The sequence below is a fragment of the Pogona vitticeps genome, chromosome ZW-PAR (genome assembly GCF_051106095.1).
Source record: "Pogona vitticeps strain Pit_001003342236 chromosome ZW-PAR, PviZW2.1, whole genome shotgun sequence".
Lineage (NCBI taxonomy): Eukaryota > Metazoa > Chordata > Lepidosauria > Squamata > Agamidae > Pogona > Pogona vitticeps.
In genome coordinates, this window is record NC_135800.1 from 5,518,991 (window position 1) to 5,652,279 (window position 133,289).

General features: G+C 55.0%; 11 protein-coding genes across 20 annotated transcripts in view; 7 read left to right on the top strand and 4 right to left on the bottom strand.

Moving 5' to 3' along the window:
* Window positions 1-2,954: 2,954 nt before the first annotated feature.
* On the top strand, window positions 2,955-8,572 carry RNF208 (ring finger protein 208). The gene is given in 3 exon segments (XM_072984607.2): window positions 2,955-3,438; window positions 5,173-6,429; window positions 6,431-8,572. Coding segments are annotated over 2 exon segments (801 nt in total). The 5' UTR covers window positions 2,955-3,438; window positions 5,173-6,010; the 3' UTR covers window positions 6,813-8,572.
* A 3,159-nt stretch (window positions 8,573-11,731) lies between these two features.
* LOC140702980 (ring finger protein-like) lies at window positions 11,732-17,880 on the bottom strand. Its single transcript, XM_072985088.2, has 2 exons — window positions 16,273-17,880; window positions 11,732-16,063 (listed from the first exon to the last, which is right to left on the bottom strand). The coding sequence occupies exons 1-2, from the start codon at window positions 17,200-17,202 to the stop codon at window positions 15,779-15,781; spliced, it is 1,215 nt and encodes a 404-aa protein (XP_072841189.2). The 5' UTR covers window positions 17,203-17,880; the 3' UTR covers window positions 11,732-15,778.
* Window positions 17,881-18,233: 353 nt separating this feature from the next.
* Window positions 18,234-36,642, bottom strand: NDOR1 (NADPH dependent diflavin oxidoreductase 1). 4 transcript variants are annotated; one of them, XM_072985084.2, is made up of 15 exons: window positions 36,312-36,639; window positions 35,579-35,713; window positions 35,063-35,140; window positions 34,433-34,530; window positions 34,122-34,220; window positions 33,384-33,485; window positions 32,386-32,598; window positions 31,796-31,917; window positions 30,842-31,062; window positions 30,325-30,432; window positions 29,453-29,567; window positions 28,886-29,032; window positions 28,190-28,308; window positions 20,029-20,123; window positions 18,234-18,709 (listed from the first exon to the last, which is right to left on the bottom strand). In XM_072985084.2, the coding sequence occupies exons 2-15, from the start codon at window positions 35,711-35,713 to the stop codon at window positions 18,565-18,567; spliced, it is 1,797 nt and encodes a 598-aa protein (XP_072841185.2). In that variant the 5' UTR covers window positions 36,312-36,639; the 3' UTR covers window positions 18,234-18,564. The 4 variants fall into 4 exon arrangements, with proteins under 4 accessions (XP_072841185.2, XP_072841186.2, XP_078238763.1 ...); XM_072985085.2 differs by lacking the exon at window positions 34,122-34,220; XM_078382637.1 differs by lacking the exon at window positions 32,386-32,598.
* Window positions 36,643-36,692: 50 nt separating this feature from the next.
* TMEM203 (transmembrane protein 203) lies at window positions 36,693-37,761 on the top strand. Its single transcript, XM_020809129.3, has one exon. The coding sequence runs from the start codon at window positions 36,834-36,836 to the stop codon at window positions 37,284-37,286; it is 453 nt and encodes a 150-aa protein (XP_020664788.3). The 5' UTR covers window positions 36,693-36,833; the 3' UTR covers window positions 37,287-37,761.
* Window positions 37,762-40,513: 2,752 nt separating this feature from the next.
* Window positions 40,514-50,361, top strand: TPRN (taperin). Of its 2 annotated transcripts, none has more exons than XM_072985082.2 (4): window positions 40,514-42,617; window positions 47,458-47,647; window positions 48,345-48,475; window positions 48,748-50,361. In XM_072985082.2, exons 1-4 carry the CDS (start codon window positions 40,596-40,598, stop codon window positions 48,808-48,810), a joined length of 2,406 nt encoding a protein of 801 aa, XP_072841183.2. In that variant the 5' UTR covers window positions 40,514-40,595; the 3' UTR covers window positions 48,811-50,361. The 2 variants fall into 2 exon arrangements, with proteins under 2 accessions (XP_072841183.2, XP_072841184.2); XM_072985083.2 differs by having other exon boundaries at window positions 40,515-42,617; window positions 48,348-48,475.
* Window positions 50,362-52,819: 2,458 nt separating this feature from the next.
* Window positions 52,820-54,485, bottom strand: SSNA1 (SS nuclear autoantigen 1). Its single transcript, XM_078382640.1, has 3 exons — window positions 54,346-54,485; window positions 53,725-53,924; window positions 52,820-53,043 (listed from the first exon to the last, which is right to left on the bottom strand). Exons 1-3 carry the CDS (start codon window positions 54,395-54,397, stop codon window positions 52,942-52,944), a joined length of 354 nt encoding a protein of 117 aa, XP_078238766.1. The 5' UTR covers window positions 54,398-54,485; the 3' UTR covers window positions 52,820-52,941.
* Window positions 54,486-54,507: 22 nt separating this feature from the next.
* Window positions 54,508-62,096, top strand: ANAPC2 (anaphase promoting complex subunit 2). The gene is made up of 13 exons (XM_072984564.2): window positions 54,508-54,639; window positions 55,299-55,936; window positions 56,240-56,372; window positions 56,615-56,789; window positions 57,023-57,142; window positions 57,691-57,808; window positions 58,038-58,219; window positions 59,063-59,204; window positions 59,359-59,434; window positions 59,763-59,966; window positions 60,587-60,716; window positions 61,110-61,345; window positions 61,612-62,096. The coding sequence occupies exons 1-13, from the start codon at window positions 54,574-54,576 to the stop codon at window positions 61,822-61,824; spliced, it is 2,433 nt and encodes an 810-aa protein (XP_072840665.2). The 5' UTR covers window positions 54,508-54,573; the 3' UTR covers window positions 61,825-62,096.
* Window positions 62,097-62,225: 129 nt separating this feature from the next.
* Window positions 62,226-70,502, top strand: LOC110087478 (uncharacterized). The gene is made up of 13 exons (XM_078382849.1): window positions 62,226-62,317; window positions 62,468-62,745; window positions 63,574-63,761; window positions 64,262-64,352; window positions 64,826-64,973; window positions 65,662-65,721; window positions 66,011-66,073; window positions 66,744-66,797; window positions 67,299-67,352; window positions 68,046-68,099; window positions 68,908-68,961; window positions 69,350-69,388; window positions 70,349-70,502. Exons 1-13 carry the CDS (start codon window positions 62,226-62,228, stop codon window positions 70,380-70,382), a joined length of 1,209 nt encoding a protein of 402 aa, XP_078238975.1. The 3' UTR covers window positions 70,383-70,502.
* An 8,216-nt stretch (window positions 70,503-78,718) lies between these two features.
* On the top strand, window positions 78,719-82,290 carry TUBB4B (tubulin beta 4B class IVb). Its single transcript, XM_020809180.3, has 4 exons — window positions 78,719-78,910; window positions 79,102-79,210; window positions 80,405-80,515; window positions 81,067-82,290. The coding sequence occupies exons 1-4, from the start codon at window positions 78,854-78,856 to the stop codon at window positions 82,125-82,127; spliced, it is 1,338 nt and encodes a 445-aa protein (XP_020664839.1). The 5' UTR covers window positions 78,719-78,853; the 3' UTR covers window positions 82,128-82,290.
* Window positions 81,066-85,900, bottom strand: CIMIP2A (ciliary microtubule inner protein 2A). The gene is made up of 7 exons (XM_020809182.3): window positions 85,630-85,900; window positions 85,123-85,337; window positions 84,606-84,925; window positions 84,105-84,222; window positions 83,638-83,732; window positions 83,345-83,462; window positions 81,066-82,371 (listed from the first exon to the last, which is right to left on the bottom strand). The coding sequence occupies exons 1-7, from the start codon at window positions 85,683-85,685 to the stop codon at window positions 82,283-82,285; spliced, it is 1,011 nt and encodes a 336-aa protein (XP_020664841.3). The 5' UTR covers window positions 85,686-85,900; the 3' UTR covers window positions 81,066-82,282.
* A 65-nt stretch (window positions 85,901-85,965) lies between these two features.
* Window positions 85,966-133,289, top strand: part of EXD3 (exonuclease 3'-5' domain containing 3) — a 72,705-nt gene continuing 25,381 nt past the window's right edge. Inside the window, exons 1-21 of one of the 6 annotated variants that reach the window (XM_078382641.1) lie at window positions 86,033-86,055; window positions 87,165-87,212; window positions 88,651-88,746; window positions 93,709-93,784; window positions 95,807-95,865; window positions 96,515-96,682; window positions 97,685-97,852; window positions 102,761-102,814; window positions 103,589-103,728; window positions 103,875-103,975; window positions 106,267-106,340; window positions 106,442-106,480; window positions 112,235-112,401; window positions 113,481-113,622; window positions 113,945-114,161; window positions 114,247-114,356; window positions 115,109-115,298; window positions 116,104-116,270; window positions 116,390-116,560; window positions 117,421-117,474; window positions 118,072-118,203. In XM_078382641.1, coding sequence (XP_078238767.1) covers window positions 93,745-93,784; window positions 95,807-95,865; window positions 96,515-96,682; window positions 97,685-97,852; window positions 102,761-102,814; window positions 103,589-103,728; window positions 103,875-103,975; window positions 106,267-106,340; window positions 106,442-106,480; window positions 112,235-112,401; window positions 113,481-113,622; window positions 113,945-114,161; window positions 114,247-114,356; window positions 115,109-115,298; window positions 116,104-116,270; window positions 116,390-116,560; window positions 117,421-117,474; window positions 118,072-118,203 — 2,193 coding nt within the window. In that variant the 5' untranslated portion in view covers window positions 86,033-86,055; window positions 87,165-87,212; window positions 88,651-88,746; window positions 93,709-93,744. Of the gene's footprint in view, window positions 86,056-87,164; window positions 87,320-87,350; window positions 88,394-88,650; window positions 88,747-93,708; window positions 93,785-94,948; window positions 95,022-95,806; window positions 95,866-96,514; window positions 96,683-97,684; window positions 97,853-102,760; window positions 102,815-103,588; window positions 103,729-103,874; window positions 103,976-106,266; window positions 106,341-106,441; window positions 106,481-112,234; window positions 112,402-113,480; window positions 113,623-113,944; window positions 114,162-114,246; window positions 114,357-115,108; window positions 115,299-116,103; window positions 116,271-116,389; window positions 116,561-117,420; window positions 117,475-118,071; window positions 118,204-133,289 lie in introns of those variants that run through there. The other 5 variants (XM_072984569.2, XM_072984567.2, XM_072984570.2 and 2 more) reach the window with 5 other exon arrangements.

Genomic DNA, 133,289 nt, shown 5'->3' on the forward strand with positions numbered 1-133,289 from the left:
CTAACCACTGCCACCCCACCCGCGATGGGCGAAGAAAGGCTGTCAGCAGCCGAAGGAAGCCAGTCATTGTGATTTTCCCCCAGGGTGCCTGGATGGAGGAAAAACTAAGGATGTCCGGTCCTGAAATGTGTGCTTCCACCTCCAGGACCCCTCCCAGGGGTGGGTGGCCAGCCAGCGTTCCCCCCCCCTCTGGGAAGGCCTGCGTGGCTCCACGCCAGCCCTGCCTGCCTCAAGACACGGGGGGGGGATCTCCGGAGGCAACGTGGCCTGTTCTCTGCATAGCACCAGGCCACGTCCGAGTTGCACCCATCATCTGATTTATTTATCTGTTACATTTATATCCTGCCTTTCTTTTGACAGACTCAAGGCTCTCCCCCCCTTTTTTTTTCATCATCATAACAACTATCTCTGTGAGGTAGGACAGGCTGACCGAGTAAGACTGGCCCAACGTTCGCTATGGAGGTCTGGAGCCAAGTTGGAACATCATCTTCTAGGCCCAACCAGAGCTGAATTCCCCAAGCAGATTTTGGTGGAAGAAGAGGAGAAACATCTGTTACCAGGATCCCAACTCTGGTGTGGGGAGAGATTGTATTTGCCTTCAGTGTGGAAGGGATGGTCCCTCTCAAATTGGCCTTCTCAGCCACACTAGACGCTGTTCCAAGACCTCTGTTCAGAGCACGTTACCATCGTCTCTCAAGACTGAAGGATGCCTACAACGTGTATTAGTGGAGGGGGCAAAATATTCCCTACACTTAAAGCCCCCCCACACTTGTTCATTACTATGCAAGAGGTATGTGAATTAAAATCCTCACGTGCCATCTTTCTAACAATTCCAGGATATCACAACAATACACCCATAACAAGACACACTAATCACCCATCTCCTGAAAAGGACAAAAGCCTATCTCACAGCATAAATACTCCACTCCCAAGCAAACTACACCAGAGCACAGAGTGCTGTCCTCTGAAGATGCCGGCCACAGAGACTGGCGAAACGTTAGGAAGAACAACCTTCAGAACACGGCCAAAGAGCCCGAAAAACCCACAACAACTATTCCAGGATAATTGCCACAACACTAGAAGTGCCCCGTTGTTTTGAACCTGGCACCTTGCAAAATCTCAGCTGCTTCTCCAAGTTGACCCACGCACCGCCGGGCCAAGCTGGGGGTCACGGGTGGCCTCTGAATAGCCAGAGTTCTGGGTATCATCCCACAGATGGGGTTGGCGGAGGGCATCTCTTCAGCAGTGCCAGATATGGAAGGAAGCAAGGTCAGGCAGGGGGACTCAAAATAACGGTCCTTGTTCTGTCTGCCTGCCAGATCGCCCTGGTTTTATCAGCGCTCCTCCTTCGCCCCCTTTCCTCGGGTTTCTTTCGACACCAAGAGCTGAGCGGCCTCCTCTGGAGGGGTTTTCGCCCACCCCACCCCACCTGCCCCGTTCGTTTTTTTTTTTAAAAGACGCAGCTCCGTCCGTATTCGTTTTGCAAATACAAATTTGCAAATACTGTTCAGACTTTGGTTTCGCTTCGGTTCCAGTTACCTATCAAGATGGCTTTCGGGATGGTGGCCCTCTGTGATATGTAATTGTATATTTATTGTGTGGTTTTTTTTTCTTTGTGGTAGTAGGTTTATATTTTGTAATTTAATAATAATAATAAAAGATGGCTTTGGTCATTGCTCACGGAACACCGGCCAATGGGACGTTTCTCCTTCTCAATAAATGATAAAAAAAAGCTTATTGCTGATGAATCCATGGCATGCATAAATGTTGCAATGTTTTGGAGTTGCGTTGGGGGCTGTCTTCCCCGAAGCCTCTCCCCAAACGGTGGTAAAGCTGAAGGACGGCCAGCATTTCATCTCTCGTCTCCCAAAGTGTCTCGGGTTCGTTAAACCAGCTGCCTATTTCTTATCTTGGCCGTGGTGGAAACCTTTCCCAGTTGCCCCCCCCCCCCCAAAAGCACTGGAAATAATGCACGGATGATAAGGAGGAGGAGGTGGAAAGAACACAGTAAAAATCCTCTAGAACCCCCACCCCACCCCACCCAATGGCATTTAATGCGTGTGTTCTTTTCCACCCTTGTCCATTTACTCAGGGTGCAGGGTGTGTGTGTAGGATCACAGAACGGGCCCAACGAGTTCGGGAGGCTGGGGGTTTAAGGAAGAGGGTTATCCTTGATCTTGGCCTCTGGGCCTGTTTTCAAGAGCCCAGCTGAACAAGTATAAAGACCAAGGGCCTCCGGGCCAGGGCAGAATCATCTTTTCCTCTCCTCGCCAGAGTTGTTGCAACCGGGGAGGAAATTAGGAATGGAATACCACCTCCAGCCCCACCCCGGACCCCTTACCACCTCCGTAACACACAGTTTTTGGTGTCCACCCCCCTGTTGTCCCTAGGCTCGGGGTTGGGTACCCTCTGGTAGACTGCTCTTGCACCTGGAGGTTCCATCGTGATCAAGGGTTAGGAAGCCTAAGGCAGAACTCGTCACCTTTAATTTTGGGGGCTACAAGGAGCAGAGGCCGAAGGTCCGCAAAGGGCCCTGAAGGTGCCCCCTACTCAGGAGCAAGGAGAGGATGCTCTGCGGGGGAGGCGGCAGGAGGAGGAGAGGAGGAAGGGAGGGCTGGCTGCCCCCCCTCCCACCGCCTTCCTCTTCCTCCTCCTCCTCCTCCAGGGACCTTGGGCGACCTGGAGGCAGGCAGTGCCAGCGGGCATCGATGCCCAGCGCGGGCTTCCCAGCTGTGCCCGCGGATAAAGCTCGAAGGGAGCCAGCTTGGGCGAGGAGGAGGAGGAGGAGGAGGAAGAGGCGGCGGCCGGGGGCTGGGCTGGGCTGGACCGGGCCGGGCAGGAGGCGGGCCGGGCGCTGGAGCTCCGCCGCAGCCACCGCAGTCGTCCGGGAGGCGCTGGCGCGGCGGCTGGAGGAGGGAACGTGCGCGGGGCGCGGAGCCGGGCGGGCGGGCGGGCGGGCGGGGCGCGCTACCGACGCCGCTGCCTCTGCTTCTTCTGCCACCGCCTCCGCCTCTTCTTGCTCTCGCCGCCCGCTCCGGGGACCGCCGCCAGTGCAAGGCCCGCGGGCCGCCGTTGCAGCCCGGCCGGGCCGGAGGCCCCGCAGGCGAGGGCGAGACCCCCAAACCCGGGCCCGCGGGCCGCCCTCCCGGCAGCGGCAGCAGCAGCAGCGGCAGAGCTGCCTCCCCGCGCCCTTGCGCAGCCGCCGCCTTGGGTACCACTGGCCGCCCAGCATCCTTCCTTCCCGAGGCGGGAGCGCGCCTCCACCGCCGCCGCCGCGCCTGCAGCATCCCCGTCTTCCCCCCCCCACCCCAAGGGCGGAGAGAGCGCCCGGGGGAGGGTCGCCCTTGCCGGGGCCCCGCCTGAGGACCAAGAGGGGCCTCCGGGAGGGGGTGGCAGCGGCGGGACAGAGGAGCCCCCACCCCACCCCCGGCGGGCCAGGTGAGCGCGGCGCGGCCTTCCGATGGGGGGGGCGCGGGATGGGGAGGGCGCGTCCTCCGCGGATCCAGAATTGGGGAGGTGGGAAGGGGGGGCTCTGATTTTGGGCGGTGGGAGGGGGGCACCTGGGGCCCCACGAGCCCTCTCCTCCTGGGAGGCAGGGCTCGGTGGGGTGGGGGGGCACCGGGGAAGGCCGGAGGGCGCCCCCCCCCGTGGCCTTCTCCACCGGGAAGGTGGGGTGGGGGGTGCTGCTGCTGGAAAGCCAGCCTGCTGTGCATGATGGACTTGGGGGTGATGTGGGGAGGAGGGAGTCCTTGGCGCTGTCAGGGAGGGGGTCCCCAAGTGGCAGGAAAGGGGGTGCGGAAGGAGCCCTCGTCCCCCCCCCGGAGGCATCTGGCTTGTTACCCAGATGGGAGCAGGATGTCTGGAGGGCCGAACCCTCAGTGTTGGGGGGGGCAAAAGGGCTGCAAGAAAGGGGGGGCAACCTCGGAGGAGGTGCTTGGACCCCTCCCTTGCCAAGCAGGGCTCGGCAGTGGGGAGCTCCCCTCTCCAGAGGGGTGCCAAGGGGGTGGGGGGTGGGGAGGCATGGGGGGGGTCCTGCTTGGTCCGAAAGAAGGCCAAAGAGAAGCCGGCCGGGCGGCATCTGCTAACGGGGATCCCCGCACTCGGCTCTCTAATCCAGACGTTAAAAGCTCGCCGGCAAACAGGCGGCACCACACCTTGTGGCAGGGAGTTCCACAGGCAGGTTTGTGCTCTGGGGGGAAAGGGGGACATCTCGGATGGGATGGTAGCTTCGGGCCCAGAACAATCCTGAAGGGGGGGGGGTAGGCAGGTGAGGCTGCAAAAGGCAGGCAAGGCTTCAGCCCGCAAGCTTTGTGGCTAAACGAAGAGGTCAATCGGCCTCTCCCCTCCGGCCCTTTAGAGCGCCTGGAGGAAAATGGAGTCTCTGAACCACAACTCCCAGAATCCCCCGGCCATATAGCAACTCTTTCCTGTTTGGTCGCCTTCCTCTTCCTGCTGGTCTCAAGCCATGTGCCCTGATAAATAAGGATGCCCACGGGCAGAGGTGGGGACCCCACCTGAAACCCTCATCTAAACCCACCTGAGTGTTTGTGGCTCTGCCGAGTCTTGTCTGTCTCTCGCGCCTTTTACCAGGACATGTCAGAGAGAAGAGTCTAGTGACACCCTGAGGCTGACACACCAGCCCTGAAGGCAGAGCCAGTGCTAGATCCCTGGAGCTTCTCAGCCTCTCTGGGCTGAGAAATGGGATGTTCCCAGCTTTCGAGGAAACCCGGGATGTTTGAAGGCGCAAGCAGGGGGTCCCCGAAGAAGCTCCTGCTCTCATCCAACCCCATCAGCCTTCGGAGTGTCACAGGACGCTTTGGCTCTCTCTATATATATGTGTGTGTGTGTTCTTTTGTAGCACTTCCCCAGGCCTTCCGGGGAGAGGAAATGGCTGCTGTAGCAATTCGGGGCTGTGGGGAGGCAGAGCAAAAAAAAGGAGAAAGAGCAGGGAGCGCAGAAACGGAAACAACAACGCGGGTGTCGGTGGGGGCGGTGTGTGTATGTTTGCACTGCACCATCCTCGGGCTGCAGAAGAAACTCTGTCTCCCACATTTGCTCCCCCAGGCAAGAGGAAGGAGGCCTGTCCCAGGAAGTGAGGGCCCCCCAACCACCCCCAACTCCCTGGCCGAATTTGCACCCCAGGTCTGACGGCCGGCTTGCTTTGTCTTCCAGGTGGAACAGAGACCCTGGGGTGGCCCGCTCCCCCCCCCCGGAAGAGGACAGCGATCATCTTGAGGGAGGCTAGCCGGCCGGCCGGCCCCTGAGCACCCTGAGCAGGATGCGCTCCCCCTGCGGATTCTTTTCCTGGCGCCTGCCTTGAGAGACGGAGCGCAGTCACAGCTCAGGAATCTGCCAACGCATTCTTGAGCGGCACCGGGCTCTCTCTCTCCCTCCTCACACGTAAACAGGAATCCAGGCCCGGTGGGGGAGGAGAGCAAGGCGCCGCAGCAGAAGCTCGGATCACGGCCCGTTTTAGCCCGAGGAGGCAGCGTCGGCTCGTCTTACCTGCAAGTCAAGGTGGTTGCGGCGCGCGGAGAGGCCACCCCGGAGGGCGAATCCGGGCCTCTGCTTCCCCAAACTTTGCCCCCCCCCCCCCGTGCTGCTCACCCCGGAGATAAAGCTGCAGAAGAAATTGCGCTACAAGGTGCAGTGGGGTTTTTGGGGGGTGGGTGGGGTGGGGCGGGAGGGGACACCTTTAATTACAGAGCACAATCCTTAAAACTCCTTACCAACAGACCTGTTTCGCTAATGTGGGACTTACGAGCGTAGACGGCTCTCTCGAACTCTCCACCCGCCTCGTGCTGGAATTTCGGCAAACCGACGGGCCCAGCCGGTGGCACGGCCCTCTCGCCCCCCGCGCGCCGCCCCCCCCCTCCACGAAAGCCGCCATTTGGGCCACCTTTGTTTCCAGAATGCTCCCGGGCTCCCACGGCTTTCTCCAGCGGTGCCGGTTCACAGCCCGCGCGCGGTTTCAAAGCCCGCCCGGCGGCCGCCACCGCCGCCTAGCCCCATGCAGGAACCCCTCGGAGAATCCCGGGCCCCGGACAGTCATGTGAAAAAGCTCCTCATGTCCTGCCTGAAAGGGCAGCAGGTCATCATCAAAATGGAGGCCATGAAGATCATCCACCCGGAAAAGTTCTCGGAGCTGCAGGGCGGCCAGCCGCGCTACGTCTCGGCTCCCCGCCGCGACCCGCCCCTGGTGGCCAAGCGGGCCTGGCCCTCCGAATCGGAGATCATCGTCAACCAAGCCTGCGGGGACCTCCCTTCCCTGGAGGGCAACCCGGGCGCCCTTGGCTTGTCCCGCACGCCGCCCGTCCCCCGGCGCGAGCGGCTGTACCAGGGGCCGCGGAAAGGCAGCTCGGAGATCTGCTACCACCGCCAGCCGCCCCCCTCGGACGAGGTGATCGTCAACCAGTACGTCCTGCGCCCCCTCCACCCCCTGCGAGCCCCTGGAATGCCCCACCTGCGGGCACACGTACAACTTCACCAACAAGCGCCCCCGGATCCTCTCCTGCCTGCACTCGGTCTGCGAGGAGTGCTTGCAGATCCTCTACGAGTCCTGCCCGAAGTACAAGTTCATCTCTTGCCCCACCTGCAAGCGGGAGACGGTGCTCTTCACCGACTACGGGCTGGCCGCCCTGGCGGTGAACACCAGCATCCTGAACAGACTGCCGGCCGAGGCCCTCTCCGCCAACCCCGTGCAGTGGAGCAGCGAGGCCGACCGCAGCTGCTACCAGACCTTCCGCCAGTACTGCGGGGCAGCCTGCACGTGCCACGTCCGGAACCCGCTCTCTTCCTGCACCATCATGTAAGCTGCGTGTTCCCTGCCTGCCCGCCCTGCGCTCCCTCCCGGTTTCCGCCTGCATCCTTCCACCCTCCCAGGCAGCAGGACTGCACAAGGGAAACGAGCACATCCCCCCTCCGTCCGTGGAGACGCACCGCCGCAGAGGGACGCCCCCCCCGGGGAGCTCGCTCCCCCCTTTCCGGCCCAGGGAACTGCAGTGACACAAGCTGGGCCAGAAGCCCCTCCGCCATCAAGGGAGTGCGCACATCACGGCCGCGCACGCTTGAGGGGGAGCCCTTCCCCCCCCGTAGGATGTTCTCCGGGGTGAAACGGGATCGGGATGCGGGGATGTGGCTCTCTGACAGAAGCCGAGGACAACCGGCAGGAGGATTGGTGGAGATGGCCGAGAAAGCCATGCAGGGCCACTGCTGCGCCCTCCGGGTCATCACCCACCGGACAATCATGGACGACCCCCAGTTTCCTCCCCAAAAGACAGCTTCCCTTCCATTCACTCCGAAGGGTCATAGAAGAGCCTGTCGGGTCATTCTGGCTACCCTAAAACAGGGAGGGGGGCTGCTGGGGCCAAGAGGTGCCAGGAACCGTCGGAAGAGGGGGCCAGTTGCGGAGAGTCCCCGAAAGAGCGACGCCTGGCCGGGTGTCCAGTCGGAGGCCTCCTCGGCTTCCGATTTATTTGCCAACGCTTCCGTTCCTGTGGCCAAGGGCTCGGGTGCTGCCAGGCGGGAGCTGCCAAGCGGACGCCAGCCACCGACGGAGGGTTGCCCGTCCTTGGCTCCTTGAAGGAACCATCGGAAAAACAAAAAAACGGATTTTGGGGTTTTCTTTCTTTCTTTCTAACTCCTCGTTTCGGAGGATCTGTGTTCCAGAAATGCATTTTGTGGGGCCCGTGCCAGCCAATAAAAGGGATCGAGGTTGCCACGAGCCTTTTTGGGTTGCGTCTAGGGTGGGTGGGGGGGAAGAGGCCACGGGCCTGAGCCTTCTCCCTGCCAAAAAAAAAAAAGAGGTCGTGATCCGGAAGGCGGCGCTTTCGGCCTCCGGGACCCCCGAGCCTCGTTTCCGGGCGGGGGGAAAAGAGCTCTGTTCTGCTCTGCCTTTCCTCACTCACAAGGTTTCGGGAATGAACTGGGGGTGGGCTCCCCAAAATGAGGCTCCAGGGCCCCCCCAAGCACTACCTTTGCTCTAAGATCGCCGTGGGTCCAAGGAAACAAGCCCACAAATGGCTGGCAATCCATGATGGGTGTGTGTGTGGGGGTCCCATCGAGAGGGAGCGTCAATCAGAGCTCAACGCTTGCAAAAGTTTTTTTCTGCCGTGCGAGAGGAGGGGGGGAAAAAGCCATAATTAGCGCTCGGGACAGACGCTGAAAGCGGGGTGCGCATCGGCATCTCCCTGCTGGGGTTCAGCAGGGTCAGGTGCCCATGGGGCAGAGACAGGCATGGCCTTTCGGGGGGGAGTCCGGCCCTTCCCGGAGCTTCGGATGGGGCCACCTCTCCAATTGGAGCCAGGCCAAAAACATCCTCGCCCCATCTCTGCTCCGCCCCCCCCCGGAGACCCCCATCCGAGGCCCGGGGGGGGCGCGAGGGGGGAACGAAGGCAAAGGACCCCGCCAAGGGTCTTGAGCTGGGAAGAGGCTACAGGTTCACACCTCTGTGCCCCCCCTCCCGAATTTCTGCCAGTTGTGATGATGCTCTCTTGTTTTATATCCGGTCTTGTTAACCCGTCCACCTGAATCTCGCAAATAAAGGCGTACCCTGAAACCCACCCCACAAGAAGCAGCGCAGCGAGCCTTCTCCATCCAGAAACATTGGGGGGTGCGGGGGGGTGGGTGGGAGGGAGGGGAAGGGCTGATGCATGGGGTGGGGGCGGGCAGGGAGGAAGGCCAGGCTACACAGAGGGGGGATTAAAAGGGGGGCACGCTAGGCCCAAAGATCTGGGCACAGGCAGGGTTGGGGACCACGGCTCTCTGAGGCTGAAGCCTGCGTCTACACAACGTGGGCTTAAACCGGTTTTGTTCTCCTGCCCCAAGGCTTGGAGATGGCGGTGCTGGTTCGGAAACCTCCCTTTCTGGACACTTTCCCCCCCCCCCCCCCGGGGTTTGCCAAACATCCCTTCCTGATCCTGGAACAGAGAAGGTGGGGGGGTGGGCAAGGGGGGAAGAGGATCCAGACCCCCTGGTCTCGCCTGGCCTGGCAAAAGCTGGCCCACCGTGGCCACCCTGGAGAGGGCCGTGGGGGGGGGGTTCGGCTTTGTTTTCCTCTGCCTCTCCCATCCCGACGATGCCGCTCGTGGCCCCCAAAAAAGGCGGAAGCGTGCTTGGCGGCGACGCCAAGATCTTAAAAGCAACACAGCTTTTCCAAGGAGAACCGAAGCACAAGAATAGATGTGCATTTCTGGCAGGGAGAGAGAAAGAGAGCCGGAGAGCAGCCGAGGCAAAGGCTGCAGGCACACCGAGTGAAATCAAGCTGGTCCACGGGAGACCGGTGCCGAGGGGGGAGCGCCCGGCCTACTTCTCTCCCCCCCCTCCCTCCCTCCTCTCCAGGGATTTTGCTGGTGCTTGGCCATTTGCAAACTTTGCTTCCCAACGACGTTTTCCCCCCTCCCTCTCCGGAACTGGCAGTGCTGGAGATTTTGCTGAACTAGATTCTGCGCCAGGCATCGTGCTCAAAGACAGGGAGATCCGGAGGGGGGGGGAACATCGTTTCGGCCGAGGCCAGCTTGTTCAAGGCCACAAGGCGCCAACCGTCAAACTCAAGAGCCGGCAGAGGGAGACCAGGCAGGTTCCTTGGGAGTCAGTGGGACTGGATGTGGGCACCCAAGCGCCAACGTCCAGGGGCCGGCCACCCCAGGGGGCACTAGCTGCGATCTAGCTCCTTGGAGTACTTGAGATCTGGGGAGCCTGGACGACTCCGATTCCCATCGCCCCCCAGCCAGCATCTGGTACCCTTCCCTCTTCACCTGTCCGGAAAGAAAGGAAAGGGCCGTGGGGCTTTGGCGGGTGGGGGACAGGTCTGCTGGCAGTTCTGAGCCTCGGCCTTTGCTTCTGGACATCCAGCCATGGAGGGGGGGGTGTCTCCAGCCTGGCCCGTTCCGTTTTTTTTCCAGCTCTTCTTGTGTTGGCTTCCTGGACCTACAGAGCCCAGTCGGGCGTTGCTGTGCCCATTTAATGCGAGCACGGAGCCTCTCATGGATTCAGCGTGGCTTGAACCCGCCATCCATGTCTCCCCCAGCCAAGCTTGTAAGGGAAGCCAACGGCTGTATCTCTCCATTGCAGAGACGGGTCAGCCAAGGGGGTGGCGAAAGGTCAGCTGGATGGCCAGAGGGCTCGGGGGGGCAGCTGGGCAGTGCTTTCTCCATGGGAGAGCCTCTGTTCCCTTCTCGGCTCCAACAGGCCTCCCTGCTCCCTTCGGGCCCTTCATCTGTCTTGCTTCAGGGTCCCATGTCAGGGGAGAGAAGAGTCCTGTGGGACCCAGAAGCTTGCACAGCAGCCCCAGGTGGGTTCTGTGGGAGACCCTGCTTCCTTTTCCTCAGGGCAGAGAAAGCCACAGCCGCGGACCTGCAGCTGGGAAGGAAAAGGCACAGGAGCTGAGGAGTGAGAGCAAGGGAGGGAGGGAGCAAAGGGAGCCGGGGGGGGGGAGATGGGGAAAAAAAGGACAGTTCCCTGATCTGTGGGGTGGAAGGAGAGAGACAGGCATCTGTGTTTCTTTCTCTGGATAGAACTCGGCAATCCTTTCTGGCCGGACCGATACTCTTGACCAGGCCACAGACGGCTTAGGACTCCGAGGCTCACTTCCTTCATGCTTCCCTTTCTATATCCCTCACCACCGATGGGCCCTCATTTTCTCTTTGGGGGCTCAAACACGGGGAGCCGGGGCTGGCTGGTGTGCAGTCCAGCAGACCTCTGCCAACAGACCGACCGCATGGCGCGCGGCCGCACGGCGGGCAACCCCTGTAAGAGTTATGGTCCCTCTGTGGGAATATTGGCTTCCTTATTCAGCCATGCGCTTGCCTTGTCCAGGGTCATTTTTTGGGGGGTGGAAAAGGCGGCATGAGAAATGCCATGGAGCAGGTGCCCATTGGGTGTGACGTGGGCACCGTGGTGGTTCAAAGGATGATGAACGGGGGGGGGCAGGCCTTTTATGGTCTTGCCACCAGAAAGAGAAGATGGAGCGGACAGCGGCTGGGCCTCCACCCACCTCTCCGTCTCCGTCATCCTGTCTGGTTCCCGTGACACGACGGAAAGAGGAAATTGGGTTTTTTATCTCTCTCTCTGATGAAGGTTTTAGTCGGCGAGCAGCGGTGAGGTGAGATGTTCGTGGAAAGAGTGGGCGAGGCTGACAGAAGAACTCAGTCTGAGCAGTTCCTGTAAAAGAGGACCGTCAGCTCCAGAAACACCGGGGTCAAATGGGGGGGGGCTCTTTCTAGCATCAGAGCCCTGGGGTGGTGGTGGGGGGAGGGAGGACATACAACGAGGCGGATTGGTGGGGCCGGAAAACGGGAAGTACTTCTGCACCGCACAGAGAAGTAACTCGTGGAACTCACTGCCTCATGACAGACTGGCCTCATTCTGAATCAGCCTGTGACGGAGCGCCAGAACTTATGGAGAGAATGATCATCTTCTTTACTCCTTGCAGCTTTGTCTGCAGAGGTCATGAACTCAGGACTCGGCGAATTTTACTGCCTTCTTAGGACAGGAGGAGGAGGAAATGCTGGAGAGGACCCCCCCCCCCACGATCATCTGCAAGACAGCCCCTGATTCCTTCCCTCCTAAAACAGCCTATTAGAATTATTGGGTAGGATGCACTCTGCACACGATCAGAGGTAGAAGCAGTAGGGTTTGATTAAAGTTTGGAAATTGTAGCCTCTGGCCCCGATTATATCAATTTATAAATTGAGCAGCAGCAATAAGTGGGAGTCACGGCAACAACACCCTCTGCTGGCGAGCTCTGCGAGGATTATTTATTTATTTGATATGCCACCCCATCAGTGCCAGCACTGGGGTGGTCCGCAGGTAACGCTTAAATCCCCACGAGGCACTACACAACAGCGTGCATTCGAACAGCATGGCCAACACACCAGCTAACATTTGTACAAGACCATTAAAAAAAATAATACAGCATCCTGGAGATTCAATGGTAGAAGGTGGCGTGGAATAATTCTGGTATTTACCCATTTCCTAAACATAGGGAGGGAAGGAACCTGCCACATCCCGGCTGGCAATGTGTCCTAGAGGCTGGGAGAGGGAGAAGGGGGTCACCGCCGAAAAGGCCCGACTCCTGGTTATGTTGTCTTTTATCAACGTCTTTTGCCCACCGCTTTCAACGTGGATTGAGAGCGCTGGGCGAAATGGATTGAGAGCGCTGGGCGAAACGGGGAGCTGATTTCTCAGAGGCTGGTTCTCCAAACCCCAATTCTCTGTTTGATTTCTCCCCGCAGCTTCTGTAGATGGTAAAGAGCACAGGGGAGATGATCAGCCCCAGGGGGACCCCCCCAACCCCCCCCCATAGCAGAAGTCCCAAGGGGTAGAGAGATGGGCATCGCCAACAGTCATGATGAAAGGAGCGGAACCATCAAGGAACACCTACATATCTGCCCTCTTTTCTGAAACATCTTTTTATTGTGGGTTTTTTTTTCTCTCCTAAAATCTCAAGGCTCAGGGACTCATCCCCTTTCTCTTTCTTGGGGGGGGGGTTTGCCACTGGCCTCTTAGGGCCCCCCTGCTCGAGAGAGGCCCATCCTTTGAGCGCCAACGGGCTGGGCTGCCAGGAAGATGGAAGGCAGGCTGCAGGGAGGGTGAGGAAAGAGACCCATGTGTCCCCGGGGAGAGGGAGGCATATTTTGGGGGGGGGGGGTTGGCACCTAGCAGAAAAACCATTCTGTTGGTTGGCTTCCTCGCAGGGTGTGCCACAGGGCACTCTTGCCAGCCCGGGCCTGCTCTGCTCCTGTTCCGCCCCTGCAGTGAGCCAGCCATTGCCCTATCTCTCCCTGACGTGTGTGTCCCCCCCCCTCCGTTTGCCAGGCTGGTACTGCAGATCTCCCACTGTTGCCAAGCAACAGGGAGGGAGGGGGGACGAGCTCCTCCGCCAACCTCATCTCCTCCCCCCCCCCACCTTCCCTGCCCAGGGTTTTGGAACGCTTCGCGCACACGTGTCTACCCACGTGGGCCGTGCCAGGCCTGCCCCCCTCCCTCGGGTGCCAGCTCTGGAGAAGAGGGCACCCTTTCTCTCTCCTTCTCCTCCCCCTTCCCCCTGGTAGGCAGGCGGCCCAGGCAGCTGGCAGAAAACATGCTGGGATGCAGAACATCTCCGGTCCCCAAAAGTCCTTTGCCATATATAGAACTCACTCTTCCTCCCGGTGCTCAAGGGCCTGGCAGCCTGCAAGCTGGCACACTTCACTCCCCCGTGCGCAAGGGGTGTGTGTGCGATGCTGGGAAGGATGCTCATGGAAGCGAGGGGGGGGCTCTCGGAAGGCCAGCTGTGCGGCTCCCAAAGTGGCCAAGGAGGTGCCAAGAGGACCCCCCCCTCAGAAGGACAGCGACCTGGCACAGTAGCCCCCCTGCAGGGTATTTTGAATGCTCGCTCCCCTCCATGCCCCCCCCCTTTCTAAATAGAAAATCTTGTTTGCCTCTAATCAGGGGAAATGCAAGTGCCTGGTTTTCGAAATTATTAATTCTACAGGAGGAACCGGCAAAAGGGCCTTCAAGCTTGGAACAGCTGCCAAAAAAGGGGGGGTGCTCAGGGTCAGGAGAGGGCGCACGGCGAGGACGGAAAACACCAGTGGCTACTATCGGGGACAAAAGGCCCAGATGGGTTACAAAAAAAGCATCGCCTGTTTCGTGAAGACACGGAGGTCTCCAAGGAGCTGCCACGGCTAAATAGAGCCTCCACAAACAGGGGCAGTCTACCCAAAAGCACCAGATATTGGGAAGGGCGTTGCCTTCCGGCCAAGCGACGATGAGAGCGCCGGCTGGAGGCCCGTCGCAAGCAAAACAAAGGGACGCGATGATGAAATTCTTGGCAGGGGAAAGCAGGGTTGCAAAACAAATATTTAGGACAGGGTGCCAATCTGCCAGCTCAGAAAGAGCCGGGACGGGAAGGGCAGAGCGCCCCATGGGGGGCAAAAAAAGGGGAGCAGACCTCTGTTCCTTCTCTGGGGGGGGGCGAGGACCACGGCTGGACCTCCTCCCACCCATGGGGCTTTGGTCGTGGCGAGACTTTATGGGCATCGTGACCGAAGAAGGAAGAGTTTGGAGAAAAGGCGAGAAGCGAGCAGGGACCTCCAACCCACCCGCACCCACTGCCTCTCTCGCCGGATGTTCGGCACACTGGGCCAATTAATCCCACAAAGAGGGCTTTGCGCTCCCGCCACACGCCTGCCCACGGCCGAACCACCGGAATCTGCAAGCTCAGCTTGGGGGGGGGGGGTGGACAGTCCTGCCGACGTTGGTGCTTGGACGCAACCGGAACAGGCTGTGCAGCCTCTCATTGGGGGGAAATGCAGCCCACTCACTTACCCCCCCATTTCTTTGCTCGGTGCAACCTGCCAGTCGAGAGACACCCCAGCCCTAACCCTTTACCTGGGGGTGGGGGGCTCAAAAGGGAGGGGGGTGGACCTTGGCCCCCTCTCTTTGGCTGCCCCAGGAGAAAGGAACCAGGTTTTGGGGATCTTGGCCCGGGCGACAAGCGTGACTTGCTCTTAGCAGAGAAGGAACTCAAACCCTCCGTGCATAGATTAGCTTCACGTGGCAGGAGATGTTCACACACACACACACAACAGGGCACCCACTGAACACAGCAAACATTTAAAAGGACACGTTTGCCCTTGTCGTGCCCGGCTAGCGGGCCACGTTGGGGCACTGGTTGAAACAGGGTGTTGGGGAAATTCCACTCGGCCCCAGAACCAGGCGCGCCAGCCTCCCATTCGGTGTGGAGGTGGTGGTGATGGTGGAGGGGGGGGGTGTCAGTCCAGATGCCTCCCTCTCCCCCCCCAACCCCGAGACTCCTGCTTCCTCTTTCCAGTGCCAGCTGCTCCGTCCTCTTCCGCCAGGCAGCCAGAGGGCGTCCGGGCCCTGCTGCTGAGTCACGCAGAGGCTCCTCCACGGGAAGAAACCTGGCGGGCCTTCTGCGCCGCCTCGCTCGCTCGCTCGGTTCCATGCCCGCCTGGCACGTAGGCCAGCTCCTGGGGCTCTCCCGGCGGGGGGGGGGGGGATACGCAGCACAGAGTTTTCCCCTTCGGGATGACAGTTCCCATACGCCACTCGGGCAGCATCGCTGCAGCCCAAACCAAATAAAAAGCCAATGGTTTCCAAGTGTCTTCCGGACCCTCTGATTTTCTGGACGTGGTGCAGAATAGAAGGCACTGGGGGAGTGGCAGGAGGCCTAATGCCAGGTGGGCTTCAGATCCTTCCCTGACCCGCTTCCAAAGCCATGCCTAGCCAAACAGGCCCTCTGAACATGGGCAGAGGAATTTCTCCTCCTTACAGCCAAGAGACCGGGAAAAGAGCAGGCAGATCTCTGCAGGAGGGGAGCAGGAGGGATGATGTTGGCTTGTCCTGGAAACCCAGTCCCAGCATCGAAGGGGCAGCGGTGGGGGGGGGAGGAGGCAGTTTGGGTGGGATATGGGTGGCATATGGGACTTGTTTTCCCCCTCTTGCCTCCCTGAGCCCCATCTGGGAAAGATGAGCCACACCCAGGCGTTTGGGTCTCGTGACACCCTTTGCAAAATCACCTTGGCAATCACAAGACATCTTATCAAACAGGGATGAAACGCCCAGCCACCAAACGCTTGGGCCAAAAACGATGATTTCCTCCTTCCCCCTTCCGCAGCGCCACAGAAGGTGGCCTGAGAGAGAGAGAGAGAAGGCATGTTTTCTTTAGAAGAGGCCGGAGGAGCAGCAGTCGTCTGCTGGGGTGCTGCCCTGGGCACCCCAATCTCCCCCAAGACTCAGTCCGGGGTGGATTTCTACCCCTCTCAAACCTGGCTCAGTCCAGGAAGAACGTTGAGGTGAAAAAATGGGCAAACCCCTCCAACCCCTTCCCTTGGCTGGAAGTGGGAGATCCAAGCTGGCAGGCAGAAGGGTCCGGCTTCAGTCCCAGCAGGCAGCGCATCTCCGTATGAGAGTCTTGCCTGGCCCCTAGGAGAGGTCGGCGGTCCAGCCGCTGGTCAGGGCTGGCCACAGGGCTGGCCTCCTGGGTCAGGGGGCACCCAGGCTCTGTGGCTGGAGGAGCCCACTGGCCTCTTGGACAAAGCTGGCCAGGACACGCTACCTGTCCAGGATGAGAAACAGCATCAGGAGGAGGACGATGGGCAGGAAGACCAGCAAGAGGCTGAGGAGCTCGGCCGCCAGGAGGCCCAGCAGGGCCAAGCGGTAGCCCCCCCTGCAGCGGCCCTCCAGCCGGGCCAGGCCACGGATCAGGCGGGGCGGGTAGCGCAGGCAGGGCAGGAAGCCCACCATGCGGGTGGTGTGGAAGCGGACCTGGAAGTGGTGCTCCACGCCCCCCCAGAAGCCCGGGCGGCGGGCCGGGAGCGGGCTGAAGGAGGCCAGGGGCCGCCCGGCCGAGGCCGGGTCCGGCGCGGTGCTCAGCAGCATCAGCTCCTCCTGGTGGCGGCAGATCTCCCACTCCATCATGGGGGTCTTCTGGCGGCAGATGGGGCAGCGGACCCGGCCGATGTCGGCTTCGCTGGCGGCCTCCATGATGGCGCGCAGGCACTGGGCGCAGAGCGCGTGGCTGCAGTTCAGCAGGGCAAGCGGGTGGCGCCCCTGGTCGTACCGCTCGGTACAGATCGGGCACTCCGCGTCGTCCTCGCCCCCGTCGTCCTCCGCCTGGAGGCAGCAGGATGTCACAGTGACCTCCGGCTTCTCGCTGCCCGGGGCCCGATCCTCTTCATCCTCCCTCTCCTCCTCCTCCTCCTGCAGCAAGCAAACATAGTCCCTCTGCCCCTCGTCCTTCTCCACTGGAAGCTCTCGTCCCGCTTCTGTCCCCCAGACCCCTTCACGCTGACCGGTGGGCATGAGCCCCTCCACGCCCTCTTTGCAGCCTTCGGGAAGAAGGCGCTCTGCTTCAACGCTGGAGGCGTCGGGACCCCAACCGGCCTCCCCCGTGTCCTCTTCCTCCCCCTGCGCGGCACAACCCCACTCGGGGTCCTTGGCCGTGCTCGCTGGGGGTCCAGGTCCATCTTCCGCCCAGACATCTCCTCGGTGCGGGAGGGACAAGGCCGGGACGGTCCCTGCTCGATCCACCCCCTCGGCACCGCTGTCTGTCTTTTCCGCAACCTCCAGCGATGGAGCTTCGCCGTCGGAGGGCTCCGCCGTCAGCCCCGCGTCCTGCCCGGAGGGGCTAGAAGGGAAGGCATCTCCAAAATTTCCCACAGCTGTCTTCTCTGGCCGAGGGCCAGGGGCTGCCATGAGGGGCACTTCTGGAACTCTAAAGAGGGCTGCCCGACCTCAAGGCAACAGTGGGCACTTCTCCAGGCCTCTGGTCTCTTTGGCTGCTGCTCACGGCCAGGGAAGCGCACGTCACACGACAACGCAGCCCCATCTTGCCCGGTTTAGGAATCCAGCCAACAACAGCTGGTGTGTGGAAACGTGGCTCCGAGGGCCGCCCGCCCGCCCACGGCCTCTGCGCGCTCACCCTGGCGTTCCAAGCTTGTTCTTGGGGTGCCGGCGGTGCCAGGCGGTGCTCCGGAGTGGCTGCCCCTTTCTCCTCCACGCTGTCGGTTCTCCAGCTGTCTCTCTCCTCTGCTCCCAGTCCAGGCCGGGCAAGCCACCAAATACGAAGGCCGGTGAGGAGGAGGAAAACTCCACCTGCCCGTCGGGGTTGGCCTGTCAACAAGGAAGCCTCATGGCGAATCAAAAGAGGTGCTTGGCTGGGGCCAGGGCAGCTGCCAATCAGGGGGCAGGGGTGGGGCTGGCTCGGCAGGTAAGGCCTCCCAGGTGGGCCTCCCCCTCCTGACTCCCCGCAGGTCAACCCGTTTTGCAAAAGAGCCTTTGCGCCAGGCGGCGCCGCCTCCTGCCTCCACACGCCCATCGCTGCCATTAAAAAAAAGAAGAAAATGACACAGAGGCCCCCCAAGTCAGGTACGATCAGGTTTTAAAGCCCATCGTGAAGGAGAAACTGCCTGTTGAACTCCAGGCGGAGGACGATGGGGGCGTGGAAGTATTTCAACCTCACCCTGTTGCAACCGGGAGCGAATGACACATTCGGCCGTTTGACTCCAAAGCCCAGCCTTCCCCCCCCCCCCTTGTCAGGGCTTCCATCCTCAACCAGGGAGAGAACGGCACACATCTGGATGGGGGGGGGGGAAGGCAGGTATAGCCTTAAGCCAGGTGGGTTTCCGCCTTAAACACTGAGGCGCATATTCTTGGCAGCCACAGGCTTCCCTTGCTGTCTGATTGCAAACTTGCCCATCGTGGAAAGTTCAGACCAACAAAGCCGATGCCACTCAGAGCATTTATGGGGTCTCCTCTTTTTTTAAATATACAGTAGTTTTAAACAGTGGGCCTTGCCTTCTCAAGGCAGGAAAGGGCGCACCTCCCCATGCCACAGTCACCTGGGGCGGGCAGTCCATTTCGAGAGCTGTCAGCCAAACGTCTTCCGCGCTTCCCCCGGCTCTGTTGGGCTCACGAATCACGGACCCACAGATCCCAGCTTGAGGATCCAGGCTGCTCAAGCCTTTCTTTATTGGTACCGTACCCTGGGCTGGGCTACAGCCGTTCTGCCCTGGCCGGAAGAGCCTTCCTGCTCCGCCCTCCGTGGCTCGGCGCGGCTCAAGACCACGTCTCGGCCTGGAAGCGGCCGTCCCGTTCTAAGCGTGCCAGATACTGCTCGGCTTCCAGGGCAGACAAGCCTCCCTGGGATTGGAAGACCGTCTTCAGGGCGTCTGCCACCGCTTCGGGCATCTGCTTGGCGTTCCTGGAAGAGACGGGGGGGGGGATTTCTTGGTCACCGGGTGGGAAAACCAGGGGGGCAACCCCTGCTCAACTGCTGGACCAGCCTCCGATAGCCATAGGAAGGTTCATTAGTGGAGGAAGGAAAGGGGTCGGGGGCAAAGCAACGTCCACCAGCCTGAGAGGCAGCTGGAAACCTCTAAGAGAGAGGCTCTCTGGGACTGCGAAGTGAGATCCAGAACCTAAGCTGTAGGCGAGAGCCAGGGCAGAGCTGGGGCCACCAGCAGACTTTGGAGAAGCTGCTTTCTGGATTCCAACTCCCGAGCGACCCACCGCCCAGAGAGTCTGGAGCCTCTCTAGGCCAAAAACAGTTAGGGATTTTGGACCAGGATGAGAAGAGTCAAGGGTTCCAAGCCCTGCTCCTCTGCACATCTCGGAGGAGGCCCTTGGGGAAGCCCCCCCACCCCAAATCTCTGCCTCTCTCACACACACACAGCATAGCATCCACCATTCAGGACAGGAGGATCAGGGGGGGGGGGGAGAACCAGAAGCACTCTCTGGAGCGCTGCAGAGAAGAGGGAGGGAAAAGATCACAATGAAGCTACAGGTGCTGAGTCTAGAATCATAAATATCGTTGGAAACACTGAAAATTGTGCCCGTCTGTCGAACGGAGAGGACACGGGAAGCCGGGGGAAAGAGTTCTTTCGTCCGCTCACCTCCCTGCAATGGTAGAAATGACTGCAAAAAGCAAGGGAGAGCAAAGCCAAAGGGTTGGTTAGGGAACGTCCTGGCATCACCCTGAACAGGCCGGCCAAGCTCTGTTTTGCACCAAGACTTGGCCTGCGCCCGTGCGGGCGTGACTTCATATTCCAGGAATGTGGAGGAACTGGTCTGTACCGGCTGGGAAGGTTCCTCTTGCGAGGATCGAGGATCCAGGGCGCCCCGTGACAGCAGAGGTGCCTGGCTGAGGGATGAACTGGCCCCACCTGTCGAGTCGGCCGCCCGGGAGGGTCACCGGCTGGTGGGGAAGATGGCGGCTATGCTTCCCCACCTGTCGTGCTCTGGCTTAGCTCAGCCCTCCTTCCTAGGCCTCGCCTTCGGATCTGGCCGGGGATTACAGGGAGAGAAGCCTGCCCCAAGGAAGCCCCCGGCCTCAAGTCTCAGAGAATCCCAAGTTGGAGCCCAAGACCCCATGGTGGGCACGTGGGGAAGAGGCAGGAGGCGAAGAAGGTGGGTCCCCCCGCTCTTTGCGGCTCCCTCTGGTTAGTCCACAGAGAGGAGGGGAAGCAGAGGGATCCGAGGACGCAAGAGGGTCCGTGTCCGCTGGCGCTCCTTGGCACTCACCCAGCAAGGTAGATGGAGGCCCCCAAGCGGGACACCAGGTCAAAGACAAGCTCCTTCCTCTCCCGGAGCCGGTGCTGGACGTAAACCTTCTCCTCCTGCAAGGGGGGGGGTGACACCACAGAGAAGGGGTCAGGCAAAGTCTTGTGGGGGTGGGTGCGTGGTGACACTGAGCCGGGGAGGGTGAGGGATGGGGTGGCTGGCACAGTTCATGCCAAGGAGAGAACCTGGCCGGATTTCCACCCTCTGGCCCCTGTCCGTCCTCCAGACCACCTTGCCTCGGAAGATGGAGGTGTCCATTCAAGGGTCAGTGGCCGGGACCACATCTCGGTGGGGATGTTCTGCCTTAATATCTCTGATCTGTCCATTTATCTAATCGACCCCTCCTCTCTAGGGTCACGACAGACTCTGCCCTTCACATGGGCTTTAGACCCACAGAAGTCCTTTTATGGTCATTTTTGGTCATCCATCCTTTTATGCCTCCCCTCACACACACCCCAGGACCCCCACTGCTGTGCCACTCGGAAACATTCCCCCCCCCTAACTAAAACAGAACAATCCCCAAAGGTCTGAGCTGCTCCCAGGGTTTTCCCAGGCCCCTCTGCCGACAACACGCACACGTGTGTGTGAATTCACGCCACGCAAAGCCGCCTGTATTTCCTGGACCTCTGACAACTAAGAGGTGGTTCGAGCCTCGGCTGGGAAGAGACAGGAATGTGGAACATGCGCAGGCAGGCGAAGGGCACATGTTGACATGTCTCTCGCGCAGCGGAAGCGGGCCTGAGTCAAAGGCTGGGCCTCTAATTGCCCTGTTCCTGCTTCTCTCCCTCTGACGGGGCGCTTCCGGGACGTTTGGTCAGAGCTGAGCTATCTGCCCAGGACAAATGAGCCCCGTTGGGTAGGAAGGCCGTTCCACGGGGAAATGGGGCCACTGGGAGAGGAGGAAGAGGGGGAGAAAGAGGAACGCAGGACTACTGGCCAGGGAGGACGGATGGATTCGTGTGTGTATGCACGCACGCACACACACACACAGAGAAAATCTTAGTTTCAGGCCAACAACATATATATGTGAACTTTCCCTCTGTTGGGCAGGGTTGGAGGCTTCTCCTTCTGCCGCAGGAAATCCTAACCGCACCAAATCACCTTTCCGAGGTCAGGCTTTCAGTACCAGGCTCAGGCTGCGCCAAGTAAGCAGAGGGAGCCTTGCCGAGCAAGCTTGAGAAGCCCGGGGCATGAAGGAGAAACAGGGCAACCCCTGCTCAAGATGCCCACCCCACCTGCGGCCCCTGCCCTTTGGTGGCGGGTGAGGCTTCCACGGCCACGTACAAGCGGGAGGGGGGCAGGCAAGGAAGAACCAAACAGTCCCGGAGCGTCGTGGCAGCTCAAGAGACCTGCTGGTTTCCTCTGGCAGAAGCTTTTGTGGGCAGGAGGTGCCTCCCTTCAAAGCAGGAGCCTCTGGTCCCCGGAAGCCTTTTGCCAAAGAAAACCTGCAGCCCTTTAAGGCACCATTGGGCTCTTGGTTCTTTTCTGATCACGCGAACCGCGACGGGGAAGTTTCTTAGAGCCAAGGGCTCCCCGACTGGCAACCCAGCTCACAGCCCTTCGGTGGCACAGGGGAGAGAGAAAGGGGAGAGGGGGGTGTGACAAACCCAGACCTACTGGGATCTGCCACACAGTTACACTAAGCTGCCACCAACCATTCCCTATAATAAGTCACACAGACCAGGGATGGATTTTTAAACCATAAAAGAATAAGGTTTATTTTAAATACAAACAGGGTAAATAAAACAATCAGGTGAATAAAATAAAGTAACGTGGCTTATTCTCACACACACAAGCATACAGTTTGGTTCACCTAGAACCTTTAACTTAAAGCACAGACCCTGAACCCATCAGTTCTGGCTAACCCACAGACACCTGAACTTATCAGGTTGGTACTCTGACACACAGTAGTACCCTGTCAGACACCCAGACTCCCACAACAGCTTCTTCTTCCCCAGCTGCTGCTTCGTCCCAACCCAGTGTCTCACAGTCTGTCTCAGCATCTCCCTTCACCACACAGGCATCACATATTTATACAGTACAGCCCCTCCTCCTGATGTCCCGCCTTCCACTCCCCATAGGATGGAACTTTCCCTCCAAACCCATGACAGACAGGTAACATCAGTGCTGTTATGTAACACCTCCCCTCTTTATAAGTTGTTTTGTAGGGGGAAAGCTAAGGTGCTTTTCACCAAAAAAACAACCTGTATAAAACATACAACAACAGTTATACATACCCTATAATACTTACATATACTTACACTCCAAGTTAAACATAGCAAATAGGCATTTCAAACATTTACCATATACATTACACCAATTTACCTTTATTAATACAAACCAATTTAAAACCAGGTACATTTTAACTTTTTGTTTTCATTATATACATATAGTCCATGTTCTTTCGCCGTCTTCATTCTTCAGGTCTTCTTGATAAGGCGTCAGCAACACAGTTCACTGACCCTCTGACCACCTTCACTTCAAAGTCATAGTCCTGTAAGTTCAAAGCCCACCTCATAAGTTTGCTATTGTGGGTTTTCATTGTCTTTAACCATTGCAATGGTGAATGGTCAGTACACAGAACAAAATGTCTTCCCCAGATGTAAGGCTTGGCCTTCTGGATCGCGTAGACTATGGCCAAACACTCCTTCTCCACGGTTGCCAAATGTCTCTCACCTTTTTGAAGTTTCCTACTCAGGTAGGACACTGGATGCTGGTCACCATTCTCATCCTCTTGGCACAGAACTGCTCCTACCCCGCTGTTAGACGCATCGGTGTAGATGATGAACTCCCGGTCGAAGTCTGGAGCACGCAGGACTGGATAGTTGATTAGCGCCTCCTTCAACCTCTGGAACGCCGCCTCACAGTCGCTGGTCCACGGGATGCGGTCATCAGCCTTCTTCCTCGTCAGATCGGTCAGCGGAGCCGCAATCTCGCTAAACCTCGGGATGAACTTTCTGTAGTAGCCCACCAACCCAAGAAATGATTTGACTTTTTTCTTGGTGTTGGGTCTAGGCCAATCACGAACTGCTTCTATTTTGGCCTCCAGGGGTTTTATCACTCCTCCCCCTACCATGTGACCCAAGTATTTTATTTCTGGGCTACCCAGCTGACACTTGCTGGCCTTTACTGTTAGCCCTGCTGCACTTAACCTCTGCAGCACTAACTCCAGGTGTATCAGGTGATCTTCCCAGGTATTACTGAAGATCCCTATGTCGTCAATGTAGGCCACTGTAAAGTCACTGAGCCCTGCCAAGGTCTGGTCCATCAGCCTTTGGAATGTGGCTGGTGCATTTCTGAGACCAAAGCTCAGGACTCGAAACTCATAGAGACCAAAAGGGCTGCAAAAGGCAGTCTTTTCTTGATCCCTGGGATCAATTCTTAATTGCCAATATCCCTTTACCAGGTCCAATGATGAGATGAACCGACAACCCCCTATGGTTTCAATCAGGTTGTCTAGCCTGGGCATTGGGTAGGCATCAGGAGTGGTTACACGGTTTAATTTCCTGTAATCGACACAAAACCTAATGCTCCCATCAGGCTTGTCCACAAGGACTATCGGAGAGGACCAAGGACTAGAAGAGGGGACGATTATGTTCTCCCTCAGCATTTCGTCCAGCTCCTTCCGCACCTTGTCCCTATAGGGTCCCGTTACTCGGTATGGGGATACTGCCTGCGGGGGTGCATCCCCTGTGTGGATCCGATGCATCACTCCCTTCACTATCCCCGGCTTGTTGGAAAACACCTGTTGATATTTACTAAGCAGCATTTTTAGTTCTTGCTGCTGGTCTTGGGTGAGTGCAGGACTGATCTTTACCTCCTCTGGGTTGTATTTTACTTCCCCTCTACCCTCCCAGAAGGGTAATTCAGCTTCCTCACTCTCAGCTGCTTTTATAGCAAATAGAACCCTCTGTTCCCCTCTGTAGTAGGGTTTTAGGGCATTCACATGAACCACCCTCCTTGCTTGGTTCTCCTCCTGCTCTATTAGGTATTTCAGGTCTGACATCTTGGAAATGACCCTATATGGTCCTGCCCATTTGAGCTGCAGTTTATTCTCTCTGCAGGGCCTAAGCCAAAGCACTTCCTCCCCCGGGTCAAAGTGCCTCTCTCTAGCTTTGCGGTCATACCATGTTTTCTGTTTGACCTTCTGCGCTTGCAGGTTTTCTGCTGCCAGCTCTAGATTTCGCTTTAGGTCATTCATCAAGGTGTCTATGTAAGTCACAACGTCTTGTGGGTCATCCTGGGTGATCTGCTCCCAATTTTGTTTGATCAAATCAAGGGGCCCTTTCACCCGTCTCCCAAATAGAAGTTCAAATGGACTAAACCCGGTACTGGCTTGTGGCACTGATCGATAAGCAAACAAAAGGGATTGCAGCTTCTGGTCCCAATTGTTTGGATTCTCTGCCAAGTAAGCCCTAATCATGCGCATTAGAGTCCCATTGAACTTCTCAGTTAACCCATTGCTTTCAGGATGATAAGCAGTGGTTTCCTTGTGCTTAATTCCACAGATCTGCCATAAGCGTTTCATGAGCTTTGATGTGAACGATGCGCCCAAATCTGTGATTATCTCTGAGGCAAATCCCATCCTGGACATATACCCCACCAAAGCATCGGCCACTGTGTTAGTTTCAATGTTAGTCAGGGGTATGGCTTCAGGATACCTTGTGGCATGGTCCACAATTGTTAGGATGAACCTGTTCCCCCTCTTTGTGGCCTTGGGCAAAGGTCCCACAATATCCACCCCTATGCATTTAAACGGAGTGTCAATCACAGGCAAAGGGCACAACTTTGCTTTGGTCCTGTCGCGGTTATTCCCCTGCCTTTGACACACATCACATTGTTTACAGAACTCCCTGATCTGCTTCCCTATGTCAGGCCAGTAGAAATTCTGTGTGATTCTCTGCTGTGTCTTGTTCACTCCTAAGTGCGCAGCAAACATGTCAGAGTGACCCCTTTGTAAGATCATAGGGCGATACTTTTCAGGTACCACCAGCTGACTTCTGCTCCCATCTCCCCCTTTTGAGATATTCCTCAGGGTTTCTCTATATAAAATCCCCTTTTTCTCCAGAAATCTCACTGGGGTTTCAGGTGTTAGCTGGGCGTCAGTCACCTGTTCAAAACACTTTTGGAGAGTGGCGTCTGCCTTTTGCTCCTGTCCAAATCTGCTGTCTGTGGTTAAGGTTTCCACCACAGCTTCTGAACTCCCCCCACCTGCTTCCGTCTCTGGCTCATCATTACCCCCCTGAACTGTCCCTGTGGTGGCTTGTGAGCGTGTAATCACTAGCACCCTTTTCACATGTTCAGCCAGGTCATTTCCCACGAGCACGGCTGCTGGCAGAGTCGATGAAATCGCTAGCCGCCAATCTCCCCTCCAGCCTTGAAAGTTGACAGGTACCTCTGCTACTGGCAGAGAGATTATCTGCCCCTCAATCCCTGCTACCTTTATGCTCTCATTTGGGATTATAAACTCCCTAGGAATAATATCTGGATGGCACAGGGTTACCTGGGAACAAGTGTCCCGCAGCCCCCTATACTGCCGGTCAAGTATTCCTACGTCCACCCCTGCTGTCTCAAACAACTGAGAATCTGTTTTTATCAGCAAGCAGCGCTTTACCTCCACAAGAGGACCATTTTCCTCAGCCTGATCAGCATAGGTAGCTGTTCCAGACTGAGTAGTCATGGCAACAGGCTCCCTCTGTGACACTGAGCCTTGCTCTTTCTGGACACAGAACACAGCTTTTGGCTTGGTCCCACTAGAATTCTGTGGCACCATTCCTTTTAGCTGCTTCAATTTCTCACACTCTGAGATCAGATGACCCTTTCCCTGACAGAAATAGCATTTTCTAGTGTATTTGGATTCTCTCTCCTCTGGTTTCGGTTTTCCCTCCAAATTCTGAGGGCTTGGTTTCATGCCTGAGGGCTTCCCTTCACCATGGGCCCCTCCCCCTTGCTGGCTTTTCCCTGGTCCCTGAGAGTACTTGCTGTAGGTTTCTTTGGGTTTACCTACAGATTTCCCCTCACCCAAGGGCTTTCTTATTTGGGAGATAAAATCCGCGATTTCTGCGGCTGCTGCCACAGATTTCGGTTTCCTTTCCCTCACCTGGAATTTCAATTCCCCATGCAGAACTGAATAGAACTGTTCCAGGGCTATCAAGTCTTTAAGCTGTTCATAGGTCTCTGTCCCCTCCTGCGATAGCCATTTCTCAAGCAGCCTCACCAATTGGGCCCCCACTTGGGTAAAAGTCTGTTCTGGTTTTTTAGTGAGGGACCTGAATCTTTGTCTCAGCTGCTCTGCATTTATCCCATGTCTTGCAAACACCAGTTTTTTAAACTCTGCAAAATCTTTCATCAATTCCTCAGGCATCTCGGCATAAACCTCAGCCAGGCTACCACTGATTAAAGATCGCATGATGGTCATCTTCTCAGTTTCCCTCACTGAGAAGTCCACAAACGCTCTTTCCACTAAGGAAAAGAACACCTCAGGACAATCTCCCTTGTGGTACACAGGGAATTTCTTCAGGTCAGCCTTAGACAGTTGGCCTCCCTCAGAATCCCTATTATTATTATTGTTCTGGTTCATCAGTTCCAGTTTTCTTAATTCAAACGCCATCTTCTCTCTCTCCATTCTTTCTTCTCTCTCCATTCTCTCTCTCTCTCGCTCTAATTCAAATTGCCTTTGTTTCTCCCTTTCCTCCCTTCTTTCTCTCTCTAATCTTTCCTCCATTTCCCTCACCCTCAGTTCATGCTGTTGGGCTAGGAGTATTTTCCTGAGTTCTGGGTCCTGCTCTCCTGTGCTGTCACCCTGCACTGAGCCAAATTCATCCTCAGAACCTTGGTCAATCTGGGGGTCTTTCACTTCACTCATGTCTGCTACTTGGCTTCGAGTCAGGGGCATAACCCCCCTCAGAACAGGCTGCTTTAAAAAGTCAAGCCTCAAAATAAAACGACCACTTTTTTTCCTTTTTGCCTCAGAACCAGCTCTCCCTAGAGATTGCTGCTGTTCTTCAGCACTAAATTTGCAACAGTATCGAGTCAGAGCCTACCCCCCTCTGCTGGGCCTCTCAGCTGGCAAGCTAGCTCACTGTTGCTACGCAGTTTTGCCTCAGCGTTTTCCCGCCAAAATCAGGCTGCCTCAGAGCACCTTAATCTAAGTCTCCCCAGTTGGCACGTTCTTCTACTAGCGCACCTCCCCGTGAGGTACACCTAGAAGATTACCTACGCGCCTCAGACTGTCCCTGACTAGACCCCCCTTGCTCTGGGCACACTTGCCAAGGCTTTGCTGGACCACTGGACAACTGGACCAGACGTATCCCACACGCTGGACACCAATCAAATTGACAAACCCAGACCTACTGGGATCTGCCACACAGTTACACTAAGCTGCCACCAACCATTCCCTATAATAAGTCACACAGACCAGGGATGGATTTTTAAACCCTAAAAGAATAAGGTTTATTTTAAATACAAACAGGGTAAATAAAACAATCAGGTGAATAAAATAAAGTAACGTGGCTTATTCTCACACACACAAGCATACAGTTTGGTTCACCTAGAACCTTTAACTTAAAGCACAGACCCTGAACCCATCAGTTCTGGCTAACCCACAGACACCTGAACTTATCAGGTTGGTACTCTGACACACAGTAGTACCCTGTCAGACACCCAGACTCCCACAACAGCTTCTTCTTCCCCAGCTGCTGCTTCGTCCCAACCCAGTGTCTCACAGTCTGTCTCAGCATCTCCCTTCACCACACAGGCATCACATATTTATACAGTACAGCCCCTCCTCCTGATGTCCCGCCTTCCACTCCCCATAGGATGGAACTTTCCCTCCAAACCCATGACAGACAGGTAACATCAGTGCTGTTATGTAACAGGGGGCCACCTCAGTTTCGGGTCAGCAGGCAGCGGAAAGCCTCTGGGGTTGGTTTAAAAAACTGCAGGACCTTCGAAGTCTGCCTCGGCCCCAATCCTGCTGCCCACCCCCCTGGAACCTGTCACATGTTCTGCTCTGGCTCTTGCAAAGGATCTCAGGGATCCGGGGGGGGGGGGGAACGGAGACACCCTACTGTCCTGGATTCAAATGCCCCCTCCCCTGCAAAACGTCACAGCTGGAGCTGACCTGATCCCGGGAAAAGGCCACAAAGAGGTGCAGGAGCCCCCTTTCCATCAGCGCCTCCCATTCCGCCTGGCAGTAAAAATCTTTCTCTTTCTGCCGACATCCAAAGAAGAGGTAATTCCCTGCAAGGAAAAGAATGAAGAGGGAAGTTGGGGCGTAGAAGAAGGAGCAGGAAGATCTGTCGGCTAAAGCTTCAGCTCCTTCTCTGCCAGGGCTGCGGAAATGAAAGAGGACGGCCGTGTCCAGACTCCTCAGCTCTTTCTATGAATGACTACGGGGGGGGGGGGATCCGTCCGTCCGATAGTGGAAAGGGCCCCAGTGAAGGAAAGAGGGGGCAGCCATCCATTCTGCGAAATGAAGGCACCCTGCGGGGAAAACATGCCCACCCCCTTCCGGAGGGCCACGCAGAGGGTTTGGTACAATGGAAACAGATTTTGATGGGGACGGATTGCTTGGCCGATGATTTCACTCAATCTGCCCATCCCTCAGGAGCCTTGTTTTCTGGCCAGAGGGACTACCTGGGACTAAGATATGAGCAGCTGACTCAACACACAGGCAGAGAGGCTCCTCCTACGTGGCCAAAGGTCCCCCCCCCCACGCACCCACCCTCTGACCTTTCCTCACTCTCACCACTGCCGGCCCTGGCCTTCCCCACGCTAGAGGTTCAGGAGGGGACGTTTCCTCGAAGGCAAGCCTCACCTCCTTTGCCCAGGGCCACACGCTCCTGGATGGCGGCTCGGAAAGGGGCCACTCCTGTCCCGGGTCCGATCAGGAGGACGGGCGTGAGTCTGTCGGCCGGGAACTTCAGGCTTCCTCTCTTCACCCAAAGAGGCACCCTCGCCGCCCCTGGTGGGAGAGACCAAAGAGATCCAAGGCTCCTCCGACTTCGACTCCCGACTCCCCCCGGGCCCACTTGGCCTCTTCCACTCCCCCCCTCCTCTTCCTTCTCCTGTTTCTTGGTCCCTGCCCTTTCCTGCCCCCACAATCTTCCTCCCCCTCTTCAACTAAGAGATGGGGACTCGGCCACCCCCTACCCTCCTTTGCTTGTGATCCTCCCACATGCTTTCAGGGTGTAAGACAACAGCTTGGGCAGCGATGATGGTGGGGACAGAAACAACGTCCGCTGTGTCAGCAGATCGGCTTTCGACGGCCAGCTTCCCACTCCACCCGGCCCCCTACAGTTCACTGCACAGACACAGGAGGCCTCTCTCTGGTCAGTGCTCTTGCCCCCCACCCCACCCCTTCTCTCCGTGTCCCGCAAAGTACCGTTCTGTGGCTCGAGGGAGGCCAGCCACGTGGAACACAGCCCACGCCGAGGTTTGCTCAAGAGGGTCTTGTAACGCACCACGGCCACGAGGATCTCAATTCGGTTGGGCTGGACCTAGAGCAGGAGGAGAAGACTCAGAGAACACACAAGGGACACCCAGCGGAATGGGGGGGGAGGGGGGACCCTGCCTTATGGGGAGTCAGGCCCTTCGCCCGTCCAGACTGGTCTCGTCCCCTCTGAACGACAACTTCGGTTTTCCAGGGTTCTTTCAAACTAAAGGCCGTGGTTTCGTTTAGTGCATCGATCCGTCTCACACGAGCGCTCTCCCTCTTGCCCTGCTTCTTCCTAACCTTACTGTTCTTCCCAGGGACTCGTCCCAGCATGCCTCTAAAAACCAGCTCTCTAGCTTTGTGGATTCGGCAACGGGCTAGCACCACCTGCAGGACGCGGGCGGAAGCACAGGCCACGGACAGGGGACCTTTCCCTGGCCAGAGAATTCATGATGGGGGAGCAACAGGATACCCTGCTGGGCTTCCGGAGACAAGAGGCAAGGGCTGCCTGGGTGTTAGCAATCAGCCTGGCATCGCTCCCCTCTCTGCCCATCGCAGGCGGCCGAAGGCAAGCCAAGCTGCTGCTCTTATGCATTGTCTCCACTGAAAGCCCCCCAACTTCTGCAGAGATCTCTATTCCTTTGCTAGGCTGTGGAGGGGAAGGAGAACCATCCTGATTTGCAAGCCTCCTCGTCTCCCCACTCAAGGAGCTTCACCTTACGTCCATCCCCAGCCGTCCCTTTTGCCGTCTAAGTCTGGGGCTACACCTTCCAGTAACACACACCCGTCCGCCTTGTTGTGAATGCTTCCCCCTTCCTTACCAGCATGGAGGACGCGATTGAGAAGGCTCGGGGCCTGATCCGTGGAATGAGGTCGAGGAGATAATCGCACGGAATGGCACAAGTGGTGTGGGGGAAGTCACACAGGACCTGGAAGGAGAGGAAGAGGAGCAAACAAGGAGCCCGGGGAATGCTCCGAAAATAATTTTTTTAAAAAAGGGCAGAGTGGCGACAGGGTTAGACCAAGATGTGGGTAAACCTCTCTTGGTTAGGGAAGTAAATGGGTGACCTCGGGCAAACGGTGGCCGCGGGCTGAGAAAGCCGCCGAAAATCTCCTGCCTTCCTTTCCAATCACACATTTCTAGTCTTTTTTAGTCATAAGAGTTTAAACGAAAAATTCAGAAGCCAAAGAGAGGGATGATTTGCGCCGCTCCCTGCTTCGTTCCGTGATTATCAACAGAGTCGGAAGGAAACAAAAATGTGCCAATCGCAGAAAAGCCGGCTCTTCCGGGTGCAGAATTTTAATCCATTTCCCAATTTGCCTCCGGCTCCTCCCTACCTCCAGCGTGGTCCTGCGGGGCCGGTAGCAGTAAGCGGCCAGCTCTTCCTGGCCTTGCGCGGAGCTGAATTCCTGCAGCTTCTCTCGCTCCAGGTCGTTGGTCGAGAAGTGGGACGCAAGCTCAAAGAAAGAGCGGCGGGGGACGCAGGTGATGTCCAGGTAGTGGCTCACCAGGTGATGGAGGGTGCAAGGCTGGGGCAGGTGGGCGGGAAGAGGGGTGCCTGTAAGTGGGGCAAGAGGGAAACGGATGAACACGGTGGCGGCCCGGAAGGCATCCATTACCCAGATCAGGAGTTTCACACATGACTTCTCCATTTTTGACTTTATTTTGGGAAAATTAATCATGACACGGTGTGCTGTTGTTGATCTGAGGTTGTATTTACCGAAAGCTAAGGACCAGAGGATTTTTATTAGGTCTTGATATGTAAAACCATAGAATTCAAAGGGGGTGTACTTTCTTTTTCACGTGAGTGTGCGCTATCCAGAGGGAGGAAGCTTTCTCCCTTCAAAAGATATATTTCTTTTAAAAATGCTTTGGTTCTTTGCCTTTTATGGACTTTGTCGACCATTTAAAACTGCTTGGATTCATACTAGAATGTTCTAGTCAGGTGTCCAACATGGCAGGGCACCAAGGAGGAAGCCCCTCAGCTCCTTTTCCTTTGGGGCAGCTAGCCTCCCTCCCAGTACTGCTCCCCGGGCAACCTTACTCTGCAGAAAAGCGGGCCAGCCTTGGTAATTCTGCCTAGTGGTGCCCAGTGACAAACACTTCCAGGAGAAGATCCTAGATTTCCTTGCCCGTAGGCCCTGAGACAGCCAGATCACAGGTGGACTCAGAATAGCCCCGTACAAGCCAGGAGGGTGACGGAGTTTCCAAAAGACTTAGAGGCTGTCTTGATATCTGGACGGAGAGAACATCCACCCCTGCTCTACCGCCCCTCTGGGCCATGTTGGTACCTGGATCCGTTGGCTTCAGCACAAAGCGCTTGTCAGGGTCCAGACGAAGGAGATTGCAAAAGAGTTGCACGTCCTCAGGAGCGTTGCGGGGCTGGATCATGACTACATCGCCAGCGGTGTATCTGCAAAAAAGAAGCGGCCTCCGAGTAGACTCCTTCTCATGCAGGGCCAGCTGAACAGGCCCTTCTTGGCTCTTTGGCTTCCTGCTCCCTGCCTTCACAGCGGAGGTGGTGAAGCAGGCGAAGGGCTTGGTTTTCACAGGGGGAGGCTCAGATCCCCTTGAAGCTCACAGGATGTCCTGGGATCACACGCTCTGGCCCCTTTGAAGACCCCACTTCAGAGGTTACTTGCCTGCCTGCCAGCCCGCCCTCCTCCCCCAGACCTCCCTTCTTTGGATCAGCAAAACTCTCTGGGGTCCCCATCCAAGAACGAGGAAAGGACGACGGCCTTTCCGCCACCCGTTCTCTGACACCTCTTTCAAGCTGAAAGCGGAGTTTCCCTGGAGCATTCTCTGTTTTCTTTGCCCTTCCCAGAAAATGTCGCTCGGGGGCTCCCGAGAAGTCAGCGCAAGGCTAGAGGAAGGAACTCACTCAATGCCAGCGCTGGTCACGTCCAACTGAATGAGGCGGACATCTTGGAAGTGTGACTCCGACGTCACCCTCTGATTTGACACCAGGCGTGCCGGGAAAGGGTGCAGCTCGGAAGGGGCCCCTCCGGAGGACCTCTCTTGCTGAGGGGAGCCCTCGCGGAGGTCCTCCCCAGAGGCCCCTTCCAGAAACTGAAAGGCAAATTTGGGCGGCAAACTGTGGGAGAGAAAGCAAAAGGACAGCCGTCAGTCATCATAACAAAAACTCTCTTTCTTGAACCACCCGAGAGGGGAACAGGATGGAGGCATTTCGAGCAGCCACAGAGGAAAATAACTTTTGTTCTATGTATTCTCAAAGGCTTTCATGGCCGGGATCCGACGGTTGTTGTGGGTTTTTTTCTTCAGGGGACAGGGGAGTCAGAACTCTGTCTGTGCTCTGGTGCAGTGTGTGGGATAGTTGAGCATTTGTAGCTGTGGGATCAGCTTTTGGTCTTTTCAGGAGATTGGGTGACTATGGTGATCAGAGGACAGGAGTCAGAGCCAGAGGACAGACAGAGTTCTGTCCTCTGTCCTCTGAAGGTGCCGGCCACAGAGACTGGTGAAACGTTAGGGGGGAAAAACCTTCAGAACACGGCCAGACAGCCCAGAAAATCCAGATCAAAGCTCCTTGCCTGCATTATGGAGTGGGAATCCTCACCGACCCTTTACAAGGCAAGTGGGGGGACATTATTCAAACTGCAGGAGGAGGGACCAAGGCCCTAACGAACTCTAAGCGGTGGGGAAAAGCCGACCTGGAAGCATCCATGTTTGGAGCACAGCTCAGTCTGCCCATGCTGCTTGCTTCGGCAGATCGCCTATGTTTATTTTTACAGTTCCTGTTTTGGCACATTGACCGCGCAACTCCATTCACGTCTGCTCAGAGGTAACTTGCACTGAGATCAATGGGACTTTTAAAAGGTAACTTTTATCTACACCCACTGAAAAGCTTCCCTTGATACTCACGTGATTTCTGGACTGATGACATGGACGCTGGGTGGGAGAGGATATAAAGCCAGGATCTTTCCCCACAAGTCCAAAAGCCAGGGGTCAATCACGGCATCTGGGCTGCAGAAAGCAAAGGAAAGCGAACAAGCCATGTGAAATGGGGGGGGGGGGGAAGAGAGCTTGTTTCAAAGCCAGAACCGTGATTGTCAACCCCAATTTCACAAGGAAGGGGCCCTCCGCTCCATGGGGATCTGTGCATATCTGCCTCCTTCCCTCTGTACCTGCAGGTTCAGGGAAAAGGGCAGCCACAGTGGGCCTGAACATGCAGGGGGTGCCGTCCTCAACCTGAGACCACAACCCGCTCCACCAAAAGGAGTTGGGGTCTCATTCTGGTGCACCTGCAGAACTCAATAGGGCTGCCGCTCAGAGGCAGGGCTCTTGCTTTGCAGGCAGAAAGTACTGGCCCCAATCCCTTCCCTCTTAAGACGGGGCTGGGGAAGAGACCACAGAAGGGCCGTTGCTGCTGCCAACCAGTGTCTGCAACACTGGGATAGACTGGGCTGATGCTGCTGTGTGAAAAGAGGGCGCTGCTGGGAAGTGGCTTCACCCGCTGCCAGCAGCCGGGCCCACTTGGCCTGTGTCGGTGAGCCATTCTGACCAGCAGCAGACACAGCTCTCCAGGGCCTCTGGCGGGGATCCCGTGAGCAGGCGGGTGGGTCTGAACCGGGGAGCTCCTGCCTCACGGGCGCTCCTTACCCCAAATCGTGCTGGTCGTCTCCCAATGCCACAGGCACGAGGGGGTTGCCCCCCAGCTGCAAAAGTCTCTTGTGCAACTTCTTGCCGATAAAGTTGAACCTGGAAAGGCGAGACAGGAAAGAGATGGCCCTCGGCTCATCATTTCCCAAACGTCCTGCCCTCGAGGCTCCTTCGGGGCTGGGAAAAACCCAGCCAACCAGTTGCTGGACTAAACCAGCCGGGCCAAAGCATAAATACCCTGACTAAAGACACAGACCCCTGCCTGCTGCCTTTTCCTGCCTAGTCCCTGCAGAGGCGAACGTGCAACTCACTTGGGGTACGAAGAATCTCCGAGCCCCAGGACGGCGTAGTCCATCTGGCACAGAGAAGTGGGAGGCAAGCTCTTCCGGAACAGGAACCTCCAAAAATTCTGGAGCAGGTCCAAACCAAGAAGACAGGTGTTAAAGCACAGGGCTGTGCAGTCTCTCCTCACAAGTCACTTTCTCTCAGGTAACTGCAACGGCAACCTACCGCAATTAAACTAAAGGGGACAATGAGGAGGAGAAAGAGGAGCAGGGGCTCCAAACTAAGTCCTGCTCTGCACACATAATATTCCCAAGTTCAACCCCTGATAACTAGAGTTTGGGCTGTGCCTAAAACCCAGGACTGCTGTAGCCACCTGGGTAGACAGTATTCAACTAGATGTATTAGTGGTGTGACCAAGGACATACAGAGTGTCCATAAGCTAGTGGCAGAACTCTACGTAAGGATTGCCACTCCCTGGCAGTGATCTCCCTCCATCCGACCCCAGGATGTCTGCGAGTAAGGACAGGAACAGCTTCAGCTTTTGGGAAACCCCCGAGAATAAGGACAGAGAGGGTGAGGCCAGGTGAACAGCACCCTTTGGGGTCATGCCACCAATTCCAAACCCCCCCAGGACATCTGTCAGTGAAACATCTGACCTTCATGTTATCAGGAGGGTCTCCTTGCCCGGTGGTCGCACAGACAAACACCACCAGCGGTTCATGGATGAGGAAGGCCTGCACAAAAATGAAACAGAATGATCACGTGGGTTAGCCCACTGGAGAGGGGGAAAAAAGACCAGCTGCACTGCCGTGAACACTCCAGTCTCACCAGGTATGGGAAGCTCAGCAAGGACAGGACTTCTCCATACTGGGTGGGGGAATACCAAGGAACGGCATGAGAAAATCTCTTGCTGAACTCTGGAGAGCCGTGGGAGGCCAGAGCTTCCAACAACTGGACTAACACAGATCAGGGTCTGGACTCAGCAGCGTGAGGCTGCTTCCAAGGTTCCTGTTTCAAAGCTCCTTTGGAATTGCTCTTGTTTTCTCCATAAAGCAGCTCCTTAAAACTCTCTACTACCTCAGAGGATTAGCCAGTGAGATCTCCTGCACATTATAAGCACATGCTGATGTGTGTGCTGAACTGCTGGGTGTGGCCATGGCACGAATGCTCACCACATTGTAGTTGTCCAAAGCCTCGATCTTGCACTGGAAATGGCGCCGCTTGGCTTCCCGACCGATTCTCTCCGCCGTGTCCTCGGCGGTGCCCGTCTGGCTGCCGAAAAGGATGAGGATCTTTCGCTCCGCCATCTAAAAGGAATGGACAGAGCAAGAAAAATGTTTCGTCAGAAGCCGGGGGTGGGGGGAAGGACTTCCGCTGGGTGAGCAAGCTTTTCCCCAGGAGAATGGGTGGCAAGCCAGAGGGAATTTGGGCAACCGCAGGAGCAGACCAGATACAGGGCTTCAGTGGGGGAGAGAGAGCAAGAGAGGAGGATGCTGTGTGTGTGTGTGTGAAAGAAAGGATGGGGGTGTGCGTGTCCGTGTGTGAGCAAAAGAAGACAACAGTGTGTGTGGGAGCCAAAGAGGACCATGGGGTGTGTGTGTGTGACTAAGTGAGGATGATAGTGTATGTGTGGCTGTAGGAGACCCGACCCTAAAGCCGAGCTTCCCTCAGGACAGCAAGGGCAAAAGGGGCCCTTGGGGTGTGTGTGTGTCCCCAGCCAGCCAGCTGAGAGGGCAGGGGCTGCCTCTTCCTCTTCCTCCTCCTCTTCCTCCCTCCCTCCGTGGGCTGGCGGCACCGGGGCCAGACCCGCCCGGCCTGGCTTCCCTGGGCTTCTTCCTAGCCTACACACACACACCACCTGCTCCCAACCCCAACCCCGACGCCCCTCAAGGCGGCCTGGCCTACCTCGCAGGGCTGTTCGTGGTGGGGAGGGGGGGGAGAAGAGAGGCCGGGAGGAGGCGGACTCAGAGGGAACCGTCCTGGCCCTCCCAGCCCCCGCAGGAGGGAGAGAGACAGGCAGGCAGGCGGGCGGGCTGGGACTACAGTTCCCAGAATCCTCCGGGCGCCATGGCCAGAGGAGGGGATTCTGGGAGTTGCAACTACGGGGTTCCCTCCCCTCTTCAGACCCCACTGAAGGGAAGGCCCTCAGCGCCCAAAGGAGCCCCTCCGCTTCCGCCTCAGCCGGCCGGGCATTCCGCCTCAAGCCGGAAGCCGGCGTTCCTTCTCGCTCTCTCCCGGCGCCGCTTCCGGTGACGTCACTCGAGCGCGCCGGAAGCGGAAGCAGGCTCCCCTTTGCGTTGAGCGTTGGGGAAGCAGCGGCGGCGGTTTCTGCCGCCCAGCCGGGCCTCCTCCTCCTCCTCCCCGCCGCTGCCGCCCCTTGCCTTGCCCTGCCTCGCCTGTCCGGGGCCCTCCTGGGCGGGGGGGACGATGCTGTTCTCGCTGCGGGAGCTGGTCCAGTGGCTGGGCTTCGCCCCCTTCGAGCTGCTGCTGCAGGGCCTGGCCCTGCTGGCCGCCTCGGTGCTGTTGGTGCTGAAAGTCGACGGCGGCGGGGGCTCCTCCTCCTCCTCCTCGGGAGCGGCGGCAGGGGCGGCGGCGGGGCTGAGCTGGTGGGGGGTCTTCGGGCCCTTCTTCGCCGCCGACGGGCTGAGCACCTACTTCACGGCCATCGTCTCGGTGCGGCTCTTCCAGGACGGCGAGAAGCGCCTGGCCGTCCTGCGCCTCTTCTGGATCCTGACCCTGCTCAGCCTCAAGTTCGTCTTCGAGATGCTGCTCTGCCAGAAGCTGGGCGAGCAGAGCCACGAGCTTTGGTATGGCCTCATCATGGCGCCCGTCTTCATCCTCCTCCAGCTCCTCATGATCCGCGCCTGCCGGGTCAACTAGCCCAACCAACCCCACCCCACCCCCCGGGGGAGGAAGAAGGAGAGGAGGATGACGAGGAAGAAGGCCTCGCTGGGAGCCGCAGGCCGACCTTCCCTCTCACTTGACTCTTGGGTCAGCACTGCCCGTTCAGCAGGAGGATCATACGGGGTCCTGGGACCACCCTGAGGGGCAGCCTCTGGCCGTCGCTCCAAGATCACACACCTGCACAGAGATTCTTGTCCTCAGAGCCAGCATCTGGAGGAACTAAGTTCAAAGACTGGCATATGTCATACATGCCAGATCCTCACTATACACAGACTCCAAAGACGAACAAATTGGCACCGAAAGCTGTTTAAGGATTTTGGGCTTGGAGCCGACGCGGGTCTTCATGCGGCGTTGACGCAGGACTTTAGAATTTTCTCTGTTCGCTGTAATGTTACCAAACTGCAGGAAGGCCTGAGTCAGATGATTATTTATGAATAAAGATGTAAATATATTTGGGCACCTTCTCCCTGCCTCTTCGGGGGACGGTGGGAGGGATAGTTTTTCTAGAGAATGTCAAAATTTGGCTCTAGGGAGCACCCTGTGAAATCCACTGGCAAGAGAGATAAAGCCTGTTTCACAGAGAAATTAACTTCACTATCACAAGATGTACGTAGTAACACAGAATTCATTTAAATAGCGGGGCAGGAATGAGTCAGATGCATGAGAAAGGAGAGATCTTGCTGTAACTATGAGCTACCATAGCTGTAGAAGCATAGAATCATGAGTCATCTCATTCCTCCCATCTTTAATGTCAGTACAGTGGGGTCTTGACTTGAGAACTTAATCCGTATTGGAAGGCGGTTCTCAAGTCAAAAAGTCTGTAAGTCAAGTCTCCATTGACCTACAGTGCATTGAAAACCGATTAATCCCGTAACAGGCCGTTTTTGTTCCATTTTGGTTTTTTTCTTGTCTGTAAGTCAAGTCTCAGTCTGCAAGTCAAACCTAAATTTTGCGGCCAGAGAAGTCTGTAACTCAAAAAGTCTGTAAATCAAGCCGTCTGTAAGTCAAGGGTCCACTGTAGTTAAAATATCCTTAACAGATGGCCATTCACCCTCCATAGGAGATCCATCACTTCCAAAATAGACCATTCTACTGTGGAAAGAACTCTCGTTCTCAGTAAATTCTCCTTAATGTTTATTTGGGATAGTTTTTCCTGTCATTGGAATCAATGATGACTATAGGAGAATCCCCCAAAGGAATTGCTTATGTTAATTTCCCTGTATCCTTTTTTATATTAAAAATTTGGGAGCTCTTCAGTCCATCAAGATGCATGCCTATTTTTCAGTGAATGCAAGCAGGGGATCGCTACCTGGTGAGGGAAATACTTTGTATGTATTCAAAGGTATCCTTTTGTTTTATGTTGTGTTCCATGGCAGATCTTGGCAATTGTGGGGAAACAGTTGGAGCTGTGGGCTGCAAGGCTCTCTAGAGACATATGGGCCCTGAGGCTGGCACAGGTTAAAGGCCTCAGTTTCTCTAGTCAATGGGCCTCTGTCCAGCAAGGAACCCAAATGTGGAGCCAGAAGTAGGAGGCAGCAGAGGAGGAGAACGCAGGTGAAATGAGAAAGACAGCTCCCTGTGTAAAAGGTTTAGCAGCCACAATGGGGAATGTCAAAAGAAAATGGTTGTTGTGGGTTTTTCGGGCTCTTTGGCCGTGTTCTGAAGGTCGTTCTTCCTAACCTTTCGCCAGTCTCTGTGGCCGGCATCTTAGATCCCAGCCGTGAAAGCCTTCGCAAATATATCAAAAGAAAATGGTAACCTGTGGCTTCATTTCATGGTTTTTATCTGAAGTATTTCATGAAATGAAACTGTTTTGCTTACATATGGGCTGGGACTGAGAGTTGCTATTTTGCAAAAGATGATAAAGAGAAGATGATAAAGAAGAGCTGTCACAGGGTTTTATTCTTTCTGTCTTTGGTCAATATGAATGGAATTTAATGGAACTTGTGTTCAGGGCCAAGACTGTGCTGTGAAACGTGCAAGCTAAGATGAAGTAGATGGCCATTTTCCTTCTTTCTAGGAGAGAGAGGAGGCCTAACGTCCAGTCCTTATTCACCTGTGTGACTCACTCTCTTCCTGCCTGATCTCACAAGGTAGTTGGGAAGGTAGGGGAGAATGTTCTGAACTCCTTGGAGAAATTGTGCAGTGAAAGGGGAAAGTAATAAATGCAACACCTGACGGGGCTGAATAGCCAGGACACTCCCAAGAAAAGTGTGATGAATGCAGAACTAGACTGGTTTAGCAGGAAGCAGGGCAGATTTATGGAAGAAAAGACCCATATGGATTATCCCTGCAATGTGTCCTGGGGAGGTGGTTGGAGAAGACTCGTTCGTCTCTAAACTATCTGTCGTTTTCTGCTATATCTAGAAGAACAGAATAATTTTGTAAAAGAAAACAGGACTCCAAATATTGGAACTAATAATGAGACTAATATTATTGCTGAAAAATAGATTGTTCAGGAACTTCAAGAGGGGCAATTAGTAATGATGATGATAAATGAATCCCATGATCTATCATCCTCCACTGTGGGCTGTTCAGGTTGCTCCCAGGGAGCTGATTCTCATGGGCGTGGCTGGTGCAAGAAAGGCACTCTGCACATGCTCAGAGACACCCCGTATCTTAATAAAGACTCCTCAAGGGCGATCCTAATTGTTTAACTAGGAAGAGGTTTATATCTTAATGACTGAATGAATGGCAAAGGAAGGGGAGGTACCGATTGGAAGGCTTTCCCTTCTGGCCAATAGGCGGAGTCGTAGCCAGATGGGCACAGGAAACGGCCAATAGGCAGCAGGGGTGTGCCACCATGAACGAGGAACTTGCACACACTCATACCACCAATTGGTGGCGCAGGTGCGAAGGCGGGCACTCGTATCGTTTATAGCCAATAAGCTGATCAGGTCACCCGGATAGGCGGGCCCCGTTCTGACGAAGGAGGCGTGAGCCTCAATGCTTTCCCCGTCCGACATTTTGACCAATAGCAATCGTTTCTACCGATATGGGTGGAGCCGTGAAACTTTCCTCCAATCATCTCTGCCGCCCTCTCTATCCATGTGAAAAGGGACCCGAGGCGCTCCCCGGAGACCAATAGAAATGATACCTGGCGGCGGGAGGCGGGCGCTCGGCCCCTTGCACCCAATCGTCTTCTCGGGCCCCTTCTTCGCTTCCAGCCAATGGCGCCGTCAGGGCGGGTCCTCTCCCCGGTGGGCGGCGCCGGGGCTCGGAGGTGAAGCCGGGGCGGGTCAGTCGGGCGCGGGGCGGCCGTGCGGGCGGGTCGCGGCCGGCGCCATGAGCAGCCCTCCGCGGGTGGCGGCGGCGGCGGCCCTGGCCCTGCCGGCCTGGAAGAGGACCCTCCTGGAGCGCAAGCGGGCCAAGCTGGCGGCCGGTCTGGAGCCCGCCGGGGGACCCTCCTCGCCGCCCCAGGCGGAGGAGGAGGAGAAGAAGAAGCAGCCCGGGAAGGAGCCCGAGGCCCGGGAGGCGACGGCGGAAGAGGAGCCGCGGGTGGTGGCCGAGAGCCTGGGGCCTCTGCGGGAGAACCCCTTCATGCGCCTGGAGAGCGAGCGCCGCCGGCGGCGGAGGAGGAAGGCCCTGCCTTCTTCGCCCCCCCGGGAGAAGCCTTCGCCGCCCCTTCCGCCCCCTCCTCCGCCGGCCACCCCGGCCTCACCCGCGCCCTCCTCCCCGCCCCTCTCGCAGCTGCTGGAGCTCTACAGCTCCATGCCGGGCATCCGCACCATCCGCGCCGACAACATCCTCATCATCGAGTCCCGCGGGGAGACCGAGGAGGCCGGACGGGGAGGCCCCAGGGTGTCCCGCGAAGTTGGGGGAGGCGCCCCGGTTCCCCCCGGGCGCCTAGGGCAGGATCCCCCTCCCCAGAGGAGCCCGGCCTCTCCCCGCCAGGGCAAGGACCCCCTCCGGGCTCTCCTGGCCCGGGCCGGCTCGCGAGTCACCGAGATCCGAGCGGCCGAGGTCGTCCTCTACGAGCCCCGCCCGGCGGGGACCCCTCCGCCGCCCCCCGAGGGCGAGCCCGGACGGGTCAGCCGGCTGCTGCAGAAGTTCGACCGGCGGGCCCGGGAGGCCGGGGGCCGAGGGAGGTGGCGGGGTGGCGATGCCCCTCGCCTGGAGCCGGCGGTGTCGAATGCTGGCTCGGAAGACGGGCCCTCGCCTCCCGCAGCCGCCACCGCTGCTCTGGCCCATCCGGATTCTCCCGGCCGCCTCCAGCCCGCGTCCAGCACCTTCGTGCAGAAGATCGGCTCCAACTCCTTCACCGTCAACCCGCGGGGCCACCGCTTTGGTCCGGCGCCCTCGGAACTCCCGGCCACCCCAGCCTCGGGGCTGAGCAACGGGCCCCTGGAGCCGGAAGAGACCCCTTTGCCGGCTTCTCCTCCGGGGGACCCAAGCCTGCCCGTGGCTGCTGCCGCCGTCTCCTCCAAACCGGTGCCATCGCCAGGCGCTGCCGCTGTTGCCGCCACCTCCTCCTCCTCCTCTCCCGCCCGAGCCAACTGGTGGAAGCCAAAGCCCGAGGGGGCAGCTGGGATCCCGCCGCGGCCGCCCCCATCCTCCAGTGCCAGTCCGGTCAGCAGTGCCACCACCACCAGCGCTCCGGGGGCCACGCCGCCGCTCGCCAGCTCTGGCGGCTCCTTCGAGATCCGCCCCGCCTCCAAGCCGGACCTGGCCGCCATCCCGGCGCACGACCTCCAGGCCCAGGCTTTGGCCGGCCTGCGCCTCAACTCCCGCAACTCCTTCCTCTTCGTGCCCCGCCGGAAAGGGGAAGCCGCCGGGGCCCCCGAACCTTCCGAAACCCTCCCGGACTTGCCGGAGGAGAAGGTCCCGCCGGCTGCCCCTCCGAAGCCGGTGGAGACGCTGGTCCCGGTGACCTATATCGACGAAGACTTGGTGGAGTCGGATTCTGGCCCCTTGCCGCCCTTGAGGGTCCTGAGCCCCCGGCTGGAGGGCTTTGTCCCCCAGGAGGGAAGCCTGGCTCTCGAGATGGACGATTCCGCTCTGCCCGTCCACAAACCTCCGCCGGCGGGTTTTGCCACCTTCGCTCAGAAAGGGACCAACACCTTTACCATCGTTCCCAAAAGGAAGCCCCCCACCGCCGGGCTGGAGACCTTCAGCCGAGCTTGGCTGTCGGAGGAGGACGAGGAGGAGGAAGAAAGCCGGTCCCGAGCCAGGACTGGGGCTCCCCACCAGGAGCTGGGGCAACTTCTGAAAAAGCGCTACCCCACGGTGAACGAAATCGAAGTGATCGGGGGCTACCTCTCTTTGGATAAGTCTTGCATGAGCAAGTCGGGCTCCCGGCGCAAAAAGGTAACCCGCCGGCATCCCGTTAGCCAGGACCTCTTGATTAGGCAGCTTTTTCCTCTCTCTTTTTGATACACCTGAAAGAACAAAGCCTTTCTCAAAGGTCCAGGCCCGTAATCCAGGCTGGGAAATCCAGTGGAGTTGTGGTGTGCTTTTTAAACTCTAGGCTTCACACCCTCTGAGGAATACAGGGGGTTGTTGGCCAACACGGGTCTCTCTCTTTCTCTCTTCCACGTGAAAAGCCTTCTCCGTCCCCTGCAGTAAACAGGGATGCGTCAACAGGTGTGTCTTTTTCCGGGAGGAAAGTCCAGAGGGGAAAGGGGGTCTTCCCTGTCCCAGTACACTTCCCTCCCTCCCTCCCTGGGCAGTCGGTATGTGTCTCTTTGAGCTTCTCCCCCAGCAGGGTCTGTATGGAAAGAATGCTTGCCTGCGGTCCCTCCCTCTGAGCCGCTCTCTTCCTGCAATCTGCATCATATGATCGTCCTTGTGCCTCATCGTCCAGGCTGGAAAGCGAGGGGCGATTTCTCAGGAGGGTTCTGTGTTGATGGCACAGCTTTGGACCGGAGGTACCCATTTACAGGGTAAAAGAAGCCTGTCTGGTACCCACCGTAAGAATCCCCTTAATGGGCCTTTCGGGACCTGCCCACAAATAGCAGGCACACTCTTCTATGCCAATGGTTTTCCCCTGAAGCGGTATTCCTGTTTTTCATCTGCTTAGGTGGTGTAGGGAACTGGTTGGCCTCCTGAGATTGCTCCGTGCTCGAGTACTTCCTCCTGCGTTTTGGGGTCCATTCCTAGGGCACATAGAAATTGCCACCAAACTCAGAATTTCTCACACGGTCGGAAGTGCAGCCCTTTGCCCTGGCTGTCGGAGGAAGGCCTCGGAAGGGGCACGTGTCTAATCCATCATCAAGCTGTGGCTAAGTGGCTTTGAGAGACTTTTCCTGGAGCCTCCCAACCCTCTGCCCCAGGGCGGGTGGCTGACGTTTGCTCTTTCTGGGCACGGCGAGGCTGTCCGCTTCGTCAGCAGGCCAGGACCTGTGGCGGATAGAGGGGTGGTGGGAGGGGTGGTCAAGGGCCAACCGCAGCGTGCCGGCCTGCGGAGAGAAAGAGTGGCTACTGAGCCGGGAGAGGGTTTGAGGGGCATTTTGGTCCAATGGGATGTGCCTCCTCTGGGTGGCGGAGCGGCTGGGCAGCAGAGAAAGCAGCTCCATTGCAGGGCTGAAAGGCTCTTTAAACCCCAGGGAGCCTCTGTTTTATCCCACTGCACTCTTGGCATCAGGAAAGGGAGATCTGCTAAGATTAGGTCCCTTGTTCCATCCCTCTCGTGGTCTTTTTCCCCCTGCTGGCTTTAGAAGACAAAAACAATGTCTCTAGCAAAGGTGTGCAGGTGGAGGCTAAGGGAAGGGGCTCTTGAAACCAGTCTCTCGGCTAAAGAAAGGAGGTGCACCTGCCTCGGGGACATCATTCCCTGAGCACCCACTCCTGCCAGCTCTCGGGTTTGGCTTCATGGGTCTTGCCCTTTCGGCTGGCATTTCCCGAGGTGGGATCACACGCACAGAGAGAGAGAATGTGACCATTTCCTCTGTATTTCTGGCTTTCCGACTGGCGCGTGAGCAACTGTGAGTGAAGTTTGAGACTCCCAGCATGAGCCAAACGCAGGGCGTCCGAGCCTGCAAGGCTCTTAAGTGTGCCCGCAAGACGGGGCAGGCTTTGTCTTACGGCTGCTTAGGAGCTGACCCAGATGGAGTCCTGGAGCCACCTTCACCGCGAAGGAGACTCTGTGCCAAGCGGTGGGTGTCCTGTGTGCGTTCGTGTCTTTTACCAACCCACTCGTTCCTCACCTACCAAGAGCATGGTGCCTTCAGATCCGTGTAGCTGCTGCCACCACTGCCAGATACCCCTCTTCTCCTGCCAAGATGCTCCTATTTATAGCTGTGCTGGTGGAAAAGGGAGAGGGGAACCCTTCCGGAGAAGAGCTATGGTGCTGTTCAGGTGGCACCAGGACGGGTGGCTCCTGGCGCTCGACCCGAGAGCTCAGGCGGCCGTTGTTGGCAAGGAAAAGTCAGCTGAGGAAGTGCTCCCTCCCTCTGTCCTTGAGATCTGAGGGTGCCGGAGTCTCAAGGAGAAAGCTCGTTTCCTCTCCCAGCAAGGCTGGAATCTTGTCAAATGTTAACCACCTGTTTCCTTCCAAATCCTTTTCCCAGCAAAGGGAGTCCGGCTGGGTGTGTGACACCCCCAGAGGGGACCGGCTTGGGAAGAGCTGAGATGAGCTTGGGGGGGGGGGAACACGGGTTTCTGTGGTGCCTCGAAGCCGAGACCGTGGTTTTAACGTTTTGCTAAAATAGTTTTACTTTGCATCCTGAGTACTAGTCATTCACCTGCGGTATCTTTTCTTTCCAAAGGGCGTGACTTTTTAGGTGTAACCAGCATCTTGTGCAAGTGCGGGCACTGCCTGAGCGCCATCGGATCACACGCAGGGTTTTTTCCCTCCTCCTCCACGGAGACTGTGCTAGCAGGGGAGGGAGCCCTCCCCCCCCCCCATTTCGTTGGCTGCAGTCCGTTGGTTCTGCTGGCCTGTATCCATGAAATTGTGACAAACGCTGTCTATCCAGCCCTTATTTCTGGTTAATTTTTCAAGCCTGCTGCCGGGGAGTGGCCGTGTGCCTCCACAAGTCCCGTTTATAAGGAAACACGGTGTGCTTTCCTTTCCTGTGCAGCCAGGATTTGGGAGGGGTTCAAAGTCCACTCTCTGCTAACCTCTCTTGAGGAATATGAAATGTACATCCGCCTTCCCAGTGGCCTGCTGTTCTGCTCCTTCGTTTGCTGTGTACTTTGGCGTATTAATTACAGAGCTCTGGCTACTGTGAGATTCCTTCTCTTTTGTGCAACAGAAGACAAGGGGACAAGGCTGGAGAGTGATGGGGGCGGGATACTATCATTCCTAAACGCCAGAAGAGTTACAAAGCAAACTCTCCCAATCCTAGACCAGAAAAGTTCTGGCCGGTCACGTTTTAAAGACTTCAAAAGGTGCTTCTTCAGCTCCTGGCATATGATGCCATCACTCCCCCATGTCCTTCAGTCTGAACATTCCTAGGTGTGAGTCTAAGTTGCGTTGGTTAAAAGCGGGCAAACATGGTGTGCGGCTTTGCGTATTCTGGTTGCAAAAGGGAGATTTAATTCATCAGGAGCGAGTAGAGTAAGCAGGCATGAAGTGGCTTGGAGGAAATGAGGCAAACCTCGTTGGCTCCCTCCTCTGTTTATTGCTGAGACGTTTCCGAATCCTGATGCCAAGGGCAGAAGGTATAAACCGGCACGTAGTGGGCAGGTTGGTTTTGCCGACTGTCAGCGTCGCCTTTAGCTTCTCTTAGCTGGAGTCTGAGGGCTGGGCTGCCGCCGTCCTCTAAACGCTGGGTGAGACTGTCTGCTGGGCAGTCACCGCGGCGTCAAAGACGGCCCTGCAGCCTCGGGGAGAGCCCAGCCCTTCCTCGTTGCTGTAACCTGCTTTTCATTGCTCAGCAGGCTCCGTTAATGCCCAGGCATGCTGTTTGGCTTCCTGGGATTAACCCAGGCAAGGCAGTCGGCTGCTGTTCAGCACGAAGCAGCCACCGGTCGTAAGGAGGGAGGGTGGAATTTCAGCCAAGCCTCTTCAGTGGCAGACACAGTTGCTCCACGCACATCCTGGGCATGGCTATTGAATGTCTCTCTGGCTAGGTCAGTTCCTTCGGTGGTGTTTGGGGGGGGTGTCTTCAGAGCAGCCTGCGGAAAGCCCGCCGGGCTTCTCAAATCACCGCGAGAGGCGAGGAAAGGTTACAGAGCGAAGGGAGGACCGCGGATCGCAGACCCGCGAACGACCTGAGGGATTCTTTGTGTCGTGGGGCAGTGGGCCACGAAACCGGCGGGCCTATGGCTTGGGCCTCGGCGGCCGGCAGAACAGCAACCACGGCATTCATCCGAGAAGACTGGCATACACTGTCCTCACGAGAGAGCCTTCCTACGGCGGGCTGTAGGCAGGGCTGAAAGGCTGGAGCCAGGCAGAGCTTGGACGGCAGCTGGCCTGCCCGTTCCGTCTGGGCCCTTCCTGTCCCGTCGCAGCCTGAAATGGCTTGCACGTGTTTCAGTGTGAGCAAGGCTGATTTCTGTAGCCTCTGCTTAGCTGCCGCAAAACCTGTTGGCGCGCCAAGGTGTGCTTCTTGTTAATTACAAGTTGAATACTAATACGTGGAGTTGAGACCTCCCTTCGGCTTTCTGCCCCGTCTGGCAATGAGATGATCTGGATGAAGCATCACGCTGGGAGAAAAGAGGGGCGACAGAGAAGCTAAGTTGGAAAGAGCCGCTTTGTCCTGCTGGCCTGGAGCTCCTGAGTTTGAAAGATTGCTCCATGCTCTGTGGATGCCAGAGAGAGGAGCTCCCTATGAGTTCTTCTGCCATGACAGGATCAGGAGGGGCGACCCTATGTAGTGGCCAGGGTTTCACACTACGGTTTTGGAAGGGGGTTGGAGGGTGAGGACTTGTGAAGGCTTCTCAAAAATAAAAAGAGGAGGGGGCTGAGGTTGAAACGTTTGGGTGCCCCCGTTCTCCCTTCTCTTCAATGATCCTCAGAGGGGTGGTTGTAAAACCTCTCTTCCTCCCCCCCACACCCGTGTCAGCCTTTAGGAGCTACCAAGGGGGAAAAGGTGGGGATTTGGTACTTCGGCGCGAATTGTGCCGGAAAGCGCCCCGGATGGTTCTCCTTTCACCCCAGCCGACACGGAGGATTACAACGGTCTGCGTTACAAAGCCGAGTCGAGCTCCCGGCAGACGTAGCCCGCAAAGCAACTTCTGTCCACCTTCTTCCTTGTTCCAGATGAAGATTTCGTTCAACGAGAGCAGCCTGCAGACCATGTTCGAATACCCTTCCGAAAGCTCCTTGGTGGAAGAGGAAGAGGAGGATGAGGAAGAGGAGGAAGAGTATGCCACCGAAGTGGACGAGCCTCCGGCTCCACTCTTCATTCCTCGCCCAAACAGCCCCGCGCACTCCAGCGTCACCAACTCAGGTGAGGGGGTAGGGCTAACTTGAGAGAGAGAAACACCGAGTCCCCCCCCGCTCCCACCTCACCCCTTCTCGTTCTTGGCCAAAGCTGGTCCACGGAGATGGGCCAGGAGAGACAGCAGGGCTGGGACTCAGCTGTCCCCATTGGGGAGGATAGTCTTCCCTGTCCTATGGAAGCCACAACAGCAGCTGCCTAGAAGATACGCTCGGGAGAACCTCTGGTCTCCCCCTCGTCCTCTCTCATGCCTTTGAATTAGCTGCTCCTGCTCCTCTCCTCCAGCCCCACAGCACAGAGGTGACCAGGTAGGACTCGCCGATTGTACGCTGGCACCCCAGGAACATCCTGGCCGAAAGTGCCCCCCCCTTGGTCTCAAGCATCCTTTCTTCATTGGGGCTTTTCTTGCCTACAGTTGGGCAAGAAAAGCAGGACGCTTCCCGGGGAAGGAGCCCTGCTCTCCTAGTTTGGAGGGGCTTTCTACTCTGGACTTCTGGCTGGCTGTACGAGTGATGAGGCAAAGTTCTTGCCGTGTTCGGGGATTGAGTTCTTCCAGTCGGAGGCCGGAGAGGGGGTCTCCCTTTATTTCCCATTCCCCACAGGCAAGGTGCTGGGAGCATATACCGCCGCCGCCTCCTTCCCAACCCCTCCCCCCTGCTTGCCGCTTGTTGGGTCTTCTCTTCCAGCTGTTTGGTGTTTCTTTTAGCAGGTTTATCAAGTTACACCCCAAAGCATTCCATCGAATTCAGCAAGTGGCAGGAGCAGCACCACGAGGGGATGCCTCTGCGCCCGGGAGCCTTTCCGCGGGATGCGGACCCTCTGGCCAACCCAGTTATGGTAAGATGGGAGGTGGGCAGGCCCCAGCCTCCTCTCTTTTTGTCTGACTGGGGAGCGAGCGAGAGGACTTGCGCGTCTGATATGGGCGTTCAGACGATTCCCTCTGTAAAGACGGGCGGTGTTGGCGCTTCTGGGCTTCCAGGGGTTGGACGGGAGATCCTTAATGGGGTTCCTTCTTTCTCCGAATGGCTCCCTTTTCCGGGATGGGCATTGCGATGCAGTCACAGGCGGGTGACTCCCAGCCCCCTTTTCGTCTCTCCTTTTTTTCACAGCTCACCCCAGCAGACAAGAGCAGCCTCTCCGACTTCAGTAGTGAACCTGCCCTCTACTTCTGACTTCCTGGCGTCCTTGCTTCTGTACGTCCGCAGGAGTGTTCTGTGGGAGCCGGAGGTGGGCGCTTGAAGCCAAGCCTTTCCTCCCTCGCCATGGACTGAGGCTCATTGGAGGTGGAGAGATCATGCCGGGCTGCTCGCTTTTCCTACCCGTGGCCTTAACGGTTCTCGCTTGGAAGGCCCTCGTTTGCAAAGAAGGTGGCGAAGGGGCTGCCGAGGGTCTGACCACGCCAAGAGCTGTTCTTCCTTCTTACCTGGTGGCACCGCCCACGCCGGCCAGGTGTGTTTTGAGATGGCTTGCCCCATTCACTTGGCGCAAACAAGCTGCTCTTTGACAGCGGTGAGCAAATGGACAAGGCCGTCTCAAGAGTTCACCTTAGGAGAAGGCTCCAGAAGACCTCGCTAGCACTTAATTGGATTCTTACCACTGTGCAGATTCTGACAGATGGCACTGCCTGCTCCGGTGGGCTAGTGGAAATCGTAGAAAAGAGTTGGAAGGGAGTCTTCTGTGTCTCTCTAGGGGGACAGTAAAGGTGGCCGCCGTTCTTGGCTCGCCAAGAGCTGCCTGTGGGAGGAAATATGTGCCCTTCTTCAAAAGCCTGGCCAGGCAACCGTTCCTTGTCTTTGCAGCAGTTGGAACCGTATGGAAAGTCTGATATATTCGTCGAGCCTACACACACACACCCTTTGCTAGAATTGTACATCTTGCAGGGTATGGGCAACAGCTGTTCCTGTGGGTATGGTGGAAGCCGCAGCTGGTCAGCTCTCCCTCTACACGGTGGCTCTAAAGGAAAGGCTTGTGACTGAGGGATGATTCTGCTCCATGTACAGCCTTCGTGGCAGGGGAGTGGAAGTTCCCTTCCTTATTCACAGCACCGAGGGCCACGATTTCCCCCAGCTGCTGCACAGCGGTCGGATTGCCTCAGCTCCTCGTTTGCGGGGCGGAATGGTTTAACGGGTCTACAGCCCCTCCTGTCCCAGTTGCAATGATCCCTCTCACGCTACCCTGCTTTCCAGTCTTTGCTGATCTGGTTGCTTGAAAGATTACGCTCCTTCCAGTTTGGTCTTCTTATAACTGTGCTGCCGGCCCTCTCAAAGTCGTTTCTCACATTCAGGTTACGGGAGCAAGACCGCTGTAGTCTCTGCACCCAAATTGCACTCTATGCAAGACGAGAACATGGCTTTGGGGGCAGCAGTAGAGTTGATGTGAATCGGGCGTTGACCCTTGGGGTTCGGCCCACTCCAAAAGGACCAAGTTTTCTGCTCTGAAACCTACTGATGTTCATCTATGATTTTGTTCGTTTTGTATATTAAATCAAGGTGCGCCCATTTACTGGGGTGAATGATTCCAAAACATTCCCTATTTTGCACTTGGTGATGATTTGTTAATGAGAGGGATGGGGGGGGGAATTTGCATCAGTGGGGACCACTGTGGCTGGGTGTCCGGCTGGATGAGCCAAACCGCTGCTCTTTCCTGTCTCTGTCCCCCCTCCCCCTTCAGGGATATCACTCTGTGCTTCCAAAGTTCATTAAACGTCACAAGTGATCTCTTCACCGCTGTGGGCTGATGGTTTTTCTTTGCTGTTCTCGGGCATTCCAGAGTCCCATCGACTACGGCCAGGTGTACAAACGAGTCCGGAATAGCAAGCGGCAGAACAAAAGCATGCGCTTTGTCTCTGGATCCTGAAGGGTTTTCTCTTTTTGTGGCACGCCTGCCTTTCTGCAATTTGCAAGGACGCACCTGTGTGCCTCAGTCTCAGCATGCGGCGGGGGGGGGGGGGAGGCAACATAGCGTAGCAAGTTAAAGACTAAAATCTTTATCCTCATCTGGACACGAATGTAGGACACGTGGGGTGAAGAAGCTAAAGGGGGGGCTGATTCCTCTTCCATGCACCTGCCTTTCAGGGGTAGGCAGGCAGTGTCCACGTCCCAGGCTCTCTCTCAGCCTTTCCTCAGAGGCCTTGGGCGACCCATCTTGCGCCGCCCTGCTGGACCCGTGCTCCACTTTGTCAAAGCCCTTCTCAGAGCACAGGGCTCACTCAGGAGGAGAGGCTGCGCTCCTGAGCCAGACCAGCGGAAAATACAGTGGTGTCTTGCTTGAGGATAATTCGTTCTGTTGAAATCGCTGTTAAGCGAAATCCTCGTCAAGCGAAACGAAAAAGCCCATTGAAATGCATTGAAACTGGTTCAATGCATTCCAATGGTCTAAATACCTCAGTGTCCAGCGAAGATCCTCCATAGGGCGGCCATTTTCGGTGCGTGTAAAGCGAGGAATCCGTCCTGAAAACACAGCGGGGAGCCATTTTGCACAGTGGGCGGCCATTTTAGAGATGCCGATCAGCTGTTTCAAAATCATCATTTAGCGAAAAATCGGTTTCTGAAGCAGGGAACTTATCATTAAGCAATTTTTTACCATTAAAACATTTTGCAATTGCTTCATCGTCAAGCGGTTTCGTCGTTTAACAAGGTAATAGTTAAACGATGCACCACTGTGAAAGGGAACTGTTCCTGTGGCCTGAACACACACAACACTTATTACAACATGGTGCTCACTTCTGGGTTTTGGGGGGGGGTTGGCCCCTGCTCTGGTGCCATGGAATTGCGCTTTTGTTAGTGCTTTGCTAAAACCGCAAGAGCCTTTTCCCATGTAGGCATGCCACAGCCGCCTGCAGCAACAGAAGCATCACCTCCATGGGTCAGGAGGAGCCAGGGACCCAACACGAGGTTGCGGCTATTTTCCGCCAGAGCTTCGGGGCAAACGGCAACAAGGATAAGTATCGGGCACTCGAAATAGCCGGCTTCCCTAAAGCAAACAGTAAGCTGAGCTATTTTTGAGTTGTATATTAAAACCGTGCTATTCTGAAGCCCTAAATCCTAGGCTGGCTTTGAACTGCCTTCTGCTTATGTAATTGGACAACAAAGTGTGTATGTGTGTGCGTGAGCGAGAGAGAGCGCAGTCTACAGGAGCAGCTCCGAGAAGACAGCTCCATGCAGCACAAATACCTTCCTTTCTGGCCATTAAGTGCCTGGAAACATTTTGGACTGTGGCTCCCAGAACATCCTCGGCCCAGCCACGGATCCCACTGGCTTGGGCATTCTGGAAGTATCCTCTCTGACCACAGCATGTAGTTGCTGTCCATTTCTCCATGGCTGAGTGGTGGCCGAAACCCCCTGAACACAACAGCTGTCGTGGTCCTTGTGATCTCTCTTCCCTGCTCCTCTGATCAAATCTCTCTGTCCTTGGTGCAATTCCAGCTTCCTTGATAGGAAAAAGGTGTCTTTGCCCCCCCCCCCCACATGAGCTATGAGGCTTTTATCTCCCATGCTGCCCGCTTCAGTTTAAACCAAGCTTAAACCAGCCTAGCTGGCCTGCTCTGAGGCTAAACACCCTCAGCCCACCTGCCTCGGGGTGCTTGGCTGCTATCCTGGCTTTGCTAGAAACTAGGCCAAAACACAGTCAACACTGTCCCCGCTGAGAAGTCTGTGCCTGGTAAGGCGGGGAGGCAAAGAAGCCCTCCCATTCCTCTTGGCCTCACGTTATGCGGGAGGAAAAAGAAGTTTGGTTGCTTTCTCACTTCTTCCCCCCAAAATGGCACAGAGTGTTCTCGCTAGCGGATATGCCTCGTGGGCCTGCACAGCAGAAACATCTGACATCTGATAAGAAATGCTTGCTGAACATTTCCAAAGCAAGGGCCATGCTATTTGGCTGTGGCAAAAGCCAGAGAGTCTGGTGGGCCATGAAATCCCAATTAGCTGTACTTGGGAGATGCTCTGGTGGGCAGTGTGGCCTGCTTCTCCAGACACAACCTTTCTGGACGGTAGCCCATTTCTCCAAATAAACCTTCCGTGCACGTGAGAAAACTAACTGCAGAAGCCCACAAAAGCTTCTGCAAAATAGGCTTGGCAGTCATGAAGGTGCTTTGCTGCTTTCCCTTGCTGCTTATTTGTTTCATATAAGATTGCCAACTCAATGCAATGTAAGGTATTTCCCATTCAATGGAAGAGGGTTCTGAAAAAACGGAACACTTTATTATACATTGCTTTACCTACAAATCCTGCAGCGCCTGCTCAGTCTCTAGAACAGCCCGAAGTGGCCCCTTAACAATCAATGACGGGACCCTCAAGCCGAAATATTCAGTTGTCTTTGGCTGCTGGGTTTTTCGATTCTGTGGCTTTGCTGAGGTTCCCTGCTTCTTTCCTCAAGACGTTGAGCAGGGTCTGAGAGCTTTCCAAGATCTGGTCAGCAAGAAAACAAAGATAAAATTAAAGAGGAAAAATACTCATTTTACATTATACAGCTGCCTCTTCAGAAACTCACAACAAATATCCCAGGGAATATATATATATATATTCACAGTAGGAAGAAGATGGGCAAGCTCTTCCTCCTGACACTCACTGGTGGGTGGACTCATGGATATATCTTACCTATCTATGTGTGTGTGTGTGTGTATACACACAGATGATAGATAGATAGATAGATAGATAGATAGATAGATAGATAGATAGATAGATAGATAGATAGATAGATAGATAGATAGATAGATAGATAGATAGATAGATAGATAGATATTTCCATGAGTCCACCCACCAGGGAGTATCAGGAGGAAGAACTTGCCCATCTTCTTCCTACTGTTTTGCCTTAAAACAAACCCAAAAACTGGAGATTTGGAACTTGATTTTTCCTGGCAAGGCAAATGCTAGACTCCCACCTTAAGGAACTGGGAAAGGACTCGCTGAAGCCATTAACCTGAACGTGGCTACTTCTGCTTTAGACCCCCTACGAGACCACTGCCTTTAGATTTATATATTTTATTTTGCAAACAGAAGGTTGGGGTGGAGGAGCCTTCCTGGCTTGTCGCCCTGAACCCCTGGCTCCAGGTCAGGCGGAAAACCACCCGGGATAGCTCCGGCGGGCACCTTCATGTACGCCGCCTCGGTCTCGGCGATGGTCTTGTCGAACTCGTTCCTGGAGGCCATCTTGCGGGCCAGGTTCTCGTTGATGCGGGCCAGCCTCTCGGTCAGGATCCGGATGTCGTTCTGCAGCTTGTTCTTCTCCTCCTCTTCCTGCCGGATCTGCTTGTTCAGCTCTTCCCTCTTGAGGCAGAGGTCCTCGATGCCTTGGGGGGAGGGGGAGAGAGAGAGAGAGAAAGAGGACCCCTGTGCTCAGCATCCCCAGCCTCTTGGCAGCAGCCTCAATTGGGGGGGGTGGACTACATCTCCCAGAATCCCCCATCTAGCATCCCTGGCTGGGGAGGTGGGGATTCTGGGAGCTGGGAAAGGTTTCCCTGGATGGAATCCCAGCCCCTTCTCTGCTGCCAAAGCCCATCATCCTCCCCTGCCCAAGCCCATCATCCTCCCCCAGGGACTGAGGAGGGCCCAAAGCCTCCCCTTCCTTCCCCAGAGAGAATATTTGGGCCAGGCGCCGAGCGGCGTCGCTCAGGCCCCTCCCGCAGCTAGGCCGCGTCGCCATGGCAACGCGAGGCCTAGTCAGACCCGCCGCCGCCCGAGGCCTCCACAGGCCCAGGCCGGGCCCCTCACATTTCACGAGCTCGTTGTTGTAGCTCTGCAGGGCCGCCCCTTGCTGGCTCATCCCGGGGCCTCGGACGCCGCTGCTGACCCTCCGCTCCGGCCTGCCTTCCTCTCCGGCCCCGCCGCTTCAAGCCGCCCGCCTGCCCGCCGCCCGGCCGCTCCGCCCTCGCTCGGGCCCTGCCCCGCCCTCCGTTCCGCCCTCCCTCCCGCCAACGGCCGCCCGCCCGCCCGCCCGCCATGGACCTCTCGGCCGCCTGGCACACGCTCAGCACCGGCCTGGTGCCGCCCGCCGCCCTCGGCCTGGTGGGTGACCGGGGACCGGGAGGGGGGGCAGGCAAAAAGGGGTCAGGGCGGCCTTGCGTGGGGCGCAAAGGATGCACAGACGCCCTGGGGTGGGGGAAGGAAGGTCGGGTCAGTGCAGGATGATGGGGGGGGCGAACAACACACCTATTGGAAGGGGGGTGCCCCATAGTAAGAGCCCCCCCTTTGGACCACAGCCCGGCTAAGGGGAGGGTGGCCAGGCCCAAAGACCCTTCCAGACCCCCCACCCCACCCCACCGTGGTGACCCGTCCCTGCAGGGAGGGGAGACCCCCCCACTTTCAAAAGCCCCCTTTGCAGAGGATGGAGACCTGTGGGGCCACCAAGGGCTGCCTACCCCTCCCTCAGCAGAGCCAGCTCTTTTTTTGGGGGGCGGGAGGACAGCTTTGGATCCTTCCTGGAGGAGTCAAGGAGAATGATAGGGAAATGGGGGGGGGGGGGAGGAAGCATCCTAGCCTGGCAGGGAGGTCCCCAAATGGGGTCCCTCTCCAGATAATTACTGAGGGGGGTTACACCAGCTTTTTGGTGGGGGAAAGACTCTGGGTGCAGCAAAGCAGGCTGTTTCCTCCAATCCGCCACTGGCGGTTCCTCGGTATCCCCCTTCTTGGGGTCCGCATTCGATCCTGGTCCGTTTGCTCCTCAGGCGGTTCCCCGCTCGGGCGTGGCGGAGCCCCCGAAGGGCCGAGAGGACCTGCAGGCGGCGGTGAAGGTGCTGGGGCGCCACGCGCTGCACTCCGTCTTGGAGGAGTGGTTCCTGGAAGTCCTGCAGGCCGACCTGCAGACCAGCGTCGCTCCCGAGTTCTGGAACTGCGTGGCGCAGTACGAAAACACCGCCGAGGAGCCCCAGTGCTCCCTCCTGCTCCTGGACGCCTTCTCCCTCCTCCAGCGCCGGCTGGATCCCTACCTGCGCAGCATGGACCTCCTCGAGGGATGGACCAGGGACGGCTTGCTCCTCGGGACCGGCTCCCAGGGCCTGCGGGAGAAAGTCTACACCATGTTCCGCGCCATCCTTTTCTTCTCCACCACCAAGGCCTTCCAGGAGATGATCCAGCGCTTCTACAGCCGCAGCTTCAAGATCCACATGCGCCAGCGGAGGAGACGTGAGGAGCAGGGCCCCGGCGAGGGGGAGAGCGGCATGAGCGAGAACGAGCAGGAGAGCGAAGCGGCGGAGGAGGGCGAACCCAGAGGAAGGGGCCCGCAGTGTTCGGGCTGCGGTTGCAAGAAAGACGAGTGTTGGTGTCGGACTGCCTTGGAGCAGTTCCAGCAGCTCAACGACATCCTGTGGGTATCTTCTGTCGCTGACCGGGTGGGTGGAAGAAAACATGCCATGGGGCTGATGGCCGGGTGCAGCCCCTCTAGGCTGAGCCTTCTCAGAAAGAAAGCCAGGCCTGGGCAGGGTTTCAGAAGGTCTGAAACGATGGGGTGGCGGCTGTTTCCTTACGGTTTCATGAGCCAGATCTTGGGGCCTCTGAATCCTTCCACAGCAGGCAGGCAGGGAGTGGCGGCTGCTTCGGGGCCGTTATTTTTTCTAGGGAATTGGGGAGCTCTCCATCAGAGCAAAGACCTGCCCCTTCCTCCCTCCAGGCGCAAGCTGAACCTTTTGGAGCGCGTGAGCGCCGACGCCGTCACCAGCATCTTGCACCGGATGATCGAAGAGCGAATGGAGTGGCGATGCCGGGGAGAGTATGAGCGCTCCTTCCTGAGCGAATTCCAAGAGGTGGGTGGAGGTGGAGGTGAGATCGACTGGCCTGGGGATACTACCTGGTGGAAGCGGGGGGGGGGGGAGAGGTTTGCAGAGCCACAAACAGCTCCGATGGGGAGAGAGGATGCCGCAATCCTTGCAGACGATCAGAAGGGTTGTGAGATTGGGATGCTGTCGAGCTAGTGGCTCTTTGGGGGGGAGGAAGCCCCGCTGTAGATTGCTCGGACTGACCGCCCCTCCTCTTCCTTGTGCTGCAGTGGATCGAAAAGGTGCTGGGCTGGCTGAGCCGGGTGTTCCTGCAGGAAAGCACGGGGGCCCCTCCTAGCCGGGAAGCCGGCAGCACCCTCAAGCGGTGGAGGTGCCACGTCCAGCGCTTCTTCTACCGCCAGTACGCCAGCATGCGCATCGAAGAGCTCTTCAGCATTATTCGAGGTGGGCCCGGGAGGGGAGGGAATCGGCCACAAGGCTGGAACCGGTGAAAGGCCTCGGGGTGCATCTCCAGCCCCCAGTTTTTGGGTGCCTGGGCTGTGCCCTTCCTGGGGCTTCAGGTCCCCGCCATAAAAGCAGAGAGCTTGTGTAGCCTTCCTCCGCCTCAGGCGCCCCCACCCAAGCTGGGCCGCTTGCCTCCGATGGGCTCACGGCTTTTTGTGCTTTCTGGTCGACAGATTTTCCCGAGTCAAAGCCGGCAGTGGAAGACCTGAAGTACTGCCTGGAAAGGACCAACCAGCGGCAGGAGCTTCTCAGCTCCCTAAAAAGTGCCCTGGAAATGCGCCTTCTCCATCCAGGTGGGTGTTCAGCCTCTCCTCCTGCCTCTCTTCCAGCGGCAGGCGGTGCCACGGGGAGGAAACAGACAAGGAAGGCCTTGGGTTTTTCCCTTTCTTCTCCCTGTCATCCAGCCAGTGGAAGCGCCTGGGCCTGGATGGGCCGTGCGCTCCCAAGTTGGGAGGGATGGCTCTCGGGCAAAAACGGGAAGCGTGAGAGCGCAGGTGGTGCTGGGAAGGCAGGAAGGAGAGGTGGGTGCGGTGGCTTCAGAGCCCAGCCTGCCACAGGTCCAGGGTCGGGCCTTGCACAGGATTCTGCCTTTCGGTTTGTAAACGGAGGAGGGTAGCGGTACCTCTTGCGGCCCCTCTGCAAAAGATTGCAAAGCCAACTCGAAGCGGGAAGGTCAGGAAGCCTCAGACGGAAAAGGACTGTCTCCCCTTTAGGGTATGCAAGAGGTTCGGCCTGGCCTCAGCTTGCCCCTCGTTCCATCTCTGATTTCCGGCTGTGGAGGGATGGCTGAGCCCATCGTGTTAAAGGGTTGTAACCCTCCTGTCCCACCTTCTTCCCTCAGGGGTGAACACGTCGGACATCATCACCCTCTACATCTCTGCCATCAAAGCCCTGCGGGAATTGGACCCTTCCATGGTGATCCTGGAGGTGGCCTGCGAGCCCATCAGGAAGTACTTGAGGTGAACTGGGGGGGTGTCTGGTGGTTCTGCAAAGCATGGCAGCAGCCAAGGTTGGCTCTCGGTGAACGTTGGGCAGTCTTGGTAACACCCTTCCCGAACCATGGGCTGCCACAGTTACTTTGGAGGATGGCACAAGATATCTGTGCCGGAGTTTAGGGCTGCAGGCCAGACCATTCAGGTTCTTAGTGTGGGGTTTGGCCTACAGGCAGTTGTTCTCTCCTCCTCACAGAACCAGGGAGGATACGGTGCGGCAGATCGTGGCCGGCCTGACGGGTGATGCCGAGGGATCAGGAGACTTGGCCAACGAGCTCTCCAAAGCAGATCCGGTGACTCTTGAGAACGGCCAGGAGAGTGATGATGATGTGTCTGACCCGGAAGATTGGGTCCCGGATCCGGTCGATGCTGACCCAGGTAAGTTGCCCGCTTGGAGCAGTGACCGACCTGGGTTCAGTCTGGTGAAAAGGATTTCAGGTTGCAAAATGCTGTGCCCTTCCTGGACCGCAAGCAGACCACGGCCTCTTTTTTGGCTCCCTTGAATTGTTAGGCCCGGATTTCCTGCCATGAGCTGAAGGGGGCCTATGTAGCTACCCCACCCACCACCACGCTGTGGCAACCCTGTGAGACAAAAAGAGCGAAGGTCCCAATCCCTGGGGATTTCAGGAGGGTACTGGGAGTACATTAGGGAGAGCAGGCTACCTTTTGCTCTCTGATCTGAGTCTGGTGTGGGTGATCGCGGAACAAAGGAAGGCTAATTGCCTTAGAGAAAGAACAGAGGAGTCAACAACAGATGTCCGAGCCAGCGGAGCCTACAGGCAACGCCCTGAGAGCTCTTTTATTGACTTAACATGATTACATTGTATGTTGTTAGAATTCAGATAGGATACTAGTTACCTAATCGTAACCAGGATTGGCTGAAATAACCCTTTGATCTTATGCTCTACCTCTAAGCGAAAGGACAGAATAAAGGGCTTACCCTGCCTGCTGGCAGTTGCCGCTTCCTGCCAGGAGTGTACGCACATCACTGGAAAAGAATGCAGCCACAACCTTTAAGCGGAAGTTTCCCGCAGTCTGGGATTTTATTTTTTGTTTTGGAGTTGACGGCTAAGGTGTTTTTCTAAATCAAAAAAAGGTGGGTGGTCCTGCTTAGACCTCAGTAGCTTGCAGCTCTTCAGATTAGACCCTTAGGCTCCCCCCCCCTCCTGGGGCAACCTTGTTCTCTTCTTGTGCATCCTCTCTGTCTCTCTGCCCTGCCAGGAAAGTCGAGTTCCAAGCGCCGCTCCTCAGACATCATCAGCCTCTTGGTGAGCATCTATGGGAGCAAAGACCTCTTTATCAACGAGTACCGCACCCTCCTGGCTGACCGGCTGTTGCACCAGTTCAACTACAGCGCAGAGAGGTGAGGGCCGGAGAGAGAGAGCGGAACCTCTACGGAAGAAGGCAGGAGGAAATAGGGGCGGGGGGGGGAAGCTGTCATCCAAGGGTTCCCTCTTTGGGACTGGGGCTTCCCTGGGGATCAGCTGCCTGCAATCTTTTGCCTCTCTTTGCCTCAGGGAAATCCGGAACGTGGAACTGCTGAAGCTGCGCTTTGGAGAAGCCCAGATGCATTACTGCGAAGTCATGTTGAAAGTAGGTGGCTGCTGCTCCTGCCACCCCCGCACGGGGAGGAGCGTTGGCTTTGAGGCTGGGAAGAGGAACCTGGCCCTCGGCTCTCCCCTGGGCCCTCCTCCCCGTATGGCCCCACTCCCTTTGGGAGAGAAGCCGGCAGAGGGGTGAGCCCTGGTGCACTGGGAGGCGGCCTCCTTTTCTGCCCAGTCTTTTGGGGAAAGCCAAGGGACCTGTGCTCAGCAGCAGAGCCCAGAAACCGAACCCCCCACCCGCCCTGCCCTGCCCAGCCCGGCCCTTGGCAGCCAAACCGCAGGCTTTCCCTGCAGTGCCACTCTCTCCCCCCCCCCAGGACATGGCGGACTCTCGACGCATCAACACCAACATTCACGACGAGGAGCAGAAGCTGCCCGAAGAGGAGAGGCCCCCCTTCAGCCTCATGGCCATCATCCTCTCTAGCGAGTTCTGGCCCCCGCTAAAGGAGGAGAAGCTGGAGCTCCCGGACCCTATCCGGGAGGCCATGGAGGCTTACGCCAAGAAGTACGAGAAGCTGAAGGTGAGAGGAGGGGAAGAAGGGAGGCGGGGAGGGGGCCTTGGCCAAGGGAGAGCAGCTGGGAGCCCTGGGAGGGGGGGGAACCTCAGCCTCTGGCCATTGCCCAGAGGTGCAGCGAGCTCCCTTCCTCTGCCCGGTGGGCACACAGATCCTGCTAGGCAGGCAGCGGAAGAAAGTCTGCTTCGGACGGAGCGTGGGTCTTGTCCCCTTGCAAGAGGGCTGCTTTGTACAGAATTGATTTCCCCCTCTGCGCCTCCTGTTCTCCCGGAGGATTGGAAGGAGGCCTCCCTCTCTTTGGCATCGGGCCACCCCCCCCAGGCCTGATGGGGGAGCCCCCTCTAGCCCTGCCCGTTTCCTGGGTTTCCACACATCCGGCCATGTTCTGCTTCCCAAGGCGGCTGCCGGATCTCTCTGCCCAGCCCGGGGTTCCCTCCTTGAGGAGTCTCTGTGCTCAGAGAGAGGCACAAGGCGAGACATGCTGCCCAGGCTGGCTGGAAACCCTGGGAACGGTCCTCCTGACAAAGAACCCAGTGACTGGGGGGTGGGGGGGAAGAACCTTTTGCTGGGCTGCCCTCCAGCGGGCGGCTGAGCACCCCCCCGCTTCTCGGCCCCCTCCTTCGCAGGCCATGAGGACCTTGAACTGGAAGCCCCACCTGGGCTTGGTGAACCTGGATGTGGAGCTGGCGGATCGCACCCTTTCTCTCTCGGTGTCGCCCGTGCATGCCGCCATCATCCTGCACTTCCAGAGCAAAGGTGGGTGTGCTGAAGGTCCGAGCTCTTCTCCCCCCTCCCAATAGTGTCTGGGGAGGATGACGGTCATAGTTCAGCGCAAGAGGAGGCCACGGTTGGGATCCTTGGATGGGGCATGTCATGGTGTGCAGCGTCTGAGCCCTTGGCATGAATGACCCTCCCTGGATGGGTCTACCAGTCTTGAGAGACGTTCCTGACATGTCCCAGAGGCGTGCGCAGGCGTGCTCTGAGCGGTCGGTGCAGGCTGGACACGTGCTCTGGCCTGTTTCTCTGCCGCGTGGCAAATGCCTGCTCCCACCATCCTTGACGTGTTTCCGGCCCTGCTCTCTGTGCCTCCCTGGTGGTCTCTTCCCTCCCTCCCTCCCTCCTTCCCGGACTCTTGTCGCCCACTTTCAGGCACGTGGACCCTGGAGGAGCTGAGCGAGGCGCTGAAGGTGCCGGCGGCCTCGCTGCGGCGCAAGATGACCCTGTGGCTGCAGCAGGGGGTGCTGCGGGAGGGCCCCCCGGGGACCTTCACGGTGATCGAGGAGGAGCAGAAGGACCGGGCCGAGAAGGTGGTGCTGATCGACAGCGACGAGGAAGGCGACTCCGCCATGGCCTCCCAGGCTGACCAGAAGGAGGAGGAGCTGCAGGTGCGGCCTTTGTGCCTTGGAGAGGCTTTTGCCGACGTGATGGGGTGGCGCGGGTGCGGAGGAGGGGAACTTGAGGAGGGGGCCGGCTGGCAGGGGCCTGGGCTTGGTGGTCCAGCTGGGGTGGAGAGAGAGAGAGAGAGAGAGAGAGAGAGGGAGTGCCGTTTCCTTTGGAGGAGCTCTGAAACTCTTTGGGAGGCGCCTCCCTTGGCCCACACGCAGCGCCTCTTCCCCGCCAGGCAACGGCCTCTCTTCCTCTCTTGGCGCAGCTCTTCTGGACCTACATCCAGGCGATGCTGACCAACCTGGAGAGCCTCTCGCTGGAGCGCGTCCACAGCATGCTGAAGATCTTTGTGATGACGGGGCCCATGGTGACGGAGATCGACATCCAGGAGCTGCAGGGCTTCCTCCAGAAGAAAGTGCGGGACCAGCAGCTCCTCTACTCGGGAGGCGTCTACCGCTTGCCCAAGAGCTGCACCTGAGCCCCCTCCCTGGCCGTGAACTCTGTGTGCGGGTTTTGCTGGGCTCCAGAGTGGTCGCAGGGCAGGGCATAGCACGCTTGGCAGGGTTCTACCTTCCCCTCGGACTGGCACCCTGTGCTACCCTTCTGGGGGCACCCCATGTGGCAAAGTCTCCAGGCCAGGGAGATGGGGCACCCTTCGGTCCTCCGCAAAGCATGGAGAGACTCCAGGACTTGTTCGATCTGTTCTTTTTGTAAATAATAAAAAAAAACCCTTGTGTCTTGTACTGTGAAGAGCAGCGTACTTTCATTCAGCTTTGTTTTCTGGTGGGCGGAAGGGAGTGGCCATCGTCTCATGATGTCTGGAGGGCTGGAGGGAGGTCCGCCGTTGGCTGCAGTTGAGCACATGGGGGTGGGCAGGAGATGGGGTCTGAGGAGGAGGGCCCCAAGAAACCAGAGGTTAGGCAGGCCGCTCTGTCTGTCAACAAAGGCACTGCGGCATGGCAACCGTTCATGTGGGGCCATGTTTGTGTGAGCTGAGAGGAGGGGGGAAAAACCAGGAAGGGAAATGGATCACAGAGGGTGCAAGAGAACCGGCCTGCTCCAACTGTTGACCGTTGACAGTGAGTATCTTAGAAGGCGGGAGGGAGGGAGGAGATGTGAAGGCAAAGTGGACCTTGTTCTGGGAAGAAATCCTTTCCTTTCCCTTGGTTCTCAGCCTCTTGCCAATCCATCTCCTTGGGAAACGCCTTGGGCTCTCTGAACAAGAAAACACCCTGTTTTGCAAAACAAAAATGGCTGGAAATCTCCAGTCTTCCCCTGCAGGACAAGTTCTCCCCGATCCTGAGTCTTTTGCCTACCTGGGGTTCATCGCCGGGGCAGATCCAGGATGAGGTGGTTTTTACAAGTCACATCGCAGCAGCCCAGCATTCCTCGCTGAAGGGTGAGTAGCAGACCTTGGAAGAAAATCATCAGAAAAGACGTGTCCCCCAAGAATTCACGTGGACTTGCTCTCCTCCCCCCCCCCCAAGCCGGCTTGGTTGTGGCAGACAAAAAGCAAGCCAGCAACCAATCCCACCCCACATTTGTGTAGTTGCAAAAAGGGGAACAGTGTGGCCACCAACTGTGTGCAGGTATCCCCCGCCCCCTGCGCACAGCCTGGCTTCTTCCCTGGGGGGGGAGGTCAGCCACAGGCGCTCCCCATTGGTCAGGACACATTCCAGAGCACTGTGACATCACAGTCTCTCCTGGCTTCCCTGCCTCCCTGGCAAGAGGCCTGGCCTGCCTCCTTTTGCCAGAGCACCTGGGAAGGTGCGAGGGATTGGGAGCAGGACCCCATGATGCTCTTGGCATGCCTCTGGTCCATGAGCATCATCGCCGCCTGTTTGGGTGCGTCTTGCATCGGTTGGAAGAGCTCCTTCGTCCAGGAGCTCTCCCGGCAGGCAGGTGGAACGTGGGAGGCTGCCTGGGACCCACCCGTGGCCCAGCTCGCTGCTCCCCATGGGCAGCGTGGCCCGAGAGCAGCCCGAAGCGCGCTCAGTGATGTTAGACAGGGTCGTTCATTGGCAGCCGGAGGCTGAACCTGGAAGCTTCTGCCCACAGAGAAGGGCCCTCCTCCTGCGTTGCAGCCCCATGGTGTCTTCTGGCAGCTGATTCTTCCCCCGAACCGTATCCCACAGCACGAGGGACTTGGGGTAACGGGGAGCTTGCCCGTGGAAGGGTGAGAGTATGGCATTTTTTAAAAATTGTGCTTTCATTTCATTCGGAGCAGGTGCTGCTTCTCCGTTCTGGCTTCCAGTAAACACAGACAAGGCCGAGAGATCGAGAGCTCAGCCTCCTGATTCCAATCGCCACTCATCCTTGGAGGCAGGAAATGAAGTAGGCGCTTCTCCCAAACACCATCTGAACCGGGGAGAGGCAGAAGAGAACGCTAATGGTGTCCGTCAAGCGCTCAAGCGGGTGAGCATGGAAACAGTACTGCTGTCGGTTTGCCTACAGCACTTCTGGGCTGTGGGTCGGCTCTCAAGGGCGGGAGGGGGAGAGAAATCCTGCAAGGCAAGGGAGGCTCGGAAGCATCGGGGGGGGCTCCCCAAGATAGAGCCTTCTCCTTTTTATAGCGGGCCACTGAGTGGGAGCAGGGTGGCGGCCTGGGGGATATGAAACAGGATAGGAGCAGCCAAAAAGTAAAGGACTGGGTTCACTCCCTAAGTATGTGTGGCAGAATTCTGAAAGAGTTCCTTTTTTCTTTTAAACTCAAGCCTGAGGTTGTAGGCCAAAAAGAACTTTCCCAGTTTGGCATGTTAGCAGAAAGAATCAAAGCCGCTGTTTGAACTCCCAGGACCAGTGTGCTTTCTGGACGCGCAAAAGCCACTGAGATAAGAACAGACGATTCTGCTCGATGAGGCAGAGGTGTGAAATGGCACACAGTGGGTGTTGCAGTCTGAATCTTTGTCCCGCAGCAGCAGTATCCGGAGGAAGCCGAGGACGAGGTGCACTACGGGCACCACCACGTGGAGGTCGTCCCCGAACACCGGCAAGCTTCCCTGCGGAGTAAGGCGCCGTCTTCCTCCCCGTCCCGCCCCGGGCCCCTGCTCGGGACAGTGCCTCTCCCTTTCCTGGCAGGAGGAGGGGGCCATCAGAGCTGGGAGGAAGTCACTGGCCTCCTGGCTCGACCAGGGTGCTGGTGGGCGTGGTGCCCTCCTTGGGGCACGAGGCTGCCAAGAGGTGGGAGGAGGAGAAGGAGATGAGCAGCTGCTGAAAGAGGCTGAGGTTCTGTGTGCTCTCTGGCCCACGGCTGACAGGCAGCCCCCGCCGCAGCAGCCACTCTCTTGGGCTCTCTGGCAGAGGAAGGTCCGTGCCCTCTCTTGCCACCCACTCGAGCTCTTCGGCAGTCGTTCCCCGAAAGCCACGGGGGGAGGGGGGGCCTCTGGCCTGTCTTGATGGCATCAGCCATCGGAGGAAGCAGCAGGATGGGAAGCGGCTGCGGCTTTCCCTCCTCCCATCAGCTGACTCTTCCCATTCAGCATCCCCGCAAGCCTGCGACTGCCCGGATGCGCTGGACAAAGGGACTCTGATCGCCATTGTGGCTGCCTTGGCCTTCCTGGGCTTCTTCTCCAGCTCCATCCTGCTGGTGGTGGCCATCTGCATCTTGCGCCGGGCGAAGAAGCAGAGGTGAGCCCTGCCACCGAGAGGGGGAGAGAAAGAGAGAGAGAGAGAGAGAGAGAGAGCGCAAAAGCACACGCTTGCTCCTGTTTTTCTCGCTACTTGCCGAGGGCTCTGGGAGTGTTCGTTCATTCTCACCAGTTGTATTTGTCTCCTGTTATTTTGCCCACTGCTGGGACCCAAGGCAGCTCCCAGCAGGATTAGAAGGACGCTTTTTCCATTCAGACGCTCCCAAAATGGGCTTCCAGCTATTGAGAAGACACCCTTTATTAATGATCAATTTCCTCAGCCTGATAAATGTCCTTTTAATTAAATTTGCGACTTAACCACGATCTTAACTCACGGCGCTTGGCGAGACTGTTGTTTTAGGTGTCTGTCTCTTAGGCACAGTTAGCTAAATCCACACTCACTCAATGGGTGGGTAAACATCGTCCATAGAGCCCTACAGCGTATTCAAAGGGTTCCATGCTGGTCTTTTGTCCCATTCTAATTTTTTTTAATCTCCCCCCCCCCAAAAAAAAAAAAAAGTTATATTGCCCGATGTGTCCACCAGACACGGCAAAGAGGAACAACAGACAGGCTCCCTTCCCATAGTATTTTTGAACACAACCTGTAAGTCTTGCCACAGACGAGCTGGTGCTGAGGACCCATAGTTGGCTTGTCTTGTGCGGATTTTTTTTCCTCTCTTGTCTTCAAGGAAAAAGGAGAAGGAAGAGAAGCTCCATTCGCCTCACCGGAGGCGCCGCCCTCCCGTCCCGTAAGTAGTTCCTGAGGCCCCTGCCGAGTGGGGAGGGAGGAGACGACCCCTGCAAAGGAGGGGTCAAGTCTCCCCATTTTTAAAAAATACGCCACACAGCCTTTTCCAATGGCTCGGATTAGATTGAGGGCCAACGATCACACAGTGGTGGGAAGGAGCAGAGGCTGGAATAGCTGCTGGGTGGAGGTTCTTGGAGTCGTGGTGGGAAAAAAAACAACCCACATTCCCTTGGGATGGGATGGGATGGGATCAGATCTGTTGCAACAAACCCCACTCTCTGTGGTTACAGCCCCCCTCGCCCAGAGCACACTGTGAAGGGTCAGGGCTATGAGCAGCTCCACCCGGCCTCCCGGTGAGTAGAGGATCTTTTCCCCCTGTTTCTGCTCCAGAGAACCTTGATGGGAAGCCGGGCCTTTGGGTTCGGCCTCCAAAACAAGACAGCTCCTGAACCCTGAGGGCTGCCTAGGGAATGGAGCATCTTTCTGTCCGTTAACAATGGGGTGGTAGGGCTTTTTTTGTGTTGTCTTATTTCTGCTTGGGCAAGTTGGGAAGAGGCAAAAGGGAGATCTAGAAGGGTTGAAATTCTGGTTTGGGGATCTGGGATTTCACAAGGATTTCACTAGACATTCTGCAGTCCCTCCTAGTGGGTCCCCTCCCCGGCAACCTCGGGCAGACAGCTTTGTCCCCAAGTCTGGACACTAGTGTTTAGGCAGCTATTTGCAGTTGTTGTGTATTTTGTGAAAAATTGATTGTCTTTAGGCTTCACGTTGGGTTTGGTGACTTGGCTGCCGTATTTACAGCCCTCCAAGCGACTCCTTTGAATTTTTAAAGTTCATATTACATTTTTAAAATAATTAGGGGACACAGGCTTTGCGAAACCTGAGTCCCTAATTCCGAGGTGGGGAAAAGGGTGGGTGTCATAAGCGGGCCACCGAGGTCTCTTGGATCTGCCGGTTATGCCATTGTTATGAACACAAATAGGCGCCATCTCTTTCTCTGGTTACCTCTCCGTGTCATTTCAGGCATGCCCCGCAGGGTGTGTATCTGCACGCCAGTGACCTGCACCCTGGGCCGAGGTAGGTTGGAGGTTGGGTAGGAAAGGGAGCCCGTGCGATTTCACGGGAGCCTTTAAGAAAGATTGGCGTGCTCTAGAACCCTTTCAGCCTTTCACAATGGAGGGAGGGGGAGAGACTGCTTCCATGCTTTTCTCTTCCCTCTTCTGTCTCCCTTGGGCTCAGTTGTGGAAACGGAGGCCACCGCCCTTTTAAAAATAGGAATGCAAATGATGAGAGGCAGATCCCTGGGTGAGGATAGGGAGAAGGGTTGGTGGACTGAGGGCTATTTTACAGTGCCAGCTCCATGCCACCATGCTTCTCAATGAACGCCAGGGGCGGAAGTGGGCTGCCCAAGGGCCGTCTTCTCCTTTCTGCGTAACAGGCCTGCAGGGCGGGTGAGGAGGAAAGAGGGGATGCCCGCCTCATCTGTTTTCATGGTTCAGTGGGGAGATGAGGCCAAGCCCCTCTACTCCTGAGTGAGTCCTTGAAATGCTGCCCTGCGCCGTTTCTCTGTCCTCTCAGGATCCATCATGAGAAGCGTTACCAGAATGTGAGTGGATCATTTCACGGACCCAAGTGAGTAGGGGGAAGTCCACACGGATCCTGCCAAGCATCGTAGGCAGAGGGGGAGGCAGGGAGGGCAGGGAGGGGGACTAGGTGGGGAACAAACTGCCCGATCTCCAAAGCACACACCCAGGACCCTGTTCCCTTTTTTGGGGGGGGGGAGTTGTCCCTCTGGCCGCTGACTGCTGGGGGTGTTTTTCTGTGCCTCCTGTCTCAACAAAGTGAGAAGAAACCTCAGTAGTTGATGAACACAACGGGAAAGAGGAAGCTGGCCAGTCTGGTTAGCAGCCATGTCTCTTCCCGAGGGGTTCCGGTTGGCTCCCTTGCCAGCCCAGACCAGAGATCCTTCCCTGCCATGTGTTCTTGGCGGTCTCACCTCGGAGGACGGGCCAGGCCAGACCTTGCTTAGCTTTGGAACTCAGAGGAGATCAGTGTGTTCCGGTGGTGTACAGGTTTGAGGTCCGGCCAAGAATCTGATGTTCAGGATGGTAGTGAAAGTTATAACCCCACCACCCCCACCCCCTTCCAAGCGGACTTTACCATTTGCAGGCTGAGACATGGGGGGGTTGGCAGCTTCCGTGGGCATGTCCTGAGATCCGGAGGCCTGAGAGAAAAGATGGGGCTCGGGACAGCAGCCTGGATGGCAGTGCCTCCTTCCTTCCCTGCCCATAGTCTGGCCCTGTGATCTGCCTCTTGTGTTCCCAGGTCCACCCCAGAGAATGAGTACATTGCTCCTTGCTGGGAGTCAACTTTTTCCACGTGAGTCTGGAGGTTCCTTCGCCTCTGCTCAGCTGAAACCTTTCTGCAACTTCCTTCACAAGCTGTTTCCCTGGAGCTGGCCTCCAAATGGCCCATGGGCATGCACGCGCTGCTCTGCCGGATGTGCTGAGGATGCCCTGTCGGAGAACCTTTCCCATCGCATGGACGTGGGCCATGCCAGCTTCTGCTGAAGGATGTGCCGCCCAGCCTGGGTGGGCGGTAGTGACACTGTAGTCTGGTCTTGCCACAGGCTGCTGTGAGGAGGTGCAGGGTTTGGAGAGAGCCTGGGAAAGCCAGGCTGGCCGGAGAGCGATCTGGCTGTTGTCATTCATTCTTGTCCTGCTCATCCACTACTGAGGTTTGATTGCATGGTCTCCAAATGGGGTCTCCCAGATTAGCTCACTGCACCAAGAGCACAAAATCCAAGAGGAGCATTGCCTTCTTGGCATGGAACTTCCACGTTCAGCAGCAGTGTACCACTAAATACTGGTTATGGGTTGAAGTGGGGAGAAAGGAGAGTTGCAGCATTTGCATTCGTGTCCTAATTGTGAGACGTCTCATTGGGCCAGAACTTGGAAAGAAGTTACTCTTTTTTTTAATTACTGCCCTCTGAACTTCCCAGATAGCATGGCCTTTAATAAAGACTGGGTGGTGAGTGGGGTGGAGGTTATGGGAGTAGTGTTCCAGACCAAAATAAGGAACTTTTCTGGGCTCTGAATTGGCCTCTTGTGAATAACTGGACACTGGAAGACACGGGCCTGGTGGGTCTGAGCCAGCCCATTTCCTCCTCATGAACTCTGTATTTCAGGCCTCCATTGGAGAGCAAGTACGCCAACGTGGAAGAATTGGATCATAAATCTCCGTAAGTACAACAACCATGTCTGAGAGGGAGGGAGGGAGGGGAGTGTCTAGCGAGGAATCCTGCATCCATGTACTCCTGCTTCACTGTCATCCAGTGGGCATCAGAGGTGGCAGATGGGGTGCCTCCCAACATCCTGAACCCCCAAAGTGTGATGGGCCGTCACATCTCTAGAAGTCTTGCTTCTTGATATGATGCTAGGCAGATATTGCCAGGGGTCCTTCTTGAAAGGTCCACCCCTTAGAAAGGCCCTGGAAAGGGGGGGGGGAACCTTGCTGCTTGCCATCAAATCAGCCACATTGCTCCGCCACCCCTGCAAAACTGAGTTGGATGATCCAGACTTACACCTCTTTACTGTTTCTCCTTCCACCCCACCCCACCTCCACTTCAGAGATGAAGGCTCACCAGGAGCTGTGGAGTCGCCAAAGAGGTGAGTTAACCCGTCCTGTATAAAATGTGGCTGTGTGGGTGATCCAGTGGCATCAGTCCATCCGGCAGGCCAAAGTTCTTCTCTGGAGCTTTCACGACAGGGCAGCCCCGAATCCAAACTGTGAGGCAGGGAATCCCAGTGTCGGAGTTGGGGTTTCCTCTTCAAAGCATATGTAAGACTCATGAGCATAGATGGCACTCGGAATGTTCCCCGAGTCGCAGCTGAGCATTTTCTTCTGCCAGCTATGGGTTTCGTTGCCATCGTCGTCGCCATTATTTTTAGCAGCAGGAGTCGTCAGCGGTGGCTTTTCAGCCCACTAGCGCTGCAGCAGGCCAAAGCGATGGGCAGTAAAATAAGAGGAGCGCATTTTTTAAAAATAGGTGGCTTGAAACCATTTGGAAGCCAATTGTAAAACCGCTTTTTAAAAAGCCCAGAGAAATGCCGAGTGATCCATCTCAGCATGGAATGAGTTGGCCTCATTTCGTCTTGGAAGGCGTTCTGCAGCTGATTGGGTGAAACCTGAACTTTTCCTTGTGTAGGTCCTTCCAAAACCCCAATTCTAGTGCAGGTAAACCATGGCAAGCGTTGCCGCCACTATGTAGTTGAGAGAGGGGAGATTGAATCCAGAGATTTAGCAGAAAAAAACTGGATCAGGCAGGCCTGGGGGGAGAGACATTCATTTGATTGTGGGGTACAGCAGCCTGACTTCTCAGCTCTTGCAGGACTTTGCCAACGTCCTTCACAAGAACGCAGAGCACGAAGCGCTCACATTAGACTAGACTGCACAGGGTTGCAACAGGATCCAGAATTCATTTTGAGCGAACGTTAGCTCTCCTTGCTTCCCGCTCTGGGGACGCATCTTTCCCTTTTCAGTCAGTTTTTTTTTTTTCATCATTTCTGTTCAAAGAGCAGCAGGCATGTAACGTGACCAACTTTTGTTTCCCTCTCACCCCTGCGCAGACGTGAGGCCCATCTTTATGAAGAAGTAGAGTGAGAGGATGGAGTGCCGGACAAACAGTGTTGCTGTGATCCTTTTGCCACAGAGCCCTCTGACAAAGCGGAGTATCGCCCAGGAAGCTGCTTGGCCTTCATATTAAAGCACTGCTTATTTTTCCCTCTTGGTCCTGTGGTTTTGCAAACTTCCTGCCTTCGAGCAACCACCCTCTACATCTTTCAAACACCTCTCCCCCCGCCTCCATTTGCCACAGAACGCCTTCTGCACTGCAGAAATTTCTGGGGAAAGATCCAGGAGGTATCTTGGACCAACTTTTACAACTCTTTTTCTGTGGGGGATAATAACAAGGATATGATTTTTTTCACCCCCCTGCCCTGCATTGTCCTTGGGTTGTAAGCAGAATCTGGACTATTGACAGTGAATCCTGGGGGCAAATTGCAACCATGTTGGGCAGGCTTGGGACGCTGGTGCAAGCATACCTACCAAACTTTCTTCCTTGTGCATATTTTTACTTGCTCCCCTACTGTCCTTTTATATGCCAGGGGTGCGTTGTACCAATTCTGAAAGATGGAGGGGGGTGAGGGTGGGGGAATGTCCAGCTTTCCTTTCAGGTCGAGGATGGTGGCAGTTCACAAGCATGGGGGGGAAGGATTGTGACCGAGAGGACAGGAGTTCTGTGAAGACCCACTTTTTTTCCTATCAAGGCAGGGTTGTCAACTTTAAAAAATAACTGGGTTTCTATGCTAGCTAGGTATAGGATGATTGTAATATGCTTTTGAAATATTTTCGTAATGTGTGTGTATAAACTTTCAAAAATGTTTGCAGATTTGATTAAATCCTTGGAAGTGGTGTATCTAGAACATTTCAAACACAGAACAGCTAATCCTCGCCCCCCCCCCAAAAAAACAAATCAAAAATCATTTCTCTGTGTTTGCATTTGATGGAATCCAAGAGTCCTGCACCCTGCTTGCTCAATCCTGAACTGATGGTCGTCAAAATGTGGTTTCTCTGCTGGTCACCCACTTGTTATATTTTTGGGGTTTTGCTCACCCGTCCCTCTGCAAAAGCCTGTTGCCCCAGGAGCCGGGGGGGGACACAAAGTCCACCTTCTTAGCCTGGACTTAACCCATGTGCTTTGTTGTGAATTCATGGAGCTTGGATCTCCTCACATTGTGGCACGCTTCTCCAGTCCTTCCACAGCACCCTCTTGGATCCATCCCCTTGCCCTGACCTAGGATCCAGGCTCCTTCTACGGCTGGGGTCCACTTACTGACACAAGATGGGGCTAGGGAGGGAGGGGGGGATCCTGAATTCCGGTGGCTTTCTCCACCCTCGGCAATGTTGGTGGGAGGGTGGCCGTGGGCGGCATAAGACAGCCGCAGGCTGTAGGGGCAAGAGAGAGGAGGGAAACCCACAGGAAAATCATGCATGCTTGGACCCAGATAGATGGGCGGCGATGTTGCTGAACGGGGTCCCCTTCCAGGCAGAGACGCCTGTGCAAGGCCAGCAGGGGAATATGCTGGGATGGTGGGGAGCTGCGCCTGGGCATGCCGTGTGAAGCAAACGTGTTTCGAAGAGGAGTCGCAAGGTGTGTGTGGGGGGGGGTGCTTTTCTGCAGGTGGCAACATGGTGCCTGCTGTGGCGGCTTGCGGAGTGGGGCCTCTGGGTTTCCCGGAGGATTCAGGGACCTACTGGGATCTGCCACACGTTAACTAAGCTGCCACCAACCATTCCCTATAAGAAGTCACACAGACCAGGGATGGATTTTTAACAAATAAAAGAATAATGTTTATTTAAATACAACACACAGGGAAAATAAAATGATCAGGTGAATAAGATAAAGTAACGTGGCTTATTCTCATTCATACATGCATACAGTTTGGTTCACACAGAACCCTTAACTTGAAGCACAGACCCTGAACCTATCAGTTCTGGCTAACCATACAGACACCTGAACCTATCAGGTTGGTACTCTGACACACAGTAGTACCCTGTCTGACACACAGACTCCCACACCAGCTTCTTCTTCCCAGCTGCTGCTTCTTCTCTTCCCAGCGTCTCCACTTCACCACACAGGCTTCACATTTATATACAGTACAGCCCCTCCTCCTGATGTCCCGCCTTCCACTCCCCATAGGATGGAACTTTCCCTCCAAACCCATGACAGACAGGTAACATCAGTGCTGTATGTAACACCTCCCCTCTTTATAAGTTGTTTTGTAGGGGGAAAGCTAAGGTGCTTTTTCCCAAAAAACAACCTGGATAAAACACACAACAACAGTTATACATACCATATCATACTTACTTATACTTACATTCTAAGTTAACCATAGCAATTAGGCATTTAAACATTTACCATATACATTACATCAATTTACCTTTATTCATACAAACCAAATTCAAAACCAGGTACATTTAACTTTTTGTCATCAATATATATACATAGTCCATGTTTCTTTCGCCGTCTTCATTCTTCAGGTCTTCTTGACAAGGCGTCAGCAACACAGTTCACTGACCCTCTGACCACCTTCACTTCAAAGTCATAGTCCTGTAGGTTTAAAGCCCACCTCATAAGTTTGCTATTGTGGGTTTTCATTGTCTTTAACCATTGCAGTGGTGAATGGTCAGTGCACAGAACAAAATGTCTTCCCCAGATGTAAGGCTTGGCCTTCTGGATCGCGTAGACTATGGCCAAACACTCCTTCTCCACGGTTGCCAAATGTCTCTCACCTTTTTGAAGTTTCCTACTCAGGTAGGACACTGGATGCTGGTCACCATTCTCATCCTCCTGGCACAGAACTGCTCCTACCCCGCTGTTAGACGCATCGGTGTAGATGATGAACTCCCGGTCGAAGTCTGGAGCACGCAGCACTGGATACTGGACGAGCGCCTCCTTCAACCTCTGGAACGCCGCCTCACAGTCGCTGGTCCACGGGATGCTGTCATCAGTCTTCTTCCTCGTCAGATCGGTCAGCGGAGCCGCAATCTCCCTAAACCTCGGGATGAACTTTCTGTAGTAGCCCACCAACCCAAGAAATGATTTGACTTTTTTCTTGGTGTTGGGTCTAGGCCAATCACGAACAGCTTCTATTTTGGCCTCCAGGGGTTTTATCACTCCTCCCCCTACCATGTGACCCAAGTATTTTATTTCTGGGCTACCCAACTGCAGTTTATCCTCTTTGCAGGGCCCAGGCCACAGCACTTCCTCCCCTGGGTCAAAGTGCCTCTCTCTAGCTTTGTGGTCATACCAAGCTTTCTTTCTGACCTTTTGAGCTTGCAGGGTCTCTGCTGCTAGCTCTAGGTTTCTCTTTAGGTCCTTCCTTAAAGAGTCTATGTATGTCACAACGTCTTGTGGGTCATCCTGGGTGATCTGCTCCCAATTTTGTTTGATCAAATCAAGGGGCCCTTTCACCCTTCTCCCAAATAAAAGTTCAAATGGACTGAACCCGGTACTGGCTTGTGGCACTGATCGATAAGCAAACAAAAGGGATTGCAGCTTCTGGTCCCAATTGTTTGGATTCTCTGCCAAGTAAGCCCTAATCATGCGCATTAGAGTCCCATTGAACTTCTCAGTTAACCCATTACTTTCAGGATGATAGGCAGTGGTTTCCTTGTGCTTAATTCCACAGATTTGCCATAAGCGTTTCATGAGCTTCGATGTGAACGATGCTCCCAAATCTGTGATTATTTCTGAGGCAAATCCCATCCTGGACATATACCCCACCAAGGCATCTGCCACTGTGTTAGTTTCAATGTTAGTCAAGGGAATGGCTTCAGGGTACCTCGTGGCATGGTCCACAATGGTGAGAATGAACCTGTTCCCCCTCTTTGTGGCCTTGGGCAAAGGTCCCACAATATCCACCCCTATGCATTTGAACGGAGTGTCAATCACAGGCAAAGGGCACAACTTTGCTTTGGTCCTGTCGCGGCTATTCCCCTGCCTTTGACACACATCACATTGTTTACAGAACTCCCTGATCTGCTTCCCTATGTCAGGCCAGTAAAAATTCTGTGTGATTCTCTGCTGTGTTTTGTTCACCCCTAAGTGTGCAGCAAACATGTCAGAGTGCCCCCTTTGTAAGATCATGGGGCGATACTTTTCAGGTACCACCAGCTGACTTCTGATTCCCTCTCCCCCTTTTGAGATATTCCTCAGGGTCTCTCTATATAAAATCCCCTTTTTCTCCAGAAATCTCACTGGGGTTTCAGGTGTTAGCTGGGCGTCAGTCACCTGTTCAAAACACTTTTGGAGAGTGGCGTCTGCCTTTTGCTCTTGTCCAAATCTGCTGTCTGTGGTTAAGGTTTCCACCACAGCTTCTGAACTCCCCCCACCTGCTTCCGTCTCTGGCTCATCATTACCCCCCTGAACTGTCCCCGTGGTGGCTTGTGAGCGTGTAATCACTAGCACCCGTTTCACATGTTCAGCCAGGTCATTTCCCACGAGCACGGCTGCTGGCAGAGTCGATGAAATCGCTAGCCGCCAAACTCCCCTCCAGCCTTGAAAGTTGACAGGTACCTCCGCGACTGGCAGCGAGATTATCTGCCCCTCAATCCCTGCCACCTTCATGCTCTCATTTGGGATTACATATTCCCTAGGAATAATATCTGGATGGCACAGGGTCACCTGAGAACAAGTGTCCCGCAGCCCCCGATACTGACGGTCAAGTATTCCTACGTCCACCCCTGCTGTCTCAAACAACTGAGAATCTGTTCTCACCAACAGGCAGCGCCTGACTTCTACAAGAGGACCATTTTCCTCAGCCTGATCAGCAGATGTAGCTGTTCCAGACTGAGTAGCCATGGCAACAGGCTCCCTCAGTGACAATGAGCCTTGCTCTTTCTGGACACAGAACACAGCTTTTGGCTTGGTCCCACTCGAATCCTGAGGCACCATTCCTTTTAGCTGCTTTAATTTCTCACACTCTGAGATTAGATGACCCTTTCCCTGACAGAAATAACATTTTCGGGTGTATTTTGATTCTCTCTCATCTTGTTTTAGTTTTCCCTCCAAAATCTGAGGTCTTAGTTTCATGTCTGAGGGCTTCCCTTCACCATGGGCCCCTCCCCCTTGCTGGCTTTTCCCTGGTCCCTGAGAGTACTTGCTGTAGGTTTCTTTGGGTTTTCCTACAGATTTCTCCTCACCTAAGGGCTTTCTTATCTGGTGAATAAAATTTGCGATCTCGGCTGCTTCTGCCACAGATCTAGGTTTCCTTTCCCTCACCTGGAACTTCAGTTCCCCATGGAGGACTGAATAGAACTGTTCCAGCGCTATCAAATCTTTAAGCTGCTGAAAGGTCTCTGTCCCCTCCTGAGATAGCCATTTCTCAAGCAGCCTCACCAATTGGGCCCCCACTTGGGTAAAAGTCTGCTCTGGTTTCTTTGTGAGGGACCTGAATCTTTGCCTCAGCTGTTCCGCATTTATCCCATGTCTTGCAAACACCAGTTTTTTAAACTCTGCAAAATCTTTCATCAGTTCCTCAGGCATCTCGGCATAGACCTCAGCCAGGCTACCACTGATTAAAGATCGCATGATGGTCATCTTCTCAGTTTCCCTCACTGAGAAGTCCACAAACGCTCTTTCCACTAGGGAAAAGAACACCTCAGGACAATCTCCCTTGTGGTACACAGGGAATTTCTTCAGGTCAGCTTTAGACAATTGGCCTCCCTCAGAATCCCTATTGTTATTATTGTTCTGATTCATCAGTTCCAATTTTCTTAATTCAAACGCCATCCTTTCTTTTTCCAGAGCAATTTTCTCTCTCTCCATTCTTTCTTCCCTCTCCATTCTCTCTCTCTCTCTCTCTCTCTAATTCAAATTGTCTTTGCCTCTCCCTTTCCTCCATTTCAAATTGCCTTTCCCTTTCCTCCCTTCTTTCTCTCTCTAATCTTTCCTCCACTTCAAATTGCCTCATCCTCAGTTCATGCTGTTGGGCTATGAGCAATTTTCTGAGTTCTGGGTTCTGCTCTCCTGTGCTGTCACCTTGCACTGAGCCAAATTCATCCTCAGAACCTTGGTCAACCTGGGGGTCTTTCACTTCACCCATTTCTGCCATCTGGCTTCGAGTCAAGGGCATAATCCCCCCTCAGAACAGGCTGCTTTAAAAAGTCAAGCCTCAAAATAAAACAACCACTTTTTTTTTCTTTTTTGCCTCAGAACCAGCTTTCCCTAGAGATTGCTGCTGTCCTTCAGCACTACTTGCAACTGTAGCGAGTTAGGGTCTACCCCCCTCTGCTGGGCCTCTCAGCAGGCAGGCTAAATCACTTCTACTTTACAGTTTTGCCTCAGCTTTTTTCCCGCCAAAAACAGGCTGCCTCAGAGCACCCTAATCTAGTCTCCCCAGTTGGCACGTTCTTCCACTAGCGCACCTCCCCGTGAGGTACACCTAGAAGATTACCTACGCGCCTCAGATTGTCCCTGACTAGACCCCCCTTGCTCTGGGCACACTTGCCAAGGCTTTGCTGGACCGCTGGACAACTGGACCAGTCGTATCCCACACGCTGGACACCAATCAATGTGACAAACCCAGACCTACTGGGATCTGCCACACGTTAACTAAGCTGCCACCAACCATTCCCTATAAGAAGTCACACAGACCAGGGATGGATTTTTAACAAATAAAAGAATAATGTTTATTTAAATACAACACACAGGGAAAATAAAATGATCAGGTGAATAAGATAAAGTAACGTGGCTTATTCTCATTCATACATGCATACAGTTTGGTTCACACAGAACCCTTAACTTGAAGCACAGACCCTGAACCTATCAGTTCTGGCTAACCATACAGACACCTGAACCTATCAGGTTGGTACTCTGACACACAGTAGTACCCTGTCTGACACACAGACTCCCACACCAGCTTCTTCTTCCCAGCTGCTGCTTCTTCTCTTCCCAGCGTCTCCACTTCACCACACAGGCTTCACATTTATATACAGTACAGCCCCTCCTCCTGATGTCCCGCCTTCCACTCCCCATAGGATGGAACTTTCCCTCCAAACCCATGACAGACAGGTAACATCAGTGCTGTATGTAACAGGCATGCCGTGTGAAGCAAACGTGTTTCGAAGAGGAGTCGCAAGGTGTGTGTGTGTGGGGGGTGCTTTTCTGCAGGTGGCAACATGGTGCCTGCTGTGGCGGCTTGCGGAGTGGGGCCTCTGGGTTTCCCGGAGGATTCAGGGACCCTTTCCGCCAGACCCAGCAGGGAGGAGGCAAGCCCAGGAGCCCCGCCGTCCGTCGGCTACCGGCAAGACCGACAGGGTCTGAAGGGAAGGGACCCCCCAAGCATGCAGTTGCACGCATGGGTTTGGGTACAGCAAATGTGAGAGCAGGCTCTTTCCTTGTCCCCTCAGGAAAGCATGCAAATGGAGGGTCTTGGTGAGGGGGCTTGTTCTTGGTGCCAACTGGGGGTTTGTCTGTTTTCCTCAAAGATACACAAGAAACTGTGTTGTGGGTGCTTTTCTGGAGGAATGTCGCTAGTGAGGGCCTCTTTGGGTCCCTTGGCCTGCGTTTCCTAGCACAGTGGTCCCCAACCTTGGCCCTCCAGTTGTTCTTGGACTACAACTCCCAGAAGCCTTCACCACCACCTCTGCTGGCCAGGATTTCTGGGAGTTGAAGTCCAAGAACATCTGGAGGCCTGAGGTTGGGGACAACTGTCCTAGCAGGCTTCCCTGGCTCTGTTTTCGGTCCTAGGCCTGTTGCCAAGGGTTATAGCGTCCCTCGCAACCGCCTCTCGCCCTTTGAGGGGTTACGGCAATGGCGTAGCGGGACAACTAAGGGGCTCAGGCTGAACAGGGCCTTCGCGGTACAGAAGTGGCGTAGTCCTCCTTTGCGAATCGCCTCCGTCAGGGCGAGGACGGCGCGCGCCGGTTACTGCGGCCGTTACCAGGAGACCCGCCTCGCGCGCTCAGCCCGCCTTTGATCCGGGCTGCCGTTGGAAATCGAGAGGGCGAGAAAGCCAATCTGTGCCCGCCATCAATCATTCAAATGACCCAATCGCGGGAAGCCGTTTGGGCGCTCGCGCCGCGGCAGTTGGAGACGACCCGTAAGAGATGAGCCAATAGGAAGGTCGCAGAGGGAGGGAGGGGGGGAAACACCGGCGCGAGCTGACGTCGCAAGGAGCCAATGAGGAGAAGGACAAGAGGGAAAAGCGAAACGAGCTCGAGCCGAAAGAAAACGTTGACCGGCGACAGGTTTCAGATTGGCGTCCGCTCAGTCCAATCGGCGCCGCGGCCTCTCCGCGAGCAGCCAATAGCGGCCGGAGAACCCCTTGACGGGCAAGGTGGAGTGAGCCGGTGGGCGGGGGCAGCTGCTCGCGCGCGCGCGGCCGCTCCGTCCCCGCCCCTTTTCCTGCGTCTCCTTTATAAGGGCGCGTCCGTTACCTTGACGCAGCCAGTCTTCAGTGCGCCGCCGCCCGGGAGAGCCGAGGAAGGAGGCCGCCGCTTTTGCCACCTTCGCCTGCTCCGCATTTACTCACCTCGCTCCCCCCCCGGACATCTTCCTACCCGCCATCATGAGAGAGATCGTACACTTGCAGGCCGGCCAGTGCGGCAACCAGATCGGAGCCAAGGTCCGAGGACACCCCCGACAGCCCCCCCACCCTCGATTTTCCCCCTCCCCGGGAAAAGGGGGGGGCGAAAGACTCGGCTGGGCCGGGCTTGGTTGGCGAGAGGGAGGGATCGGGGGGGGGGGAAAGAGGCTTCATCCGCAGCCGTTGACGCGCGCTCGATTATCCCCCCCCCCTTCGTTTTCCCACCTTAGTTCTGGGAAGTGATTTCGGACGAGCACGGCATCGACCCCACCGGCACCTACCACGGAGACAGCGACCTCCAGCTCGAGCGCATCAACGTCTATTACAACGAGGCCACGGGTGAGGAGGGGGGTGGCGAGGGCGCCTCTGAGCATGTGCCGAGGGCGAGGCCGCGAGAGGAAGGAGGGAGGGAAGGCAGGCTGCGGGAGACTTGGTTCCCTCGCCGTCCCGCCACGATGCCGTGTGGGGGGGGGCACAATTGGGATCAACGTGTTGTTATTGCTAGAATGACGTTAAATGCTGCTGTCACTTTGTGGGGGGGGGTGAAGGAGGCATTTGCCCTTTAGCTTTCCAGGAATAAGACAGGGGTGCATTTCGGTTTTCATTCTTAAATCAACGATATATCAGCTTGTATTCTAAAAGCTGAGGTTTGCTATGTGCCAGGATGTCATAGCCCAGGTAAAACAGGATTTATCTAGATATGTCCTTAGGCTCTGGATTAGAAGCAGGTGCTTTGCACATTTCTCAAGAGGCGCTCAGGCCAGCAAGTTCACATACTCACAGAAACGTGGGCTGTCATGTCAGAGAGAGAAAGCAGTCCTTTGCATCAGGAACCAAAGCCTGGAAGCGCAGTGTCAAAAGCTATTCACTGACTGGGGGAAAAGAAGTCACTGGCTAAATGTATTTCTTCCTGGTGGCTTTTGCGGCTGCTTGTAGATGGAGCATGGCAGAGAGATGAGACTGAATGAGGTAACTTGAATTATGCTGGTAGTTCCTACGATCAACGTGTAGCTTTTGGGAAAACGGGAGCATACATTTTTAGCTGGTTGATAACAGCATTTGTGAGGCCAACTAAACAAAGCAGCTCTTGTTTTTTTATGAAGCTTTTTATTTTGGCTTGAAGGCTTGCTCAGCCAACTAGTCTTTAGAAGGTTCTTGTGATTGATTTCCGCCCCAAGGCTGCTGAATGCTTTGATGAGGTTCCAGGTTTGTTAAGAAATTGACCAGGAACATGTTTTTGCTGATCTTGTTACCTAGAAAATTTTCCTTGGTCTTTTGGGATCTCTGAATTTTATTGATGCGAATAGAGGGTTTCATTAGGTATTTTCTGCTTTAATTCAATGCTTTTATGTTAGAGATTCTCCACTCTACTGCTTGCTGGTTTTAGTCTTTGGAGGTTGTGTGCAACCTTCTTTGGGTAACTGGCTTTTATTCTGGTTAGGTGTAAGCACACTGGCTCCAGAGCTTTCTGGACTTCTGCCTGCACTTCACACCTTTGTTTGCTCTCTGCTAATCATTGTCCTTTTTCCACAGGTGGCAAATATGTCCCTCGGGCTGTGCTGGTGGATCTGGAGCCTGGCACCATGGATTCTGTACGCTCTGGCCCCTTTGGGCAGATCTTCAGGCCGGATAATTTTGTTTTTGGTAGGTAGTGAGAAGGTTAGGTGTCAGAGATCTCAACCTCAGGAGTAGAGCTCTTACTTGTGTCTGATACAGCAGTATGGCAGGGAAAAGGCTCACAAGATGTTATGGGTGGCATGGGGTTATTCTTTAAAGCTCTTTCATGTATGTGGCAGTAAATTACTGCTCTGCTTAACATGGAAGGTGTAGTCGTAGTGAATTTCTTGGAAGACTAAGTTATAGAAAGGCCCCAGTTCTGAAACAAAGTTCAGGAGCTACCTTTGATTGTTAACTGCTTTTTGCCAGAGCAGAGGTGTGTCTAGCCTTGACTGGGAGTTGTGTTTAATTGTCAGCCCTACCAACGCCTGCATTTTCTTGAGCAGCACAAGGGTGTGAGCCAGGAACTCGAGTGACATCAGGCCTTGCATCTACGCTGGCATGTCTGAGATCATTACACAAACTCGGCTGATATTAGAAATGATTCAGGCTGTGGGATGAAATGCTTTTGCTTTTCTTATCTGTGGAAGTAAGCCTCAGTATTGTTTAATAGCAGTTAATGTGTTGCTCTTTTTCAGGCCAAAGTGGAGCAGGCAACAACTGGGCAAAGGGCCACTACACCGAGGGGGCTGAACTGGTTGACTCCGTGCTGGACGTTGTCCGGAAGGAAGCTGAAAGCTGTGACTGTCTGCAGGGCTTCCAGCTCACACATTCCCTCGGGGGCGGCACTGGTTCTGGCATGGGCACCCTCCTCATCAGTAAGATCCGGGAGGAGTACCCTGACAGAATCATGAACACTTTCAGCGTCGTTCCTTCTCCCAAAGTGTCAGACACGGTGGTTGAGCCCTACAACGCCACTCTCTCGGTTCACCAGCTGGTGGAGAACACGGACGAGACCTACTGCATTGACAACGAGGCCCTCTATGACATCTGCTTCCGGACCCTTAAGCTGACAACCCCCACGTATGGGGACCTGAACCACCTGGTGTCGGCCACGATGAGCGGGGTGACCACTTGCCTGCGGTTCCCGGGGCAGCTGAATGCCGACCTGCGCAAGCTGGCCGTCAACATGGTCCCCTTCCCCCGCTTGCACTTCTTCATGCCTGGCTTTGCCCCCCTTACCAGCCGTGGGAGCCAGCAGTACCGGGCGCTGACCGTGCCCGAGCTCACCCAGCAGATGTTTGACGCCAAGAACATGATGGCAGCCTGCGACCCCCGCCACGGCCGCTACCTCACCGTGGCCGCCGTCTTCCGAGGGCGCATGTCCATGAAGGAGGTGGACGAGCAGATGCTGAACGTCCAGAACAAGAACAGCAGCTACTTTGTAGAGTGGATCCCCAACAACGTCAAGACGGCCGTCTGCGACATTCCTCCTCGCGGCCTCAAAATGTCCGCCACCTTCATCGGCAACAGCACGGCCATCCAAGAGCTGTTCAAGCGCATCTCTGAGCAGTTCACGGCCATGTTCCGCCGGAAGGCCTTCCTCCACTGGTACACGGGCGAGGGCATGGACGAGATGGAGTTCACGGAGGCGGAGAGCAACATGAACGACCTCGTGTCCGAATACCAGCAGTACCAGGATGCCACGGCAGAGGAGGAGGGCGAGTTTGAGGAAGAGGCAGAGGAGGAAGCCGCCTAAGGGCCCAGCTCTTACCTGAACACCTGTACATTATGTTTAAAGCTGTAATGAACTTTTATTATTCATGTTGAGCTTGTTCTGTTTCTTTGTTCTACGCTTCCAGTTGCTTCCACCTGGTCTTCTGTCTGATGCCGTGTGAGCATTAAAAAAAAAATTCATCCTGCATGTTGTCTCCGCTCTAATTCATCGTAGTAAGCTTTCCGGGTGCTGTTTCCAAAGGTTAAGGCATAGTTGTGCCTGATAGCTGGGAAGAAAGAGAAATTGAGTCAGCAGCTGCATATGTTCGGGCTTGTTCCTCCTGACGTGTGGTAACGGCACAATGGCAAGGTGTGCCAGGCAGGGAGTAGAAGGAAGCTCTCATCACGTAGAGCAGGAAGTTGGCACAGAGAAAAAGGTGATGTGGCTTGGCCTGATTGTAATTCTCTTTTTTTTGCTGCAGGCCAAGCTAATTTGCCTCATCTTTGTATGGGCTGGGCCACAGTCGCTTCCCCCCAGCCTGCCTCTGGAGTCAAATGTGAGGAATGTTGGGATGGGAGCCACTGCCTCCCTCTGGGGAAGGGGGGCACACTTGCCCCTTGGCATTGCTGGAGGATCAGTAGGATGGCTTTGTGCTTCTTCCAGCCAATTGTGACCTGAGAGGCTGGGCTCTGCTGGTCTGAACGACCAAGGCCACCTGTGGGGGATTTTGACCAGTAGAGTGTTTCCAAGGGGGAAATGCAGGTGTCACCATTGGCAGTGAGTAACGTAAACGCCAGTAATGCCTTTGCCACTGTAAGGAATGTATTCAGTAGCACACCTATGCTTTAGGTTGTGGTTATAATTTGTTAAATGCATTTGGGAAGCAGAGTTAAGTGGGTTGGGGGTGACTGTGTTTGAGAGTACACTCTCTTTTAAAATAATTGTCAGGAGCATCCTGTTGGAGGAAGCCGAAAGTGCCAACATGCTGCCCTGTTAAGTTGTCTGAGCTGAGTTTGGCATTTGAGGTTCCAAGGAGCCCTGGAGCTTCCATAGACAGGGGGTGGAATTCCCCTCCCTCTTTGCCTGCCTTATGGTAGTGAGTCAGAGCAGCTGGCAAGGGAGGAGGAGAGGCAGCTGGCACTCGGGTTGGCTGGGATCAGTCTGGCCTTCCAGCCTCTCACCTCTGCGCCACCCCAGGCAGCCGCCCTCTTTCCTGTGGATTTCTGTCTGGTGGCAGTGGGGCATGCTCTACAACTTACTTGGCACAAAGCCTGTGTAGAAGGGCATCAGGCCACCGCTGGAGTAAATCTTGGTGTTAGGCCAGTAGGTCCGGGGCAGCCTCTTCCCAAAACTGTAGAGTGGGCTCCTCAGCATTTCCTGGGAGAGAAGAAATCGTGCATCTGACTTTCAATTTGGGAAGCAGTTTCTGATCTGCATCCTTTGCTTAGGAGCGCTGGCTTCAGAGCTACATAGAACGTTTAGGCATCAGAAAGGTCTCACAAACTGGGGATCCTCTCCCAGCTACCAGTTTGGACGTGGATGTCCACCTTACCTGATTTTTGTCAAATTCATTCATAGCCTCTTTGACCCCTTTCAGGTAATTGGATCCCATAGTCCAGGTGAAGCGGGGGATGAATCCAGTGTAGCCTGTAAGAAAAAAAAGGGGGGGGGAGAGTGACTTTAAAGTCAAGCACCGCAAGTTGATGCTAATGCTGAAAAGCCCCTGAGCTGTGCCCACGTGTGGCGCTGGGTTTCAACAGCATGCTGTCTAGACTCTGAGAGCTTCGTGGGTTGAACTTTAGCCCTTCAAGTGGCTTTTGAGTTTTAGCCCTGTCCTCTGTGAATAGTTAAGCTCAGCAAGTGCTGATCGGTACCTTCTTGCATTCCCCTCCTTTCAAGTCTCCCTGCGTAAGTGCCTCGGGGCGCCTGAAGCAGGGGCCACAAATCCAGATGTGAGGCCAAGCGGGGAATGCTTCTGAGCCCTCCCCTCCCAAGTTGGCCTGCCTTCAGCCCCTTCACCTGAGATGGCTTTTCGCTGGATGAGGTTGGGCAGGTCCAGCTTGGGTGTCCGGCCAAACCGCTTCACGTCCACGGTCTCCGTCACTGGGGGTACAGGGGTGCCCTCGATCCGCATCGGCTGGAGGTCAAAGGAAGAAAATCGGAGCTGGTATTCGTCCCTGGTGCGTTTCTCAGAAATGAGCAAGGCTCCTTACTCTACAGTGCCAACCATTTCCAGTTGTCTTGCCCACTACCGTGTTTGCTTGAGGACTGGGAACTGGAGTCCAGAGAAATGAGCCTTTCTTGCTATTATTCCCCTCCCGATCTTAGCCCGATGCATTTGTTAGTTATAATCAGAACAGTGATCTGTCTGAACACTAAGGTTCAAATCTGGACTGCAATACGTAATCCAATTCAAAAGAAACAGAATAAAACTATACTGATCTGGCTTATGAATTAGAGAAGACTCTTTTGCCACTTAACACCAGTACAGTAAATGCCACTGTATCTAGAAAAGCCCACCTGTTCAGTCCCTGTGACGCAAGGGGTGCCTTGCCAGCCCTGCCCACAGATGAGGGACATGCCAGCATTGCAGGGTCCCCGGCTTTCCTCTTGCCCGCACACAAGCGCGACGTCCGGGTGGCAGAGCATCTTCTGGTCACCGTCCTTGGATACCAGCTGGGAGCCAGCTTTAGAAGCGAACTGCCTCCACCCAGGCCCGCATGCCAGCCTGATCCCGGGGTGGCAGGAGGTGTACTTCCTCTGTTCTACCAGTTGCGCTGAGTTGGGGTCTATAAATCTCTGGGGCTCTGCCCTTGGCACCAGGGGACGAGATTCCTTGCCTGGAATAGGAAAGCAACCATAGTATGGGACAAAGCCTGGAAAAGATAAGGCAAAAAAGAAAAAAACTCCAGCCGGCTGGAAAGTAGCAGAGTAGCTATAGCAAAGGGGCAGGTGTTGTAAGGCCATCGGGTAGATAGTCGCGAGAGTTCTGGGTGACGAGTGGACAGAGATAAGCCCGGCGGTCCCGGAGGCCCACCTGTGAATCCAGGGATGTATCTCTGGTGCTGATCCAACAGGTCGTCTGGAGGGATTTGTCGGCGGCTGTAATCCTCAATGAATTTGGGCTTGCTGAGTGGAGCTAGGATTGAGGCGGGACTCTTCTGGACCTCCGGGTCGGTCAGCATGTCGTACGTGGTTCTTCCGTACGTTCTCCCAACCTGGTAGCGGACCTGCGGGTAAAAACCCCCGTACCTTTGGGAGGATAGGATTGGGGGGGGGCGAGACAGAATGAAAACCAGGCACAAATACTGTATGTGTTGTGTCATTCAATCAGCAGGCTTTATCGTTAGACTTTTAAAGACGCCGTGGGGTTTTTCACTGTTTCCACCATCCCTGTAATGATGAAGCTTCTGAAGAAGCCTTGGTGGATGTTGTTGTTATTTAAGAAGGAAAATCCTTGTCCAGGGAGATCCCCCCCCCCCCACTTCTTTGTTGCTGCTGTGGATTTTGGGTGGTTGAGTATCTAAAAAAAAGGAGGGCTTACCCAGGGATGTAATAAGGCTCCTGGGGGAAGAAACTGTATCTCTCAGCAGCTGTCATCTTGGCACATGTAAGGGCTGGATGGGACCCTCACCTTTTGTGGGGCAAAGCTGTCCCCCCCCCTCCCCCTCTGGCTGTCCTGCCAGCAGCCTTTGTCTCCTGGGTGACCATTGTGAAGCAGGGGGTTTGCCCAGCCCCTCATCTTTTCAGGCATGCACCAGAGGGCAGAAATTCAACAGGTAGAGATTCCCCCCCACACACACACCCGGTGCATCATGAAAAGAGGCGAAGGGAAGCTTGGAGGAGGAGCCTGGGTGTCCCTTTATGCTTCGAGCGAGCACGAAGGTTCCGCCCTGAGCCGCTGTTCCCGGGGGGAAGGTTTGGGGCGTTGCACCGCGGCCTCGGCTCTTCCTTCCGGCGCCGGTGCCCGGTGAGTGGAAAGGGCAACCGCCCTTCCCTGAGGGGTGGGATTCGGCGAGGGGGGTTGGGGGCTTTCTCGGGCAGTGGGTTTTTTTTTGGGGGGGCGGCTCCGGTCCTCCTTGCTCTGCCTTAAGCCGGACGAGGGCTGGGCTGAGGTGCTGCTGGGCCCGGGGGGGGGGGGGAGGAGGAGGAGGCCCTGCTCCAGTGTCCCCCTTTTTAGGGGGTGGGGGGCTCAAGCCCCCCCTCAACCTTTCTCTCTCCCCCCTCAAATCCACCCTTCGCCCATGTCCGGCGGCTTTCTCCCTCCTATTCAAAGGGGGGGAGGCTACTTCAAGGGGGCTGGACCCCCCCACCCCACTGCTCCTGGTCGCCCTGTCGGGTATGGGCCCCCCCAAAAGAGGTCCTGGGGCTCCCCCCCACCCCATGTCTCTGAGGGGGCTCCTCACACGGAGAACGCCCTGTGGGGAAGAGTCCTGTCAGACCCTCTTGCCACGGTGGGGCCGCTCCCTTCTCCCCACAGATTTTGGGGCTGTGGGTGCTCTGAGGGGAAGCAAGAGCGTTATTTATGAGGGGTTATGCTGGGAAAGTCCTCCTCTTTCCCCCCCCCACAAAAAAAGGCCAGCCGCCTCCTGAGGGAGTTCAAGTGGGGGGGGGAAAAATGGTTCCTTCTTGTCCCCCACTGGTCCTCACCCCTCATGATGTGGGTCAGTTCTTTTCTTTGTTTGGAAAGCTGAGGGGGGGGGACAGTGGTAGCCCCTGGGAGGGGAGGGGGAGACAGAGAGACCCCCCTTTTTCCGCATTGCCTTTGGAGTGGTCGTAACTGACTAGATAGGCGGGATATAAATTCAATAAATAAAATAATAAATAAATAAATGAAGGGGACGTTGGGGGGGAGCAGCACCGAATGGGCTTTGCCGCTTCCCCCCCAAGAAAAAAGTACCAGGAGTCACCAGGGCTCCCAAGGGCCCGGAGGTGCTCAAGCCACCTAAAATCTCACACACACCCCTGCACCTTCTTATGTCTTTCCAGCCTTCGCTTTGTTCCCTATCATTATTTCCTTTCCTGGGGGGGGGGCAGTAAGAAACAGCCGTTCTGTTTTTGTTTTTCTCTCTTCTTCAGGACTCTGGAGGCAGAAGTTGGGGGGCAGCCTCCCTGAGGAGGGGAATGGTGGGGCACCCACAGAAGAAGGCCCCACCTGAACTCTGGCTGTGGCCTCCCCCCCATCCAAGGCAACGGCTTCCCCTCAGGCAGGGTCAGGAGCCGGAGCGTCCCAGGTCTACCCTCTTGGGACCCCCGCCAGACCCTCTCCTCCCTCCTTCCTTTTTCCATGGGGAGCTCTGCCCCCCCTTCTCCTTCTGAAATAGGGCCAGCCGGGCTCCCTGTCCTGCCATGAGGCTTCTTTCAGAAACGCCCTCCGACCTGTCCTTCGGGTTTTCAGTGGACTCCTTTTCCCGAGAAGAACCCTCTTCCTAGTTTTGTCCCAAGGCTAAAAGTTTTTAAAACTTGGTCGGCAATCATGTCTTGTCAGGAAAGGCCGGAGCCTGGTGCCAGTTTGATTATGCCTTATGAATTAAAATAGATCTGTTTCTCCATACTGGCACGTTGAGACAAAGAAGTCAATCTGAGCTATTAAGAAATGGCTCTAATACTGCCTTCACTCCCGTCATCGCTGCTGCTCTGTAAAGTCAAAATAATGGTGGATTTTCTCCACTTTCTGTGACGTTTGTTTAAACAAGCAAATGAACCTCATCATCTCACTTCTCTGCCCCACACAGTGCTTCTTTCTCGTTTCTAACCGTGTCAGTCCGTGGAAGAGAGTTTTTGTTCTTGAATCTGAAACCTTTAGAACAAAACACTTTAGGACAAAAATATGCATGCATGCATACAGATACAGATATAGATATAGATATATAGATAGGTATTCAGAACCCTGCTACTAATGGTCAGCTCCTTGATGGAATATTACTGCTAAAAGTGCAATATGGGAGAGAGAAATTGAGAAGAAATCCTTGCTAAGGACACAAGGCGGCAGCATTTCCTAAGAAATTAAGCCTCTTCCTGTCTGTATAAAGTGGATTTGGGCTCTGTTCGTAGGAATTTGGTTTAGAAGGAAGCAGGTGGAAGTCCGAAGCAAAAACTGTCTTCTGATATACCTTTCGGAAAGAAAAACCCAAAGCGAAGCTATGATTGGCTGAAATTGTTTTTAAAAACGTGATGGTCACTTTCTGCTCTTATCCCAGACAGCCCCCCAAAAGTTTTAGTTTCAGTTTCCCATCAAGGTAAGCTGATTCAGGGTGGCAGGTTGATTGGACGCTGCCGATTATAATCAGTCACTTTGTGCCTTACAGGTACGGTGGGGTTGCTGCCTGGACAGGTCATCCCACACCTTGAAAGAACAGTTTAGGGAAAGGCAGGAAGCTTCAGAACCAAAGGGGAAGGGGAAGTAAAAACGGTTTCACGCCTAACCTGCCACTATTTTGATCATAGGCTACTGTGAGGTATTGAATAATGTGCGCAGAGTTAGGGCCAGTTAGCGCCTACAATTTCGAACCCTGTTTCATTTATTATCCTGTGCTTATTTTATTTTCCCCCTTTTTTTCAAAAGGGAAGCAGAAAAATCCATGTGTGAATTCTTTTGTTGGCAAGTAACCCCGTACAGCTTACTACAGAACTACAGTCGTTTTGGACGCTGAGCCATAAGGTGAGGATTTTGTTGTTGTTGTTGTTTGTTTTCATTTTATGGATGTTGTCAAGTGCCCCTGACAGGCGCTTTCAAGGCCCCAAACTCCCAGCTCTCTCTGATTCTTAATTTTTATTTCAGTCAGACTCTTTTCCCAGTCAAGATCATCTCACAAGGTGGGTGGCCCCCTTGTAAGAGAACACACGGTTGAGCTCAAGCGATGTGTCCTTATAGAGAGTTTCTTTATTTACTTGTTTGTTTATTTAAAATATTAGGATTTGGCAACAGTCTCTCCCTCCTTGCCTTCCGCATTCTTCAAGGCCGTGCTATACGAAATCTGGTGGGGGCTCCAACCCCCAAGGAATCCCATTATTGGCTTAGGGACCAGCATCGGTTTTCCGCGTACCTTGCCCGGCTAGGCGCTTCTCCCTTTTGTTCTCTGGCACTCAGGGCTAGAGGACACGCGGCTGCCCAAGCCGCCTGGCCTTCTGCCGGTGGCTCATTCCCTACCTTTGCATTGGGGCAGCTGCCCCCAAACTGTCTCTAAAGCTGTTCCTCAGATCATCGGGTGGGGATTATTGGTGAGAGCTCAGAGGGGTGGGTCCCAGAGGCCGGGCAGGACGGGGTGGGAAGAGCGCTTGGCAGGCGTTGTGGCTTCGCACTAGCTCTGACGCTGCCTTTTTGCCACATTGGGCTTTGAGAGAGGCTGGCACCTGGCATGACTTTGTTCTGCTTTGGTGTCGCCTCTTTTCTGGGCAAGCCCTGTTGTCCATCTATTTATTAGTTTCATTCCTTTCCTTCCGAAACAGAGACCGAAGGGGGCTTCCAACGTATTTCGGAAGAGCAGGTTGTAATAAATTACTGTGTTAAAAAAGCAGCCAAACGTGTCATATTAAGCGAACCTCTCAATAAAAACAGTTTAAAGCAATTTGAAAGATTCTCTCTCTCTCTCTCTCTCTCTGCTTTTTCTCCTTTCCAGAGCTTGCAAAAATTCCCCTCTTTTTCTGGTGTGTGTGTGCGCGACAGGAATTCCCAGAACCCTCCAGTTAGTATGGCTTTTGGGAGTTGTAGGAGTTGCAGCCCCCCCTCCCTCCCCAAAAGGCTCTTGCTCCCCCTGTCCGTACCTCTGCCTGTGACATCCCGGTGGCCTGATTTGCCTACCTGGAGTTACTGGTGTGTGTTGGGAACGGGCTGAAGGCGTGCGTGTTCCTTTGGAGCCCCCTCCCCTTTGAGTCCCAGATGTTAAACATTTTGGGCCAAGCATTCGAAAAGGACAATCTCTCCCTCCCTCTCCCTCCCTCTCTCTCTCTCTCTCTCTCTCTCTCTCTCTCTCGTTTTTTTGGGTGAGCAGCCAATTAGCACCAGGACGGAAAGGACGGGGTGATGACTCTGCCGTTTGGCAGGCGCCCCGGGTTGGGGTGCCCCGGTGTTTTCTGAACTCTGCTGTTGCCCCTGAGAATAGGAAATGGATCACATATGTGATGCCACGCCAAGTGTGGGGTTGGCTGGGAAGCTGAGAAGGGGGCTCCGTCTGCTGCGCTCTGCTAGGTTGGACGGTCTGGAGTTGGGAGCTGAGCGGCGGGAGGGGGTGGGGGAGAGAAGCCGGCTGGGGAGGGGGAAAGGCTCTTTTGGGTTCATGGGAATCCTGTCTATGTGGGTCCTGTGGCCACTGATTTTTCATCACATTCTTTTATTTTTCAGTCCGAGGCCGTTGGGGTTCCAAGCACAGTATTTTTTTTCCATTTTGTTTTAAGTGAACGAGTTGAACAGAAAGAGAAAGGGCGGCCGGGGGGGGGGAAGCCCCAGCATTCCCAGCGATCAGCCAGAAATATGTTTGGCTCTTTTCCTCTTTTGCAGCTGTTTTCAGTCTCGCGAAGCCGTGCCAGCTCCCGGTACATTTCATCAATTTGTAGCGTACAGGTTCCAGGAGCGTCAAGCGCACTGTGGCTACCAAATACATCCCCCCCCCTTTTCTACTTCAAGCACTCTGTTTATGAGAAGTATTGGCTTGTGATGGCTGTGCTTTAAAGCACCCCCTCCCCCATTTCCCATAAAAGTTTATTGGAGAGGAGCCTCTCTCCCTCCTCCTCCTCCTCAAAGCCAGCACTCATCCCATTAACCTTTGCGTTAATTGAGATCTCACTACCGTCTTCCATAATGATGCTCAAGGCAGCATCCGTGGGCCCGTCTCCCATTCAGCCAGGGAACTGAGCCGTATGTGATGCAGGCCTTTGTCCAGGGCAGGGCGTAACAGAGTTCCTCCCCCTGTGGATGCCTTAAATGGTGCGTTCAGGTCACCAAGGGGGCCATCAAACTGGGCCACTATGGAGGCATGTCTGTGGAGCGCATGAAGCTCGCTCTGGCTGTTGGTCATTGTGTTTCTCTAGCCCTCCAAAGAAATGCCTGCTAAGGGCAGGTGCATCGCTCCACCCTCCACCCAACCTGACCCATTGGGGACTAGGAGACGGGTGGTGGGGGGTAGATAGGTTCAAATTAGCCACCTCCACCTCAGCTCCAGAGGGGGCCTCTGTTCCTGGGCATGCAGGAAAAACACAGTAGGAGGGAATGAAAGAAACTACACCCTTACAAACGCCTGTGCTTTTTGCTCCCAAGGAGGTTTGTGAAGCAAAACACGTCCGGTTTTCTTTTTTACCCGCATCGTGTCCTCCTTGCCGGCTTTTCCCTTTCCAAGGCTTTTTGGTTTCTGTTTTTCTTGTTACCCCCCCACCCCACCCGTTGTGCACAGCCAAACTTTGAACAATGCAGACTGGGGAGGCGGGGGGGGGGGAAGGAGGATAAATGTTTGGCTGGTTCCTGCAGCAGCTCTGAACGAGGCTGAGGCACTCTGGGGAGAGATGGGTCTGGAATCTTTATTAGGCCAGACTAAAAATGCAAAACATTTCAAACTGGCTGGTGTCTCTCTCTCTCTCTCTCTCTCTCTCTCCACTTCCCATCCCGTCCCGCCTGCCTCTAAAGCCCTCGGCCTTCGTCCCACCCACACCCCCGCCAGCCCAGCACAAAGAGCTGTGAAATTTCTGGCCTGTGTGGCAGAAAGAAGCAAATGATTGGAGAAGCAAGAGGAGCGGGTGCTTTGGCCAGACCCTGTGATCTTCCCCTCTCTGTCTCTCCCCTTCCGAATTCAAGGATGCCTCTGCGCTTCTTCTTCCTTCTTTCACACCATCCAGTTTTCCTTTGCCTTTATGGTCCCACAGGCGCCCTTGGGTGTCCCCGTCCCCCCCCCCCCCGCTGACCCCTTTGGGAGCTCATTTCTGAATAATTTTTTTCAGAACATCAATCGTTTTAGAATATCTTTGTAGAGATACCGCCCTTCCGCAAGCCACGGTCCGAACTCCTCCTTCATCCAAGCCGTAGTTTAGCCGCTGCTGCTGCTTCCGCTGTAGCTTTGACACAGAGAGGATGCTGAAAAGAGAGCTTGAGGAGGAAGGGTCGAGTCTGTGCTTTTTGCACAGAGCTTGCCAAGTTCCTTTTCCTGGGAGAGAGATGGACTCTGAGCCTATGCAATACCCCAGTTGGTCTGTTCCCACACAGCTAGGATTGCTGGGCAACTGCTTCAGAGTCACCCTTGGGTTGTTTTCCCCCCCAAGGAGAGGAGGCCGGCGGGCTGGGCTCACCAGCAGAGGGGACTAGAGGCCAGCGTTGGCACTTCGCCTAGCTCAGCTGCAGACTAAATTTGGGGGCAGGAGAACAGCTGCCCCAGGCCCATGGAAGCTTCCTTTCCTTTGGCAGGCCTCCTCCATTGGCCGCCTTGCCCTCCTTCTCTGCCCCATATCTCCTGCACGGCTGTGCCAAGGGGCCGAGTGGGTCTGATGGTGAAACGTCAGAGAGGAGGATGGGCAAAAGGTGGCACAGAGCAGCCCCACCCCTCCGCAGGGGCTTCTAAATAGCCTCTCGGCTGGGTTGGGCCAACGCTTGACTCCGGCTGGTGGCCTCTTTCCCACGGTGGCCAGCTTGTATCCTCTGGGAAGCTCCTAAGATATGTGGGAGAGCCAAGGAATATCTTCCCTTGCTCCAGTGGCTAAACTCTGGATAGCAGGTGCAGACGAGGGACCCGGTAGGTCGGCGAGAGGGGTTGAGCAGCTGGACCTGGTCTCGCCCTGGAGAAAAGGCCCGCCAGTCTTCACACCCCCAATGGGTCCCCTTCAAAGGTTCCCTGCCACCTTGGGATCTGCGCTCGTTCTTTACTTCTTTCATTCCGTTTCTTTTCTTTTAATCCCCTTGCAAAAATTTGGAACGGGAAAAGTCACTGTCGTGGTAAGGCGGAGTAAGCAACAGTGCCGTGGATATCAAGTGGGCTCATACGGGGAGCATCTCGTCACGGCAGTCTCCTTCGTGGGTTTCTGCAGCTCTGTCTTGGGTGGCCACTGTGGTGTAACGGTCAGCTAGCACTTTCGACTTTATGGCTCATCTTTTAAAAGAAAGAAAAAAACAGTAGGCAATCTGCTGGCCCCTTCCTTCTCCCTTTTAGAAAGGGTGAAACCTTTTTGCCCTCTGTTTAAAGAGATGGGCCATAAATTCCAAATTGCTAGCCGAAGAAGAACCTGAATCCAACAGGCACAACACGCAGCCGCTTCCCTCTTAAGAAGCCAACCTGGCCTCTCTTACACCATCAGCCGGGTGAATTTGGGACAGCACCTACGTACGTTTGGGACGGCCCCACAAGAATGTGGAGGCACAGCCTTGGAGAACAAGAGGTTTCATTGAAAGCTCGCTGTTTGTTTATATAGATATTTTCTTAATGGTCCATTAAAGGGATCACCTGCTCCCGCATTTGTATTGTTTCCACAACTGTGTGGTTTTTTCCTGGAATATCTTTGTAACACATGGCCAGAGACACCCTGCCCCACTTCTTGGTCTGGTACTAAGATTGGGGGAGGCAGGCCATGGACTGGATGAGGCCAGGGCTCCTTTTACCTCCCCCTGTCCCAGCACGTAACAGGAGTCACTCCTTCCCTCTCCTTTCAGAATCCAGAGATCTCCTCCTCCTGCGTTGAGGAAAACATGCTTGACGATGGTGGTCCAAGTGGAGGCAGCAGCCAAGGTGAGTTTTATCCCACAATCTGTTCCCTCTGTGCATTTGTGTGTTCGTGCGCACGCATGTGTCTCTGTCGTCGTCTTTCTGCTTTTACGTGAGATTCTTTTTTTAACTATGTGAGATTCTGGTTAAACAAAAAGCGACTGCAAAGGCAGAGAGCATCAAGCATGAACCCAGAGGAGAAAAGGGTTGTCGTGGTGCCTCCCCCCCCCCCCGTACGGCAGCTGCTGGATAAACATTGGGGGAAATCATAGTCGTCCTCGCCCCTACGGTGCCCGACCCTCAACAAGCCTGGCCAGCGTGGATGGGAGTTACAACCCACGTTGCCCACCCCTCTAATGGAGGCAGGCAGGACAGACACGATTTATGCACATCCCTTTAACAAAACAGTGATCTGGCCATTTTTCTGTGGCTAGTTTCTTATTCCCACGAGATCCTCCCCTCGATTTGTCCTGTTTTGGGGATTTTTGTCTTTAGCGGGCCAGCCTGTTGGGTTTCTGGCCGCTCCTGGGGCTTTGCTCTGTGTTGGTCAACAGCTACCTGGAAACAGGTCAACAACGGTGGCTGCGGGAGGAGGAAACGCAGAGAGAAATCTGTGTAGGATACAGGAGGAGGGACGGGATGTTGTTGGGGTCGTTTTGTGCGATCCGCTCTCCTCCGAGAGGCAACAGATCCTGTGAGGTACGTCCGGCTTAGCAAGAGAAAAGAGTCAGGGTCACCCATTGGCTTGGTGGCCAAGAGAGGATTTGAACCCGTGTCTCCCAAGTCTGACAACACCCTTAACAGCTAGATCTCTGTCAAGACCCCCCCCCCTCCGGCTTAATGCAGCAAAGAAGCCCCAGGCATTCCCCACACCCAACTTGTGCTGTTCTGACGCAGGGCCCCAAACCAGTGTCGGCTGGGTTTCCTGCTCTGCTGCCTGAGAAAAACAGGATGCGGGAGAGAAGAGGTGTTCCTTGGAAGGAGCGAGATAAGAAGGAAGGGTGTTCCTGGAAGAATGTGGGAGGCCTTTGGGCAGCGGGAAGAAGGACGAGCCCCACCGGGCAGGAGGGTTCTGTGTGAAAGACAGGAAGGGTGGCGAATTGAGGTCTTTGAGCCTCTCTCTCTCTCTTTCTCAAGGAACGGCAGCCTTTGTAATCAAGTCAAGCCTCTGTCACCCTCTGGAGCTCCTGGTTTTCTAAAGACAGAGGGCGTACGAGGCCTATGCTTGAGCTGGTCTGGTCCAGGGCTGAAGGGGTCTCAGGTGAGGAGCTGGATTCCAATCCTCACTCAGCCATGAAGTTCACTTGGTGGACCTTGAGCCTGTCGTTCTTTTATAGGCCAGCCTACCTTACAGGGCTGCTGTTGTAGTGAGGATATTTTGTGGGGGAGGGAGAGGGAGAGAGAAGGAAAACTTTGCCCTTGAGTCTGTGGGAGAAAAGGCAGGCGATCAGCAGGTTAAAGAAGGTCAGGGACTGCCACTGTGTGTCACGGGCAAAGACCTGAGAGGATTTGGCTTTCTCCAGTGCTGCAACACCCGCCACATGGGCCAAAGGGGCGCCTGTGGAACTCTCTGCCATAGGAACCACACCCCTGTCCTCTTGCTCAGTCTGACCCCTTGGGAGCCAAGTGAAGACTTGGTGGTCCAGCGGAAGCAGAAGGTGGGGGTAGGGGCTTTTTCCTTCCTTCCTTCCTTCCTTCCTTCCTTCCTTCCTTCCTTCCTGCCTGCCTGCCTGCCTGCCTGCCTGCCTGCCTGCCTGCCTGCCTGCCTGCCTGCCTGCCTTCCTTCCTTCCTTCCTTCCTTCCTTCCTTCCTTCCTTCCTTCCTTCCTTCCTTCCTTCCTTCTCTTTTCCTGCAGGACTGCTTTGTTATTCAAGTCTTCCGTTGTTGCATCTGAAATATCTAAAGAAGTAGCCGAATAAAACTTGCCACAAGAGAAACCCCCCATTATTATTATTTTTTGGACTGCCATTTACATTATAAATCTCTATTCTCTCTCTCTCTCTCTCTCTCTCTCTCTCATTTGCTCCCATTTTCCTTTCTCTCCAGATCCAGACCCTTTGTGGAAGCGTCTCCAGTCTCTCTGGGCAGCGAAAAATGTGGAGAAGGTGAGGCCAGCAAAAGAGAGCCCCAGACGCTCTTCCGATGCATCCAGATTTTGGAAACGAGGGACGTGCTGCGCTGGCCCCTCCCCTCCTCCCTCTCTCCTGGCTGTCCCAAGGGTGGGGTTGGGTGATGGGTGACCTTCCCATGTTCTTGGCCTTCCTGCCCCATCTCCACTGGGGGCTTGAAGTGGAGCGCAAGTGGAGGTCAGAAACACACGGAAGCCTATTCCCCAGCGAGGCCTCGGGTGTACTTCTTGCTAGCCGCCTCTGCCAGGAAGAAAAAAAAGGTAAGGTTGAGCTGCTGTACATGTGGTGGCACTTCCACGTGTCTGCGCAGTTGCCCAACAGAGCTTGATTATGACAGCCCTGGGGATCTCCGAATGTCTTCGGTAGCATCCTCCTCTGAACCTGGACATGGTCTTGCCTTCGTCATCCTAAACCGAGGTCTTCGTACCCACGAAGGCTGGATTCTGGGCTCCGTTCTATACATCCGGTGTTCCCACGGAACACCTGTGGATGCCTCTGTCTGGATTGTTGAAGATTTGCCGCTCCTATCACCTTCAGGGTATCGGGACGACTTGAAAAAGCTCTGCCAGGTAGGAAGCAAAACCCCCCCGTGTGGCCCAAGCGCTGCTCTGTTGTGTTTTCCCAGCTCGAGGAAGAGATCCAGGTGGGCCTGGATGCTCTGGAAGACCCTTTGGAGTGGCTTTTGGACAGGCTGGAAGACAGCCGGGAGTGGAAAGGGAAGGGGCACAGCTTGGCGACCCACGTGGTCCGGGGGCTGCAAACCTGGCTCAAGAAACATCCTGGGGGCCAACAGGTGAGGCCTGTGTAGAGAACTGGAGGGTTTTCCCCCCCACCCTGCCCCCCCGGTCCCTGTGACATTTAAGAAGTTTCCTTCATCAGTCCCAGAAGGGGGAGGGCTTTGCATGCAAGTTTAATCCTAAGCATCATCTCCAATTACAAGGATCAAGGTGCAAGTGACAGGGAAGCCCTGGGCTGGTCATGGGGGCAGGGGTAACTTTGGGGTCTGAAGAGGGTCTAGCAATACCCCTTCCTGTTATTCTCTCTCTCTCGCACACACAGGGCTGGGGTGGGGGGGTTCCCCTCTCCCAAGTTGGATAGGGCTGCCTTGTGTGGCTTTTCTGAGACTCCTGCTCGATGAGGCATGGGGCCCATCTTCACGAAAGCAATCTGGTTCGAACCTCCCCCCAATCTTTGGGAAATCCAGGAGATTCCAGAGAGGTGACAGAGGTTTGGAGTGGAGAGAACAGTCAGTCATGCGGGAAGCCCTTCGAACGGCTTCGGAAACTCCAGAAGCCCCAGATGAGGCCAGAGCGAAGCGGGGCAAGCGGACGCCGGATAGAAAGATCTCGTTGCCTCCGGCCGCTGCCTTTCTGGACCTCTGCCTGTTGAGCCCAACCTGAGCCCACAAGCACGCCTCGAAAGAGCGTGGCGTCCCTTCTTGGGCATTCATCCCCAGCACCTGGTACTCAGGTAGACTGCTACTAGACCTGGAACCTCGCTTTCTCATAGCTTTTCCTTCATGGATTCCCCCCCCCCCCGGTGTGGCAGTGAGTCCCCTACGTTCCTTTTGCATTCCACCATGAAACAAGTGGTGAGAGAAGGGGTGGGGGAGGTACTGGGAGCTGGGAACTAGAGGATGCCCGGAGCCTGGATTTCTTGGGGGATCCGCGCGTTTCCCCAGCGGAGAGGCAGCAGCCTGTGAAACGTGAGTTCAGGCCACCGGGTGCATCCAAGCGAACGGCTGAGCAGAGCATCGGGGGAGACCCTCTCTCTTTCTCTTTATCTGATTTTCTAGTCCGGCTTGAAGCTAAAGAAACTCCAGGCCCGGGTGTTCCCCATCCTTGCTCAATGCCACGGAAACTTGCTGGGCCCCCTGATCGTCATCTATCAGCTCCATGCCGCCGACCGCCACTATCTGCTGGGCCAGATCAGCCACCTCTTCCACAAGAACAAGTACAAAGAGGTGGGTCTTGCGCCACCTTGCACTGTGTCGCCCCTTCCTCGTGAGCAGCAGAGGGGACCAGACCAGCCCTTGCCGAGGGACCCTACTGTCTCCTCTTCCTCCTTGCACCCTGGAAGCACAAGTTGAAAAGGTTTGGGTTGTTTTCCTTCCCCTCGGCGTGCTTTCCTTGAGACATAAAGGTGCCATGCGTCCGTCTGGCCACTCAGTGGCAGTCTTGCTCCCTGCCCCGGTTCCCAGCGTCCGCAGCTTCTGTCTGCGAGCGCGGGTACCGGGAGACGAGAAACGACTCTCCTCGGTCATGTATCTTCTCGGCTCGAGAATCCCTGGAGCGTTTCTGGAGCCTAAGCAGCTGCTTGGGGTGTTCTGGTTTTCCTTTCCTGCCCGTGGAAAACGGGCCTTCCTCCCTCACTAGAGAGGCCCACCTGTATGAATGAGACCCACGCCATCCTCAACGTGGAGGCAGCTCCAAATATTTGAAGCTCCGCATGTGGAGCGGACAGAGGCCTGGGCTCAAACCCACCTTGGGTCGTGAAAGTGGGCCAGGAAAGGCCTCTTATCTTGACCTACCTCAGAGGGGGAGTTGTTGTAGTGAGGTTAAAGGTCAGTCAAGGAGGGTCATGTACCCCACTCCTTGGAGGAAAAAAAGGGGGGAGGCTATTTGTAGGACAAATAAATAATAAAATAATGTTATTCTGCTGGGTCCCATCCCTGGTAGACTGCTCCATTCTGCTGTCCACAGAACTTGGGAAAGAAGATTTTGGAGGCAAATCCAGCAGTGGCTGCAGGATTTTGGGACATGTAGTCCCCAAAGTAATTGTTCCGAAGGCATGTGAGGGAGTCCTGTAAGCAGAACCTGAAATGTTTCAGAACCTGAAAGCATCTCACCTCGCATAGCTGTTAAAAAGCAGCCGGTCCTCGGTGATAACGCTGGTTCTGAACAGAGAGGATCTCTCACTTCTTGCCACTGGCAGGCCTTGGTGGGTTTGTGCAGTGAGGCCCTCCTAGCGCTTGCAGCAGTGAGTTCCATAAATTAATGGCACACACTCTGCAGAATTCCTGAAGGATAAATATCGAGAGATTGCCACTGCATCACCCTGCCTGCAGAAGTAACAGAGGAGAGAAGCTGGCAACCCTCTCTTGGCCTTCTCTTCAACACGGATTAACTCTCTCTAAATATCCACATAATGGATATTTCTCTCCACCGTGTCCTGAAATGCGCAGGAAGGGCTGAGTTGTTCCGAAAGATTTGGAGGCCATTTTGATCCCACGGAAAGAGGTTAACCAGGGCTTCTCCCTCTAGCCTCGATTTAAATTGGCGTTTTGGGCATTCCTATTGACTTTTCATCCAGGAAAAGTCGCAAAGGGGGTGCACCGGGTCCAGCGCTGAAGCCGGCGAAACACCACGAAAGCGACTTAACGAAAGAGTGAAAAAGTAATAAATTATTTTTTTTTAATTAAATTCACTAAAAGGATTAGGCACCCTAGCAGAGATAGGCGTACACGTAGAGGAAGGAGACCTCCGATGTGATCAACCACAAGACGAGGCAAAAGCGATGTGCCTCCGGTCGCCATATGCAGCTGACGGAAGTTGGCCAAAGCAGATTTTGAGGGGGCCCAGAAATCTACTAGCTGCTTTGTGTAGATTAAAAAGTCAGGCGAGGACTGCTCCCGTGGGTGGGTGGGGGCACGGTCTCTGTTCTCCCCCTTCGGGTGCTGGACGAGCGGTTTCTCCGGGAACCAAGATGGCTGCTGGCGGATGCCCCCCCCTCCCCGTTCTCTCTCTCTCTTTCTCTCTTTTTTGGGAGGGAGACAATGCCAGAATTGAGGAGACTCTGAGGCTAATATAGCTGCCACGGCCCCCTGAATAGGTCTGGGGGCTACGCTTCAGAAAGAGCGAACGAGCGAAAGGGGGGGGCGGGGCGGCCGGGTGGTTTGTAGTTCGGCAGAAGGCCGGGTCGTGTTCCATGCCCATCTTACGTTACACTTCAGCCTTTCAAAGGGTGTCTGGGCCCACTTGAATGGGCCTCCCTGGCGCTCCCCAGACCCGCGAGGACGTGGGGGCAGACAAAGGGGGCTCTTGTCATCCGCAAGCCCCTTTGGGCCAGAGGGGAGGGAGCGAAGCCTTTGTCATCAGAACAGGAGCAGTCTGGCGTGCTTTGGTGCCCCCCCTCCCCGTGGAAGACCGCTAAGTCGTCTCCCCCCCCCACCGGCCCCAGCCAAAGAGGACATTGAAGGGCCCTGTCAGCTTTGATTAGCAAGGGGTCTCATGACTTAATGGGCCACCATATTTCATGTCCAGAGGGGCGGCGGCCGCCTTGGGGGCCGGCATGAATGCCTCCTATTGTCCATTGAGTTATTTTATTTACATTTTTTTAAACAGCTTATAAAGGTAAAAAAAAAAAGCCTGTGTGTGTGTGTGTGTGTGTGTGTGTGTGTGTGTGTGAGAGAGAGAGAGAGAGAGAGAGAGAGAAATCTGCTTGTAAACCCTCCCCCCCCACCGTTCCTTTTGGGGGGGGCAGGCAGGAGAGCTTTTGTAGGTCTCCGAGAGTGGGGCTTGTTTTTTTAAAGGCCAGCTCCCAAAGTTCCTCTTCTTGTTTAATAGCCGTATATTAAATTCTAAGCAACTGGGAGCGGAGGCGGGCTGGGCTGCAGAGAGGTAGAGGAGAGGATCCAGATCCGCTTGCTTCCTTCCTGATAAGAGGAAGGGTACTCCAGGATTTCTTTCCATTTATTTATGCAGAAACATCCCTCCTCCATTTTTCTGGAAGGCATTCAAGTTTTGCCAAGACTGGTGGGGTAGAAGACCTCTGTGGATGGAAGGGAGACTATTTCGAGAGCAGTTCAAGAAGGAAGGTCAAACTTACTTTCGAAGGGCCAAGTATGAGGAGGAGCATTCAGAACGGTTTACCTCAATTGCTTCATGCTTCCTTGAAAAATGCAAACTCCATAGCCAGCAGGTCCCTGGCTAGTAGTTCACTTTCCGGCGTTGCCTTTAAGGCCCTTGTAAAGCCGTTTTGGACAGGGATTTTTCCAGCTGATCCATCATAAGTTACTTTGTCTTGCTTTTTTTCCCCCTTTGCTTCTCAAGGAGAAAAGGCGCAATGACAGATTGACAAGCAGCGCAACCGGTCATGAAGTGGTTTTTCTTTTTGAACATGACAGCCGCTGATCACCACCGGTCACTTTAAAAAAAAAACAAAGCCCACAACTTAACAAGTAATGGGAAAAATGTTTCCTTTTAAACAGTCACTTTACAAGCTTTTGAGTGCAGCATATGGAGAGATCAAGGCCAGCCAGTCAGGTAGATTAAGGGGGTGTGTATGTGTGCACAGTGTATTTGAGGATGATATTCCACAGTATGCTGTGCTCACAATGAAACTGCTTGCCGGAAAACGTCACATTTGAAAAGGGGGTACGGAAAAGGATGAAAAGGCAATTTTTAAAAGCAGCAGCCCATTCAGAAGCAAAACCAGAGCAACATGTAGGTCGAGAAAGAGCTACAGTGAAATGATAAAAAAAAGGTTTGAAATTATCTAGAGGACATGTTATATACCTGTGGCAGAATGAGGTGACTTCCTGAGATCAGGGAGGGATGGAGATCTTCCTTCAGAACTTCCTCATACGTGCCTCCCCGTAAATAGCACATTCAAGGCACAGGCAGGATTAGAACTCTCTTCCTTGACATGCAAGATTTGTAAGGTCTCCGTAAAAACCACTGAAACATTACCTTCAAAGAGCTGTGCCTGTAACATGGCTTAATGGCTTGGTTTATTTATTTATTTTTTTAATGGGCCAGATTTCTATACTATAGTAAGCAGCCATCTGTGGCTTGTGTAAAATCCCTGCCACGTACTCCTCCTACTTTTCTTAGTCTTACAGGAAGGAGTGTCCAGCGATCCGTCATCCATGGGGCAACTGAGAGAGATCTCCAGGTTCAGGAGGGAGGTGATGAAGATGAGGGGGTGGCTGCTTTCTAATCACGCTTCTCGGCCCTTGTGGGAAGGAGGATGCTGGATGAGATGAATCTGGTCCAGACAGGGTCCCCTCCCCCCCCTTCTTCCAGGCCATTCATTGTCAGCCATGAATCGCTCCTGTTTCCCCATCTCGTCTTGTCGATCCGAGGGAGAGAAGGCGCACGGAACGAAAGTTCCCATGTGTATAAAACAAAAATAACTGCGAGGGAACAGCAGAGAGGAGCCGTTTGGTTGTGTTACATTTTCCACGGCCGTCTCCCTCATCCATGTCCCGGTTCGAAGCTGATCAAAATAGAAGCATGGGAATGATTTCTGTCTCTTCCTCTCCTCCCCCCCTGGTTCCCCCTCTCCATTTTTCCCCTGTTTTTTTTTTTAATAAACTTCTGCAAAGTTCAGATCCATATTGGGGTCTGAGGGTTCAGAGGAAACGGGTGCAGGAGGTCGGGTTTTACTTATTTATAACAGTATGCATTTAGGAAAATATGGAATGCCACTTGCTCTCTCTCTCTCTCTCTCTCTGTGTGTGTGTGTGTGTGTGTGTGTGGCAGTGAGAGACGTTGCCTTTGTGTCCAGCCACACTGGCCTGTGAAGCAGAGGGGCACATAACCCTCTTGCATGTGTTTTTTTTTCCCAGCCGTTCTTCCATGGAGAATATGGGTTGGCACTGTGCTCCCCCATGAGCAGGTCTTCAGAGCCTGTGGCAAGACAGTGGCCCGGGCAAGAGCCTGGGGGAAGCCCCATCCCTGTCTGGCAGGGGGATTTGGACACTGACCTCCCAGAACGGGCTGTGTCTGGGCTGTAAAAAGACCAGGTGCGGTTTACTCTGGCAGGAACCCACTCATCAATGAGCATGTGCCTACCTTTTGTTTGTTTGCTGCTGCTCTTCTCCTTCGGAAAACTTGCAATTTTGTTGTGTGTGTGTTTTTCCCCCCAGGCTGCCGTTCTAAGCATCAGACTCAACCTGCAGCCAGACCTGACACTGGAGGAGGTAAATCGCACCCGACCCTTTCATTGGGGCCCCTCTCTCCAATTCTAGACATGTTCGCAGAGGACTCTTGGGAGGTTTCCCTCCAGAAAACAAGGCGCTTTGCCACCTCTGGTGATGGGTTAGCCTTCTTGGAGAGGGTTCCCACTTTCCTAAGAACCTGGACAAGTCACCACAGCAGACCTTAAAAGAAGCCCAGGAAGGCATGCAGGGGCTGCTAGCTTTGTGGCACCCTCTCCTCAAATCGGCTCCTTCCAGACTCCAGCGCAGCTCAAACGCCTGTGTCCAGTCCTCTTGATCCCTCCGGGTCCAGCTCTGGGGGGGGCGGTATTCCTGGATGAATCTGCCGTGTTGTAGCTTGTCTTTGTTGGTCACTCTAGCCTCCCTGCGTCGCTCCCAGTTTGCTGGTTCCCTTGTCTTCTCAGCTGCCTCTTGACATCGGTGGTGCGGGAAGGCTCCCTGGGCTGCAAAACAGTGGCCGATGGGCCTTATTCTGCCCCCTGTCCCACTTCCATAGGGGGCTCTCCAGCACATGTGTAGATTTCAGACCCAGATCCTTCTCTCGGTGCCTGTCTGGTGTTTTCCTTGTCGGAATCCTCTTCCCTGGTCCCATTATAGAGGTATTCCGGAGCCCTCCCTTCTGCCTCCTCACCCAGGGCACTATCCTGCAGGTCTCCGGCCCTTCTAGCCTTCTGCGCGCTTGACCCACCGGTGCCAGGGGCTAGGAGCTGGTTTGGGAATTTGCCAAGTGACTCTTCCTCTTCCTTGCCCCCCAAGATGTGCATCCCACTGCTTCTCCAAGACAAGACAGACCTCGTGGAAGCTTACGTGGAAGGCTACCCCGACCTGCAGGAGCAGCTCCTGCAGATGCTGGACTCGTGGTTTGCGCCAGGCGTCCAGATCAAGAATGTCATCAGGTGAGGGGGCTGGAGAGGTGACACCTGTGGTAGGTGTCATCCCATTCTTTGCAGATGCAATGCAGAGTTTCCTGGGCTGCTGGAAAGCTCCATGGAGGAAGGGTTTTGTTAATTCTGGAGTAGACCTTTCCATGGTTCTCTTTCAGGAGCTATCCAGGCCTGTCCAATATAAAGACAGAGAAACTCAACCACCGGACGTTGACCAAAATGGCCTTTCGGTTCCTGGACAAATACCACCTAGATCCAGGTACGGTTGATGTGACGGCGGGTCAGCAGTGGTTGACCTGCAGAAGTGGAAGATTGGACGGTGGCCCGGAGGGGGGGGGAATGGAGGACGACAGCCTGGCCATGGAACGTGCCACTTCAGTCTGGGGGGAGGCGGCTGGAGGGCTGGGATCTTCCCTCAGGTTTTATTCCTGCATCTCCTCGATTTTTTCCTCCTGTACGAGTGGGTGGTCTGGAGACCTTCTAACTTAGAAAAGCAAGAACGAGGCTTTCGTGTGGCTTCATTCCTGTGAAGGCGTGGTCTTAGCCGTACAACTAGCTTTCTGGGCGCATGGGCTTTTCTCTCTCTCTCTCTCTGCACTGATGTGCCTGCATGTGAACCCTGAATCATGTGATCTAAAAGAGTGGAAAGGTCAGAGCAGCTTCACAAGGGGAACGCAGTCCCATCTTGGACAGCTCGGGGTGACCTTTTCTTCCTGCTCATCCCTATCTCTCCGGTTCTGAATCCCACCGCCCCAGTTTGCAATCTCTTCTGCTTACAAAGAGCTCCCCAATCTGTGCCCCATCACCCCCCCAATTTAGTTTGCTGAGATATCCAAGGGTGTCCCCCCCCCAACCCCTACTATTATGCTTTTTGGCCACAAGACCTGGTATGTCTCTGCATATTTTTTTGACCTGGGATTCTTGGCGAATTGAATTACTTGCTTTATGCCACTTTCCACATCTCCCTGCAAAATTACCGAATGCCCGCATCTGCTTTTTGAAACACATTTATTTATTTATTTATTTATTTATTTATTTATTTATTTATTTATTTATTTATTTATTCATTCATTCATTCATTCATTCATTCATTCATTCATTCATTCATTCATTCATTCATTCATTCATTCATTCCCTGGTATATATGTTTGTTTGGTATTCCGTACTGTTCACTGAAGGGCTTAAGGAGGCTCACAACAACACAATTATTTTTGGCTTACCTGGACAGCCAGATCTCCTGTTCCTGAAAAGCTTCAGGTGGCAATCAAGGCCTGAGAACTGGAGAGCGAGAAACCTCACAAGTATGGAAGCCTTCCTCTATCAGTGCGCCTGCATGTGTGTGTCTCTGCTGAGTGGAAGCTCTGAGCGGTTGTGCCACATCAACGCTAGAGGGTAGGAGAGGGCTGCCGAGCCACCTGAACTGGTTCCAACATTTGAAAGAGGGGAGAAATACCCATTCAGCGTGTGAAGACAGTTTTTCTCACCAATTGTTTGCGGGTTTGAATGCTGCCTGACAAGGCATGAGGCGCATGGAATAAGGTTCCATGGAATGGGGGGAGTGGGGTGGGGGATGAAAGCCCCTGTGAAGGATTTGGAGGTTGTCTCTGGGTTTTTACCCAAGTGAGACACACACACACACACACACACACACACTCACCACCATCCCTCTCTCTCTCTCTCTTACACACACACACACACACACACACACACACACACACACACACACACACCTGAGCCCATTCTACAGCAAATGAACTCTTACGCATCTTCTGAGTTGCTTACGGACACCCCTTGGCCTTGGTCGGTAGGGCATAAATTCCATAGAAAGCTGTGCTGCTGAAAAGCAAATGATCTTAGCGGGGAGGTCTTAGCTACAGAGGGAGGTCCACGTCTTCCAAAGAGCCGGCGCTCCCTGGCAGGATCGGAACTTTGCATAACCCTACGTCTGGCCTCAATCCCTGGCAACAGCACCAGTTTTGACTAGGAGAGAATCCCACCTAGGCCCCCCCCAAAGTTCCAGCTGCCAGCCCGAGTTGGCAATATAGCAGGCAAGGCAGTTCAAAGAACAGGTTTCTCCCAGCCTCCCCGGTACACCATAACAACCCCCTTCGAGTCTGTTATTTCTTTTAAAGGAAAAACCCAGTTTGTGTGAGGGCTTAAGCTGGACCTTCTGGCTGAGAATTTCTTGTAGGTGCAGCTTTTAAAAATCCCTCCAGAAGGGAGCCAGTACCAACAAAAACAAATCCCTTCTTGGTTCTGAGATGCACAAGGATGAGTTTGGGTCCCTCGCTGTGTATCCCGGCCTGATTTGATCTTTCGGGATTATTTTTATAAGGAAGGGGAGAGGGGGGAGTAAGAGAATTGTCTTGGCTCCCTTGTGCTCACAGATGGAAAAGTGGTGTAGGAATGTAGCAAATAATCCATCAGTTTTTCCAAACTCTGGGCAGGGTCCCATCTGCAGGTTTTCCTGCCTGCCTTGTTTGTACTGAGTACCTCACCTGTATTTTTTTTTCTCTCTCCCTCCCCTTCTAAACCCACGTTCTGCTGCAGCTCTTTGCCCCAACGTGATCAACCAAAGGCATCTGGGCACCCTTAAGTACCTAGTCCGCAAGAGGTTTGTTGAGGTAGGTGAGAGCAAGAGGAGGGGAGGCGCCATGGGGGGGCCCTTAGCCCCCCCACCTCTCCAGAAAACTGAACCACCTTATTCTCCCCATGTGCCCTACAGAAAACGATGACGCAGGAGATCTGGATGGATCACGTCCAGGTGAGCCCACGTGTGTAATTTCGCTTCTCCCTCTGTGCTTTCCGTGATAAACTAAGGCATTAAAATTCTGCATCCAGGACTGTGCGACGGGCATAAATTGTTCATTCGTGCAAGTTTCAGGAACATGTTTTCACTGGGCGTTATTTGTTGGTCTGTTAGATTTCTATGTCATTTTTTTCTTCCGGGAACGCTCAGGGAAACCTATGTCGCCTCAATCCCAATTACCCTGTGATGTAGCCCAAAGTTGGCCAGTTCATGCGATGGCTGCTTGGGGATTTGAATTACATCGTTGGTCAAGAGGATGATGGACGTCGTTGTCGTCGTCGTCATCTGTTACGGTCATCGCAGTATTTTGCAGAATTTATTGAGGTTTTCCATGGTCACAAGGGGGTGGGGGGGAAGAGGAGCAATGTGGAGAAGTGAAACCCTTGTCCTTGATCGGCAGAAATCTTCTCTAGCTTCCTCTTCGAGAAGGTCAGAAGTGGGTGTTGCTTGTAATCTTTCTCTCTCCAACCATAAGGGCCACAAACTTGGATTTCAAAACGGGAGCTGACATTCTCTGGTTGCTGATGTTCTCTGCTTTGGACTTGCTCCTGTTTCTGAGCTCAGCCCCTTTGCTGGTTTGAGGCCAAGAAGCCCCAGTCTGCTCGGGGGAGAGGCCGTTTGTTCCTAAGGGCCCGTGCGGGTGAGAGCACCGGTCCAGAATGCGAATGGTACGGAAGGGAAAGAGAGGGCCAAGCATGACCTCCTTGGACCAAACAGCAACCTTTGGACTGGCGTATTTTTATTCTCGCAGAGACTCTGCTTCATGGTGTGTGTGTTTTTTTTTTAATTGTATTTAAATAGTTTGGCCAATGTTTTTGTTTTTCTCTCAGTCTGATGAGCAGACCTCTGGATCCAAAGCCTTGAAGGCCAAGCAGGAAAGGTCTGTAACCAGGTTTCTGGCTGGAGTAAAGCAATCGGCAGGCCCAGCCACCTTGCAAATCCGCCCAAATACAGTAGATGGGGCCTGCCTTCAGAGGGACACACCCCCCCCCCCCCCCGCGTAAAGGCTCTTGCTGGCAGGATGCATGTGAGGAGGGGAGCAGGGACGGATAATCAGGACCTGCTTTTTCCTCATGAGCTCTGCAAGAGCAGGTGGAAAATGTTCTCCCCACCAGAGATGGTGAAGGATATTTTTGTTAGGTGTGGAGAGAATCTCTGTTTTTTGCAAGGACAACTTTTATGCATTTCTTGAGAGGCGATCAGGAGGAAAAGTGAGTTTGCTACTGCTTTGTTGCACGGATGCAGCACGTTGCCCGTACTCAGCACCCTTCCCTCATTTCTGGATGACGCGTGTGTTTCCCTCAATCTGTTTCAGTCTGCCGGTGAGGCCTTTGGGGAGAGATGAGAAGCGGGGGGGGGGGGGAGCTGGTCACTGGTGACCCACAGCCATCCTGCGGGAGGGGCTTCCTCCCTGGCTCCCCTTTTACACTGGAAATCTTGGCTTACGTCAAACCCTGGGATTCATAGGATCCCCCCTGGGCTGTTTTTCAAATCAGGGCCCATCTAATTTCCCCTCTGCCTGCAAACGGGAGCATGGGACATGATGAGCTTGGATCACAAGCAGCAAGGAGGTGAAAGGGGCCATTTGAAAGAGAAGCAGGGGGGGGCCGGAGGAGTGTTGGAGGGGAGCAGGGGAACTCCCCGGCTCAGGTTTCATCTCTGCCATGAAGGTATGGAGTGGCTTAAGGGCAAGTTTGTACCGCCAGGAGGATCAGGTGGCAAAATGTTTTCCTCCATTGCCTTGCTTCACACACACAGTCTCTCTCTCTCTCTCTGTGTTTGTTTGTGTGAGACGGGTAACAAAATCTGGCATGTTTCGTCCCTCCCTTGCAGAAATGAACGTCTGGCTGTACCTTGAAGGACCAGCCCCCCATGTCAGGGAAAAGTTTGGGCAGTGGAAAACTGGGAAAACCAACCCCAGTCTCTAAAGCTCACGTTGTCCTTCCTGCTACGGCTGCTCTTATATATTTTACTTTTCTTCCGCCTTTCTCCCAGGACTGACCCTCGAGGGGTCTGGCAGCAAGGTTAAAAAAAACGAGTTCCGATAAAAGCAGGGGTCAAATAAAAAGAGGGGAAGTTAACAACATGAAAAATACAATTAGACAAATTATAAAATGGAAACGACTTCCAGTGATGGAAGGTTAACCGAGGGGGGACCGTTTCCTTCGTGTTCTTTCCTCCATGCTTGCTGCTGGAATTGTTTAAAACTTCAGGGGCGCCCTGGTGCCAGATCTTTGGCCCCCTCCCTCTGGGTGGACACCCAGCTGGATCTCACCCCAGGTAGCCAAGGATCTCTGGGCAAAAGGGCAGCCCATCTCCTGAGTGGGAAGAGATCCACAAGGAGGGCCATGTCTTGTGGATGCCGGGGAACCCTCCTTGGGGCTTGGCGGTGTGTGGTTTGTCCCAGCAACATCAGGCCCACCTCTCTTGATACCAACCCAGAGGTCTGGCAGCTCGGTTTTGCCTTAAGACCTGCAGGGCTGTCGCTGAACGGTGGAGCCCCATTTGCTTTGGGATGAGGGAGACCCCAGGCTCAGATCTCAGTAGACGGCCGAGCCAGGGAATTTCCTCCCCTCTCTCCCTCCCCGTGAGCCATGACGGAGCCATGTTAGGCTAGAAGGTGGTTAAGCTTGGAATGTGTTCCCTGAATCTCAGGTGCTTACACAGGCTCCTCTGCAGATTGCACACATGCGCGTGCGCACACACATACACACACACACACACACAGAGGGTGTTTTTCTCCTCCTGCGTGTGTGGACGCAACCCGCCTGCAGGAATGCTACTGCAGCTGTCAGATCTCATTCCTGAGATGCTTGGAGCAGCAAAGGTGAAGAGTTGGAAATAAATCACTCAGTGTTGTTGGGGGGGGGGGGGAGAGGAGAGGAGAGGGGGGTGGATTTGCCGCCAAACCTTGCACGGTGTGTGTTTGTGTGACAGGGGCAGCAACAACGCCACCGTCCAAAAGACCGGCTCCAGGATACAGCCACAGCTCGGAAAGTTGCCTTTCTCAAAGCAGATCCTCACCCCCCCCCCATCCTGCCTGCATTTGTCCAGCCTTCTTCCATGAATCCTGCTTTTCCTCTCGAGATGCTCAGGGCCCTGCATGCACGCCCATTTCTGTTCTCATGACAGTCCCGCAAAGGAGGCACGCATTGGAGAATGACGGCTCAAGGAGAACAGAAGAAGGGTTTGACCCGGGCGACCAAAACCGGCTTTTGTTCTGATGCCCTGTGGCTGGGCCCTGGCCAGGAGGGGGGATGTAGGACAGTGGGGCTAGCTGAACTGAAGGCAGCCCCCTCCTCCCCAGGCGCCTACAGCCTCTGGCTTCTGGCAGCAGGTGCCCAAAACCCTCGGAGAGGAGGGTATAGCGCAAAGCCGAGAGGCCGGGCCGGCTTCCCTGCTGGCAGGCCTTGGCAGGAGAGCCCGTCCTCCCCTCCCGCCCCAGCCGCCGCCGAGCACTTTCCCAGCCTCTGGTGTACAATTTCGCAAGGCTCTGCCCGGTTGGCTGGGGGTGTTTCCCTTTTGCTGCCTCAGCGGAGGAGGAGGAGGAGAGAACGGCCCCGGCCACCTTCTCACACACCTTTCTGTGAGCTGGAGAGAAGAATGCTGCTCAGCCGGTGCCTTGCCCGCCGTTCTCCCTCTGGCACTAAACCCATAAAACAAAGTCCAGGTGGGAACCAGGAAAGAGACACAGTGCAGCTGAGAGAGAGACAGGGAGAGGGAGAGAGAGGGCTCCGATTTCATACATGCAGCCCTCTTGGAAATCCCACAAGGAGAGGGTGAGGGGCCGTTAAGCCCTGCACCCCCTTCCCTTCTCCCGGAGCCCTTCATACATAAATAAATGGGAAGACCAAGAGAGACCAGTGTGTCTGTGTGTGTCTGTGTGCATATCTATACATATTAGGTATATGAATACATATATATACTGTATATGTATATACAGTGGTACCTCGGTTTACAAATGCCTCAATTAACATAATTTTCGGTTTACAAATGGAAATCCATTGAAAATAATGCCTCGGTTTACAAATTTTTGTCCGCAGCACGAAGCAAAGTTCGCATTGCGCCTGGGGGGTTTATAGCGCCGCCCCTGTGCGTGCATTCCTGTGGGGAACCGCCTTTCGGTTTGCAAATATTTCGCATTACGAAACATCCCGGAGAACGCATAAAATTCGTAAACCGAGGTACGCCTGTATGTCTTTGTGCGTGCGTGCGTGTCTGTGTGTGTATGTAGACAGATATACACATAAGTGCATACACACACACACGCATACAATGTGTTTGTGTAATAAATGTTCTTTCTGAACTGTGCTGTAGATTATCGCTGCACCTACCGTTTGCCTAAAGAGAGGAAATTCCTAATGGCTTTTTGTAGCCACAGATTTTTAAATAAAAAAAACCCCAGACTTCCCTTCCACCCACTGGGCTTTATGCTAATATTGGTGCGGGTACAACGCTAAGAGTGGCTGTTTCCCCCCCCTCCCAAATGGACAAAAGTAACAGGTCAACAAGGGCAGAATCACAGATCTATAGAGATGGAGAGGACCTCCACCCCCCCCAAGGGCCTCCTCGTCTTGCCATTTTCCAGGACAGTGCATCACCACTAGGCCGTTCTGCCTGACATTTAGTAGCTCCAGGTCCCATCCTCTGGAAAGGCGGAAAACGAGGCAGCTCCAGCTTGTACCCAAGTGCCCAGCAAACAACCTCCGTCGCCCGGTATCTGCGGGCCTCCCTTCCTCCTTGTAGCCAGGGGGGAGAACTAAATCACATCACCAAAATAACACAAGGAGCAAAGTTACGTCAAGGGGTGACAAGTTTTCCAGTGGCTTCGTGGAGTGACCTTTCCGGGGCACTTTGGAAGGAATTTTTCAAGTTTTATGCTGTTCCCCCCCCCCATGCCCCCAATCCCTAAAGGCTTGTCTGCTTTTTAAAATATGACAAAGCAACAGAAGAAGAGCAAACAAGGAAATGAGGAATGCAGCCCACTCCGTTTGAAATCCTGCAGCAAGCAAGAATAACCACTTACTTCCTAAACATGGCGCAGATTATTTTAAATAGTCAGCGTGGTCTGCGTAAGGGGACGGAGAGCCACCCTGTCAAAGAACAGTCCGTTCACCTTTTTGCCCTTTGGCCAGCTTGAATAGTCAAGGATGTTTTGGAAGTGCCCGTCTTTTGGTGGAAGCGATGGCACTGCAGGCAGGCAATGGGGCAGGGTTTGGGGGGCAATGCAAGAGGAGGATCCCCTACAGCCTGGCAGCTCCTCAACTCTTGGAAATACAGACACGTTGCGGATCTGCTCAGTGGGGTTGGCTCTGCCTTAAAAAGCCCCCCTGCCCCCCTCCCAATTGTAGCAAGAGATTTCCTTAGGTGCTGGGAACGCCTGATTGTCACAGAAGGCGCTTCCCTCTGCCTCCTGCAGTCAGCAAAGTCGCCGGCTTTGCTTTCCGATTGGTCCCCGAGAGGTAAACACGGGCGTCGTTTCCAAAGGGTTTCCCCAAACGTGGGAACTTGCGAGAAATGTGTTTTTATCCTGTTGTAATGACAAAGATAGGGTCTGATCTAGTTCATCCCTCAAGATTCTGGGCATTCCCCAAATTTGGAAGCCGTGGCTATAAAGAGATGTTTCGGCCACTGCCCCCCTCTTGGCCATGGGAACCAAGCCTCCGCCCCGCACAACATTTCCTTGCTTTCTTTTGCTTTGCTCTGCAGAGCACCGTGCGGGAGAACCGATGGCTGCAGGAAAAGCTGATCCAGCTGCTGGTCCGTTGCGGGGGCCTGGAGGTGGCCGCGTGGTGGGCTCTGCATTACGGCCTCCCCAGGGGAAGCCTTCCCGATGGTGTGATGGAAGAGATGGAGAAGCTGAAGCTGCAGGAGAGGTAAAGGGGCCGAGAGGGACCCCTTCAGGCATCCGGGGGGCAGGACGGCAGGCGGGCGGCGGGCTGTGCCTTGAAATCCGGGCCTGGGTGGGTTTTAACACGAGGATGGTCGCGGTTCTGCTGGAAGAGCCGTGGGATTCTGCAACTCAAGACCTCCCCGTCAGCACAAAGCGATGTGAAAAACAAACACTGGAAAGGAACAGGGATGCTAAGAGCTTGACTCGAACCCGCCGCCCTCCTCCCAGGCTCTCCAATCCCTTTCTATCCAAAGCGTTCTCGTGCTGGGTGCTGATTGTCACTGCTTTTCCATCCGGGATCTTCCCAGGTAACACAGAGAGGGGTGGGGTGGTCCTTTCACACGCCTTTGCTAAATATGGCGCAGGAGGTTGCCCAATTATTGACCGACCGTCTCGTGTGCACACACAGACCCTCCGTGCGAGGGAGTGTTTGTCCTGCCCGGCCCGTCGGCCCTGTGCGATGCGTCGCACGCTCCCCTCCGTACGAGGTTAGCAAATATTTTTTCAAACAATAAACCAGGGGGCTGCAGTCAGTGTGGGAAAGACGCCGGCAGGACCGTCGTGCTTAAAGAAAGGAGCTGAGCTTTCCCTCGGGGTGGATCGCTTCTCCTTAAGTGGGGCTTTCTCTCTGAGGAGGCGTCCTGTTGAAGCGGCCTTCCCTCACCTCTGAGGAGAACCTGTGACATCGTAGTTCGAAGCGTGGGGCCTCTCAAAGATCAGATTTTGAATCGAAGGGGAACCATCCCTGTCTCTTGAGGAGTGGTCTTGGGAAGGACAGAGAACAACCACACGCGCAAGGGGTGCCTCACCTTACGAGTTCAGTGGTGTTTTGCTGTTTGGTCTGTAAGTGCCAAAGAAAGAGGTGCTTGGATTCGCTCCATCCTTAGGTCAGAGAAACAAACAAAAACGCTTACAAGTAGAAATCTAGTCATACAGGCGGTGGATCTAAACTGGCTCACACCAGACACAGCACACTGTACGAATAACTCCCATCGGGGGCTCTGAGGTGTGGTGGTTCTCCTCATGTTTCCCTAAAGCAAGTGGATTTCTCTTTCTGGGCAGGAAAGACTGCCCAGAAGAGGTGGCAAATATGGCTGAGGGCCGGAAGAAGGACGGTTATTATCGCCTCCCCATCCCGAGAGACCAGGTCCTTCTCTTATCCACCTGGGAAGAGTTGCAGAAAGCCAAGGAGTCTGTGCTACAGGTAGGGGCCCCAAACCGTTTCCCCACTCTGATCCTCCGCACAAATCTGCCAAAACCGGGCCAGAGGGCCCTTGGACTATAAAGCCCATCACCTCTTCCCCTGACGGTCCTGGCTGGGGTTTCTGGGGGTCCCATTCCAAGCTGTTTTGCTAGCCCGGTCAGGTTTTGAATCCAGAGGCTCCTGAAGCCTAGCCTGGCCTGCTTAACCTGCACACCTCGGTGCTTTGGGGGGGGGGGGGGTTGGGAAATGTGTGGCTTCTCGGGGAGGGGGGGGGCTTTGTGTTTCTGTGCAGGAGAGTGACGAAGCTTCTCTCCTCTTGCAGCCCGGCCGGATCGTTGGCATCGACATGGAGTGGCGTTCCTCCTTTGGCTTCGTGGGGGAGAAGCCCCGCGTCTCGCTCGTCCAGCTGGCCATCCAGGGCAGGGTTTTCCTCCTGGACATGCTGCAGCTGCTCGGGCAGGACCATCAGGGGGAGGAGGAGGAAAGGCTGGCCTGCTTCTTCCAGGCCCTTTTCGCCGATCCTGCCATCACCAAGCTCGGTACGACCCACCCCCACCCCCAGGGTTCCTCCAGCTGGGTCTCCTCAGCCGGGCCAACCTTTGCTTCGTCTTTTGCTTTCTCCAGGCTATGGGATGTTGGGGGACCTGTGCAGCCTCAGGGGGACCAGTGTGGCTTTCCAGGAGGTGGGCAAGCAGATGTGCGCCTTCCTGGATCTTCTAGCTGTGCAGAGACAGGTAAAGGAGAAAAACGGGGAAAGCCTCCTCTGGCAGCCGGATGGGCTCCTTGTAGCTTAAAAAGCAGGTCACCCTCTGAATAGAAACCCAGGGTCCTTCCATCACCATCCCCGGCTGCTCCAGTTTCTCGCTTCCTCTTACGTTCAGATATTGTTGCCTCTTCTCTTAACTGCTGGCAACCTCGCATGTCCCTGTTTGGTCTCAGGCCTTCTCTACTGAGCAGTCTGAATATTCATGGACATCCCCTGGCATCTCAGTAGCCGAGTCACAGAACTTGGGCAGGTTCCCAGGGCCAGTATTCAGGGGCGTACAAACTGGGACTGGAAGTCTTCTGCAGAAATTTTGAAAGCTCTCTGTCTCTATCGATCTATCATCAGCTCTTTCCTTCCTTCCTTCCTTCCTTCCTTCCTTCCTTCCCTCCCTCCCTCCCTCCCTCCCTCCCTCCCTCTCTCTCTCTCTCTCTCTCTCCCTCTCTCTCTATCAACCAATCAACCAGTGACCACTTCTTGAGGCTTCTGGGAGCAGCGAGAGATCTTTTTTGCCTGGGAAAAGGGCAGGGCCCGGGGGGGGGAAGTCTGGGCAGCCTTGGTGGGCTGTATGGCCACCCCCTGATTTAGTGTGGAATGCTTTTGGCTGCCAGCAGTGTGTGTCGCTGCCTGGGTTCAGGTGGATTTGCAGGAGGCCTGCTCTCTGTTCCCCGCTCGCGGTGACTCTCGCCCTGGCCTCCCCCTTTCCCCTCTGTTCTCCTTCAGTTCCCGAAAGGCTTCAAGGAGGCAAAGAAGGGCTTCCAGGAGGTGGACTCTTTCCCGGCGGAAGGCGGCAAGCAGGTTCGGGGACTCAGCCTGCTGGTGCGGGACCTCCTCGGGAAACCCCTGGACAAGACGGAGCAGCTCTCCAATTGGGACAGGAGGCCTCTCCGAGAGGACCAGATTCTCTATGCAGGTTGGGACGCCCTGAGTGTGGCTGCTGTTGTCAAGGATGCTGCTCAGAGCAGAGGGAAAGAGTCTGGTGGGCCGGGCTGCTCCGTGGGATTCTTTCTGGGGCATCCCCTTAGAGGTGGTGAGGGTTTAGCCTGGGTCTTCTAAAGCAGCGGATCTCAAACAAGGGTCCCCAGATGTTTCTGGACTGCAACTCCCAGAAATCCTGGCCAGCACACCAAGGGGTGAATCCTTCTGGGAGTTGTCGTCCAAGAACATCCGGGGTGCTCTTTTGGCCCAAGGGACCAGACCAAGTTTACCTTTCATGAGCTTTGAGGAAAGCAACTTGGCTGTGGGTGAAGTCCAGAGAGCTGGATGCAGCCCTGGGGCTGAGTCCCCACCTCCCAAGGTCCTGGCCATTAAATCCTACCACATCTCCTTCCCACCAAGAACGCCTTGGCTGATCGAGCCAGGAGCCACTCTCCCACCCACCTGGGGAGGAGCCGCGATGGTCTACCTGATAAGGCTGTTGTACATCTCCGTGAGGTCGCTTTGCAGTGCTCAAGGCAGGCTGCGGTGCAGACATTCATATTATTGTGGCATCTTAAAGCCAGGCGTCTTCTGTTTGGTATAAGGTTTCGTGGACTCCGGCCTGACGTCAGCCGTGGCTTACAGTCCACGAAAGCTTGTGCTGGGCAAAAGTGGTCAGCTTGGACAGTTGCAGAAGACATTTTTATGCTCTGATGGTCTTCCTGCCCCGGAGCAGCGGAAGGAAACTTAGTGGGTGCTTTTCCGCCTGGGCTCCTGCTCCCTGGCTGTTCCCTCTGCAGCGTCGGATGCTTACTGCTTGCTGGAGATTTACGCAACACTGTTGAAGGATCCGGTGGCCTTTGGTCTGAGTCCCGACCTCATGACGCCTCTGGCGGGCAAGGCCTGCCCCGGAGCCAAAGCAAAGAAGTCCGCGAGGCAGCAAAAGGTGCGGAGTCCACACACAGAGGTTCGTTGGTCTCTGCATCTTGGGAAAGTGTGTTTTCCAGCCCCGAATGCTTTTGTGTGTTTGGGCGGAGGTGGTGGTGGTGGTGGAATCTTTCAGGGGGGGTTTCCTCTCCTTTCCAGATCTCTGAACCAGCTCCGGAAGGGCCCCCTGCCGCTTCGTCCTCCATTCCGATCCAGGACTTCCGCGTGGTCTGTGACAACATGCTGCAGGGCCTGGGCCGGTATCTGCGCTGCCTCGGGGCGGACGTCCAGATCCTGGAGAACGAGGATGAGCACCGGAAGGCGGCTGAGGTGAGCGGCCCTGAGGAGGCTGGGAGGTTTTGGGGGGAGCCGGAGGGGGTGGCGTGCAGACTCCATGCTGGGTTGCAGCGGAGGCCGGGGTCCAGAGCTTGGGGGGGGGGTCACTTACGTGAAAGGCCGCAGGTTCTTACTAGGAGTTCACTTTGGCTTCTGTTGGGGTGCTTGCTTTTCATCCCCCAAAGACTCCTGCCTTGGGAGGGAGACCGACAACTAGATCTTTGTGGACTTCTCCGGTTTTTGCAGGCTTCTTTTCTGTGACTCCCCCTGGTTATTCATTGGGGGGGGGGGGGAAGCAGGGTAGGGATGCAAGAAGATGCTAGGATTGTGAGGTGAGGACTGGCCGGGTGCAATGCTTGAGCCTCCTGGGAGAGCCGGGTTGAAATCTTCACACAGCCATGGGACGCATCCCTTCGTTTTGGCCTCTTCGGCTCCTCCCAGGCACGGGCGTACTCCTTTAAAGGGTGGTTGTCACGTTCACACGGGTACTGGACCTTCCTAGGCCTTTCTTCATTCATCCTAAAAGCAGGCATTTTTCTAGCTGTAACAACAACAGGCTTCTCAAGCGGCGAATTAAACACCAGCTAAAAATCAGCAAAGAGGCATCCACAAAGCAGTTAACCTGCCCAGCTCTGCCTCAGCTCCTGTCTGTGGAAGTAGCCAGGGAGAAAAACTAGAACTCGCCTCCCGGGCTTCCTTACGCAAGAGGAGCCACAAAGATAAGGGGCCTCCACCCCAAAAGACTTCCTTATGTGCCTTCCCATGACCCTTTGCCTGGAATCACATCCTCTCCCTCTCTCGGTTCTGTTTTTGATGCTGCCCCAGTTAAATGAAGATGTCTTTTCTTTTTTCAGATTGCAAGACAAGAAGGACGAGTGATTTTAACCTCTGGCCTTCCGTATCAGACGGTACGCACTACGTTTCCCATGCAAGTGATAAGGTTTCGGGCATGAGGTGCTCAGATCCACTTCAGGGTGTGCGTGGCAGAAAACGGCCTTTTATTATTCCCCTTGCAAACCCCTCCAGTAACTCCTCCCTGCAACTGGAAAGGCAGCATATCAGGGCAAATTGTTCCCTGCTAGGCTAGATGTCCTAAGGCAGCTTTCCAGCAAAGAGCGGGGAGAGGAGTCCTTGTTTGTCACAAAGACGTGGCTTGTGCTCTTGAGGTAGACTGCCCCTGTATGTGGAGCTTTTCTAATGGCATCCTGAGCACAGCCTTTTCTTTGTCCTCCTCCCTTCTGAAAGTGCCTCGTCCTCAACCAAATCTATCTGATGTGTTTTGTAGCATATGGTGGAGTTTTGCAAACGAAGGGTCCTCAAAACAGGACCAGAGGCGAACCCATCACTTCCTAGCTCATGGTCCACCACCGCTGGACACCCACGTTCTTGCATCGTTCTTGTAACTGTGCGCCCCCGACCCCACCCCTGTGAGCTGCTGTGAGGTGTGGGGCCCCTCTGGCGCTGCTCCTCAGAGTCCTCCTCCTTCTCCTCCTCTCTTTCTGCAGCTGCATTCCCAGGTGGGGGAAGGCCGCTGCTTCCAGGTGGATTGCTCCGAGAAGGCCAAGGACCAAGCCCTACAGGTGTTGAAGCATTTTGGGGTCCAGGTCAACCTGGCCGACGTCTTCAGCCGTTGCCAGGTAGGACTCGGCGCCCTCCCTGGGCCTCCCGCCGGGTGCGTCCGTTTCCCTGGCCCTCCAGAGCCGTGGCTTGTTCGTCAGGCTTCCTTGGCGGGCCTTGTGCCACCTCCAAAGGTGACCGCCGGCGCTTGTTGTGGCCGATGGCGCTCCGTCGCAGCCTCTCCTTGTTTTGCTCCTCTGAGAAGCAAGAGGAAAAGCAGCCGTTAGTGGTCAGGGATCCTCCAGGGTTGGCCTGGGTGTGGACTAGCCGTGTAAGTCAGTGGCAGCGAAACAAACACAAAACAACGCACCCGACAAAGAATCTTACGGCCGCTTAAAGGCCCATAAGCCGTCCGGGAAATGGAACCCACTTTGTACAGGGGTGGCCGGAGAAGCTCTGGCCAAACCAAAGGCTTCTGCTTCTGTGTTTTTTCGCTCTACTCCTGGCAACTCTCCAGTGACCCCCTCATCAGAGTTGTGTGTGTGTGTGTGTGTGTAGGGTCGACTGGGAGAACAAGGCGCCTCCCTGGTCCCCTGCTGAACGACAACCAGAGGCAAGAGAGAGAAGCGCTGGCTTCTTACTTGGCGGCCGCCACCTCTCTCTCTCTCTCTCTCTCTCTTTTCCTTTGCCCCGTCATCGGTTGGCCACCCCGGCTTGTGGCTGTGAAGTTTCATCATGTGAACCCAGGGAGGGAGGGAGGGAGGGGGTGACTTTTAGGAGGAGAGGAAGAGGCACAGCCCCTTCCCTCCCTTGGAGGCCTTTGCAGGCCACTTTGAAGCCAGCCTGGGAACCTCGGTCTCTATCGGTTGATAATTACTAATATAGATCCCGCAAGCTGTCATTGGGGTTAGCAAGTGCGACGGGAGCCTTGCAGTGAAGTCTGCCCAGGGGTGAGGGGTGTGTGTGTGTGTGTGTGAGAGTGCGCACCACGGTTCCTTTAATGTGGGCCCGGCGGATGACTCCAAAGGCTGCTGGGAACGCTCTGCCCTCTTGGTTCTCACTGCCGATCACCCACCTTTGCCTCCACGGATCTGGGGTGCTGCAGGGGTTTGGAGGCGAAGTCCCTCCGTCCCTGGCCAGAAAGAGAGAGAGGGAGATTTCAGCCCAAGCCGGGAGCTTCTTTTCAGCTCCGGTTGTGTACTTTGCCTTTCTTTTTCTCACTTGGTCCAAAATCTGTGAGGTTTTGCTCTCTCCTCCTCTCTGGGGCAAGCTGAAGATGAGCAGAATCCCATCACCACCACCACCCTGATTTTAGGGCTCGCTTCCCTCATTATTCCTTTTTTTCCCCCCAAACTGCTGCTAGATTTGGCCTCCATTTCTGCCCTAAAGCAAAGGGATAGGAATGAACGCATTACGAGTACTACACAGGATTTTTCCAGATGGGGAGGTGCCTGCAGCTTCTCTGCATGCTCTGTGGCCCCCATCCTGCCTCTTCCCAATTATTTTTTTGCCTGCTTAGTGAATAGCGATGTGTCTCGACATAGAGGTGGGAGCGGATCCTTAGGCCACCATTCTTCCTTGGCTGCGGCCGAGGTGCCGGGTAAGGTTTCTGTATGAGTTACTTTCTAAGCTGGACTGATGACCTAGAGTCGGACCCCTCCTGATGATCCTTTTGCATGGGGGGGGCTTTCTCAACCCAGCACCCCCCTGACCTATTAGAGGGATTCACTCTGTCTCCCTCAGTGCCTGTGAATGTGGGGTGGCCTTGTGCAACACATCGGGAGGGTGTTCGGCTGGAGAAGACCACTCTGCAGGGAGAGTGTCAAGATGTTTGCCTCCAGCATCTGGTGCTTAGAATAAGGTCGCTTCTGACTTCGCCTGTTCTCTGGACTCGTCCCTTTGCTGATCACGGCCAGAGACCCACCAGCCGCCGACTTGCTCTAATCCTCGTTCCTTTTTCCTAAAGTTGGTAGCCTTAGGCAGGAGCCGCAAGGGGGGTGGGCGGGGGGGGCTCCCAAGGGGTGACGGTCCCCTTGGGAAGCACCCTCTGGCTGTGTGGGGTTCCCACCTGGCTCTTCCCAGCTGTCTCGGCTTTGCTACCGCTAAGAGTTACCTCCTCCTCTTCCTGCTTCTTGGTCCTTTCGATGTCTGTAAAATTTCCCAGGATTTCCTCTGACCGAGGAGATGGGGATGAGGATGAGGATGGTGGAATGGGCTGGCCATTGTCCGGAGTCTCACCCGCAGAAGCTGCTCCCTCCTCCTCCTGATGGCTCGGTACTGCCTAGTTCCCACAGGCTGTGTATTTTCCTGCCAAGATCTCAGTATCTTCAGAGATCCAGTGAAGCATGAAGGTCATGACAAGCGAAGAATGAGAGGCTGGGATTCCTCCTCACCCCCCTTTCCACCAACCCCATGGGCTCTGCCTCCCGGCTTCCACTTTTTGCCCACAAGCTGTAGGCTGTTCTCCGTCTGTCTGTCCGACTCTCTCTCTCTCTCTCTCTCTCTGTCCATGGTGGGTCATTCATTGTTTTGGAGGGCTGCTATGCACAGATTTACAGAGAAAGGAGCTGGATGCTTTTTTTTTCTGCAATAGAGGACCATCGTGCTGTAGGTTTGAGGAATCTGTCTTTGTCACACACCCTGGAGGAGTTCCTTGCAGTTAAGAATTTGGAGAAAGGCTGCTACATACAGTTGCATGGGGTGGAGTAATAAGGGAATGAAGATCCCCAGTGTAGTGTAGTAGATAGAGTGATGGACTAGGACTCTGGAGATCTGGGTTCAAATCTCCCCGCTCAGCCATGGGAACTCACTAGGGGAGTGGAATTACTGTAGTAAAACCACTCCTTAAATAGCTTTCTCTCATTCTCTCTCTCTCTCACACACACACACACACACACACACACTCACACACACACACACACACACACACACACACTCACACACACACACACACACACACACACACACACACACACACACACACACAGAGAGAGAGCATGATGAAGTTACATTTCAAAAGCAGCATAATGACTGGGAACCCAACTGTCTTATTGGCGGAAGAAGTAAAAAATCACAATGGCTTTATAAAGTTGCTTTGTAAAGATAAGGATTTTCCTAGGTTTATGCTAGAGATGGGCACGAACCTTGATTTGGAGGTTCGTGCTGGTTCGTCAGTGCATTCCCTCCCCCCACTCCACGACCAGCTGCTCCACTCACCAGCCCGTGTGCATTGGTCATCTCCTCCTCCTCCTCATGCGATCGTCCAATCATAGCAGGAGTGCATGGTTCCTTCTTCTGCCTCCTCTGGCAACCACCCACTCAGATAAAGAGCCGGGGCTGGGATTTCTGCAGCACTGCCTTTGATTGGGTGGCTGCTGGAGGAGGCGGAGGAGGGAAGCATGTGGTCCTGCTATGACTGGACGATCACGCAAGGAGGAAGAGGAGGAGATCAGCAGTGCACACTGGCTGGTGAGTTGCAGAACTGGCTGGAGGGTAGGGAAAGAGAACCTCCAAACCCAGGTTTGTGCCCATCTCTAGCTTATGCCATTCTCTTTTTAATCCTTGTTATGAAAGTAACAGACAGAGCAGCAAGTTACTTTTCAATAGTTCTAAAAGTAGTTACAGTGAGTTACTTTTGAAACACTTTTTGGCAAGTAGTGGGAACAAATTACTTTTAGAAAATAACTTTCGAAAACCCTTCCCATGAGTTCTAGGGAGAAAAGGAGGAGAGGATGGAGGTGGACTTTCCGATTTATCCAACCTGTCCAGCTGCGTCTGGGTTTTTGGTCCCAGAGAAAGGTGGTGCTTTAGAGAGCCTGTCGCAAGCTGCACATGGCCAGGTTCTGCTCCAGATGATGCGTTTGGAGGAGGAAGATGGGAGGGGGAGAGGGAGGGGGTTTGGTGGACAGATCGCTGCCCTCACTGCCCTGAAGCGAAGAAGGGGAAGGTCCCCGGGAGACCACTAGAGAGGGCTGGCCAGAGGGGGCCCGATGACGTGGCCCCTCCTCCTTCCCACGTGCCCGAAAGAAGTCCGTGGCGTGAGAAAGCCCGCTGCCACCCATGGCCCCTTCTTCACCCAGCTGGCCTCCTGTCCCTGGAGTCTCTCTCTGCTGTCAGAGTTCAGCCTTCCCGATGCGGGCCTTCCCAGGCCTTTCCTCCCGGTCATTTTTTTTTTTTTTTTTTGGTGGCAGGCGGGCGGTGCACAGCTTTTTTTATCCGCCTGGGCTCTGCTGCTCTGCTGTTCTTTTCCAAGCTTGCAATGCCTAACCACTGTGGTATTTTTCCAACCTTACAATGGGAAAACTCATTCCTTTTTTTGTTTTGCTTTTAAGTACCTTTCCAAGGCCGGCGCTGTCGAGAGGTGGCCCTTGGGGGGGGGTCATCTCAGAACTTTTGGGGAACCTCCTGGGGGGAGTCATGCAGTGCTTCTCAGGGTCCGTCTGCAAAGGGCTTGTTTGACGGGGAAGGGGAGCGGGGGCTCCGGAGACCAATCGGCAACCACAAGCTTGCCTTTCAAACACCCACCCCCCTTTTAAATGTGGCCCCTCCAGGAAAGGCACCTGTTCAGGAGGTAACTGTAGGGTCTACCCCTGAAAGCCCCACCTTTGTTGGCCTTTCTCAGATCCCACCACTCTGGCTCAAGGCAAAGCTGGCCTGGGCTCCCTCCCTCTCCCTCCGTCCCACCCCCACCCCACCCCACTGCTGGGAGTACACGCCAAAGCCCTGCAAGAGAGGAGTCTTGGGTTACAGCGGCGAGGAGAATTGGTTATGCAGGGTTCATGGCAGGGTTGGTCCAATTGCATTAGAGGACAGAGCGAGGGAAGGTAGCGTGAAAGCCGAAGCTGGCTTCGGAGGGGCTCGGCCTCCTGATTTTATAGGCTGGGAAGGGACGTGACCCCCCCCCCAGCCTGGGTTTGCCTCCGAAACAGACACTCAGCCTCCGTCCCATTTTGTTCCCTCGGCACTGCATGGGGTGATGTGAGCGCAGAGCGGCCTTCTCGGCCCCTTTCCGCCACTTCTTTATGGCGAGCTGCTGAGGATTCCTTGGGGGTGGAGGACGTCTCAACCCACACAGGGCAAAGAGGAGAAGGTGGCCTGTCGGCTCCCTTTGGCCCCTCTGTGTAGGTCTCATGAATGTCCAGGCGAGCGCAAGCAGGAGAAGGCTCTTCCTTGCACGGCGTAGATACGACTTGCCTGGTTAAAGAGAAATCCATTCAAGTTAGATGCCTTACTTCGTTGTTGTCTGTTGGTTAGTTAATGTTTTTGCTCAGCCTTTTCTGCACTGGGCTGAAGGCGGTGGGCTTGGTTCTCCTGCCACCGTCAGAAGATCCACAACCGCACCATCCCAACTGAACAGATGTTCAAACAGGCCGAGGCAGGACTTCTCCAGGCAAAGCGCACCAGGCTTGTGGAACTCCCTGCCACGAGATTGACGGCGGGGGTGGACAAGCCGTCACAAAAGGATGGGGGGGGGAACCCAGCTTGGACCTTCTTGTGGCCTTCCTTCTGGCCACTTTGTGAGAGACGGAAAGAAGGACCCACCCAATCCTACCCAGGTGAAGAGGATCTCAGAATAGAGCCTCCATGTTTAGAGGCAAAGCTTCTGAGAGGGACCGTTATGGACGGTAGCGGCTTGAGCACTTGAGCCCAGCCAGTGTGGCCACCAACCCCTCTCTGGCTGTGGGCTTTGAGGAGACCTTTCCCACTGCTCCGTTTAGAAGCCGTGCATCTCCTGAGAAGCCCTGTTATCTCGGGCTTGGTTTGCTGGGTGCTTTTCAGGCCACTGAGTCCCATTCTAGGAGAATTGGGTGGTCCTGCAGTTCCTGCTTCCAGGAAGCTCTCTGTGTGTGTTTGTGTGTGTGTGTCTGACAAGCCCTTGGCAAAGCTTGCCTCTGAATCCCATCCCTTCCAGGGGTAGGGGGGCCTGATCCCAGACTCCCCTGGACCTGCCTCTCCCAGACTAGCGGAAGTGCCCACAGCCCATTGGGGTGAGAGGGAGGAAAGAAGGGGCCCCTGCGCCTCCCGCTTGCCCCTGAGCCAGCCTTTCCCCATCTTTGGGAAACGTAGAGCAGCAGCACCTCTGTTTTTTCCCCAGCCGGCAGGACCGTCCCGGCAAGGAGAAGCCGCATTGCTGAGAATTGGCAGCGACACCAGCGGCAACGCAGGGCGGCCAGGCCAGCTCTGGTTATCCGAGGCCATGGACTCAAATAATGGCCGATCAAAACAAGGGCTTTGTTTGGATTGGAAACCTCCAAAGTGGCAGTTTGTGTGTGTGTGTGTGTGTGTCCTTTTGTGAGGAGGTTTGTGAGGCAGTTGAGGAGAGCCGCCAAAGTCAGCGTGCCGTTTCTGTGTACCTTTTATACCCTTAAAACGTGACGTCGATGATCATCGTCTTAGAATTGTGTAGCTGGAAGGGACCCTCTGGATCATCGGGTTCAGCCCCCATCAAGGACACACCGTGGGGGGGGGATCGAACTTCCAACCCCTGGCCCCCACAGCCAGAGGAAGACCTAAATCACAGAGCTGTCCTAAATGATAATTGCAGCCATAGAACGCGCGTAAACGAAGGAGGTAAAGGATCCTCTCAACCTGACAGCCCAGTGAGGAGTTTTCAAAGCCCCACAGTGTTTCCTGCCTGGAAAATGCGTGGTTTGATCTCGAGGAGATCCTGCGTGGCTCGGGCAGACCCATTGAACCAGAGAGATTTGCGTCAAGGTTGACTCGCCTTCCAGTAACTGCCCTGATGGATCTACTCTAGCTGGGACGAGCCAGTTGGATTTAGGGCAGTGGAACTAGCCACGGTGGCCTTTGGTGACCACATCTATTTATAGATTACATTTATCTCCTGCCCATCGAGTTGACAAGCCACGACATCTTGTGGCAGGGGGTTCCACAGCTCTGTTGGGCTTTTGTCCTGCTCCAGCCAGTCCTGCATCTCCTGCCCGGTCATTCTCTGGAGAAGCTGCCTGGGGAGGAAGATGTCAAGCAGAAGATGGCTCTCTGCACGTCCCCCCCCCACACACACACAGTGGCCTTTATTGGGAAGGAAAGAACATCTCGTGTCCCCCCCCCCGACACTTTTGGTAGCCTCTTTGGTGGCCCTGCTCCCGTGGCCATAAGGAACCTCACAAGACCTGGTCTGGGGAAGGCTTGACCTCCTTGGGTCTTCCTTGGGGAAAGGCGGAGGGGGCCACCAAGACTTGAATAGCAGGGGAGGCTCCAGGGTTTCCCCTCTTCCCCCTGGCATTGTTCCTGCGGGATCAGAAAGACAGAGGGGATGTGTGGGAAGAAAGGCAGGTTTTTGCAGGGGAGGGGAAGGGTGCCCCTCCTCTAAACGAACAATGGACCCAAGCAGCTCCTTTGCCAGCCAGACCCCTTTCTTTCTTTCTTTCTTTCTTTCTTTCTTTCTTTCTTTCTTTCTTTCTTTCTTTCTTTCTTTCTTTCTTTCTTTCTTTCTTTCTTTCTTTCTTTCTTTCTTTTCTTTCTTTCTTTCTTTCTTTCTTTCTTTCTTTCTTGTTTTAAAACCGAGCTAGCCTGTGATGCAAGTTATAAATTCCTTGGCAACGAAGGAGGAGGAGAGAGAGCACCAGGCAAACTTCACACTCTTGTCTGTCCGGCTCTTTTATAGCCAACCCTGCGGTCTCACAAACACACACAAACATCAGACTTTGGTGCGCTTAGCAAGGGGCTTGGGGACTGCCAGTTTCCTCTGGAGTTGAGCTGGGATAAGGCGTCGGTGGTGGGGAAGACAGAGGCTTCCCGTAGGAGCCGATGGCTCTCGGGGAGCCTGGGGTGAGCCTTTTGGCTCCTCTGTGGGACTGGAGGCTCAGTAAAAGAGAGCAGGCCCACCCGGGGAAGAAAACCTACATGTTTGCAAAAGGCCACCTCGGCTTTGCCCAACCGGGGAACGTCCAGGCAACCTCAAGCCCTCTTTGTCCGTCTCCAAAATTCTTTGCAGCCCTTATTTTTCACAGTTTGCTCTCTCTCTCTCTCTCTCTCTTGCCAATTTCCCAAGAGGGCTGTTGGAGGGCAAGGATTTCTCACGATCACAAAAACAAAACGGAGCCTTCATCATCCTCCCCGGGAGAAGGAGGGTGCGAACATGACCTCACAAGGGTCCCCTTTGTGGAAAGCCCATCTTGCTTAGATCTTCCAGACAGATAAGCCCCCCCTTCTCTCTCTTTCCCAGTCTCCCCTCACCCACACGACCCCATTGCTTAGGGGGTGTGATATTTTAAGCCAGGCTTTTAAAAGCCAAGGTGGGTGCGTTTCCCCCACCACCACCACCACAGCCTTCTGGAAGGGGAGAGACATCTTTTCAGCTCATGGGTTGGTGTCAGGATGTTTCCCCTTGCGCTCGGCTCAGTTGTGCTGGTCTGCAGGGTCTCCTTCTTAGTTCTGGCCTCGCCCAGGACTGAACAGGTCTGCTCCAAAATAAAAATGAATTTTCAGCAGTAGCTGAATGTCCCGTTCTGCATTTAGGCCGGGAAAAAAATCAGATGCGCAAAATGGGGAGAGCTGGCAGGACAGTCATACCTATGAAAAAGCTGCTAGGAGGTGGTCTAAGAATCATCTTCAGATATTAGAAAGGTGGTCACATGGAGGATGGTGCTCACTGGTCTCCATTCGCCTTGTGAGAAATTGTACTTATTCTACTTTGTGACAAGAAGGACTGTTGCAATGGTGGAAGGGACTCCTTCAGGAAGCGGCGGCTGCCGTTCTTCCTTCGATGCTTCAAAGCAGAGTTTGGGAGGCATCTCTCTCTCTGGAGCAGGGGTGAGACTAGATGGCCTTTGGGGGGATCCCTTCCCATTCTACCGGTCTGTGATTCTGTTCATGGCTGGCCTTGCAGCCATCGAAAGACCATTTCCATGTCTGTGATTCAGTTCTCCAGGCTCAAGGGCTCTGCCCCCCCCACCTTGTTCGTCCCGGACGGGGCTGCAGGGGGAGGGGGGTTGGCTGTGGGGCGCTTTTAGGTCCTCAAAGCCCTTTCCGATCACCTTTCTGCCCTGCCTTGGCTTTGCTACGTAGGTAGGGGGAATGAAGTAGTAAGTTGTGAGTGAGGGGGGGCTCTCCTGATTCCCTCCAGTCCTGTGATAGTTCTCCCCTGTTTCCATCCCCTCTCCACCCCCTGCAACATTTCCCACGGGGATGCGCAGAGCGGCTTTTGCCCGGGGACGGGGCATTTCCCCAGTTCCCAGAGGCCCCCGTCCCGCCTCGACGCTCTGTTTGTGCGAGTGAAAGTTCCCACGCTATAAATACACAGCGGCCGATAAGGGAAAAAGGCAGCCGGGGCAGAGAAAAGCCCGTGGAAATAACCTTTCCTCCGGCAGGAGCAAAATCATGGGTGGCTCCCCTTAAAGAAACATGTGGGTCTCCTCGTCCTTTGCTTGGCTGTGTATGGGGGGGTATGATGGCAGAGAGGGCCAGAAGCCCCCCAACCCATCATCCAGGTGCCCCCCCCCGTTTCATGACACATGAAGGAGCCGCAGAGGAAAGGAAGCCTCTTTTAGAAAAGAAAAGCATCTTTGCCTCTAAGCCGCAGGTGGAGACCCTGCAGGATGATGATGGGGGGGGGCTGGTTCCACTTGGCCGTGGAGCCTTTTTTTTTTTTCCTCTGACTGCCCCCCATGGCTCTTGTGAAGGCCCAAGGGGGGAAACAAGTCCGTCCGTCCATTGGTGGGTTGCTGTCCTGGGATTTTCTCCCCTGGTCACTTTTCCTGCATGGCATTGACCGTTGAGAATGACCAAATGACCAAATCAATAAAAAGGCCGCACCCGCCTTGCAAGGTTTTGAGCCTCCGGCAGGGATCCTCTGCCTGTATTTGTGCTGGTTTTGTCCCCCCTCCCAGCCCTGTCTTGGGAAGGGGGCATCAGCTATGCCCCCTACCAGCCCCCACCAGACCTGTGAGTGGCAGGATGAGCTTCCTTGCCTGGGTGTGTGTGTGTGTATGTGTATGTGTCACTCTCTCCTCCTTTCCTGGGGGAGGTGGGAATGAACGCCTGTGCTTTTTTGCATGTGTGTGTGTGTGTGTGTGTGTATGCTGGTCCCGGTGGCTGTTTGCACTCAGGCGGGGCCCCTTTAATCAGCCTGGCCATCCTGCGCCTTGGATTGTCTTAACATCCGACCTGGCACCAAGGCAAGAATGTCAGCGCACGCCGCGTGCACACACACACACACACACACACACACACACACACACACACACACACACAGAGGGGCAAGTGGATGTGGGGGAAGAGAAGGCAGGGGAGGGGAGCCGTTTCGGGTGGGGTGGGGGTGGGCTCTCCTCTTTGAATGGTGAGGAAAAGGCTGGCCGGGGCCCCCTTCCAAGATTGTGTCCTCAGGACTCCGCTGCTGGGCCCGTTCTGCAGCAAGCGTGAGAGCCCGGCAGACACAATAACACCGAGGACGTCAACCGCCGGGAGTCACTTCCTCTCCGGCTTTGCCGGGCTTTGTGGAAGTGTTGGTGGGGGGAGGCAGGCATGGAGAAGCCAGATTAATGGGACCAGACAGGCTCTCTGGGACCCACAGGAGGGGCATCCGAAAGTGATTTACCCACAGCAGGGCCTCCTCCTCCTCCTCCTCCTCGGAGAGATCCCTCGGGAAAGGTTTCGTTCCTCTCCTCCGGGAGAAGAACGGGGAAAGGGGTGCAGCCTCTGCTCTCCTCCTTTTGCACCCGGACTCCTCGGTGTGTTTCTGGACCAGCTGCTCTGCCGTCCGCTCAGAAGATGCAGCGCTCGGTCTGGGGCTGGAGGACTTTTTGGAAAGATTTTTGCCTGCAGATGCTTTAGAGAGAGGGGGGGAACACATTCCCCTAGAGCCCTGTGTTACACACCCAGTGTGCATAGCTGTGGGAGGCATGCTTCGTGATCAGAAAGTGGGGGACAGACGGACCAGAACAGGGACTCAGGCAGAGATGCAACAAAACAGCCCCGTTTGAGAAGAGGTCATTCTGTCATGCCAGGCAGGAATGGGCAAACTTTCAGAAGTAGCCTGCTAAGGAGTGGCTTTGGAGGAGGCGAGACTTAGGGTCCAAACTCGTCCAGATACATGGCCGGCAGCCTTTTCTGAATTCCTCAGCAGGGCAGGAGAAAACAGCTCTCCAGCACCTCTACGGATCTGTGCCCAGTCTCTGCCCTTGGGTCCTGTTCTCCCCCTGTGTAGAAAAAGGTCAAGGAATCCTTTAGGACTTGATAGAGCAAATCTGCCTGTCATTTCTGTCGTTTCGCATCCTCTGTGGCCTTTTTGCTCTGGTTGGCAGCCAAAAGGACTTAAAACTGGCCTTTTCTTGAGAAAGATGGCCATTGTCATTTTCACAGATCTTGGGGAGGCTGCGTGTAGATGGATCAAAACAGCTCTGCCCGGTAAAAGCTTTACTGACCTGTTTGGGGGTTCCTTCAGCACTTTTAAACCGCGCGTTATTATTCTACCCCCGCCCCGGCAGCTCGGCACCTCTCGTGCGCCGCTTGTAACCCATAAGCAGCTTAGCCCAGGACGTGTCTTTGTTCCTGGCCTCTGCCCTCCGTGCTACGAGCCAGATTAACCTTTCTGTATATTTCCGACCCAATAAAATCTCATTTATGAGGCCTGAAAGGATTAGCTCGCCATCAGCAAATGTCGGGAGAGGAAAGATTCTGCTGAACGCACACACAGACATGGAACCGCTGACAGCGTAATCTCCCTCCTCGATAACGGAAAGGCCCAAGCATGGAAACGAAAGACCCTCCCACCCACCCCCAATCCCCCAAAAAATATAAACACACACACACACACACACAAAACCCCAGTGCTGAGTGAGCAAAGGAATTCTGGAGGATGTTTGCCTTAGCTTGTTGTGGCCCATAATGTCCCCTTTCTTCTTTGAAAGAAGAGGGGTGGGCATGTGTTTATGGGTCAGCCACTGCTATAGCCACTGTCTCTTTGGCACAGTTTGGGGAAGACATTTGGAATGGGAGCTTGATTTTGGAAGCCCAGGGCTCTGACTGGGGATGTCTGGGAAAGACGAGGGGGGTCCCTGAATACGGGCAGGGTGCCTGCTCTAAGAATGTGTGCTGGATCAAGCCCCAGGCCTGTTGGGTCCAGTCTTCTTCTTTTTTTCTCTTGCTAGAACCCCAATGGCTGCTGTGTTATGGCAGGGGTGAAAAGTGGGCAGGCCCCCTCCACCTTCTGGTTTATCCCTGCCACTGCCTTGAGAAGAGGTGGGTGTCCAGCAGGACTCCTGACGGGTAAAGCCATTGGCCAGTCTTTATATCCTCTTCCTCAGTGAATTTGTCAACTCTTCCGCAGCACTCGCCTGCATGAAAGACTCTTCCCTGAGCCTTTTGATTCTGCTGGTTCGTTTGCTTCCTCATTGGGTGTTGCTCCAGGTTTCTCCCACGGAGTGCAAGGTGTAATACTTAGCTTTCCTCTTCCCGGCTTCTCTGGCATGGCTAGGATCCCACCGGCTCTGCTTTTTTTTTTTTTTTAAATCTCCATGGGTTTTGGGTTAGACAGCGTCACCAAAAAGTGTTTGATTCAGCAGTGAGAGAGTCTATGAGACATTTCTGGTTTGCCAGGCGCATGCAGGGTGTTTCACTGAGTTCGGAAGTGCCCAAGAGACTAGGTGCCTTTGAAAGGGACACTGACTAAAGGGGGGGGGGGGTTTGCAGCCCTGGAAAATAAGTCCCCTAAACAGGCTTTATTCAGTGGGGGAGGATGGATAGATCAGTTCGTTGGTTAAATTAAAAAACGGTACGTGCCACAGGTCAGGAAAAGCACCTCGAAAACACGTGAACGTCAAAACAGGAAGAAGAAAACCAAGGCTTGCAAATCAGTACAAAAGAAGGGCAGGAAAAAAAGGCAATCCGGAATTGGAGAAATGCATGTGGATCAAAAGAAGGAGGTTTGCAGATTGCTACCTTGAGCACCTGAGTCCCTTCCAGAGCTGGGGGGGGGGGGGAGAGAGAGAGAGAGAAGGAAAGCCATGGTGGGAGGGAAGGAGCTGATTTCAGGCACGGAAAGGCCAACTCCGATGCCCCCTCCCCCGGGAGGAGAAAGGCCGGCCGGGAGAAAAGCAAAGGCTCCTAGCCTAGCCGTAGCAGCCTCTCTGGTCGTAAACAAACGGAAGGAAATGGAACAGACTGGAAATCTCTGTGTGCCTTCCAAGGGTGGGCTGGGCTTTGGGGGTGGAGGGGTGGGGTGGGGGACTCCCGACCCATTGTGGGCATTTCCCAGCAGCGCCTGGCCCGCGGCTGGCTCTTTCCCAGGCCCTGGGAGTCGGAGCCCAGCTCTTGCTCCTGCCCCTGGCGAGCGGGCAAACGGGCTGCAGCAAGCCAGCAAGCGGGCACCCTCGTTTGTTTAAGCCGAGAGTCTCTGCCTTGGGGATCGGAGCCTAGATTTGTCAAAGAAGCCAGGCTTGCCACGTACCCATGAGTCAAGGGGCGCAGGGCCTCTTCTGAATGGCCTTCGGATCACTCCTTCGGCGATTATAGCTGGAAACTGTCATGGGGCTCAGACTTGGTGTCTCCCCCACCTAATATATTTCATTGATTCCTCTTTCCCCCCCCCCCCGCAAAAAAATGACTCCCCTGTCACTTTTCCCTGCGGTGCAAAATTTTATAAAGCCCGTCTTCCACCCGCTACGGCTGGGCCACTAAGTGGAGCGAAGAGCGTCTTCCCCTGGATCTTGCCCCCCTCCTCGCATCTTGAAGGTGTTGGGAAGAGGGGATGATGTGCAAGTGGGGTGAGGGGCAGGGAATTCCACACACACACGCCGCCACCCCCGCAGCTGCTGGAAGCTTGATGTCACCTGCCACCCCTGGGAAGCGGAGGGCCTGGATGTTCCTTGGACTTAGTCCCAGAATGAAATCTGGTCCCGTCCTTCCTTATCAGGGCTCTGCTCAGTCCAACCCGGGACCCTCGGCCGCAGCTTTATCTCTCTGTTCAGTTCAGAGTTTCTTCCCATCAGGACGTTAAGCAGTTTCTTAGAAAACCTTCTCATTTGATGAAGACAGCCGGCCAGGAGGAGAGCGACATTAAGGAGCGGAAACGTGCCACTCCTTGGCCAAGCTCCCCTACCTGTTTCCTGCTAAGAGCTTTAAGAAGGGCTTCCCCTCCACAACTTCCTTTTTTCCTTTATCCTCTCCCTCCCGCCCAACCCCATTAGGCAGGGGGGGTTGTGAGCACACGTTGTTGTTCTTCTTTGGGACTTGCTCTGACTCCTTAAGAATCCCTGCCTGTATTTATTCCTACCTTTGTGTTGAAACAGGTCTGTAGCTCTCAGGAAGGGAGGCTTGGAAGGGGTGGGGAGGGGAGGAAGGATGTGCATAGCCAGATCTGGACATCCAACTGACCTGGGACCTCCAAGGGTCATCTAGTCCAACCCACTGCTAAAACATGCATCAGTCCCAGGCCAGTATAAGACAAGGCAGAGGCCTGGAATTGAGCAGAGGAAGCGGAGGGCCAGGGTCTGCAGCCAGCACCAAGCTTTTCCATCACTGTAGACTTCCCACTTCTGCCAATCAGGACCTTCTAAAGCCAGAGGGTTGAAGCGGGGTGGGTGGGAAGGGGGCGCCTGGGGAGAAATGATAGGAGAGCCCCCCCCGCCCTTGCGTCATCTCCCCCTCCCTCTGCATTCCCACTGCAGAGTCAGATGCCAAAGGCCAGCTCTTTCCAGCGCTCTCCCCATGAACTTTCCCCTCCACTTTGGAAGGAGATGGATCAAGAGTCAGCGTGTGCCCCCACCCACCCAAGCAATGGGGCGGGGGGGGAGGTTCATGGAAAACCAGGACCCTAAGGGCTGCTTCCATGCAAGGCTATAGATATAAATGGAACAGAAAGCGGCTTTAGATCAGGAAGCCCTTCCTTCTGCGAGAAGGTTCTCACGGGCCCGATCCGCCAGTTGATGCAGAGCAGAAAGGTGTCTCTCTCTCTCTCGCTCTCTCTTTCTGCGCCCTGTTTGTAGACTGCCCAGAGGGCAGGTGGTCAGCCATGACATGGGAACGGGTTTGTGGTCTGCATGGACTCTATTTAAGAAAGCTTTAGGTTGGACCAAGATTCAGGGCCTTCGCCAATTTGACAAAATACCTGGGTAGGTAGGTAGGTAAGGTAGGTAAGGTAGGTAGGTAGGTAGGTAGGTAGGTAGGTAGGTAGGTAGGTAGGTAGGTAGGTAGGTAGATAGATAGA

Excerpts from the sequence above, each read along its gene's own strand:
- TPRN (XM_072985082.2), top strand. The coding sequence starts at position 40,596 with ATGAGCAGCCCTCCGCGGGTGGCGGCGGCGGCGGCCCTGGCCCTGCCG. Across the intron at positions 47,648-48,344 it reads CTCCAGCGTCACCAACTCAG|CAGGTTTATCAAGTTACACC; the intron begins GTGAGGGGGTAG and ends TGTTTCTTTTAG. Across the intron at positions 48,476-48,747 it reads CTCTGGCCAACCCAGTTATG|CTCACCCCAGCAGACAAGAG; the intron begins GTAAGATGGGAG and ends TTTTTTTCACAG.
- SSNA1 (XM_078382640.1), bottom strand. The coding sequence starts at position 54,397 with ATGAGCCAGCAAGGGGCGGCCCTGCAGAGCTACAACAACGAGCTCGTG. Across the intron at positions 53,925-54,345 it reads CAACAACGAGCTCGTGAAAT|GCATCGAGGACCTCTGCCTC; the intron begins GTGAGGGGCCCG and ends CCTCCCCCCAAG. Across the intron at positions 53,044-53,724 it reads CCGAGGCGGCGTACATGAAG|ATCTTGGAAAGCTCTCAGAC; the intron begins GTGCCCGCCGGA and ends CTTGCTGACCAG.
- TMEM203 (XM_020809129.3), top strand. The coding sequence starts at position 36,834 with ATGCTGTTCTCGCTGCGGGAGCTGGTCCAGTGGCTGGGCTTCGCCCCC.
- LOC110087478 (XM_078382849.1), top strand. The coding sequence starts at position 62,226 with ATGGGGTCTGAGGAGGAGGGCCCCAAGAAACCAGAGGTTAGGCAGGCC. Across the intron at positions 65,722-66,010 it reads AGGCGCCGCCCTCCCGTCCC|CCCCCCTCGCCCAGAGCACA; the intron begins GTAAGTAGTTCC and ends CTGTGGTTACAG. Across the intron at positions 68,962-69,349 it reads GAATTGGATCATAAATCTCC|AGATGAAGGCTCACCAGGAG; the intron begins GTAAGTACAACA and ends CCTCCACTTCAG.
- CIMIP2A (XM_020809182.3), bottom strand. The coding sequence starts at position 85,685 with ATGACAGCTGCTGAGAGATACAGTTTCTTCCCCCAGGAGCCTTATTAC. Across the intron at positions 83,733-84,104 it reads CCAGCGAAAAGCCATCTCAG|GCTACACTGGATTCATCCCC; the intron begins GTGAAGGGGCTG and ends TTTTTCTTACAG. Across the intron at positions 83,463-83,637 it reads ATGAATTTGACAAAAATCAG|GAAATGCTGAGGAGCCCACT; the intron begins GTAAGGTGGACA and ends CTTCTCTCCCAG.
- TUBB4B (XM_020809180.3), top strand. The coding sequence starts at position 78,854 with ATGAGAGAGATCGTACACTTGCAGGCCGGCCAGTGCGGCAACCAGATC. Across the intron at positions 78,911-79,101 it reads GCAACCAGATCGGAGCCAAG|TTCTGGGAAGTGATTTCGGA; the intron begins GTCCGAGGACAC and ends TTCCCACCTTAG. Across the intron at positions 80,516-81,066 it reads GCCGGATAATTTTGTTTTTG|GCCAAAGTGGAGCAGGCAAC; the intron begins GTAGGTAGTGAG and ends GCTCTTTTTCAG.
- NDOR1 (XM_072985084.2), bottom strand. The coding sequence starts at position 35,713 with ATGGCGGAGCGAAAGATCCTCATCCTTTTCGGCAGCCAGACGGGCACC. Across the intron at positions 35,141-35,578 it reads CTTTGGACAACTACAATGTG|GCCTTCCTCATCCATGAACC; the intron begins GTGAGCATTCGT and ends ATTTTTGTGCAG. Across the intron at positions 32,599-33,383 it reads GTCATCAGTCCAGAAATCAC|TTTGCCGCCCAAATTTGCCT; the intron begins GTGAGTATCAAG and ends TCTCTCCCACAG.
- LOC140702980 (XM_072985088.2), bottom strand. The coding sequence starts at position 17,202 with ATGGCAGCCCCTGGCCCTCGGCCAGAGAAGACAGCTGTGGGAAATTTT. Across the intron at positions 16,064-16,272 it reads GCGTGGAGCACCACTTCCAG|GTAGCGTGTCCTGGCCAGCT; the intron begins GTCCGCTTCCAC and ends CATCCTGGACAG.
- ANAPC2 (XM_072984564.2), top strand. The coding sequence starts at position 54,574 with ATGGACCTCTCGGCCGCCTGGCACACGCTCAGCACCGGCCTGGTGCCG. Across the intron at positions 54,640-55,298 it reads CGCCCGCCGCCCTCGGCCTG|GCGGTTCCCCGCTCGGGCGT; the intron begins GTGGGTGACCGG and ends TTTGCTCCTCAG. Across the intron at positions 56,790-57,022 it reads GCTCTTCAGCATTATTCGAG|ATTTTCCCGAGTCAAAGCCG; the intron begins GTGGGCCCGGGA and ends TCTGGTCGACAG.